This window comes from Syngnathus scovelli, chromosome 10 (genome assembly GCF_024217435.2).
Source record: "Syngnathus scovelli strain Florida chromosome 10, RoL_Ssco_1.2, whole genome shotgun sequence".
Classification (NCBI taxonomy): Eukaryota; Metazoa; Chordata; class Actinopteri; order Syngnathiformes; family Syngnathidae; genus Syngnathus; species Syngnathus scovelli.
Genome location: NC_090856.1, coordinates 15,074,853 through 15,218,342, shown reverse-complemented (window position 1 = coordinate 15,218,342; position 143,490 = coordinate 15,074,853). Strand labels below are relative to the sequence as shown.

Sequence of the window (143,490 nt, the reverse complement as noted above, 5' to 3'; positions counted from 1 at the left end):
TGGATTGATGGGGTTGTCGACCTGTGAGGAGGAAAGATCAGGCGGCAGTGAATTTGTCTTTGACACAGTTTGAGCGTCCTGATCATATAATCTGCCAAGGACTGCTCTTCATCTGTTGTTTGCAACTCTCGTAGTTGTTATCGTTCTTATGTTCCTGTTAGCCTGCAATTGTCCAAATCAAAAATGTTTTCTTTTGACTGTCTTTCTTTTGAACCTCTAAATCTCTCGTGTTACTAACCTATCTACACCAGAATAAAAAAATTACCACTGTATAACACCAAATGTATTCGAAAATTCATTGTCATAAAGTGTTGTATTATTACTATCTTCCACTATCTGTCCTACTCACTCCCTCCTTTTGAGGCTTGGCAACGCCCATACCTCACACCTTGACAATCTTTTTGGGAGAATGCGTTCTTTACTACATACGATTCCATCATCATTTAATTTGACTTTCTGTCCAAAACGCTTCTCAATTTCCCAGTTCACACATCTTCTACATGTGTTACTGGTTCTCCAGTTTTTTTTCTGTAGTTAATTATCAATCCAAAAGCTATGTGTTTCTTTCTAACATTCAACCTGCTCAAAATCACTCTTTCATCAAAGTCGCTCTACTAATTTTCCATAGTAGTCGCCAACGACTTCAACCATTCAACCTGTAATTTCTTTTCATTCAGGCTATCATTCATCAATGTTCATTTGCATCTCACACACAGTCTCCAAAAAGGAGTCTTTCTATCACATTGGTCCCAATTCATCCAAGCTCACCACACAACATTCATATATCATTTTCAACTCAGGTTTCCTGGTAGAACAATCCACCAATTCAAAAAAAAATTAACTAAAACAAACAATTGGCAAATTAATCAGAATTTTTTCTTTGTTTTTAAATTTGAAGAACTCAATCAGATTTAGCTTGCATTTAGAATTTTGTATAATCTTATAACACAACCAATCAATTATTCCTATTAAATGTAGCATTGCAAAATCTTAAATTCACAATTTAGCTTCTTCCAATTCCTGAAAGCATGTTCTGTCATTTTTATTTTCTTCGAATTTCTCATGTGGGCTCGACACTTAACATGCACTAGTGTGGATTAGTTTCTGCTTGCAAACAGATTTCTCTCTTTTTCTTTTTTTTCTCTTATTTTTATCTTTCAAAATAATTTCTGTTCTGCGGTGCAAATTGGATAGACCACAGTCTAGCAAATTTTTTTTTATACTAAAACTTTAGCCAATGTTCATCATTTTAACATATACACACACACATGCAGAGCTCTCGCACGCAAAAGGTAGTTCCCAGCACCAATGATTCGTCACAGGCTGGTCCTGTGGTCGATCATGAGCTGGTCCCTCCCATGCACACGAGGACAGCACATTCTAATTTTATTTATTTATCTTCTAGAAGCAAGTTGCATTTCTTTACCACTTGAACTCTCAACTTCCTTTCTACTCCATACTTTCTCTTCCACTTCGGCATATATTGCATACAATTAAGAAATCTACTCGCCATGTACTTCTCATCTCCGTCAAGAGGTAGAGATTTACCGTTTTTATTTCCCATCTTAATTCTAGTAATTTTAGGTTTTACAATCTCTTTGTCTCAAAAATATTATTATTATTATTATTATTATTATTATTATTACTTATTTATTTCTTTGAGGATCCTCAATGCAGGTTTAAATTGACCTTTCAACAAATTACTAGCCTGTATTATTGCCGTGGATCAATGCTAGAACTGATATTTAGTCAATTTATCCTACCAGTCACACTCTCAATTACACAAACTCCAGCACTTTGTATTTTTCTCATGGCTCGGACAAACCAAAGCCGTATCTCATAGCTCGGACAAACCAAAGCCGAATCTCATAGCTCGGACAAACCAAAGCCGAATCTCATAGCTCGGACAATCCAAAGCCGAATCTCATAGCTCGGACAAACCAAAGCCGAATCTCATAGCTCGGACAAACCAAAGCCGTATCTCATAGCTCGGACAAACCAAAGCCGTATCTCATAGCTCGGACAAACCAAAGCCGAATCTCACGTGCACCTGTGTTTTTTTTTTTTTGTTTTTTTTTATACGCGTTTCACAACAACACAATCACACAACTTCAGGCCTTTAACTTACTTGTCCCCTGGTTCGTTGCACTGCCGGGTCCCGTCAATCCACCTCTGTCAAACGAAGGCAGACCTAAGATGCTGGCCCAGCAAAGAATTTCCTTCCCAGGTCTTTCTTTACCAGGTCCGGCTAATGGACCCTGGCCCGTCGACGGTGTACAGCGCGTCGTCCTCCGTCAGCCAGATGATGGGTATGAGGGATCCCGGGTTTCGGCACCAAAACGTTAGAGATTTGCTCACTCCAACTTATTTTGCAAGAACCACACGGGAGACAAGCAAGTTCTTTTAGACACCTGCAGGTGGAGAGATCACTCGCTACAGGAATGAAATCTAAAAGTCTCCTTCCTGCAAGGGCATATTTATTAGGAGGAACAGAGTGGGGGTGAGAGTGGACAGGTTTGGTGTACCCCCGGCCTCTGATAAGATCAGAGCAGGGGGTGTTTTACACTGTTGTGGGAAACAGAACAACTTTGATTGCTTCCCCTGCAGCTGGTCAATCAAGCAGAGGAAGCAACCACTTCATCTTACTCTGCATTGTGAGGGCAAGACAAGATTGATTTAATCATTATAGTTTACATTCCAACATAATCCTACGATAAAGATAACCTGGAAAACCCTAACAGTTGACGCTGTGCCTTTGGGCTCTTGCAGAATCTCACCAACGAGGAGCAGGTGGTCATGATTCACGCCAGGACCCTTCTCACCCTAGCCGAGAAGGTAACGCGCACGTCCACGCACGCTCTCGCATTCTGCTTATGTGACAGCAGCCTTTCCTCAGTGGTTAGAATACATCAAAGTGACCAAGTCAGCACTTCAACAGTAGATGTTGGACATCGAAAGTGAGAAGGTAGACAGACACGCGACATCAGCCAAGGGGAACTCCGGCAATGTGCCCCAACAATTCTGACCTTGAGCTGTGCTAGGATATGTTCTGTAAGCAGAAGGGCTACCTGGATGAAGAGTTGGACTTCAGGAAGCGTTCCATGGACCAGGCTCATAAGGTAAGTCGCCCTCAAATCTCCCGCCGGACCACTGATGGACGAGGATTGCGGCCCAGAGGATCCTGGAGCTGGAGGCCATGTTGTACGAGGCGCTACCGCAGCGGGACTGCCCTGCCACGGACGGCGAAAAAGCCAGCCACGCTGCCGTGAATGACGTGCTGACGGCGGATCAGAGAGAAGAGCTTAGGAGCGCCGTGGACCAATGGAAGCGAGCCCTGATGTGCGAGTTGAGGGAGCGCGACGCTTGCATCCTCCAAGAGAGAATGGATCTGCTGCACAGCGCGCAACAGGTAAGGGCCCAAAGCCAGCCCGGCACTTACTTGCACGCTTACTGGCTTTTGAAGGCCACTTTCCATTTGTCCGTCCTAGAGGAACAAAGAGCTGAAAGAATTCATCGAAGCTCGGAAGAGACAAATCAAACAATTGGAGAAGTTTCTGTTTCTCTTTCTATTCTTCTCCTTGGCCTTCATTCTGTGGCCCTAACACCAGCTGGTGAGTGGGCTCCAGCGGCACCGCACTCGACACCTCCGATAAACTGCCAGCCGGTCTCAGACGTTGGCAGACGCTCCGATGCCGACGTATACCCCCCGCCACGGTGACAGAGGCACCGCGTCACACCGGCGCTCATCCAATCAGAAGGCAGGAAAGGCAAATTCACATGCAGGGCACTCTTGAACCAGAAGAGAGCGCCACAAAAAACGGTTGTTGCCCCAAATGCGCACTAAAAAGGGTCAGAATAACAAGAGTCCCACCGGCCAGCCGGGGCCACCCGTCCATCCATTTCTTCAGGGGGGAAAAAAATTGGAGTCACCGGTGAGTACATTTTGCATTTAGCTCTGCTTTTCTGCTTCTGTCTTCAAGTGTGTGGCATCCTGCGACCAAAGATTCAAGCAACCCCAAAGCGGTTGACCTCAACGTCCCACCACCATGCCGACCAGAGCAGGTGACATGATGCTTTGGACATCCTTCCGTCTCAGATGCCCAAAAGTACTCTTTGCCACATCTGTGGCAATACGGTGTCTTTTCAAAGGTGCAAATAAATCCAGCGTGGGCGGAACACGCACGTTTTTGTTTTTTCCCGCTTTGTTTGTGTGACAGCTGTTGTGAAAATGTTATACAAATAAAGTTGTATAGTACAGGTTTGGCCAAGCCGCAATTCCTGAACCGCATGCGGCTCTTTGCTTGGATTCATGCGGCCCTTTTATGTTCATATCAACATTTGTGTGTGTGTGTGTGTGTGGGGGGGGGGGTGTGGTTGTGCGTGTTGGCTTCACTTGAGTTCAATTTGGTATTTTGGTCAAAAGCGCATGTGGTGAAATTCCACAAAGTAGGATGGGCAAACACATTCCAGTAAACTATTAGTGTCAATTGGGCTCTCGAAATGGCAGAGAAAAGATGCACAGCAAAACGGAAATATGTAGATGAACACAGGACGTTTTTATCAGAGTGGGAAAGTTTATATTTTTTGTTGAACTTGATGGCAAACCATTCTGCCTGTTATGTCAGACCTCAGCGCATTTCAAAGATTCAAATCTTCAGCGCCATGCACTTCAGCTCACTCCATGGCTAACATTGATCAGGCGTCGAACCCGCAACATCATGCTTAAGAGGTGGACATGCTAACCAGTGCGCCATTATGTCAACGCATAATAACTAAGTCTACTGATCAAAACAGCGGTTACTATATGACGTCGCTACGTCGTGGTCAAGTGACGCAGACAAGACGTCAATGGACGGACCTTCCTCCGAAATTAGAATCCGTGGGCAGAGTTAACTTGTTTAAAAGGGAGTGGGCAGAAGAAATATTTAATTTATTTAAATCTATTTTGAGTGCACACCATTATGCCAATGCATAACAACTGTAAATCTACTAAACAAAACAGCGGTTGCTATATGACATCTGCCACGTTGTGGTCACGTGACAGACGTGACGTCGATGGGCGAAACTTCCACCGGAATTCAAATCCGCGGGGAGAGTTAACTTGTTTAAAAGGGAGTGGGCAGAAGAATTATTTAATTTATTCAAATCCATTTGGAGTGTGCGCCATTATGTCAATGCATAACAACTGTAAGTCTACTAAACAAAACAGCGGTTGCTATATGACGTCTGCCACGTCGTGGTCACGTGACGCGGACGTGACGTCGACGCCTACTTTACATCCCACCGATCACAGGACCCCTCGGCTGCATAACCGCGCCCCCTTCCCAACCAATCGGATTTGCTATACGCGAAAACGACGCCAATGGGCGGGCTCTTCCGCCAGAATTTAAATCCGTGGGCGTGGCTTGCAACAGGAAGTAGGAAAATGGCGATGTTGACAAAGACACAGCGGATGGTAACTTACGACTAACGAGAGAAATATTTTTATTTTCTGCTTGCAACTGGACCGTCCAGAGCGTACACGGTAAGTACAACTCATCGTTTTTAAAAAGAAGTACTTTTGTTGCCCTGAAAAGCGAGTGAGTGTGGCGTTTGGGGGGAACGTCGAATTTCGACGATTATTTCGACTGGTCAACGGTTGTAAATGATTGCGTTGATTAAAAACTTTATTTAACTCTACTCTTAACTTTGCCGTTTCAGATATGCGGGTATTACACCGCGGAAATGACGTCAATAGGCTGAACTGTCGCCAAAATTCAAATCTGTGGGCGCAATGGCCTTGAGCGAGACAACGGATACAAACACGACGACTATCAACAGAAATATCTTTATTTTCTGCTTGCAAGTGGACCGTCTAGAGCGTACACGGTAAGTACAACTCATTGTGTTTAAAAATATTTACGTTTGTGTAGTTTGCGTTGCGTTACATCTGTGAATGTTGGTTGAGGCTAAATGTTAATGTTTAATTTCCTTCCTTTAGGTTCCACGGTGTTTGTTGGCTGTAAGTTTTCCACTGCAAGAAGAGGCTCGTGTTAGGGTTTTCAGGTTAGTTTGATCCTATGATTATGTTGGAATGTAGACTGTAATGATTAAATCAATCTTGTCTTGCCCTCACAAATGTAATGATTAAATCAATCACGTCTGGCCCTCACAATGCAGAGTAAGATGAAGTGGTTGCTTCCTCTGCTTGATTGACCAGCTGCAGGGGAAGCAATCAAAGTTGTTCTGTTTCCCACAATAGTGTAAAACACCCCCTGCTCTGATCTTATCAGAGGCCGGGGGTTCACCAAACCTGTCCACTCCCACCCCCACTCTGTTCCTCCTAATAAATATGCCCTTGCAGGGAGGAGACTTTTAGACTTCATTCGATAATCGCTGTTCAGACAGCGACGAATGGACTCTCCACCTGCAGGTGTCTAAAAGAACTTGCTTGTCTCCTGTTTGGTTCTTGCAAAATAAGTTGGAGTGAGCAAATCTCTAACATTTTGGTGCCGAAACCCGGGATCCTCATACCCACCATCTGACCGGCGAAGGAGGACGTGCTGCATTGTCGACAAGCCAGCGTCCATTAGGAGGACCTGGAAAAGAAAGTCCTGGGAAGAGAATTCTTCGCTGGGCCAGCATCTTAGGTCTGCCTTCGTCTGACAGAGGTGGATTGACGGGATCCGACGGTGCAACGAACCAGGGGACAAGTAAGTTAAAGCGCTAAAGATACGGCTTTGGTTTGTCCGAGCTATGAGATTCGGCTTTGGTTTGTCCGAGCTATGAGATTCGGCTTTGGTTTGTCCGAGCTATGAGATTCGGCTTTGGTTTGTCCGAGCTATGAGATTCGGCTTTGGTTTGTCCGAGCTATGAGATACGGCTTTGGTTTGTCCGAGCTATGAGATACGGCTTTGGTTTGTCCGAGCCATGAGGCCTAAAAAAGCGCTGGAGTTAGTGTGATTGAGTGTGTGACTGGTAGGATAAATTGACTAAAAAAGCAGTTCTGGCATTGATCCACGGCAATAATACAGGCTAGTAATTTGTTGAAAGGTCAATTTAAACCTGCATTGAGGATCCTCAAAGCAATAGTTAAATAAATAAATAAGTAATAATAATAATAATATTTTTGAGAAAATAAATTGTATAACCTAGAACTACTAGAATTAATATGGGAAATAAAAACGGTAAATCTCTTGCTCTACTCTTCTTTAAAACGAGAAGTTCATGGCAAGTAGATTTCTTAATTGTATGCAATATATGCCGAAGTGGAAGAAAAAGTATGGAGTAGAAAGGAAGTTGAGAGTTCAAGTGGTAAAGAAATGCAACTTGCTTCTAGAAGATAAATAAATAAAATTAGAATGTGCTGTCCTCGTGTGCATGGGAGGGACCAGCTCATGATCGACCACAGGAAATGGCCAGCCTGTGACGAATCATTGGTGCTGGGAACTACCTTTTGCGTGCGAGAGCTGTGCATGTGTGTGCGTATATGTTAAAATGATGAACATTGGCTAAAGTTTTAGTATAAAAAAAATTGCTAGACTGTGGTCTATCCAATTTGCACCGCAGAACAGAAATGATTTTGAAAGATAAAAATGAGAGGAAAAAGAGAGAAATCTGTTTGCAAGCAGAAACTAATCCACACTAGTGCATGTTAAGTGTCGAGCCCACATGAGAAATTCGAAAAAAAAAAAAAAAAGACAGAACATGCTTTCAGGAATTGGAAGAAGCTAAATTGTGAATTTAAGATTTTGCAATGCTACATTTAATAGGAATAATTGATTGGTTGTGTTATAAGATTATGCAAAATTCTAATTGCAAGCTAAATCTGAGAGATTGAGTTCTTCAAATTTAAAAACAAAGAAAAAATTCAGATTAATTTGCCAATTTTTTGTTTTAGTTAAGTTTTTTTTTGAATTGGTGGATTGTTCTACCAGGAAACCTGAGTTGAAAATGATATATGAATGTTGTGTGGTGAGCTTGGATGAATTGGGACCAATGTGATAGGAAGACTCCTTTTTGGAGATTGTGTGAGATACATATGATGAGCATTGATGAATGATTGCCTGAATGAAAGGTTGAATGGTTGAAGTCGTTGGCGACTACTATGGAAAATTAGTAGAGCGACTTTGATGAAAGAGTGATTTTGAGCAGGTTGAATGTTAGAAAGAAACACATAGCTTTTGGATTGATAATTAACTAGAAAAAAAATGGAGAACCAGTAACACATGTAGAAGATGTGTGAACTGAGAAATTAAGAAGCGTTTTGGAAAGAAAGTCAAACTAAATGATGATGAAATCATATGTAGTACTACAAAACTTTACTACATATGGATTCTCTAAATCATACAATTGAGTAAAATAAAACATACGTTTTGATTTGTATTCAAATTTCTAAGATTCTTGTGATAAACAATGAGAAAACGATTGAAAAGTAACTAAAGAAACTACAACAAAGTGAAAATGTCTAATCATTTGCTAGCTGAGTCGCTCCCCATTCGGGGAGGCCATCCATTTACTTGCTAAGCTAGTTGTCAAAACAGGGGCATGATTAGAGAATGGCATCTATAAATGACCTACCCTACCAAAGAACCTATGCAAATGGGCTGCAATATTGAGCCATGGTGCGCGTCACATGGCTCAAGAGGAGGGATAGTGGGGCAGGTCAGTCAGCTTTATACAACATATGGATTTGATTCATATTCAAAACATTTTCAAAACAAAACAAACATTTTTTTTTTTTTTGTAGAGCTTGTTTCAAAAAAAAAAAAAAAAAAAATCCTATTTGCCAGTTAAATGGGCACTACAATTGACTACGAGAGTTGCAAGCAACAGATGAAGAGCAGTCCTGGGCAGATTATCTAATCAGGACGCTCAAACTGAAAGATGTGTCCAATGCAAATTTACTGCCGCCTGATCTCTCCCCCTCACAGGTGGACAACCCTCAGGTTCACTGTGAGAGCTCACACACAGGAGGCGTGCTATGCGTGTTCGAAACTCCCCCCTTCCTCCACGCAAGTTCGCTTGGAGGCCAGAGCAATGAATGTCACTGAAGCGAAACACGGTGCCTATTATGAACACTTCTGGGCAAATCTCAATGTGACTGTTAAAGGACGAACAATACCACAAGTGGCCTACACAGAGAGACCAGCTGGAGTGAATTACACATGTTACATCCAAGGTGGTTTATCCGATGCTGCCCGCCAACTGGACAGGAGTGTGTGCACCAGTGTGGGTGACAGACCACACCTACAGGATATGACATCATCAGCTGACAGGAGCACACAACTCTTCTGGACTCGACGCAGAGCAGTTGCAACCTTTGACCCTCATGACCCTGTCTGGGGTGCGAACGTTCCAGATGACCATAAAGTATGGTCCGTCGGAGACAAAGTTGTCCTTGCGCTCTTCCCTCAGATATACTGTTTCTGTGTTTTTCTTTTTGTTTTTATTGATAGCATTCTGGTCGCCTGTGGCACAGGGGCCGTGTAAGAATTTTCCTGCTAATAACATCTGGCCAGCAGGTTTTTCGCTTACACAATAAGTTTGATCTGGGGTGTTGAGGTAATGCCTCATCTTCACTGGAAAGTGTTGCTATCATTGTTTGTTGTTTTTATTTTTACCATTCTACTTTCTTCATTATACGTATATATGTTTTTTTCTTGCTTATCGTTGTTGTTTGGGGTGGCATAATCATATGATAAATCAGGAGGGAGATGTTAGGGTTTTCAGGTTAGTTTGATCCTATGATTATGTTGGAATGTAGACTGTAATGATTAAATCAATCTTGTCTTGCCCTCACAAATGTAATGATTAAATCAATCACGTCTGGCCCTCACAATGCAGAGTAAGATGAAGTGGTTGCTTCCTCTGCTTGATTGACCAGCTGCAGGGGAAGCAATCAAAGTTGTTCTGTTTCCCACAATAGTGTAAAACACCCCCTGCTCTGATCTTATCAGAGGCCGGGGGTTCACCAAACCTGTCCACTCCCACCCCCACTCTGTTCCTCCTAATAAATATGCCCTTGCAGGGAGGAGACTTTTAGACTTCATTCGATAATCGCTGTTCAGACAGCGACGAGTGGACTCTCCACCTGCAGGTGTCTAAAAGAACTTGCTTGTCTCCTGTTTGGTTCTTGCAAAATAAGTTGGAGTGAGCAAATCTCTAACAGCTCGTATCATTGACCAGGAGCGAGCTACAAGTATCATTGACCAGGAGCGAGCTACAATGGTGAGTAGCCATAACATTTATGTTAAACACTTCCTATTTCATGTCTAACAGTACTTGATTTAACAAATAACCATAAATAAATACAGTGTGGGCACTGAAGTTAACATATGTGATTATACTGCCTAATCCGTCACCGAGTATATTGTTGCAAAGTAATATAAGATCCAAAGTTGTAATTCAGAATAGTTTTCAAAAGAAGGCCATTAGAATTATATACAAGTCTGATTACCCTGAATATAATAACAAGCTATTAATTAAATCACAAATTCTTCAATTCAAAGATTTGGTAGATTATCAGACAAATAATGTCTAACAGTAATTGATTTAACACATCACGATAAGTAGATTGAGTGTGGGCACTCTCAAGTTAACATATGTGATTATACTGCCTAATCTGTTACAGAGTATGTTGTTGCCAAGTAATGTAGAATAGATCCAAAGTAGTAATCCAGAATAGTTTTGAAAAGGCCATTAGAATAATAAACAAATCTGATTACCTTGAACATAGTAACAAGCTAAGTGTTTAATATGTCCTATGAAGTCAAAATTGGGCACCATCATGTGGTGAAATTTGGAATTGCATCACATCCAATTTTGCCTGGGAACAAACAGATTAAATAAATCTTAGTTTTGAATAAGCCACTCCTTCTCAAACAAGTAAACTCTGCCCATTTTGCGCAGTAGATGTTCTGTTAATATCTAGTATTTATACAAAGTCATAATTTAAATTGCTTTCAACCTTCATTCATCGGTTCAACCAACATTACTCGCTCTTATTACCAATGTGTATTGATTTAACTAAGCGTTTAATACTTCCTATCAGGTCTCAAGTCAAGATTTGGCAAAATACAATTTCAGCAAATCCAATTTTGCCAGGGAACAAAAATAGATTAAATAAACTAAATAAGTCTTCTTCCCATTAAATACATCAGAAAAGTTTGTCTTGTAACCAGTCCTCTTCAAACAAGTAAAGTCTGCCCATTTTGTGCCGTAGATTTTGTGTCTATGCCTAGTATTTATACAAAATCATAATTTAAACGACTTCTTTCCTTCATTCACTTTGGAAATTTGGAATTGCAGCAAATCGAATTTTGCCAGGGAACAAAAATAGATCAATTAAACTAAATAAGTCTTCTTCCCATTAAATAAATTATAAAAGTATGTCTTGTAACCAGTCCTTTTCAAACAAGTAAAGTCTGCCCATTTTGTGCCGTAGATTTTGTGTTTATGCCTAGTATTTATACAAAATCATAATTTAAAGGACTTCATTCCTTCATTCACTTTGGAAATTTGGAATTGCAGCACATCAAATTTTGCCTGGGAAGAAAAGTAGATTAAATAAATTTAATAAGTCTTACTACTTCCCATTAAATAAATTAAATACGTCTTACTTGTTCCCACTCCTTTTCAAAAAAGTAGTTTAAAACGAGGGCCCTTCACTCAACCTTTAACCTCAACCCCGCACGTCACATTGTGTTGTATCTGTGAATGTTGGTTGTGGCCAAATGATAGTTTTCTTTCATTCGTTTAGGTTCCAAGAAAACTTGATGTAACTCTACTTTTAACTGCCGTTTCAGATAAGCGGGTATTACGTCGCAGTCATGTGCCGCGGATATGACGTAATTGGCGGAACTTCCGCCAAAATTCAAATCTGTTGGCGCGATGGCCGTGAGCCACTGAGCAACGGCGATTATCAACAGAAATATCTTTATTTTCTGCTTGCAACTGGACCGTCTAGAGCGTACACGGTAAGTAACACTCATTGTGTTTAAGGAGATTTACGTTTGTGTAGTTTGACTAAAGTTGTCGATGTAGCTAGCGTTCACGGTAATAGCAACGTGTAGCTGAGGCGCTAACCCTAGCAGAAGTGTAGCCGCGTTGCGTTGTACGTGTGAATATTGGTCGAGGCGAAGTGTTAATGTTTAATTTCATTCCTTTAGGTTCCACGGTGTTTGTTGGCTGCAAGTTTTCCACTGCAAGAAGAGGCTCGTATCATTGACCAGGAGCGATCTACAATTGTGAGTAACCATAACATTTATCTTAAACACTTTCTATTTCATGTCTAACAGTACTTGATTTAACAAATAACCATAAATAAATACAGTGTGGGCACTGAAGTTAACATATGTGATTATACTGCCTAATCTGTCACCGAGTATATTGTTGCAAAGTAATATAAGATCCAAAGTTGTAATTCAGAATAGTTTTCAAAAGAAGGCCATTAGAATTATATACAAGTCTGATTACCCTGAACATAATAGCAAGCTATTAATTAAATCACAAATTCTTCAATTCAAAGATTTGGTAGATTATCAGACAAATAATGTCTAACAGTAATTGATTTAACACATCACGATAAGTAGATTGAGTGTGGGCACTCTCAAGTTAACATATGTGATTATACTGCCTAATCTGTTACAGAGTATGTTGTTGCCGAGTAATGTAGAATAGATCCAAAGTAGTAATCCAGAATAGTTTTGAAAAGGCCATTAGAATAATAAACAAATGTGATTACCTTGAACATAATGACAAGCTAAGTGTTTAATATGTCCTATGAAGTCAAAATTGGGCACCATCATGTGGTGAAATTTGGAATTGCATCACATCCAATTTTGCCTGGGAACACACAGATTAAATAAATCTTAGTTTTGAATAAGCCACTCCTTCTCAAACAAGTAAACTCTGCCACTGGAGGCAGGCAGTGTCTGTCTGTTGAGGTTTTCACCTTGTTCTTCTCCTGCTGAAGTTCTAACTGGACGTCCATAAGTTTGGCTCTCAGCTCGTCATTGGCGGCCTGAAGGGCGCCCGTTCACTCCGCCTCGGCCCGCCCTGCCGGAGCTCGTTTGGACATCTCTTACTCGAGTCTCGCCCGGTCGTCAGTCAGAGATCACAACATTTGTACCTGGAGAGCACAAACGCAGTGCTGTTTTCCACTGGCTTCGGACTCAACTTCAATCGGTACCGTAACTTACAACATCATAAACATAGATCTAGCTTGACTTATTCATTGAATAAATGCATTTAGTTCTTCAAAACTGCATCACGCAACATAGCGTGACTGAGACGGCCGTTATCCACCTGCGTGAAGTTATTTGGTGAAATGAATGAGATGTTTATGACACCATCGTTCTGTCTCTATGTAGATGAAGGGAAATAATCGATTGCTGAAGGTCCAAAGGTGTTGTGATAAACAAACATTTTAGTGATTAGTGACATATTTGTGATAAACATATTAGGCAGGATAATCACATATGTTAACTTGACTGCCCACACTGTATTTATTTATGGTTATTTGTTAAATCGAGTACTGTTAGACGTGAAATAGGAAGTGTTTCACATAAATGGACGACGAAAGGGGTACTCACCATTGTAGCTCCTGCTGGTCAATGATACGAGCCTCTTCTTGCAGTGGAAAACATACAGCCAACAAACACCATGGAACCTAAAGGAATGAAATTAAACATTAACATTTAGCCTCAACCAACATTCACAAACGTAAATATTTTTAAACACAATGAGTTGTACTTACCGTGTACGCTCTAGACGGTCCACTTGCAAGCAGAAAATAAAAATATTTCTGTTGATAATCGTCGTGTTTGTATCTGTTGTCACGCTCAAGGCCATTGCGCCCACAGATTTGAATTTTGGCGAGAGTTCAGCCTATTGACGTCATTCCCGCGGTGTAATACCCGCATATCTGAAACGGCAAAGTTAAGAGTAGAGTTAAAGTTTTTAATCAACGCAATCATTTACAACCGTTGACCAGTCGAAATAATCGTCGAAATTTGGCGTCTGTGGCTGGAAGCAGACGCCGAGTTCGACGTTCCTCCCAAACGCCACACTCCCTCGCTTTTCAGGGCTACACAAAAAAAACATATTTTTTCAAAACAATGAGTTGTAATTACCTGTACGCTCTAGACGGTCAAGTTGCAGGCTGAAAACAAAAATATTTGTCTTGTTAGGCGTCGTGTTACTAACCGCTGTGTCTTGTTTGCCAGCATTGCCGCTTTCCTACTTCCTGTTGCAAGTCACGCCCACGGATTAAATTTTTGCCGTGAGTTCCGCCTATTGACGTCATGTCCGCGTCACATGACTGCGACATAATATTATCTAAAACTGTTTGTGCGGCGTCGTGTTGTTCAGTGCGGCGTCGTGTTGTTCAGTACGGCATGGTGTAGTTCAGTGTGGCATGGTGTTGTTCAGTGCGGCATGGTGTTGTTCAGTGCGGCATGGTGTTGTTAAGTGCAGCATGGTGTTGTTCAGTGCGGCATGGTGTTGTTCAGTGCGGCATGGTGTTGTTAAGTGCAGCATGGTGTTGTTCAGTGCGGCATGGTGTAGTTCAGTGCGGCATGGTGTTGTTCAGTGCGGCATGGTGTTGTTCAGTGCGGCATGGTGCTGTTCAGTGCGGCATGGTGTTGTTCAGTGCAGCATGGTGTTGTTAAGTGTGGCATGGTGTTGTTAAGTGCGGCATGGTGTAGTTCAGTGCGGCATGGTGTAATTCAGTGCGGCATGGTGTTGTTCAGTGTGGCATGGTGTTGTTCAGTGCGGGATGGTGTTGTTCAGTGCGGTATCATGTTGTTCAGTGCGGTATCGTGTTGTTCAGTGCAGTATCGTTGTGTTGTCCGTATTGTGTTGTGTTGTTAGTAATGTGTTGTGTTGTTCGTATTGTGTTGTGTTGTTCGTATTGTGTTGTGTTGTTCGTATTGTGTTGTGTTGTTCGTATTGTGTTGTGTTGTTCATATTGTGTTGTTCGTATTGTGTTGAGTTGTTCGTATTGTGTTGTGTTGTTCGGATTGTGTTGCCTTTAACACTTAGCCTCTAACACTTAGCCTCTAACACTTAGCCTCTAGCACCTAGAAGGTAAATAAATAGGAAGGAAGTGTCACGTGCTGGTGCCACCTGCGACGGGACCACGCCCCCCCCCCTGTCAGTGGAATCACCGTCACCTGCCACGGGTTCATGGACAGCGCTATATCAGCGCCGCAAGCGCAGAACCGAGTGCCAGTCTGTCCCTTGATGCTGCTTCGCTCATCAGTCCCGGAGAAACTTGACTCGCTTGACTATTCGAAACCCCCGCAGAACCGTTTGTCCTCTCCAGCCCGATCGCCGCTCCAGCGCCGGCTGTTCCCATCATCCCCTTCCAATAAAGTCCGTCGTCACGCACTTGGCTGTACTGTCCGATCCTTAACAGTACAGACTGGCCAACGCTATGCAGTCAGCGAACGACGAGAAGGCATTGAGCCGACTGGAGCGAGCCGAGACCGCCATCAGCAGCCTGTCCGCCGACATCCGGAACCTGATCGAGGTTGGTCAGCAACAACAGCTGCAGCAGCAGGAGATGGCCCAAGCCCTCCAGAGACTGTCGGTGGCTGCGTCCCCGGCTGTCACAGCACCGCCCGTCTGCCGAGGCCAGGAGGCTCGTGGACGTCCCGGAGCCCCGCCTCGGCAACATCGAGAAGTTCAACGGCGATCCCAAGCACGTGAGGGCGTTTGTGACCAACTGTCGCATAATGTTCAGCCTCCAGCCCGTCACATTTGCGTCAGAATCAGCCAAGGTCGGGTTCGTTCTAACCCACCTCACGGGCGAGGCGCGCCTATGGGGTTTGGCAGAGTATGAAAGGATGGCCCCGGCATGCGATTCCTTCGACGCCTTCGCAGAGGAATTGCTCTGCCTGTTCGACCTGGGATCCGCCGCCGAAGACGCCGCCGAGGAACTGGCGACGCTGCGTCAAGGTAGCCGATCGGTCGCGGAGTACGCCCTTAAGTTCCAGACGTTGGCCGGCAGCAGCGGATGGAACGCGCCAGCGCTCGTTAGCACATTCCTAAACGGCCTCGCCGAGTATATGAAAGACGAACTGGTGTCTTACGATCGCCTGCGAACCCTGAAGGGCGCGATGGACTTGGCGGCCCGAGTAGACCTGCGGATCCGGACGCGGCGGCGCGATCGGGAGAGGAGGTTCCCGCGGAATCCGCGTGGCCACATTCCTCCGTCTGCTGGGGACCCGTCAACCACACCACCCGCCGAGCCCATGGATCTGGGAGGGGCTCGGGTTCCCTCGGAGGAGCACCGTCGACGCCTCTCGCTGGGCTTGTGTTTTTACTGTGGGGAGGGGGGCCATCGGGTGGCGGGGTGCCCGTTAAAAGGCCGGAGCTCACGCGGCGTCGGGGGATCCGCGTGAGCTCGACCAGCACCGGCTCTCCCAGTCCCAGCACACTCATGCTACAGGCACGTGTCCAGCTTGCGGCGGGCGACCAGAACGTGGCGGCCTTGGTGGATTCCGGCGCGGAGGGGAACATCATGGACATTAGCCTGGCGCGTCAGTGGGGTGTCGGCTTCCTCCCGCTGAGCCCGTCCATTCCCGCGTGTGCCATTGATGGCCGTCTGATTGGCGAGGTGGCTTTCGTGACGGAACCGGTTAAGGTAATGCTCTCCGGCAATCACCACGAGACCATCCAGTTTTTTCTTCTTTCCCTCCTAGGACAGCAGCTCATCCTGGGGCACCCTTGGTTGCGGCAGCACAACCCGGTGCTGGACTGGGAGGTGGGGGTGGTACGGCAGTGGAGCGAATGCTGCCATCGAGTGTGCCTGAAGGCGGCCACCAGCCCACTCGGCAGAGCCCTGCCCAGGTACAGTCCCGACATCTCCAATGTCCCAGCAGTTTATCACGAACTCAAGGAGGTTTTTAGTAAAGCCAGGGCCGCTTCTCTTCCTCCACACCGGTCCTACGATTGCGCCATCGACCTGTTGCCCGGCACCTTCCCTCCCAAGGGACGCGTCTACTCCCTGTCCGCTCCTGAGCGCCGGGCTATGGAGGAATACATCCAGGAGTCCCTGGCAGCCGGTATCATACGGCCGTCCTCTTCACCTGCGGGAGCGGGGTTTTTCTTCGTGAAGAAGAAGGAGGGCACGCTCCGCCCGTGTATCGACTACCGGGGAATAAACGAGATCACCGTAAAGAACCGATACCCTCTGCCTCTTCTTTCTTCCGCCTTTGAGAGCCTTCAGGGTGCCACCATCTTCACAAAGCTGGATCTTCGCAACGCCTACCACCTGATCCGCATCCGGGAGGGAGACGAGTGGAAGACGGCTTTCAACACCCCGAGCGGACACTACGAGTACTTGGTGGTTCCGTTTGGGCTCACCAACGCCCCAGCAGTTTTCCAGTCCCTGATAAATGACGTGTTACGAGACATGCTGGACAAATTTGTGTTCGTTTATTTGGACGACATCCTCATCTTCTCCCGCTCGCTTCCTGAGCACATCAAGCATGTTTGGGCGGTGCTGCGACGCCTCCTAGAGAATTCGCTCTACGTGAAGGCAGAGAAGTGCGAGTTCCACGCCTCCTCTGTCAAATTCCTCGGCTACGTGGTGCGTGAGGGATCCATCAAAATGGACCCTGGGAAGGTGGAGGCGGTCACGTCATGGCCTGTTCCCGAGACACGCAAGCGGCTGCAAGAATTCTTAGGTTTCGCGAACTTTTAGCGACGTTTTATCCGTGGATACAGCACGGTGGCCGCGCCACTCACCGCCCTTACCAGCCCCGCCTCCCCATACAAATGGACAGAACGGGCGGAACAGGCATTTCAGGAGCTTAAGAGGAGGTTCACATCCGCTCCCATCCTCAGAGTTCCCGATCCCGACAGACAGTTCGTGGTCGAAGTGGACGCCTCGGACGTGGGTGTCGGGGCGGTGTTGTCTCAACGTAGCCGCCAAGACGATCGTCTCCATCCGTGTGCCTTCTTTTCTCGCCGTTTGTCAGCCTCAGAAAGGAAGTATGACATCGGTAATCGTGAGCTCCTCGCCGTCAAGTTGGCTTTGGAGGAGTGGCGACATTGGCTGGAGGGCGCCACCACTCCGTTCATTGTCTGGACCGACCACCGCAACTTGGAGTATCTGAGATCGGCCAAGAGACTGAACGCGAGACAAGCACGGTGGGCTCTGTTCTTTGACCGGTTTGAGTTCTCTCTTTCCTACAGACCGGGTTCCCGTAACGCGAAGGCGGACGCCCTGTCGCGTTTGTTTCCTGGTGGGGAGGAGGGACAGGGTCCGCCTCCCACTATCCTCCCGAGCTCGGTTCGGGTGGCGGCTCTCACATGGGAGATCGAACGCCAAGTGGAAACCGCATCACGCGATCAACCCGGCCCCAGCAACTGCCCGGAGGGTCGCCTGTTCGTCCCTGAAGGCCTGCGATCGGCCGTGCTGCAATGGGCGCACGACTCACGCCTGGCCTGTCATCCCGGCGCTGCACGCACGAGGTACGTGGTGGCTCAGCGTTTCTGGTGGCCCACCTGGCAAGTGGACACCAGCGATTACGTCAGAGCCTGCTCAATCTGTAACCGCTACAAGACGTCTACTCATCCTCCGGCCGGGCTGCTTCAACCCTTGCCGGTTCGCCAGCGTCCCTGGTCTCACCTGTCAATTGACTTTGTCACAGGCCTCCCCCCCTCAGAGGGAAACACGGTGGTCCTCACGGTGGTAGACCGTTTTAGCAAGATGACACATTTCATCCCTCTGCCTAAGCTCCCATCTGCGAAGCAGACGGCGTCCATCATGGTGCGGGAGGTGTTTCGTCACCACGGTCTTCCACAAGACATCGTGTCAGACCGAGGACCTCAATTCGCGTCCACCTTCTGGATGGAGTTCTGCCGACTCCTCGGCGCCACGGCCAGCCTCTCCTCGGGGTTTCACCCTCAGTCCAACGGTCAAGCGGAGCGCCTGAACCAGGAACTGGGCAGGGCTCTCCGATGCATGGCCGCCGGGGACCAGCGCGGGTGGGTTCAACAGCTTTCCTGGGTAGAGTATGCTCACAATTCCCTTCCCACCTCGGCCACGGGACTTTCGCCTTTCCACTGCGTCTTCGGGTACCAGCCACCCTTGTTCGCCCACCAGGAGCGTGGTGCGGCGTGCCCGTCGGCCCAGGCTTGTGTCCGCCGTTGTCATCGTGCCTGGGCGAGGGGCCGGGTCACTCTTCTCCGCTCTGTTTCAGGCTACGCCCGCCAGGCGAACAAGCACCGGACGCCGGCTCCGGAGTACAGAGTGGGGCAGCGTGTGTGGCTCTCGACGCGGGATTTGCCGCTGCGAGCGGGATCCCGCAAACTGGCGCCCCGCTTTGTTGGACCGTTCCCTATCCAGAAGGTGATTGGCCCGGCCACAGTCCGTCTGCTCCTTCCAGACTCCATGCGGCGTGGTCGGGGCCTACAATATCTCGTGGACTGGGAGGGTTATGACGACGCGCACCGCTCCTGGGTTCCGAGCCGCTGGATACTCGACCGTTCGCTCATCACGGAGTTCCATCGCTGTCATCCGGACCAACCGGGTCCTCGGCGCGGGCGCCCGAGGAGGGACGAGGGGACCAGGGGTGAGGGTCCGGGGAGGTCTTGCCCACCGGTACCGGGTTCTTCTGCCCCCGCGCCCGTCGAGCCTGCGTCTGGCGAGGTGTCGGACGTTTCAGCGGTGTGCTGACCCCTCCACCTGGCCGCCCGGGGTATTGCCTTCCTTTTTTTTGTTGTTGTTGTTGTTTTGTTGTTTTCGGTTCCTGGGGACGTCGGGAGCCGTCCCTTGTGGGGGGCGTTCTGTCACGTGTTGGTGCCACCTGCGACGGGACCACGCCCCCCCTGTCAGTGGAATCACCGTCACCTGCCACGGATTCATGGACAGCGCTATATCAGCGCCGCAAGCGCAGAACCGAGTGCCAGTCTGTCCCTTGATGCTGCTTCGCTCATCAGTCCCGGAGAAACTTGACTCGCTTGACTATTCGAAACCCCCGCAGAACCGTTTGTCCTCTCCAGCCCGATCGCCGCTCCAGCGCCGGCTGTTCCCCTCATCCCCTTCCAATAAAGTCCGTCGTCCCGCACTTGGCTGTACTGTCCGATCCTTAACAGGAAGGACTCACCGGTGACGTCTTTGCCCACGTCCAAGCGTTGTACTTTGTATTTTCATCCTTCTGACAGTGGAAAACATATAGCCAACAAACACCGTGGAACCTAAACGAATGAAACAAAACTATCATTAGGCCACAACCAACATTCACAGATACAACACAATGTGACGTGCGGGGTTGAGGTTAAAGGTTGAGTGAAGGGCCCTTGTTTTAAACAACTTTTTTGAAAAGGATTGGGAACAAGTAAGACGTATTTAATTTATTTAATGGGAAGTAGTAAGAGCTATTGAATTTAATCTATGTATTATATTGTATTGTATTGTATTCTGTTGTATTCTTTTGGATTGTATTCACACTAACCCTACTAAAACTTCAGCCCACAAAAACTCGCCTCTGGCGCCTAGCCTCTGGCACTTAGCCTCTAACACTTAGCCTTTAACATTTAGCCTTTAACACTTAGCCTAGAAGGTGAATAAATAGGGTTAAAGGTTGAGTGAAGGGCCCTCGTTTTAAACTACTTTTTTGAAAAGGAGTGGGAACAAGTAAGACATATTTAATTTATTTAATGGGAAGTAGTAAGACTTATTAAATTTATTTAATCTACTTTTCTTCCCAGGCAAAATTTGATGCGCTGCAATTCCAAATTTCCAAAGTGAATGAAGGAATGAAATCCTTTAAATTATGATTTTGTATAAATACTAGGCATAAACACAAAATCTACGGCACAAAATGGGCAGACTTTACTTGTTTGAAAATGACTGGTTACAAGACAGACTTCTTTAATTTATTCAATGGGAAGAAGACTTATTTAGTTTAATTGATCTATTTTTGTTCCCTGGCAAAATTCGATTTGCTGCAATTCCAAATTTCCAAAGTGAATGAAGGAAAGAAGTCGTTTAAATTATGATTTTGTATAAATACTAGGCATAGACACAAAATCTACGGCACAAAATGGGCAGACTTTACTTGTTTGAAGAGGACTGGTTACAAGACAAACTTTTCTGATGTATTTAATGGGAAGAAGACTTATTTAGTTTATTTAATCTATTTTTGTTCCCTGGCAAAATTGGATTTGCTGAAATTGTATTTTGCCAAATCTTGACTTGAGACCTGATAGGAAGTATTAAACGCTTAGTTAAATCGATACAAATTGGTAATAAGAGCGAGTAATGTTGGTTGAACCGATGAATGAAGGTTGAAAGCAATTTAAATTATGACTTTGTATAAATACTAGATATTAACAGAACATCTACTGCGCAAAATGGGCAGAGTTTACTTGTTTGAGAAGGAGTGGCTTATTCAAAACTAAGATTTATTTAATCTGTTTGTTCCCAGGCAAAATTGGATGTGATGCAATTCCAAATTTCACCACATGATGGTGCCCAATTTTGACTTCATAGGACATATTAAACACTTAGCTTGTTACTATGTTCAAGGTAATCAGATTTGTTTATTATTCTAATGGCCTTTTCAAAACTATTCTGGATTACTACTTTGGATCTATTCTACATTACTTGGCAACAACATACTCTGTAACAGATTAGGCAGTATAATCACATATGTTAACTTGAGAGTGCCCACACTCAATCTACTTATCGTGATGTGTTAAATCAATTACTGTTAGACATTATTTGTCTGATAATCTACCAAATCTTTGAGTTGAAGAATTTGTGATTTAATTAATAGCTTGTTATTATGTTCAGGGTAATCAGACTTGTATATAATTCTAATGGCCTTCTTTTGAAAACTATTCTGAATTACAACTTTGGATCTTATATTACTTTGCAACAATATACTCGGTGACGGATTAGGCAGTATAATCACATATGTTAACTTCAGTGCCCACACTGTATTTATTTATGGTTATTTGTTAAATCAAGTACTGTTAGACATGAAATAGGAAGTGTTTAACATGAATGTTATGGCTACTCACCATTGTAGCTCGCTCCTGGTCAATGATACTTGTAGCTCGCTCCTGGTCAATGATACGAGCCTCTTCTTGCAGTGGAAAACTTACAGCCAACAAACACCGTGGCCTCAACCAACATTCACAGATGTAACGCAACGCAAACTACACAAACGTAAATATTTTTAAACACAATGAGTTGTACTTACCGTGTACGCTCTAGACCAGGGGTGTCAAAGTCAAATGGACGGAGGGCCCAATAAAAAATTTAGCTACAAGCCGAGGGCCGGACTGATCGAATGTTCATTGATTTTTTTTTTAAATGACGCATGTAGTCTAGTGAACCTAATTGAACCTACTGAAAACCTAACAAATATATTCCAATATGATCAGATAAATAAAGCAATATTTTCTTATGGCTTTGTCAATAATCTTTAATTTTCAACAGACAGAAAAGACAAATTTCCTTTATATAAAAATCCCCATAACATGAACATTAAATGAAAGAAACCTGCATTATTCAAGGCACCACCAGTAACCTATATTTTCTATTTTAGCAAAAGTGAGGTAATTTACTTCAAAGAAAAAAACAATAGCAATGTTCTATTATCCACTCAACTGAAATATTTTAAAAATATAATTGGATTGAAATACAATAAAATAAAGTGCAGAAATCTGTTAATCAAAAACAACACTTTCCTCAAGGATAAGTAACATGCAGTGAAAAAAATATTAAACTTTAACTTTTAAACTTGAACTGAGTAAAAACACAAACTTTAATCAGACAGTTTTTGATGAAATCCCCCTCCTTAAATGGCCGGGCTAATTTAGCGATCTCTTCTGCCAAAATAAAACTGGCCTTGACAGCAGCCTAGCCTTGTGTTTTGGCTTTTTAGAACAGAGCCTGTCGAGATTTGAGGCCTCGTTTTAATTCCTCGGCCTTCTGTAGCCTTTGTTCCATGTCTATATTCTTGTTTTTGTCCGCGTGTTTCGTTTCATAATGTCTCAGATAATACTCTTTCAGTACCGCCACACTTTCTCCACACAGAAGACACACAGATTTTCCAGCTACCTCCGCGAACATATACTCCGACTCCCACCTTGTTTGAAACCCCCGGTTCTCAGTGTCCACCTTCCTTTTTGCCATTTATGATGGGTATCTGAGGGTTAATTTTACAGTTATGCTGACGACTGCTTTGCTAATAAACACTGAAATCAAGCAGCCTACTGCTCGGTGCTTCACCGTTGCATTGTGGGAAATGTAGTATTGGTGCGTGTGAAAGATCTGCGGGCTGCCGGCTTGCTGCGGTCTGCGGGCCGGTTCTAATAATAAATCAAGATCATCCCAGGGGCCGTACAAAACCTTCTCGCGGGCCGGATGTGGCCCGCGGGCCTTGACTCTGACATATGTGCTCTAGACGGTCCACTTGCAAGCAGAAAATAAAGATATTTCTGTTGATAGTCGTCGTGTTTGTATCCGTTGTCTCGCTCAAGGCCATTGCGCCCACAGATTTGAATTTTGGTGACAGTTCAGCCTATTGACGTCATTTCCGCGGTGTAATACCCGCATATCTGAAACGACAAAGTTAAGAGTAGAGTTAAATAAAGTTTTGAATCAACGCAATCATTTACAACCGTTGACCAGTCGAAATAATCGTCGAAATTCGACGTTCCCCCCAAACGCCACACTCACTCGCTTTTCAGGGCAACAAAAGTACTTCTTTTTAAAAACGATGAGTTGTACTTACCGTGTACACTCTGGACAGTCCAGTTGCAAGCAGAAAATAAAAATATTTCTCTCGTTAGTCGTATGTTACCATCCGCTGTGTCTTTGTCAACATTTTCCTACTTCCTGTTGCGAGCCACGCCCACGGATTTAAATTCTGGCGGAAGAGCCCGCCCATTGGCGTCGTTTTCGCGTATAGCAAATCCGATTGGTTGGGAAGGGGGCGCGGTTATGCAGCCGAGGGGTCCTGTGATCGGTGGGATGTAAAGTAGGCGTCGACGTCACGTCCGCGTCACGTGACCACGACGTGGCAGACGTCATATAACAACCGCTGTTTTGTTTAGTAGACTTACAGTTGTTATGCATTGACATAATGGCGCACACTCCAAATGGATTTGAATAAATTAAATAATTCTTCTGCCCACTCCCTTTTAAACAAGTTAACTCTCCCCGCGGATTTGAATTCCGGCGGAAGTTTCGCCCATCGACGTCACGTCTGTCACGTGACCGCAACGTGGCAGATGTCATATAGCAACCGCTGTTTTGTTTTCAAAGTCAAAGTCAAAGTCAGCTTTATTGTCAATTTCTCCACATGCCAAAGACACATAAAGAAACCGAAATTTCGTTCCCCCCTATCCCACGGTGACAAGACATGGCTCACAACAGACAAACAAGTAAACAAGTATAACAAAAGCGTGCTGAATAAATAATGAATAAATAACACAACAATAAATAAATAAGTAAGAGGAGCAGAAAAAAAAGGAGCAAGTGCGCGTACAGCAGACATTCCATTTAGTAGATTTACAGTTGTTATGCATTGGCATAATGGTGTGCACTCAAAATAGATTTAAATAAATTAAATATTTCTTCTGCCCACTCCCTTTTAAACAAGTTAACTCTGCCCACGGATTCTAATTTCGGAGGAAGGTCCGTCCATTGACGTCTTGTCTGCGTCACTTGACCACGACGTAGCGACGTCATATAGTAACCGCTGTTTTGATCAGTAGACTTAGTTATTATGCGTTGACATAATGGCGCACTGGTTAGCATGTCCACCTCTTAAGCATGATGTTGCGGGTTCGACGCCTGATCAATGTTAGCCATGGAGTGAGCTGAAGTGCATGGCGCTGAAGATTTGAATCTTTGAAATGCGCTGAGGTCTGACATAACAGGCAGAATGGTTTGCCATCAAGTTCAACAAAAAATATAAACTTTCCCACTCTGATAAAAACGTCCTGTGTTCATCTACATATTTCCGTTTTGCTGTGCATCTTTTCTCTGCCATTTCGAGAGCCCAATTGACACTAATAGTTTACTGGAATGTGTTTGCCCATCCTACTTTGTGGAATTTCACCACATGCGCTTTTGACCAAAATACCAAATTGAACTCAAGTGAAGCCAACACGCACAACCCCCCCCCCCCCCCCCCCCAAACAAAGCGGGAAAAAACGAAGACGTGCGTGTTCCGCCCACGCTGGATTTATTTGCACCTTTGAAAAGACACCGTATTGCCGCAGATGTGGCAAAGAGTACTTTTGGGCATCTGAGACGGAAGGATGTCCAAAGCATCACGTCACCTGCTCTGGTCGGCATGGTGGTGGGACGTTGAGGTCAACCGCTTTGGGGTTGGCTGAATCTTTGGTCGCAGGATGCCACACACTTGAAGACAGAAGCAGAAAAGCAGAGCTAAATGCAAAATGTACTCACCGGTGACTCCAATTTTTTTCCCCCCTGAAGAAATGGATGGACGGGTGGCCCCGGCTGGCCGGTGGGACTCTTGTTATTCTGACCCTTTTTAGTGCGCGTTTGGGGCAACAACCGTTTTTTGTGGCGCTCTCTTCTGGTTCAAGAGTGCCCTGCATGTGAATTTGCCTTTCCTGCCTTCTGATTGGATGAGCGCCGGTGTGACGCGGTGCCTCTGTCACTGTGGCGGGGGGTATACGTCGGCATCGGAGCGTCTGCCAACGTCTGAGACCGGCTGGCGGTGTATCGGAAGTGTCGAGTGCGGTGCCGCTGGAGCTCACTCACCAGCTGGTGTTAGGGCCACAGAATGAAGGCCAAGGAGAAGAATAGAAAGAGAAACAGAAACTTCTCCTCCAATTGTTTGATTTGTCTCTTCTGAGCTGATGAATTCTTTCAGCTCTTTGTTCCTCTAGGACGGAGAAATGGAAAGCGGCCTTCAAAAGCCAGTAAGCGTGCAAGTAAGTGCCGGGCTGGCTTTGGGCCCTTACCTGTTGCGCGCTGTGCAGCAGATCCATTCTCTCTTGGAGGATGCAAGCGTCGCGCTCCCTCAACTCGCACATCAGGGCTCGCTTCCATTGGTCCACGGCGCTCCTAAGCTCTTCTCTCTGATCCGCCGTCAGCACGTCATTCACGCCAGCGTGGCTGGCTTTTTCGCCGTCCGTGGCGGGCCAGTCCCGCTGCGGTAGCGCCTCGTACAATATGGCCTCTAGCTCCAGGATCCTCTGGGCCGCAATCCTCGTCCATCAGTGGTCCAGCGGGAGATTTGAGGGCGGCTTACCTTATGAGCCTGGTCCATGGAACGCTTCCTGAAGTCCAACTCTTCATACAGGTAGCCCTTCTGCTTACAGAACATATCCTAGCACAGCTCAAGGTCAGAATTGTTGGGGCACATTGCCGGAGTTCCCCTTGGCTGATGTCGCGTGTCTGTCTACCTTCTCACTTTCAATGTCCAACATCTACTGTTGAAGTGCTGACTTGGTCACTTTGATGTATTCTAACCACTGAGGAAAGGCTGCTGTCACATAAGCAGAATGCGAGAGCGTGCGTGGACGTGCCCGTTACCTTCTCGGCTAGGGTGAGAAGGGTCCTGGCGTGAATCACGACCACCTGCTCCTCGTTGGTGAGATTCTGCAAGAGCCCAAAGGCACAGCGTCAACAAGCTTCTTTCAGCGCAAAGCCTTCCAAAAGTCACATTTGAGCCGCCGAGTCTCGTGGAGTGCGAACATAAGGAGTTCGACATACACTTACGGCGTTATCGCCCAGGATGTCCAGCTTCTTCATCAGATCACTGATGACGATGTCCGGGGGAAAGGCGCAAGGAGCAATGTAAGGTGTTCTGGGACCTCGGGTTAAGGTTAGGGTTGCGAGGGATGCCTTACGTACGCTCACGCCCTCGGCCTCGCAGTAGATCTGCAAAGGGCTGAGGCTGTCTGGGAAACGGACTTGCAGAAACTTCAAGACGGGGGAGCGCCATTCCCTCTCCTGAAAGGCAGAGGCATGCATCCGTCCGTCCGTCCGTCTGTCACATCTCTGGCCTCAACACGCTTGTGCGAGTCTTCCCACCTCCAGCTCCAGGATGCGGAACTCAAGCAGTTCGTTTTGGTCTCGGATATCCTGGATGTGCTCTTTCAGACGCGCTTCTTCCACCTCCATCCGCCTGACCTGAAAAGACAGTCAGACCTCATCTGCGGGGCTTCCCGACGGGTGTGACGCCAAGCGACTCCGCCCAGCGCCTTTCTTTCAGTCACCTTTTCGGCCAACTGCTGATTGCTCTGACGCAGCAGCTGCTTCTCCTCCACCCACTTGACATTCTAGAAGAGACAAACGCGTGGACAGCTTTGGAATGTTGTGTCATTTTCATCCACAAATTCTTTGGTTGACTGGAAAATGACATTTGCTTTTCTCCGCATTTTCCCAGCCACGTTCAGGGGGGGGGGGGGGTTGGTCCAGTAATGCCAGACGAATGAGTGACTGAAGAATGTAGCTATTTTGTCTGAGAAAAAGGTGTGCTCATTGATGAGCTTACCTGTCCTTGTTGCGTCAGCGCTGACTCCAGATCTGCTACTCTGCTTTGATAGTGACCCATTTCTACCATCAGCTTTTCTCTGGTCTGAAAGGAGGAGGAGGGAGGCTCCTCCTCCTCCTTTCAGACCAGAGAACACCCGAGGCTGGGTGAGAACGGGGAGGCTGCGACCCGGCCGGGGGTTGCGGGAAGGGGCGCCACCTTGATTTCCTTCTCGGCGTCGTAGTCCCCTCCGCTGGTCTGGGCGAGAAGCGCGTAGGCTCGTTGCAGCGCTTGATATTCTTGCGTCAGCTGGCGGTAGCGAAGCTCCGCCTCCTCATGCACACACCAATGCAACACAGCACTAGTGTTAGGGTTTTCCAGGTTATCTTTATCGTAGGATTATGTTGGAATGCAACAGGTAATAAATACCTTACCTTGTCCTCCTTATCTCAAGGTCGTAAAACATCCCCTGACATGTTTAGACTAGAGGACAAGGGCTTTAGCCAGCCTACCCATACCCCCACTCTGTTTCTCTTAATAAATATCCACGTGCAGGAAGGAGGGCAGATTTCATTCCTGAAGCGAGTGATCTCTCCACCTGCAGGTGTCTAAAAGAACTTGCCTTGTCTCCTGTGTGGTTCTTGCAAAATAAGTTGGAGTGAGCAAATCTCTAACATTTTGGTGCCGAAACCCGGGATCCTCATACCCACCATCTGACCGGCGAAGGAGGACGTGCTGCATTGTCGACAAGCCAGCGTCCATTAGGAGGACCTGGAAGAGAAAGTCCTGGGAAGAGAATTCTTCGCTGGGCCAGCATCTTAGGTCTGCCTTCGTCTGACAGAGGTGGATTGACGGGACCCGGCAGTGCAACGAACCAGGGGACAAGTAAGTTAAAGGCCTGAAGTTGTGTGATTGTGTTGTTGCTTGTGAAACGCGTAAAAAGGAAGAAGTGCACAGGAATAAGTTTTGTGGAAGGAGGGGGTGTTGTAGAGTCCCCCTCTGGATGAGGTGTCTCTTTTGGAGCAGTTGTTCTCAAACTGTTTTAAAATCTCAGTACCTCCGTGAATCATTATTTGACGACCACTGTTCTAGGGAGTACAACCTCGCGTTGGCAGGGCTGGGGACAAGGACTTTTGTCTTTAGTTCCCAGGGAAGGTGGGGGGTGTTGTAGAGTCCCCTCACTGGATGAAGCAGCTCCTTTTTTTAAAAAAAAGGAGGACTTCGCGTTGGCAGGGCTGGGGACAAGGACTTTTGTCTTTAGTTCCCAGGGAAGGTGGGGGGTGTTGTAGAGTCCCCTCACTGGATGAAGCAGCTCTTTTTTTTTTTTAAAGGAGGACTTCGCGTAGGCAGGGATAACTTGTGTGATTGAGTGTGTGACTGGTAGGATAAATTGACTAAGAAGCAGTTCTAGCGTTGATCCACGGCAATAAAACAGGCTAGTAATCTGTCGAAAGGTCAATTTAAACCTGCATTGAGGATCCTCAAAGAAAAAAAATTGAAAAAAAAATGTAAAACCTTAAACTACTGAAATTAAGATGGGAAAAAAGAACGGTAAATCTCTTGCTCTGCTCTTCTTTAAAACGAGAAGTTCATAGCAAGTAGATTTCTTAATTGTATGGAATACATGCTGAAGTGGTAGAAGTGCTAGAGTGTGGTTGAAATCTTCACAAAGAGATGAGAACGAATTCAAGAGACAAAAGCTAGAAAGATGAAAACTGATGCGGTCACAAGTGTTTGTCAGACCAGGAGACAATAAGGCCCCTGTGAGCAGGTGCAAGGCCGCAGCTCAAGCCGCGGCTCAAGCAAGGGGCAAGAGGAGTTTCCGGTCCTATGCAAATCATGTATCGAAATTTAAAAGATCTGAAACCTCTCCCATATGACAGCAAAACATGTCATTGTCAGGTTATCAAAAATCGTTTTAGATTGTTAGAGCCCCTGTCCACACAAGAAGTATGACAATGCTGTTTGTAGGCCCAATTACAAATGAATAGGGATCAAATTGTGTTACACTGAAGTTAAAATATGCAAATCAAGTGGTAAAGAAATGCAACTTGCTTCTAGAAGATAAATAAATAAAAGTAGAATGTGCTGTCCTCGTGTGCATGGGAGGGACCAGCTCATGATCGACCACAGGAAATGGCCAGCCTGTGACGAATCATTGGTGCTGGGAACTACCTTTTGCATGCGAGAGCTGTGCATGTGTGTGCGTATATGTTAAAATGATGAACATTGGCTAAAGTTTTAGTATAAAAAAATTTGCTAGACTGTGGTCTATTCAATTTACACCGCAGAACAGAAACAATTTTGACAGATAAAAATGAAAGAAAAAGAGAGAAATCTGTTTGCGAACAGAAACTAATCCACACTAGTGCATGTTAGTGTCAAGCCCTCATGAGAAATTCGGAGTTAACAAAACAACAGAACATGCTTTCAGGAATTGGGAGAAGCTAAATTGTGAATTTAAGATTTTGCAATGCTACATTTAATAGGAATAATTGATTGGTTGTGTTATAAGATTATGCAAACTTTTAAATGCAAGCTAAATCTGAGAGATTGAGTTCTTCAAATTTAAAAACAAAGAAAAGAAATTCAGATTAATTTGCCAATTGTTTGTTTTAGTTAAGTTTTTTTGAATTGGTGGATTGTTCTACCAGGAAACCTGAGTTGAAAATGATATATGAATGTTGTGTGGTGAGCTTGGATGAATTGGGACCAATGTGATAGAAAGACTCCTTTTTGGAGACTGCGTGTGAGATGCAAATGAACATTGATGAATGATAGCCTGAATGAAAAGAAATTACAGGTTGAATGGTTGAAGTCGTTGGCGACTACTATAGAAAATTAGTAGAGCGACTTCGATGAAAGAGTGATTTTGAGCAGGTTGAATGTTAGAAAGAAACACATAGCTTTTGGATTGATAATTAACTAGAAGAAAAAAAACTGGAGAACCAGTAACACATGCAGAAGATGTGTGAACTGAGAAATTGAGAAGCGTTTTGGAAAGAAAGTCAACTTAAATGATGATGGAATCGTATGTAGTAAAGAACGCATTCTCCCAAAAAGTTTGTCAAGGTGTGAGGCATGGGCGTTGCCAAGCCTCAAAAAGGGGGGAGTGAGTAGGACAGATAGTGGAAGATAGTAATAATACAACACGTTATGACAATGAATTTTCGAATACATTTGGTGTTATATTGTGGTAATTTTTTTGTTCTGGTGTAGATAGGTTAGCAACACGAGAGATTTAGAGGTTCAAAAGAAAGACAGTTAAAAGAAAACATTTTTGATTTGGACAATTGCAGGCTAACAGGAACATGAGAACGATAAGAACTACGAGGTGGGATCCAATTTCATTGGGGAGATTGAGAATTCACAGCACCATACTCTAAGTCACATTTTTGAGCAAGCATGACAATAACATGTGAGAGGTCAAGACATACAGATCAGGGCTTGATGTGGAAAGCAGACCTCGATGAGTTGATTTTCAATAATGATACTGAAGACAACATACTGTCCGATTAAATTGGAACTATAGATAAAATGTAGCTCAAAAATAGGATGAGTTGCAGGATTTACGATATAAAACCGAGACCGCTGTTATTAGGAGAATTTGAAGTTTGGTAAATAAACGTTACCAGCAAATTGATGGAAGCAGCTACATTTGGAAATAGTCTTACAAGTTTGATGTCCCAGCCTGTCATTCTCAGTGTCAGAGTCCCTGAAACCCAATCCGAGACTTCGCCTGCAGCCGTGAACAACTACAAAGTGGTGCCTGGCTCTGAAGCACCTTTGACCTTTGGCGAAGGACAAGAAAAGACTGCTGTTGTGCTTGGAGGAGGACAAGTACACTCCGGAGGACAGACAACATCCTCGGGGACGAGAAAAGACAGTGAAAAGCGGAGGAACTCACAATGATGAAAATTGACTCATTTGAACAATGGACTCATTCAAGAGTGATGGATGGGGTCGCTCTGAAGCAACAACAAAAGAACACCAACTTGAGAGGGTGAAGTGCGGCAAAAAGATATGGACTTGGAGTGTCCGACAACCAAATCGCACTCCTTGCTACGGCGTTCCCAAATTTGGTGAAGCTTGGTTCAAAGTGGAAGGGAGGTTCATTGTGCACTGAGTTTGACAGAACTGAGGAGATTTGATAAATAAATAAATAAAAATTTGAAAAATACGTAGGGCTACAGATTATAATCAGAGATTGAACAGATTTGCATAAAACAAATAGGCTAAAACGGTAGGAAACAAGAGCAAGATCTGATATTTTGGCTCATCAAGCTTAAAACGTAGAGGTCGAGTTATATAAATTCAATGACCCCCGCCTCCCCCGGGACGTGGGAAAAGCTCTGCCGGAGGTGGGAGTTGAAGCTCTTCCTGACAGGAGATTCTGCCAGACGTTCCCAGCAGACCCTCACAGAGTGTTTGGGTCTGCCAGGTCGGACCAGCATCTTCCCCCACCATCGGAGCCAACCCACCACCAGGTGGTGATCAGTTGACAGCTCCGCCCCTCTTTTCTCCCGAGTGTCCAAAACATGCGGCCGCAAATCTGATGACACAACTACAAAGTCCTGGTGCCATTGCCCACGTGAGCATTGAAGTCACCCAGTAGAACGATGGAGTCCCCAGAAGGAGCGTCTCCAGCACTTCCTCCAGGGACTCCAAGAAGGGTGGGCATAGACACAAACAACAGTCAGGACCCGTCCCCCCCACCTGAAGGCGGAGGGAAGCTACCCTCTCGTTCACCGGGGTGAACCCCAATGTGCAGACGCCCAGCCGGGGGGGCAATAAGTATACCCACCACATCTGCTCGACACATCTCACCGTGGGCAACTCCAGAGTGGAAGAGAGTCTAGCCCCTCTCGAGAGGGCTTCTACCGGAACCCAAACTGTGCGTGGAGGCTAGTCCGACTATATCTAGTCAGAATTTTTCTGCCTCGCACACCAGCTCGGGCTCCTTTCCAGCCAGAGAGGTGATATTCAAAGATGAGGTTGATCAAAGATGGCGGCGCCCTGTGAGGCTGCGGCCAAGCCGGCTCCCGATAAAAATGTGTGTTTTGTGTTAAATGTACCGTCCAAATCGTCTCCGAGAATCGCATACGACAGAAGTACACTATTGGGACTTAGAAGCAACAACTGCACAAAGGATATATCCGGAGTTAACTTTGCCATGGATCGTGAAACTCTTCGCGGTCTTGGAATAATGTCCCGAGACAAAGGAACCTCCGAGGCAGCGGGCTCCCCCTCCCCCACCAGCCGACACTGGAAGCAGCTAAAGCGGGGGTGGAGTCTGAGCACACGCCGGAGGAGAAGGCGAGGTTCCCGAGCCGGCATCACACACCGACTAAAGAGAAACCCTCACAAAACAGCACTTCCATCTATTCTCCTTTCAAACGTGCGGTCGTTGGAAAATAAAATGGACTATCTCAAGCTGGACTTAACTACAGAACGAAAGGTGAGAGAATGCAACGCGGTCATCCTCACAGAGACGTGGCTTCACAACAACGTTCCGGACAGCGCCATTAAACTGGATGGGTTTACAACTTTCCGCGCGGACAGAAACCACGCCAGCACGGGTAAATCTCGAGGAGGTGGTGTGTGCATTTACATTAACAACAACTGGTGTACAAATGCTGTCGTTACTACAAGTCACTGCTCAGAGAACATTGAGTTTTTAACCCTCAACTGCGGTCCATTCTACCTACCACGTGAATTCAATACCGTCAACATCACAGCTGTTTACGTCCCCCCCAGCGCTAACACAAAGGACGCACTCTCCATACTGTACAAGTCTGTGAGTACACTACAGAACACACACCCGGACTTGGTCTGCATAATCGCTGGCGATTTCAACCAGGCCAAATTGAAAACAGTAATGCCACACTTCCACAAGTGTGTGAACTTTGCAACAAGGGGAGAAAACACACTTGACCAGGTCTACACAAACATCAGACAGGCCTTCAGGGCGGTTCCCCACCCCCACCTGGGTTCATCAGACCATCTCTCTGTTATGCTAATTCCAGCCTACAGACCTCTCTTGACGAGAAGCAAACCAACTGTGAAGCAGATCAGGGCCTGGCCAGAGGGCTCCACAGCAGCTCTACAGGACTGTTTTGAACGCACAGACTGGTCTGTCTTCAGGGAGGCGGCCACCACCAACCAGGACGTCAACCTCACCAGGGAGGTACGTGAGCTCCTGAGGGCACGCAACACTGCTTTCAAGTCTGGGGACAAGGAGGCCCTCAAGACTGCTAGGGCCAACTTGCACCGGGGCGTGAGAGTAGCCAAGCGTGCATATGGTCAAAAAATCAACTCACACTTCACTGACACAAAAGACCCAAGACGCCTGTGGCAAGGCATCCAGTCAGTCACAGACTACAAACCATCCCCCCCACCGTGTGAGGACAACATAGACTTCCTCAACTCTCTCAACACCTTCTTCAGCCGGTTTGAAGAAAACAACACCACAACACCCACAAAAACCCCAGTACACCCAGACAGCACAACACTTCAACTGGACCCAGCGGACGTGAAGAGGACCCTACTCAAGGTGAACCCCAGGAAAGCTGCAGGTCCAGACAACATACCCGGGCGCGTGCTCAGAGACTGTGCAGACTCACTCACTGACGTCCTCACAGACATCTACAACACCTCTCTGAACCAAGCCATCATACCAGCAATTTTCAAAGCTACCACCATCGTACCACTACCCAAGAAGTCACCGGCATCATCACTGAATGACTACAGACCCATAGCACTCACTTCCATCATGATGAAGTGCTTTGAGAGACTGGTGAAGACCCACTTAACATCCACCCTCCCCACTACTCTGGACCCATACCAATTTGCCTACCGCCCCAAGCGCTCCACTGATGACGCCATAGCAACAGCACTCCACCTCTGCCTGGCTCATCTGGAGAACAAAAACAGTCACGCGTGGATGCTGTTCATTGACTTCAGCTCTGCGTTCAACACAGTCATCCCCCAACATCTGGTGAACAAGCTGAGTACAATAGGCGTCAGCACTCCACTGTGCAACTGGCTGCTGGACTTTCTAACGAACAGACCGCAGACAGTCAGAGTCGGAAGCAACTCCTCAGCGACCACCGTCATAAACACCGGGGTGCCGCAAGGATGTGTGCTATCCCCCCTGCTGTTCACGCTGATGACCCACGACTGCTCTGCCAGATTTGAAACGAATCACATCATCAAATTTGCAGATGACACAACAGTGGTGGGCCTCATCAAAGACAACGATGACTCAGCATACAGAGAGGAGGTACAGCAACTCATCACCTGGTGTGATAGGAACAATCTGCTTCTCAACGTAAACAAAACAAAAGAAATCACTGTGGACTTCAGAAAGAAACAACCAACACACATCCCACTCATCATCAACGGCAGTGCAGTAGAGTCTGTGAAAAGCACAAAGTTCCTGGGAGTGCACATCACTGATGACCTCTCATGGACTACCAACACCACTGCACTGGTCAAGAAGGCGCAGACACGACTCCACTTCCTGAGACGGATGAGAAGAGCCGACCTCCCCACCTCTGCTCTCACCACCTTCTACAGAGGTGCTATTGAGAGCATCCTGACCAGCAGCGTCTCTGTTTGGCATGGCAGCTGCCTAGCTGCAGACAAAAAGGCGCTGCAGAGGGTGGTGAGGACAGCAGAAAAGATCATCAGGTCACCCCTTCCAGCCATTCAGGAACTGTACACTTCACACTGTACCAAGAGGGCAATGGACATCATCAAAGACACTACTCATCCTGCACACAGACTGTTCTCCTTTCTACCATCAGGGAAGCGGTACCGCAACCTGCGGTCCCGCACAAGCAGACTGAGTAACAGCTTCTTTCCTCAAGCCATCAGACTCATGAACACACTGAGGAAAACCACTTGAAGATTCCAAAGTCACCATGCCACTTGGCACTTTACTCTTGCACCTTATATACAGTTATACACTTTTTCACTTTACTTCTATGACCACTGATTGTACTTCTGCTGCTGTGTATGTATGTGTGTGTGTGTGGGTCTGTATTGTCAATACTCTTATTACACACCGTGTGTGTGTGTGTGCGTGCGTGTGAATGTGAGAGAGAGTATTTTATTGTATAGTACTGCACATGTTTATCAGCATGTTTTTAGTTAATCTGCACATTGGAGACTGGTAAAATGCAATTTCAAACTTCTGTGGTAACCCTGTTACAGAGATCTTTGACAATAAAGTAAACTTGAACTTGAACTTGAACTTGATATTCCATGTCCCAAGAGCTAGCTTCTGCAGCCGGGGATCAGACCGCCAAGGTCCCTGCCTTTGGCCACCGCCCAGCTCACACTGCACTCGACCCCTTTGGCCCCTCGCACAGGTGGTGAGCCCATGGGAAGGGGGACCAACGTTTCCTTTTCGGGTTGTGCCCGGCCGGGCCCCATGGGCGAAGGCCCGGCCACCAGACGCTCGCCTTCGAGCCCCGCCTCCAGGTGCAGCACAACCAACGTGTGGAAAAGATAATGCGCACGACATTTTTTCTCAAAAGCATGACTTGAAAGAAGGTCCAAACCAGACAAACAGCAGAGGATGGTTTTGATCTATCCACCTCTGGGTTATGGGCCCAGCACGCTCCCGCTGCGCCACTCTGCTGCTCAGTGCTAGCAATTCATCAAGTCCTCTAATCGGCTAACAAGCATTCGGTTCCAACTCGTAACTGGATTCTGACTGTCACTCATTACATTATGAACAAAGCTCAGTCGGGCAGCACTAACCTGGATGCTGGTGGAGAAACCAACTTTTTATCCACTTTCACATTTTATTAGAAATGTCAACAAAATTCAATGTTGAAATTGCAGTTGGTAGGTAGTGTCGCTGAAGCGCTGGATTTAGGCTCTCAGTCTCTACTAAGGCGTGCGTTCAAATCTTGTGTTAGTTCCGCTCTATTCTTCTGGCCTGACTCCTTTTGGCGCAGCCGTTGTACATATGATGACCCTGGAAAGTTCTTGGCAAATTCTCAATCTTTGCCTTTCATGTTCATCGGGTCTACCATTTTAATAGGTATCTACACTGTGTATTTGGATAGAGACTGGTCAAAGGGGACACATACATGCCTCGTGAACTACTACATGCATTACTGTGGATGAAGAAGAGTGAACAAATAAGTCATCAGACAAGTTTGCCGATTTTTTAGTGCCCATTAGAGCAGCACTCTGTTCCGTACTGTAACCTGTTAGGTTTGTTCCCAGTTCTTTATCTTTAATGCTCGATATGCTAACAGTAATTACCAAGAGAAAGCCTTCACAGTTTAACTATTTAATGTATGCCAAAATGATTGATGCACAGCTGTGGAGCCCTTTCTGCGAGATGCAGAAGAAGGTTCCTCTCCCAGCGCCAAGGTTCCTGCTCTTATACTACTCTGGCCGCCTTCCTGCAAGGAGGCGACTGCCTAGCCTGTGTGATAATGTGTGACCTTGTCATCTTAACCGAGAGCGACTTCTACATATGTGCAAAGGGTTTCATAGAGTAGAGAAAGCTAATAAAGCAAGAAAAGTGTTACAGCGATATAATGGCATAGCTCAAGCTCCCTAGCTAATCACATGTGCCAAAGAGGCCTATTCTAACAAACCGTTGGTGAGAATGGGTAGACGGGGAAGCCTGTAAGCGAGTCCCTCACTCGCATACTCCATCGCTTCTCTGCCTTTTGGCTAAGATAAAGTGTAGTATCTGTTCTTGGGTTTGGGGGATTAAGAGAGCTGACCGTAGAAGAGAGAATTTTAACCATAAAAGTGGTGATTTTACCCTTGCTTTTACTAATCAGTTCTGTTTTCATCCCAGCAAGTAAGTTGCTTTTAGAATTGGACCGAGCCATTTTTTACTTCACCTGGAAATCCAAGTCAGAGGGACTGAAGAGGGACACCATGAAGAAAAAGAAAAAAAAACAGAGGAGAAGGAGTCCCGAACTTAAAACTCTTCCTCGGAAGCAGATATGTTGCCCTGCACCTGCGAAGCGCGCTCGTTACACCAAATGCATCGAAAAGCCAAGCAATGACACGATTCTGGATGGGCTCATACTGTCACGGTCGGGTGGTGGAGCATGGAGCAGGACGACCAAGTGCAGCTTGGACCAGGGTTTATTGAAGCAACTCAAAATACAGACTCGGTAAACTGACATGACTTAAACAATAACTTGACTGACTGACCGGGACGTGGAACAAGAAGACAGCAGGACATGACGGCACCAAGACAGGACGACACACCGAACGACAGGAACCAAAACAAATGACCAAAACCAATGACCAAAACCAATGATCCGACAGGGAGAGAGGGGCAGACAGGACTTTTATACACGACAGGTAACGAGAGGCAGGTGGGAACAATCACACTGATCATGGGCACACAGGAGGGGAGGGGCGAGCACACAGACAGAAACCAAGACAGACACATAGTGGAGCAGGGCGAGACGTGACACATACCTCCGGAAACTAAAGCTAATACCCATCGACCAATGAATTCCTGTGTCTTTTAACGCGCCACCTTCTTATTTCTTCACCAAAATGTTTTTGAGGAACTTTAAATTAGAGCAAGAAAATAGTGACATTTTAACAAGTCACAGATCTATGATCTCTGTCGTACAGCGGGAAGTGGTTTGTCCAGTGCTCGGACCCGCATTCGGCGAGCCCACAACAGTTTGGCACAACGTCAACCACCCCGCCCTCTCGAAACAAACTTGTTGGGACCTGTCGTGGATGGTGGCCCATGATGGCCTCCCAGTCAGGTCCGTTATGCACTCCCGGGGCATATCAGCGCTCTCAACGTGCCCCCGACCTGGCTGTGGCGCCCAGGAGTCAGTGTGGCACCTGCTCAGGTAGTTCATGGCTGCCGTATACCTGTGGGCGACCTGCAGTTCCCGGCAAGGGAAGTGTTGAATGCAGACATCAACATCTCAACAGACCCTTCGCACCCAGGTTGCAGCCTGTTTGAACTACTCCCCTCCGGACGCCGTTATAGAGCTCTGTACACTAAAACCAGCAGACACAGAGACAGCTTCTTCCCCCAGGCTGTCGCTCTGATGAACTCACACCACTCTTAGAGTCTCAGAGTCATTACTGTGCAATAACATCCCACTTTCCACACCTTTTTTGTTTACACTGTTTGTACTATGTGTCCTCTCTGCATCCATTGCAGCCTGGTCATCCTAGAAGAGGGACCCTCCCATCTGTGGTCTCTTCTCAAGGTTTCTCATTTCCCCTAGCTGGAGTTATGAGTTTTTCCTTGCCCTCTTGGGAGTTTAAGATCAGTTTAAGATCAGGGGATGTTTGAGAATATCTTTCATTTTTCACATGTTGTTGTTAGTCACCTAAATGTTGAACAGAGGCTGTGATTTACCGAAGTCAAATTCCTTGTTTGGCACGCTCAAACATGGCGAATAAAAAACTCTTGAATCTTGAATCTTGAACCTTGTACTCTATGGGGTGAGCCCGTTGAAAATCAAGTAAGAAGACTTTACAAAGCAGTGGCTCACTTTTGCTGCCATCAAAGACGCCATGTGGACTTCCAGAAATTTGCTGGTAAGGAGGCACAGACAGACAAGGAAATGTTGGAATTGGGCTAAAATGGTGCACGAAAACAGTGTGTATTCACCTTTATATTTTGCTTCATGTAGCCTTATCAAAATGAATAAAACTTCTCTCTGTATGTGCATTCACGTGTAACATTGAAGGAGGTAGATATTTTGTTTCAATATTTAAATAAATACCATCATTGTCTATTAAGACACTAAAAGTTGATGGAACATTTTTTTTGTAGGGCTGCTGTGTTTTAACAAGGAAAGACTCATGTGCTTATGGATGAAGACGACTTGTACTTGTGATTGTGCTTGTGAACAGTAAAGAGGAGTGCTTGTGCAATTGACAGGGTTGGTTATTGGTTTTTATTTAAAAACAATATTATTTGCCAAATTACAATAGACTGGCATGTGCCAATTCAAATGGGTCCCACCAGAAGTTAAACTGCATTGATAAACGAAGCCCCTTCGTTAGTCATCACTTTACCGTGGAGGAGGGGTTTGCACGCCCCAATGATCCTTGCAGCCATCTTGTCTGGGGCTTCATGCCCCTGGTAGGGTCATCCATGGCAAACGGATCCTAGGTGAAGGGCCAGACAAAGCACGGCTCTCACAAGCCCCTTATGAAGAAAAACATAAATGGATTTTGTTTTCCCTCGCCCGGACGCGGGTCACCGGGCCCCACATCTGGAGCCAGGCGTGGAGGTGGGGCTCGAAGGCGAGCGTCTGGTGGCCAGGCCTTCGCCCACGGGGCCCGGCTGGGCACAGCCCGAAAAGGAAACATGGGTCCCCCTTCCCATGGGCTCACCACCTGCCGGAGGGGCCAAAGGGGTCGGGTGCAGTGCAAAATTGGCGGCGGAAAAAGGCAGGGACCTTGGCGGACCGATCCCTGGCTGCAGAAGCTGACTCTTGGGACATGGAATATCGCCTCTCTGACTGAAAAGGAGCCCGAGTTGGGCGTGGGAGGAGTTTGGCGAGGCCATGGAGAATGACTTCCGGATGGCTTCGAGGAAATTCTGGTCCACCATCCGGCGTCTCAGGAGGGGGAACCAGTGCACCGTCAACACTGTTTACACTGGAGATGACGTGCTGCTGACCTCGACACGGGACGTCGTGAGTCGGTGGGGAGAGTACTTTGAAGACCTCCTCAATTCCACCGACACGCCTTCCATTGTGGAAACAGGGCCTGGAGACTCTGAGGTGGACTCTCCAATCTCTGGGGTCGAACTCACTGAGGTAATCAAAAAAGTCCTCTGGGGCATGGCCCCGGGGGTGGATGAGATCCGCCCAGAGTTTTTAAAGGCTCTGGATGTTGTGGGACTATCATGGCTGACACGCCTCTACAGCATTGCGTGGACATCGGGGACGGTGCCTCTGGATTGGCAGACTGGGGTGGTGGTTCCCCTCTTTAAGACGGGAGACCGGAGGTTGTGTTCCAACTATGGGGGAACCACACTCCTCAGCCTCCCTGGTAAGGTCTATTCAGGGGTGCTGGAGATGATGGTCTGTCGGGAGGTCGAACCTCGGATTAAGGAGGAGCAGTGTGGCTTTTGTCCTGGCCATGGAACAGTGGACCAGCTCTACACCCTGGGCAGGATCCTCGAGGGGGCATGGGAGTTCGCCCAACCTGTCCACATGTGTTTTGTGGACTTGGAGAAGGGGTTCAATCGTGTCCTTCGGGAAGTTTTGTGGAGGGTGCTTCGGGAGTACGGGGTGCTGAGCCAACTGATAAGGGCGGTTTGGTCCCTGTATCACCAATACTAGAGTTTGGTCCGCATTTCTGGCAGTAAGTCAGATTCTTTCCCAGTGAGGGCTGGACTCTGCCAAGGCTGCCCTTTGTCACCGATTCTGTTCATAATGGTTATGGAGAGAATTTCTAGACGCAGCCAAGGCGTTGAGGGGGTCCAGTTCTGGGACCTCAGCATTGCGTCTCTGCTTTTTGCAGATGACGTGGTGCTGTTGGCTTCTTCAAGCCGTGATCTCCAGCTCTCACTGGGGTGGTTCGCAGCCGAGTGTGAAGTGGTCGGGATGAGGGTCAGCACCTCCAAATCCGAGGCCATGGTCCTCGGTCGGAAAAGGGTGGGATGCCCTCTCCGGATCGGGGATGAGATCCTGCCCCAAGTGGAGGAGTTCAAGTATCTTTGGGTCTTGTTCACGAGTGAGAGCAGGATGGAGCGCGAGATCGAGAGGCGGTTTGGTGCAGCGTCGGCAGTAATGCGAACTCTGTACTAATCCGTCGTGGTGAAGAGAGAGCTGAGACAAAAGGCAAAGCTCTCAATTTACCGGTCGATCTACGCTCCTACCCTCAACTATGGTCACGAGCTTTGGGTCGTGACCGAAAGAACGAGATCCAGAATACAAGCGGCCGAAATGAGTTTCCTCTGCAGGGTGTCCGGGCTCTCCCTTGAGAAGCTTGGTCATCCGGGAGGGACTCGGAGTAGAGCCGCTGCTCTTCTACGGTGAGAGGAGCCAGATGAGGTGGCTCAGGCATCTCATCAGGATGCCTCCTGGACGCCTCCCTTTGGAAGTGTTCCGGACATGTCCCACCGGTAGGAGACCTCGCGGGCGATCCAGGACGTGCTGGAAAGACTATGTCTCTCGGCTGGCCTGGGAACGCCTTGGGATTCCCCGGGTTGAGTTGGATGAAGTGGCTGGGGAGAGGGAAGCCTGGGAGTCCCTCCTAAAGCTGTCTCCCCCTCGACCCAACCCGGATAAGCGGAATAGGATGGATAAATGGATGGATGATAAACGAGGTTTTAAACGTGATTGTCTGTCTGCACTCGGCATAATTTCTCTGTTTATGTGAACATGTTCACACGTGCCGGTATGAATTATGTGAACGTATGATTGTTGCACGGAGTATGATATAGGCGGCTATCCGTTGCAATATTGATATTCTTTCGCAGAGCATCAACAAATTGAGATATACTCTTATTGTTCCTCTCCACGGAAATGGTATACTCTTTATTGTTCCTCTCCACAGAAATCTTTAGTAAAAGGCGAAAGATTTATTCGATCTGAAGAGAAACGAGTGATCTGAAAATCTGAGTCAAAACGGGCCACCCCACTGCTGGTCTCACTAAATTCACAGGCGGTCTCACACTCAAATTGCAGCAACCATTCCTTCTAATACAAACAATAGAAGTTGATGGATTTACTATACTTACAAGGACTCAAGCAAAATAGAATGTTTAAACGAGTATTTTGTGTTCATTAATGTCTCACTTACTTTAAACATTGTTGGCGCACAGGATTGTAGGTATCTGATCGAACACTGATGGCGCTCGTTCTTTCAATTATATTGGGCGTCTATTTTGATTATTGATGGTAAAAACAGTTGTATGTCTTGGTACGTGTACTTTTGGTCTGAGAGAACGGGAAATGATCCCATCCCTGTGTTTTATTTGAAAATTTGTAATTTCATAACTTTATTCAACACAAATCGGGAAACAAAATACGATCGTAATTTCTCAAATGATTTTTCAAACTTCGGAAATGCTCTATGTCTCCCTTGTGTCGCAAATAATTGAGGCTTTTGACGTTGCTGGCATGGTTTGGAGTGTAATTCACCTCCACTGCGTTGGTGGCGTTTGATATTTGACATTAGAAAATATTTCTGTCATTTTACTTTAGAAAGTAAAAGTTGTTTTCTAGAAATCCATACTTGTGATGTATGAGGAACAACAATCGGGCGCATTCTTAAAAAGACAGACCTACAGCCGACAAAAAGGTTTTGATACGTTCATATCATATGACGAGTCAGGAACGTGGTAATTACATATTATTTTGCATTTGCTAATTTGGTGAATACAGTTTAGCGAGCAAATGCACAGTGTTAGAGATTCGCTCAGTCCAACTTATTTTGCAAGAACCACACGGGAGACGATAAGTCCCTTTAGACACCTGCAGGTGGAGAGTCCATTCATCGCTGTGCGTACAGCGATGTTCGAATGGAGGTCTGACTCTCGCCTCCTGCAAGAGCATTTTTATTAAGAGAAACAGGGTGGGGGTAAGAGTGGACTGAATAGAGAAAGCCCTTGACCTCTAGTCAAAACATAGCAAGGGGTGTTTTACGACTTTGTGTAGGATGGGACACGCTAGGTGATTTATCACAGGTTGCATTCCAACATAAGCATAAAACTAATCTAGCTAGGTTATTTATTACAGGCTGCATTCCAACATAATCATACGATAAGGATAATCTGGAGAACCCTGACACACAGTTCCAGAGTACAGTTAATTACATAGTCAAAAGCGTTCAGTGTGTCACAGCATCGCAGACTTAAACTCCATGTGCATACTACTGCGCTTAATTTTTGTTTTCATCAGAAAGACCAGAGGAGAGCGCGAACACAGTCCCCCACTACCAGAAATAATGCAGTCAAGATTCACACAGTAGGGGAATTTGCAGAGGTCAGCACAACCGTAGTGCAATGGCTGAGCCTCACATGGGGTGAACCACCTTCTTGATCATGGGCCGACGTCTTTACCGCACACGCCATCTTCAGTCACGGGCTTAATTGCTAAAAACGTGTGGCACACATACACACTCAGTGGATGAAACAGGATTCGTAGAACTGTTTAAGTCAAAGTCAAAGTCAGCTTTATTGTCAATTTGTCCACATGCCGAAGACATACAAAGAAACCGAAATTTCGTTCCCCCCTATCCCATGGTGACAAGACATGGCCCACAACAGACAAACAAGTAAACAAGTATAACAAAAGCGTGCTGAATAAATAATGAATAAATAACACAACAAATAAATAAATAAATAAGAGGAGCAAAAAAAGGAGCAAGTGTGCGTACAGCAGACATTCCAGAAAATAGCGCAACAGTGCCGCACGCTACGCAGAAGGGGGTAGCGAGTTCAGGGCCCTAACAGCCTGGAGAAAGAAGCTGTTGGCGAGTCTGGTGGTGCGGGAGCGCAGGCTCCTATACCTCTTCCCAGAGGGCAGACGGTCAAACAAAGAGTGAGCCGGGTGACTCACATCTCTGGCAATCGAGGTTGCCTTGCGGGCGAGATGGGAGGTGTAAATGTCCTTCAGGGAGGGGAGCGAAGCACCAATAATCTTACCAGCCGTATTCACTATGCGCTGCAGGGCCTTCAAGTTCTGTTCAGTGCAGTTACCACCCCAGACAGCGATGCAACTGGTGAGGACGCTCTCAGTGGTGCCACGGTAGAATGTAGACAGGACTGCCTGAGGAGCACATGCACGCCTGAGCTTCCGCAGGAAGTACAGGCGGCGCTGAGCTTTCTTTGCCAGTGACGAGGTGTTTGCGGACCAGGAGAGGTCCTCACTGATGTGCACCCCCAGGAACTTGGTGCAGCTCACCCACTCCACCACAGCACCGTCGATGATCAGCGGCAGGTGTGTTGTGTGACCCTTCCGGAAGTCAACAACGATTTCCTTGGTCTTATTGACGTTCAGCAGGAGGTTGTTGTCCCTGCACCACATGGTCAGAAGGTCAACTTCCGACCTGTACCGAGTCTCGTCGCCCTTCGTGATGAGACCCACCAGAGTCGTGTCGTCAGCAAACTTCACTATGCGGTTGTCGCTGTAGGTCGCAGTGCAGTCATGCGTCAGCAGGGTGAAGAGCAATGGACTGAGCACGCAGCCCTGGGGGCCCCCGTGCATGCATTGCCTTTTTTAACCTGAGAACCCTAAAACTGTATGAATTTGTATTTATTGAAAACGTCCAACATTACCACTGAATAATATTTTTTTTCCTGAACAAGTTTTGAAAATGACAAATATATCAAATAACAATAACATAAACAGTTCACCGCCACACAGCCCCAAGCACCGGCATCGACTTCCAGGCGTGTGGCAGCGTGGACTTCCATCCCTGGAGGTGGCACTTCCAGCCACAGAGGTGGAAGAGAGCTCCATAGAATAGGACCGGGTGTGCGTGAAACATATAATAGTTTTTCAAACCTTCTGTGTCACTCCAAATCATTAAATCCTTCAAACTAGTGGTAGAGTGTCCGCCCTGAGACTGGAAGGTTGTGGGTTCAAACCCCGGCCGGGTCATACCTATAAAAATGGGACCCATTGCCTCCCTGCTTGGCACTCAACATTAAGGGGTGGAATTGGGTGTTAGATCACCAAATGATTCCCGAGCGCGGCACCGCTGCTGCTCACTGCTCCCCTCTCCCCCAGGGGATGGATCAAAATCACACGGGGATGGGTTGAATGCAGAGGACAAATCTCACCACACCCAGATGTGTGTGTGATGATCATTGGGAAAAAAAAAAAAAAACTCTTCGTCCTCTGTGTCACTTACAAGCAAAGCCACTAAAGATGCCGGTAGTACATGGGGCCCTTCGTCATCTTCGTCATCCCGTGATCGAATCCTTTGTCCTTTAAGTAAACAACCGCCGCGCCGCTGATGTCACTTGCAGTTCAAACTACAGTAATCCCTTGCTACATCACGGTTCGTTTATCCATTTTTCGTTTTTTTTTTTTATTTTGAAAATTTGTGACAAAAAATCACGTATAAGTTGCTCCTCAGTATAAGTCGCCCCCCCACCCAAACTATGAAAAGAAACGTGACTTATAGTCCAGAAAATACGGTAATGACAACACACAATACAACAAAACACAACACAACAATACTTACCTTTCCTTTAAAATATTTTTCTCTACCTAACACAGACAGATAATGGGAGAATGTGTCACAATGTGAAGGAGATGTATTGGGTAATGCAGAAACAAAATAAAAACTATTATTTAATGTTAGACACATTATCCACTAGGCTACTTTCCTCTTGACATTCATTAAATTGACAACGAAGGGACTTGAACCCCTTAATCTTCTGATCCAGTCAGTTAACTCCACTTGAATCTAGGCTGTAGATTTACTGTATATGCTCAAAAATCATTGCACTGCTATCACTTGTCAGAATTTCCTGTATGGCTATCTGGCCTAATGGATAAGATTTCAAATCTAAACAGGTATTCATGTCTAGTGTATCATCAAATTGAAAGAGGAAAATATGTCACGGTCGGGTGTGGAGCATGGAGCAGGACGACCAAGTGCAGCCCGGACCAGGGTCCACCGAAGCAACTCAAAATACAGACTCGGTAAACTGACATGACCTAAACAATAACTTGACTGACCAGGACGTGAAACAAGAAGACAGCAGGACACGACGGCACCAAGACAGCACGCCAACACCGAACGACAGCAACCAAAACCAAAACCAATGATCCGACAGGGAGAGAGGGGCAGACAGGACTTTTATACACGACAGGTAACGAGAGGCAGGTGGGAACAATCACACTGATCATGGGCACACAGGAGGGGAGGGGCGAGCACACAGACAGAAACCAAGACAGACACATAGTGGAGCAGTTGGGGGCGAGACGTGACAGAACCCCCCCCACAAGGGACGTCTCCCGACGTCCCAAAAAAAAAAAAAACTAGGGGAACCGAACCGCGCCGCACTCGGGCGGCGACTTGGGGAACCGAACCGCGCCGCACTCGGGCGGCGACGTGGGGAACCGAACCGCGCCGCACTCGGGCGGCGACTTGGGGAACCGAACCGCGCCGCATTCGGGCGGCGACTTGGGGAACCGAACCGCGCCGCACTCGGGCGGCGACTTGGGGAACCGAACCGCACCGCACTCGGGCGGCGACTTGGGGAACCGAACCGCACCGCACTCGGGCGGCGACTTGGGGAACCGAACCGCACCGCACTCGGGCGGCGACTGCGGGGAACAGATCCGCACTCTGGCGGCGACTGCGGGGACAGATCCGCACTCTGGCGGCGACTGCGGGGACAGATCCGCACTCTGGCGGCGACTGCGGGGACAGATCCGCACTCTGGCGGCGACTGCGGGGACAGATCCGCACTCTGGCGGCGACTGCGGGGACAGATCCGCACTCTGGCGGCGACTGCGGGGACAGATCCGCACTCTGGCGGCGACTTCGGGGACAGAACCGCACTCGGGCGGTGACTGCGGGGACAGATCCGCACTCGGGCGGTGACTGCGGGGACAGATCCGCACTCTGGCGGTGACCTAGGGGACAGAGCCGCACTCTGGCGGTGACCTAGGGGACAGAGCCGCACTCTGGCGGTGACTTCGGGAACAGAACCGCGCTCGGGCGGCGACTTGGGGAACACAACAGCACACGGGCGGCGACTTGGGGAAACAGAACCGCACTCCGCGGAAACTCGGGGAAACACAACCGCACTGGGGCGGCGCCTTGGGAAGTCTGTACAGCGATCGGCGGCCACTCACAAAGTCCGTACAGTGATCGGCGACATTCGGAAGGCGGGGCTGTGCGCGGCGGCAAGAGCCATCACGCGCCGCAGCAGAGGGAGCGGAGCCAGGGACGATCGCGGATCCGACGCAGCTGGCTTGGATGTCTGGCGACGTTCGCGGGTCCTGCGACGCTGGGGTGGAGCCCGATGGCGGCCGTGAGTCTGATGACGCCGGGGGGGCACTCCGATTGCGGCCGCGGGTCCGGCGTCGCGGCAGCGAAGTCCGACGACGGTCGCAGAGCTGATGGCGCCGGGGGGGAATTCCGATGGCGGCCGTGAGCCCGGCGTCGCTGGAGCAAGATCCGATGGCGGCTGCAAGCCCATGGCGCTGGAACATGCTCGGATGTGGATCGTGCGTCGCAGCGGGAGCTGGTGGTGAAGGGTGGTCCAAGCGCTGGCCGCTGTGATGGTCGGATCATTCTGTCACGGTCGGGTGTGGAGCATGGAGCAGGACGACCAAGTGCAGCCCGGACCAGGGTCCACCGAAGCAACTCAAAATACAGACTCGGTAAACTGACATGACCTAAACAATAACTTGACTGACCAGGACGTGAAACAAGAAGACAGCAGGACACGACGGCACCAAGACAGCACGCCAACACCGAACGACAGCAACCAAAACCAAAACCAATGATCCGACAGGGAGAGAGGGGCAGACAGGACTTTTATACACGACAGGTAACGAGAGGCAGGTGGGAACAATCACATTGATCATGGGCACACAGGAGGGGAGGGGCGAGCACACAGACAGAAACCAAGACAGACACATAGTGGAGCAGTTGGGGGCGAGACGTGACAAAATATAGGTAAACTGTTTTTGTGCTGTTTTGATCTTTGTTGTGGTGACCCCAAATGTCAGTGACAAAAGCCAAAAGAAAGAGGCACATTTTTCATCTGATGTACAATTTTTAATTTGTTTCTCTTGACTCCAGTTGAGCAACCTGTGCTTGCTGATATTCACAATCCCTGCTTACTTTGCTGCCCTACCCCTTAAAAGAAGAAAAAGTTATTTTAGTCTGAGCAACCTGCTCCCTACTGAAAATAGGGTTTTCAACTAAGGTTTCCAACTAGGACTAGGGTTTCCAACTAGGGCTAGAGTTAGGGTTAGGGCTAGTTTGGACTAGGTATATAAAAAGTCTGCCCCACCTGAGGACCGAACTCTTGACCTTTAGATTGTGAGACTGGCATGCTAGCACCTGCATTAATGAGGCTGTGCATTTACAGTTTTACAATTCTTTTTTACTGTAAAATTGATCCAACCACCGGCCATTTCAATCAAACTGAACTTCACAGAAAGATAAAGTGACTTTTAGTCTGAGCATTCTGAAACTAGGGTTTCCAACTCGGGTTAGGGAAGCCAACTAAGGTTTCAAATTGTGGCCAGGGTTTCCAACTGGGGCTTCCAACGAGGATGAGGGTTTCCAATTCGGGCTAGAGTTAGGACTATATAAAAGTGTGCCCTGTGTGAGGGTCGAATTTACGACCTCCAGATTATGAGACTGACACACTACCACTTCCGCGAACGAGGCTATGCATTTGCAATTTGTGCAATTGTTTTTTACTGTAAAATTGATTCAACCACCGCCCATTTTGATCAAACTTAACTAGGCTAGGGCTAGGATTTCCAACTAGGACTAGGGTTTACAGGTAGGGCTAGATTTAGGGTTGGAATATATATAAATCATGCACCGTGTGAGGATCAAACTCTCGACTTTCAGATTACGACACTGACGCGCTACCGCCTGCGCCAACGAGAATTTGTGGCACCTGTCTTAAAATTCTATTTTACTGTAAAATTGATTCAACCACCGGCCATTTCCATGAAACTGAACTTCATCAAAAGAAAAAGGTACTTCTGTCTGACCATTCTCAAAGTTGGGTTTCCAACTGGGGCTAGGGTTTCCAACAAGGGCTCGAGTTAGGGTTAGGACTAAATAAAACATAGCCCCGTGTGAGGGTTGAACTCACGACTTTCAGTTTACTAGACTGACGCGCTACCGCCTGCGCTACCGAGGCAATGAATAGTTGGTTTTACAAAGCTATTTTACTGTAAAATTGATTCAACCACTGGCCATTTCAATTAAACTCAACTTCACAGACAGTAAACCTTATTCTATGTATTATTTATTATTCTTTTCTATACTGTCAGAAAGGTTTTGGTTTCTGATTTCTTTTTTGTTGTGCTGACTCCCCCCCAATCTCCATTTTCAGTGCAACAAAGTGACAAAAACCAAAAGAAAAAATGCTTTCTCTATTGCACACTAGAGCCAGCATTTCCAACTAGGGCTAGGGTTTCCAACTAGGGTTCCAACTCCGGGTAGGGTTTCAAACTAGGAATTCCAACTGGGGCAAGGGTTTCCAATTAGGGTTTCCAACTCGGGCTGGGGTTTCCAATTAGAGACAACATTGGACAGCTGCCACTTGTTGGGAACCTTTAAATGTTTAGTCTTATCAACGAATGTGTTTCAGAGGCCAGATTTAAAACGTGGCTTCTGGTTTTCGTGAACCAAACCCATTAAAAAAAGTGAAAGAATGAAACAGTTCTTAATAGGAGAAGCCTGGTTAGCTCAGGTGGTAGAGCATGCAAGTCTTAATCTCAGGGTTGTGGGTTCTATCCCCATATTGGGCAGCCCACACTTGTCGGGAACCTTTGATTCTTTAGTCTTATCAATAGATGTGTTTCAGAGGCCACACTTAAAACATTTCTCTATTTCCCCTAACCCATTCAAAAAAATGAAAAAATGAAACAATTCCAAGGTCGAAAAGCCTGGTTAGCTCAGTGGGGAGAACATGCGACTCTTAAACTCAGGGCCGTGGGTTCGGTTCCCACATTGGGCATCCTTGCTTGTTGGGAACCGTTAAACAGTCTTATCAAGGCCACACTGAAAACATGGAGTATTTCACATGGCGATGTGGCCTAATGGATAAGGCACCTGACTTCGGATCAGACGATCCCTTTCATAGTCAATTTAACGTGTCATGCTTTGAAATCAAAAACTTGACTTCAGTCTGAACCAACTCTTGACTGATTGATTGAACTTTATTCATCCCACAGCAGGGAAATTCACTTGTTACAGCAGCGCATATCAGTGCAATAATAATACGAGTGCAAGAATAGAACAAGTGCCAGAATTACAAAAAAGGGTAAATAACAGACAAGGATAAACACAAGTGCTGCTAGTAGAGACGAAACACATTCATTTTATCAGGCGGCATGCATGTTGTAAAGTCTGACAGCAGAGGGAATGAAGGACCTGAGGAACCGTTCCTTCCTACACCGAGGGTGCAAAAGTCTGCCGCTAAAGGAGCTGCTCAGGAACCGCACACTCTCATGGAGGTGGTGAGAGGTGTTGTCCATGATGGATTTAAGCTTAATCAACGTCCTCCTCTCACCCACAACCTCAATGGAGTCCAGGGGACAGCCCAGAACAGAGCTCGCTCTTCTGAGCATCTTATTCAGTCCCCCCCTGTCCCGGTCACTACTGCCCCCACCCCAGCAGACCACAGCGTAGATGATGGCCGAGGCCACCATAGAGTCATAGAAGGTCCGGAGGAGAGCCCTGCACACACCGAAGGACCTCAGTCTCCTCAGCAGATGGAGGCGACTCTGGCCCTTTTTGTACAGGATATGGGTGTGATCAGTCCAGTCCAGTCCAGTTTGTTGTTAAGGCGAACACCCAGGAATTTGTAGTTCTCCACTACCTCACTGTCCGATCCCTGGATGTTCATTGGAGTGAAGATGGGTGCTGTCCTCCCGAAGCTCACAATCAACCCCTTCGTCTTGCTGGTGTTGTTCACCTGATGCTGGTTGAGCTCACACCAGCTGACAAAGTCCTTGATGACCAACCTATATTCCAGATTGTTCCCCTCTGCGACATTTCAAACAATGGCCATGTCGTCGGAGAACTTCTGGATTTGGCAGTGTGCGGTGTCGTGGGTAAAGTCTGACGTGAACAGGGTGAAAAGGAAAGGAGCACCCTACCCTGGGGGACACCAGTGCTGCAGTGCACCACGTCGGACTCACTGCGATGTAACCTCACAAACTGCGGCCGGTCGGTGAGGAAGTCCGTTGTCCATGCAGTCAGGCACTGGTCCACACCCGCCTTCTCCATCTTCACCCTAAGCAGTGACGGCTGGATGGTGTTAAAAGCGCTGAAGAAAACAAAGAACATGATCTTCCCAGTGCTCCTGTTGTCCTCCAGGTGAAGCAGTGTTCTGTGCAGTAAATAAATCAATGCATTGTCCACCCCAACACCAGGCAGGTAAGCAAACTGCAGGGGGTCCAGCTGCGCTCCCACTAGTGAACGCAGGTGACCCAGGATGATCCTCTTCATAGTCTTCATCAGGTGGGAAGTCAAGGCAATAGGCCTGAAGTGGTTAGGCTCCTTGGGGCATGGCACCTTTGGTACAGGGACCACGCAGGAGGTCTTCCACAGTACTGGGACCTTGTTCAGGCTCAGGCTTAGGTTGAACAGGTACCTGACCACACCACTCAGCTGGTCCGCACAATCCCTGAGCAGTCTCGGCCAGATGCCGTCTGGGCCCGGGGTCTTCCCTGCTTTGATCTTTCTGAAGTGAACCTGAAGATCTGTAAAGAAGAGGGGGATGTCGGAAGACCAGGGTGATGGAGTGGAGACAGGAGACAGAAGAGTGACTCCGGGGGAGGGGGTTGGTGAGCTGGCGGGTGGGCTGGAGTGTCGAAGGTGGTAGAAAAAGATGCGGAGCGAGGTGAAGGGGTGGGGGGGAGGCGGAATCAAATCTGTTGAAGAACAGATTGAGTTCATGCACCTGTTGGATTTTGTCCACAATTTAGGGAGCGCACTATCTGCGCCTCACGGCAAAAGTCATTGCCAATCACCAGTTATCCAATTTACTCACTGTGTGCTCGTTTGATTTCTTCAGATTTAGGAAAATGCTAAGACACTGAAGCAGAAATTAGACTTACACAGGTTGGTTGAGTTCAATCACAATTCTTGTTCAGAAAGCTCTGTCTTCAGGAAAGTACAATACAGCGCTGGGCCTTTCAAGAGCGCAAAGTCTCCATTCAGAAAAGGCCACGTTCAAGGTTCTTTGGTCAGCTTATATTCAGTCGGCCAGTGTGGGCCGAGTTTGATGGGTGATGAGTCTTTGGGGTGGGGCAAGTTCACAGGAGAGTTTGATTCCATGGGAGTGGGTGCTGGTTCGGTGAGAGCTGGTTCCGTGGGGTTGGGTGCTGATTATGGGAGATTCGATTTGTGGGGGCTGTTGTTGTCCTTTCCGTCTTTCAGCCTTGACGATCGTCTTTGGCTTGGCTGTCTCCCTCTGGCACCTGCTGGTTTTATCTCCAAGTGACCTTCCTGTAAACATTCTTGCACATATACTGTTCCACCTCATCCATTCATCATTCTTTCAATTTTGTCATTTTGTACGGAATTATGTGAGCTTTTGGCTGTGACATCATCTACCTATTTATTAATGTTCCCTGACCATGCAAAGTTTGTACTCACCACTTACCATGTTTTTGTTTGTTTGTTCTTTTGATCTCCATGTACTTGCTTACGTCATCATATTCTTAGTTTAATCATGCTTTCAACCATATCTTTTCTTTGTTAGGCAAAATATTTCCCTCTGTCCAGAACGTTCAGTAGTAATCGAAAACTGGTGTCTAGAATTAGTCAAAACATAAGATACAATCAAGTACTGAACATTTTTAGACGACTTTGGCAGTGTCCGTGATTTAGAAAATCATCAGGCATGCATTGAACAGTTCCTTAAGGGTCATTAAGCTATTCAGGCAATATATCAAAAAACATTTGTTATTTCAAAGTGCTCAGAAATATATATATCAGATCATAAAGTTATAAAAACCTTTCTCATTACCACTTATCAAAAATGTCTAGTTATGTCTTCTTTATTGATTTGGTGTGTAGGTATAATTATATGTTTAAAATGTTTCTTTTATTTATTTAATATGTGAATATACTTGTCTGCTTATGTACTTTATTCAATGAGGTTTGAGCCAGGGCTGTGGACTCGGTCGGATTTTTGCACCGAGTCCGGCCTCTTGACCACCGAGTCCGAGTCCGGGTCCTAGTCCGGCTGTCAATTTTTTCCGTTAATTCATGTGACTGCTTCGTCTTTAGTCAAGGCTAATTTAGATCAAAATCTATCAGAACGAACGCAACTGCTTTCACACTGGCTGGTTCGGCTTATACAGGATCCCTTGCTGAGAGGGCGGACGTAAAAGTGAGGCGACGTTCCAATCGGACGTCGGATCGATAACATTTTCCCTGCCCCACCGGAGTTGTGCTAGTTCATAACGTAGATCACTCGAGGCATAGTCATAAATGTACGGTTGACAATTTAACCGATAGAAGTGGATACATTGGAACATAACCTACACTCTAATATATTATTTGACATGGTATTAAATGCGTGGCTTTACAAAAATGGTCATTGAAGCCCACCCTTAGCCCTGAGTGCCATTGGCATGAGGCAAAACGCTTGAAAACACTCTTGCCCAATTAAATAACCATTCTGAAACACGGGACATGTAAGATAATATTTTTTAATCATTAATTACACCATTATAGCTCAGACATTTATCTAAACACAAATAATTAGTGACGACCCCACAACTATCGAAACACATCAATGATATAAGCTGGGTGACATAATCGTCCTTGACATTGGTACATAATGTAAACATTAGCCTAAGTGCAACTCAACGTGGCCGCATTGATCGTAAGCAGGGCTGTGGACAGTATTCCTACTCGCGTTCTGAGCAGCATGATGAAAATAAAATTGAACGTGATTGTTTTATTGTCGGACTCGGTGGACTCGGTCAAAATCAGCACCGAGTCTGAGTCCGAGTCCGGCAAAAATGACAGAGTCCGACCGAGTCCGAGTCCCCGAGTCAGAGTCCAAGTCCAGGAATATAGGTACGTTTTGTGTGCCAAATCTTCATTACAGCCAATAGCAGATTTCTGATTAAAGGTACAAAAAGAAAAGCAATGACTATGTGTGTCCGCTGGTTCTTCTCTGCAACACAGGAAGTTTGCATTCACTACAGTTGTGCCCATCGGCAAAAGGCAGCCCCCAACTACCACATGAGTAGCCGACAGGCCTGTTCTAAAACAACTCACTGATGAGGACATATTATTTTCAAGGAATGTTCTAGAAGTAATCGTTGTTAAAAAAAAAAAAAAAACACATGATGGTGGTTCTTGGAGATCACTGTTTATATATACACACACAAATATATATATTGAGTCTAGGGAGACAAATACACCGCAAACTGTGGGTAGGTGTCAGGTGATGAGCCACAGAAAAAAATCACAGTTGCCACAGAAAGATGACAAGCCTCATTTTGAAGCAGAGCTAAACATCAGGGATGAGAACGGCAAATGAAAACAAACACTGATATATTGATCAAAACCAGAGCACATTTCTTGGCTTGCTTATCCGAGTCGACAGCATAGACATGGAGACTTTCAAGGCAAGTTACCCCAAGTTGCGCAGCGGTCTGGGTTAGCTACAACAACCATACACCATAAAGGTCAAGCCAGGTGCCGTGCCATATTCAGTAAAAAAACCCAGGAGGATTCCACTACCACTGGTGGGTGAAGTCGAGAGAGAGCTCCAGCGCATGGAAGCTCTGGGCGTCATTAGTCGGGTGAAGGAGCCAACTGATTGGTGTGCCGGCATGGTGGTCGTGCCCCAAAAGGACAAAAGCAGCATTTGAAGACCTAAAGAAAGCTCTGTCCTCTCCTCCGGTGCTGGCTATGTATGACCCGGGCAGAGACACCAAAGTATCTGCTGATGCATCATCGTATGGGTTGGGGGGGCGTAATTCTTCAGAAATGAGGGGAAGGATGGAAGCCTGTGTCTTACGCATCACGGTCACTCACTCCAACTGAGCAACGATACACACAGGTGGAGAAGGAAGCTCTGGGCCTCACATGGGCCTCACATTGGCCTGTGAACGGTTTCGGGATTTCCTCATTGGAAAGGAGTTTTGCCTGGAGACCGACCATAAACCCCTTCTCATCCTGCTTGGAGCCCAAGCACTGGATCTTTTGCCACAGAGAATCCAGGGTTTCAGGATGAGGGTGATGCGCTACTCATACTCCATCGTGCACGTACCAGGAAAGTCGCTTTGGACAGCAGACACACTTTCACGTGCAACCTGTAAAATTACGCATGTCCACTGATGACCAGGAGCTGATGGAGAGCACAAACATATTTGTGGACTGTGTCACTGAGAGTCTACCTGTCAGCTCATCATATACAGAAAACCTGAAAGAGCAGTTGAAAGCCGACAGTGTCTGCTCGCGTGTCATGACCATGTGCATGGAAGGATGGCCAGCACATGCAAAACAGGAACCAGCGCTAAAAAATGACTGGCCGGAGCGAGCCACATTAACAGTGAAAGATGCTAAAGGACACACGACTGGTAATACCTTCCGCAATGAGGAACGACGTGCTGTTCAAATTACACGAAGGACACTTAGGTGTCCTGGAATGTAAATCACGTGCACGTCAATTTGTGTGGTGGCCGGGACTCAGCCAGCAAGTGAACAAAATGGTACTGAACTGCAGGACATGCATACAAGAGCGACACAACCCAAAAGAGGCACTCGTGCCATCAGGGTGCCCTGAAAGACCTTGGCAAAAGTTAGGAACAGACCTTTCTACACAAGAGGCAGAATAATCCTCTAAGGCAGTGGTTCTTAACCTTTTTGGAGGTACCGAACCCCATCAGGTCCATATGTGCATTCAACAAACCCCTCTTTGGGGGGCGGGTTAAACGAACCCCATCAGTTTCATGTGCACATTCACCGAACCCCTCTATATAGGGGGGGATGACATACCAACAAATCAGTGTGACTTCTGCTGTTGCCTTTGCAAGAACAGTTCAGATATGCGTTATCACGAATTTACACGATATTCAGGTGTGTTCAGCCATCCGTGGGCGGGGGGGGGGGGGGGTCGCGGGGCGGGGGCGGGGCAATGACTTCCCAGCTCTGCCGAACCCCTGAAGCCGACTCACCTAACCCCTAGGGTTCGATCGAACCCAGGTTAAGAACCACTGCTCTAAGGTCTGACGAGACAAAGGCAGTCTACCCTATGATCCCTGGAAAAAGGGAGATGTGGTATTATCGTATGTTGAAACTATAATATTATATAGTTTGTTATTGGAGGTCTCAAATAATGTTGACAGTTGGGGGCTCTGTGGTGTGCCAGGGGCATTGTACTGCTATGTAAGACATGAGTGGGGAGAAAATAAAAAGTTGCTGAATAAAGAAGTTGCATTCGCGTTCATCTCTACTCCGTATAAACACAACAGTCGTGGACTGCGTTCGCGCTCTCCCCTGGTCTTTCTGATTAAAACAAAAATCACACGCAGTCGTACGCACATGGAGTTTAGGTCTGCGGTGCTGTGACACACTGAATGCTTTTGAGCATGTTATTAACTGTACTATGGAACTGTGCATTTGCTTGCTAAACTGTATTAACCAAATTAGTCAATGCAAAATAATATGGAATTACCACGTTCCTGACTCGTCATATGATATGAACGTATCAAAACCTTTTTGTCGGCTATAGGTCTGTCTTTTTAAGAATACGCCCGATTGTTGTTCCTCATACATCTCAGTATAGATTTCTAGAAAACAACATTTACTTTCTAAAGTAAATTGACAGATTTATATTCAAATGTCAAATATCGAACGCCGCCATCACAGTGGAGGTAAATTACACTCCAAACCATGCCAGCAACGAGAAAAGCCTCAATTATTTGCGACACGAGAGATATAGAGCACTTCTGAAATTTGAGAAATCATTTGAGAAATTACGATCGTATTTTGTTTCCCGATTTGAATAAAGTTATGAAATCACACGTTTTCAAATAAAACACAGAGATGGGATCATTTCCCATTCTCTCATACCAAAAGTACACGTACCAAGACATACAACTGTTTTTACCTTCAATACTCATAATAGACGCCCAATCGATAGGTGACGCTGTTTGAAAGAAGGTTTGATCAGGTACCTACAATCCTGTGCGCCAAAGATGTTTAAAGTAAAAAAGACATTAATGAAAACAAAATACTTGTTTAAACCTTCTATTTAGGTTGAGTCCTTGTAAGTATAGTAAATCTATCAACGTCTATTGTTTGTATTAGAAGGACTGGTTGCTACAATTTGAGTGTGAGACCGCCTGTGAATTTGGTGAGACCAGCAGTGACGTGGCCCGTTTTGACCCAGATTATCAGATCTCTCTTTCTTTTCAGATGGAATAAATCTTTCGCCTTTTACTAAAGATTTCCGTGGGGAGGAACAATAAGAGTCTATCTCTACCCATTCTCACCAACGGTTTGTTAGAATAGGCCTCTTTGGCACCACTTTTATGGTTAAAATTCTCTCTTCTATGATCAGCTCTCTTAATCCCTCAAACCCAAGAACCGAGACTACACTTGATTTTAGCCAAAAGGCCGAGAAGCGATGGAGTATGCGAGTGACGGACTCACTTACAGGCTTCCCCGTCTACCCATTCTCAGCAACGGTTTGTTAGAATAGGCCTCTTTGGCACATGTGATTAGCTGGGTAGCTTGAGCTATGCCGTTATATCGCTGCAACCCTTTTCTTGCTTTATTAGCTTTCTCTTCTCTATGACACCCTTTGCACATATGTAGAAGTCGCTCTCAGTTAAGACTACAAGGTCACACGTCATCACACAGGCTAGGCAGAGTCGCCTCCTTGCAGAAAGGCGGCCCAGAGTAGTATAAGAGCAGGAACCTTGGCGCTGGGAGAGGGACCTTCTTTCGCATCTCGCAGAAAGGGCTCCACAGCTGTGCATCGATCATTCTGGCATACATCAAATAGTTAAACTGTGAAGGCTGCCTCTTGGTAATTACTGTTAGCATATCGAGCATTAAAGATAAAGAACTGGGATCAAACCTAACAGGTTACAGTACGGAACAGAGTGCTGCTCTTCTGGGCACTAATAAATCGGCAAACTTGTCTGATGACTTATTTGTTCACTCTTCTTCACCCGCAGTAATAAATATAGTTCACGAGGCATATATGCTTCCCCTTTCAGCAGTCTCTATCCAAATACACAGTGTAGATACCTATTAAAATGGTAGACCCGATGAACATGAAAGGCAAAGATGGATAATTCGCCAAGAACTTTCCAGGGTCATCATATGTACAACGGCTGCACCGAAAGAGTTGGGCCAGAATAGAGCGGAACTCATGCAGAAGTGCATGAACACCACCTTGCTGAAAGAATAAAACCAACACAATGCATGAATTCACGACAAATGACATACCAGCAAATCGGTGTGACTTCTGCTATTGCCTTTGCGAGACCAGTTCAGATATGCTTTATCACGAATTTATAAATCTGGTGTGTTCGGACCTCCGCAGTGGAGGCTCTGCTGAACCCCTGAGACCGACTCACCGAACCCCTAGAGTTTGACCAAATCCAGGTTAAGAACCACTGGTTTAGAGGCAGTTATTTCTGCAAAAGGAGGATCTACTAAATATTGCTGTCATTTTTCTGTTGGAGTTTCCAAATGTATGCACCTGCCTCTTTTGTTTAAATAATGATTGCACACTGTCTGCAAATCCTATAAACTTCATTTCACTTCTCAAATATCTGTGTTGATCACTGCCATCATCCGCCATGCATGGATTCGGGCCATCTGATTGGTTCCTTTGCCCCCCCATACACACAGGAATTGGTTAGGACTTGATTAGTAAATGCTAGGAATCGTTTTGCCTGTCTGTTCAGAGCAAGAAACAAGCCACTAGCCCCACGGGAAGTTGTCATTTTCTGTAAGCTTGTGTGTATGTAAATTTGTCATGGTCCAACGTAAGACTGTTTAGGGTGAATAAAAAATAACTGCAACAAGTTTATTCTGCTATTAACCAGATTCAAACTGGGGTTGCAGCCGCCTCATTGCTATATTATGGCCAATATGCAGTTGCATGTTTAGGGTCTTTTCTCTAGGAACTTCAGCCACGACACCCAGGCAGACCATGAAAGAATGTCGATGTTAAAATGTTGGTTGAACTATCCAATAACTACGCAGATCCGATGATTCCTAAGACTTGAGATCAGACAAAATTGGAAAGACTATTTTTTGATGGTGTCTGTGAGTTACTTCAACCCAAAAGTTCACATAAATTACACATAGCTAATGTTGACCACAAAATGGTATGTGAGCTGGCCAGGAGTCCTGGAATCTTTTGATTTGTAGACAGATGCGTTATCCATTGCTCCACGAGCCCCACAGGAATATGTGGCTTATAAACTTGTGTGTAACACTTTTGCAAAAATGAAAAACAAAAAAAAAATGGGTGACATTATTTGAATATGCCATGATGCTTTATCCATTGCGCCATTCGCCCTACAAGTTAAGGCTATCGACCGCAAACGTGAGGAAAATCGTCATTGTCCAAAAGATGGCTGTTCAGCAATAGTGAGCAAGGGACAAATTCCACATAGTTATTTGAGTATGCCATGACCCTGATTCGAACCAGGGTTGCTGCAGCCACAACACCGACTACTAACCACTATATGATCATGGCCAATATGCGCAACTTATTTAACGCTACTGCATACAGGCCATGATCGTGTAGTGGTTAATGGTTGTGTTCCATTCGAATCCGGGTTATGGTATAATCAAATTACTTTGATGAATTTGTCTGCTGGTCACTGTTGCTAAGCAGCCTTCCTTTGGACAATGACAGTTTTCCACACAAGTTTACAGTCGATACAGTCTTGTAGGGTGAGTGGCGCAATGGATGACACATGACGGCAGATTCAAGTGATGAGAATCGAAACAACAGATTCAAGAGACCCAAGGTAAATGAACACAACCCGTTTCGTTTCAATTGACAGCCCATGTGACATGCACCTCAGATGAAATGGGGCTAGTTGATCAACAGCAGTGTTTTAACGAAGGGATCATCTGGGAGTTAAACCCCAGACCTCTCACACCCAAAGCAAAATTCATACCCCTAGACCACTGGTGTCAAACTCGAGGCCCGGGGGCCAGTTATGGCCCACCGTATCATTTTCTGTGGCCCGCAACGACAAATTGTGCATTAAATCTATGTCATACTAACATTGCAAATTGTCGGAACTTTTAAGAATCTTCTTAAAATTATTTTTGAAATATGTGAAAAGTTTCCACGAGTCTGATTTGAAAAAGCAATTATTTGTCAGTTTGTTTTGTAGCTTATACTGTATATAATATGAGGCGTTTATTTATTTGGGTTGACAGTCATAATGGCCCATCGAGGGAAACTTTGACTACAATGTGGCCCGCGACAAAAATGAGTTTGACACCCCTGCCCTAGACCAACGTGCCTCAAAGAAAGCTTGCAGACCATGGTACATTCTGTGTAACATTGGCCTGTCATATGAGAAAGGACTCATATGTGAGGTTGCTGTTTGTGGACTTCAGCTCTGCCTTCAACACCATTGTGCCGCAGCGACTCATCTGCAAACTCGATGAGCTGGGCCTCAGTACCTCCCTCTGCAACTGGATACTGGACTTCCTCTGTCAGAGGCCTCAGGTGGTGCGTGTTGGCGACAAAATCTCCGCCAGCATCACGCTGAGCACGGGGGCCCCCCAGGGCTGCGTGCTCAGTCCATTGCTCTTCACCCTGCTGACGCATGACTGCACTGCGACCTACAGCGACAACCACATAGTGAAGTTTGCTGACGACACGACTCTGGTGGGTCTCATCACGAAAGGCGACGAGACTCGGTACAGGTCGGAAGTTGACCTTCTGACCACGTGGTGCAGGGACAACAACCTCCTGCTGAACGTCAATAAGACCAAGGAAATCATTGTTGACTTCCGGAAGGGTCACACAACACACCTGCCGCTGATCATCGACGGTGCTGTGGTGGAGAGGGTGAGCTGCACCAAGTTCCTGGGGGTGCACATCAGTGAGGACCTCTCCTGGTCCGCAAACACCTCGTCACTGGCAAAGAAAGCTCAGCGCCGCCTGTACTTCCTGCGGAAGCTCAGGCGTGCATGTGCTCCTCAGGCAGTCCTGTCTACATTCTACCATGGCACCATTGAGAGCGTCCTCACCAGTTGCATCGCTGTCTGGGGTGGTAACTGCACTGAACAGAACTTGAAGGCCCTGCAGCGCATAGTGAATACGGCTGGTAAGACTATTGGTGCTTCGCTCCCCTCCCTGAAGGACATTTACACCTCCCATCTCGCCCGCAAGGCAACCTCGATTGCCAGAGATGTGAGTCACCCGGCTCACTCTTTGTTTGACCTTCTGCCCTCTGGGAAGAGGTACAGGAGCCTGCGCTCCCGCACCACCAGACTCGCCAACAGCTTCTTTCTCCAGGCTGTTAGGGCCCTGAACTCGCTACCCCCTTCTGCGTAGCGTGCGGCACTGTTGCGCTATTTTTGGGAATGTCTGCTGTACGCGCACTTGCTCCTTTTTTTTCTGCTCCTCTTATTTATTTATTTATTTATTTATTTATTTATTTATTTATTTATTTATTTATTTATTTATTTATTTATTTATCTATCTATTTATTTATTTATTTATTTATTTATTTATTGTTGTGTTATTTATTCATTATTTATTCAGCACGCTTTTGTTATACTTGTTTACTTGTTTGTCTGTTGTGAGCCATGTCTTGTCATCGTGGGATAGGGGGGAACGAAATTTCGGTTTCTTTGTGTGTCTTTGGCATGTGGAGAAATTGACAATAAAGCTGACTTTGACTTTGACTCCACACAACGATAGACAACAGTGTTTCAAAGAAGAGCTCGTCCGGGAGTTTAACCCGGGCAATCAAAGAATCCTAGGCGAGAATCATTCCCCTGCACCAATGAGCCCCATAGTAGACCAGCTGACCCCATTACATTCCAGCAGAATTTCAAAGATTCTCCCAGAAGGTAAACTTAAAAACACATGGAAGAACACACACAGGTGAAAAAAATGTTTCCTGCTCAGCTTGTGGCCAAAGATTCTCAGAGAAAGGAAGCTTGAAAAGACACACAACAACCCACACTGGTAAGAACCCTTTTTCCTGCTCAGTTTGTGGCCAAAGATTCTCTCAGAAGGTAAATTTAGAAACACATGCAAGAACACACACAGGTGAAAAGCCTTTTTCTTACTCAGTTTGTGGCCAAAGATTCTCAGAGATGGGAAACTTCAAAAGACACACAAGAACCCACACTGGTGAGAAAAACCTTTTGCCTGCTCAGTTTGTGGTCAAAGATTCTCAGAGAAGCGACAGTTCAAAACACATACACAGGTAAGAACCCTCTTTCCTGTTTAGTTTGTGGCAAATATTCTCTCAAAGCAAGCCTTCGACGAGGATGGGATTTGAACCCATGCGTGCAGAGCACAACGGATTAGCAATCCATCGCCTTAACCTCTCGGCCACCTCGTCTTGTGTTGATAAGTCATGTTACGTATGTTGTGCCAAGATACTTTGGATGTGAATGAACCCGACGAGGATGTGATATGAAATGATGAGTGGAGAGCACAATGGAGTAGCAACCCATCGCCTAAATATTTCAGCCATCGCATCTCATGCATGAGTTGAATAGGCGACGTGATATGGTATGTACGGTGTAGTATAAGCCGCAAGGTAAAATGATACGATACTTTAGATGTGTAACGAAGAAAAGGTAAGCCACAAAATAAGTGACACTGTAAACAAAGCAAAACGTTTTTTCAATGTTGTCTCACCCCAAATCTTTGGGATCATCGGATCTGCACAGTTGGATAGTTCCACCGACATTTTAACATCAACATTCTTTCATGGGTGTCTTGGCTGAAGATCCTAAAGAAAAGACCCTAAACTTATTGTATGCGATTGCATATTGGTCATGATCGTATAGTGTTGTGGCCGTAGCATCACCGGAACGAATCTGGGTCATGGCGTCAGTAAATTACCTTGCTGAATTTGTCCGTTGTTCACTGTTGCCAAACAGCCTTCTGTTGAACGCAGGCTTCCAGACATTACGTCCACCTATGTTTTAACATCAACTTTATTTCATAAAGTTCTTCCAAATTCATCTTGGTGAAACTCCCTCCCTCAGGTGTTCCCATCTTTTTTTAGGCCTGGCTGCCACGAGGCAGCGGTAGAAACAAAATATGACCCTGAAAGGGCACGCCCAAACCGGCTATGATATTAATCAAAATTCGTTCATCACTAAAATGCAGTCCTCAGGTCCATGTCATATTCGCTACCAATCGGAATGTAACGGACAGATTTATATTCAAATGTCAAATCTCGAACGCCACCGTCGCAGTGGAGGTGAATTACACTCCAAATTCACCTCCACTGCAACGACAAAAGCCTCAATTATTTGCGACACGAGAGATATAGAGCACTTCTGAAATTTGAGAAATCATTTGAGAAATTACGATCGTATTTTCTTTCCCGATTTGTGTCGTTATGAAATCACATGTTTTCAAATAAAACACAGAGATGGGATCATTTCCCATTCTCTGATATCAAAAGTACACGTACCAAGACATACAACTGTTTTTACCTTCAATACTCAAAATAGACGCCCAATCGCTGTTTGAAAGAATGTGTTCGATCAGGTACCTACAATCCTGTGCGCCAACAATGTTTTAAGTAAAAAAGACATTAATGAACACAAAATACTCGTTCGTTTAAACCTTCTATTTAGGTTGAGGCCTTCTAAGTATAGTAAATCTATGAACGTCTATTGTTTGTATTAGAAGGAATGGTTGCTGCAATTTGAGTGTGAGACCGCCTGTGAATTTGGTGAGACCAGCAGTGGGGTGGCCCGTTTTCACCCAGATTATCATCTCATTCTTTTTTCTCTTCAGATCGAATAAATCGTTCGCCTTTTACTAAAGATTTCCGTGGGGAGGAACAATAAGAGTCTATCTCTAGCCATTCTCACCAACGGTTTGTTAGAATAGGCCTCTTTGGCACATGTGTTTAGCTGGGTAGCTTGAGCTATGCCGTTATATCGCTGCAACCCTTCTCTTGCTTTATTAGCTTTCTCTTCTCTATGACACCCTTTGCACATATGTAGAATTCGCTCTCAGTTAAGACGACAAGGTCACACGTTATCATACAGATTAGGCAGAGTCGCCAGAGTAGTATAAGAGCAGGAACCTTGGCGCTGAGAGAGGGACCTTCTTTCGCATCTGGCAGAAAGGGCTCCACAGCTGTGCATCGATCATTCTGGCATACATTAAAGAGTTAAACTGTGAAGGCTGCCTCTTGGTAATTGCTGTTAGCATATCGAGCATTAAAGATAAAGAACCGAGAACAAACCTAGCAGGTTACAGTACGGAACAGAGTGCTGCTCTTCTGGGCACTAATAAATCGGCAAGCTTGTCTGCTGACTTATTTGTTCACTCTTCTTCACCCGCAGTAATGCATGTAGTTCACGAGGCATATATGTGTCCCCTTTCAGCAGTCTCTATCCAAATACACAGTGTAGGTACCTATTAAAAGGGTAGTCCCGATGAACATGAAAGGCAAAGATTGATCATTCGCAAAGAACTTTCCATGGTCATCATATGTACGAAAGAGTTGGGCCAGAAGACTAGAGCGGAACTTATGCAGAAGTGCATGGACACCACCTTGTTGAAAGAATAAAACCAACACAATGCATGAATTCACGACAAATGATATACCAGCAAATCAGTAGTACTTCTGCTGTTGCCTTTGCGAGACCAGTTCAGATATGCGTTATCACGAATTTATAAATCAGGTGTGTTCGGACCTCCGCAGTGGAGGGAGGCTCTGCTAAACCCCTGAGACCGACTCACCGAACCCCTAGAGTTTGACCGAATCCAGGTTAAGAACCACGGGTTCAGAGGCTGTTATTTCTGCAAAAGGAGGAACTACTAAATATTGATGTCATTTTTCTGTTGGGGTTTCCAAATGTATGCGCCTGCCTACTTTTGTTTAAATAATGATTGTACACTGTCTGCAAATCCTATAAACTTCATTTCAATTCTCAAATATCACTGTGTTGATCACTGCCGTCATCGGCCATGCATGGATTCGGGCCATCTGATTGGTTCCTTTGCCCCCCCCCCCCTCCCCCATACACACACAGGAATTGGTTAGGACTTGATTAGTAAGTGTTAGGAATCGTTTTGGCTGTCCGTTCAGAGCAAGGAACGAGCCACTAGCCCCACGGGAAGTTGTCATTTTCTGTAAGCTTGCGTGTATGTAAATTTGTCATGGTCCAACGTAAGACTGTTGAGGGTGAATAAAAAATAACTGCAACAAGTTCATTCGGCTATTAACCAGATTCAAACTGGGGTTGCAGCCGCCTCAATGCTATATTATGGCCAACATGCAGTTGCATGTTTAGGGTCTTTTCTCTAGGATCTTCAGCCACGACACTCAAGCAGACCATGAAAGATTGTTGATGTTAAAATGTTGGTGGAACTATCCAATAACTACGCAGATCCGATGATCCCTAAGTCTCGAGATGAGACAAAATTGGAAAGACTATTGGTTGACAGTGTCTGTGAGTTACTTCAACCCAATAGTTCACAGAAATTACACATAGCTAATGTTGACCACAAAATGGCATGTGAGCTGGCCAGGAGTCCTGGAATCTTCTGATCTGTAGACAGATGTGTTCGTTATCCATTGCTCCACGAGCCCCACGGGAATATGTGGCTTGTAAGCTTTTGCAAAAATGAAAAAAAAAATAAAAAATGGGTGACATTATTTGAATACGCCATGATGCTTTATCCATTGCGCCACTCGCCCTACAAGTTAAGGCTATCGACCGCAAACGTGTGGAAAATCGTCATTGTTCAAAAGATGGCTGTTTAGCAATAGTAAGAAAGGGACAAATTCCACACAGTAATTGGAGTGTGCCATGACTCGGATTCGAACCGGGGTTGCTGCGGCCACAACGCAGAGTACTAACCACTATACGATCATGGCCAACATGTGCATCTTATTAACGCTACTGCATACAGGCCATGATCGTGTAGTGGTTAATGTTCGATTCGAATCCGGGTTATGGTATAATCAAATGACCTTGTTGAATTTGTCTGCTGGTCACTGTTGCTAAACAGCCTTCCTTTGGACAATGACAGTTTTCCACACAAGTTTACAGTCGATACAGTCTTGTAGGGTGAGTGGCGCAATGGATGACACATGACGGCAGATTCAAGTGATGAGAATCGAAACAACAGATTCAAGAGACCCAAGGTAAATGAACACAACCCGTTTTGTTTCAATTGACAGCCCATGTGACATGCACCTCAGATGAAATGGGGCTAGTTGATCAACAGCAATGTTTTAACGAAGGGATCATCTGGGAGTTAAACCCCAGACCTCTCACACCCAAAGCAAGATTCATACCCCTAGACCACTGGTGTCAAACTCGAGGCCCGGGGGCCAGTTATGGCCCACCGTATCATTTTCTGTGGCCCGCAACGACAAATTGTGCATTAAATCTATGTCATACTAACATTGCAAATTGTCGGAACTTTTAAGAATCTTCTTAAAATTATTTTTGAAATATGTGAAAAGTTTCCACGAGTCTGATTTGAAAAAGCAATTATTTGTCAGTTTGTTTTGTAGCTTATACTGTATATAATATGAGGCGTTTATTTATTTGGGTTGACAGTCATAATGGCCCGTCGAGGGAAACTTTGACTACAATGTGGCCCGCGACAAAAATGAGTTTGACACCCATGCCCTAGACCAACGAGCCTCAAAGAAAGCTTGCAGACCATGTTACATTCTGTGTAACATTGGCCTGTCAAACACTCCACACAACGATAGACAACAGTGTTTCAAAGAAGAGCCCGTCCGGGAGTTTTACCCGGGTAATCAAAGAACCCTAGGCAAGAATCATTCCCCTGCACCAATGAGCCCCATACTAGACCAGCTGACCCTATTATATTCCGATTCGTAGCCCATGTGACATGGACCTGAAGACTGAATGTCAGTGATTTAAGTCAAGTCAACAAGTCCGATGTCAGCGGCGCGTTGCAGTTCAAATTTTGCTACAGGCCCATATAACAATATATAAACTATGTATGAAATAACAAAAATATAAACAACTATTTTATCGAACCATGCATGTCACTCCAAATCAATAAATCCATCAGAATCTTCGTCTTCCGTGTCACTTGAGAAAAAAAAAAAAGAAAAAAAAATTGACGCCGCAAAGAATACGTGTGCCACGGACGTCAGACTAGATATATCAAATAAATGTAATATAAACATCAATTTTAACAAACCATCCGTGTCACTCCAAATCATTAAATCCACCGGAATATTCATCCTATGTGTAAAAAAAACCCCAAAATAAACAGCTGTCGATTCCGGACCTACGTGCGGCGCTGATGTCAGCCTCATTTTCAGTTGGCGGCTCCAATTATTCCACAGATCTACATATATAACTATATCGTAGCGTTACAGAAGTACCAGGCAAGACGTGGGTTTGGTAACAGGCCGGCTCTTTATTTCACAAATCAAGAGCTCAACATGTGAGCCAACACACGCAAGCGCCCAGGATCGCTCTTTCCGCCCCCCCCACGCCCTGCTGCCTTCACGGCCTCCCTAAAAAATCGGAAACTACTGAAGTCTAACAACATACACGTTGCTACTCTAAATAAACTACATATCAAATAACTATAAAATAAATAACAAGTTTATCGAATAATCTGTATAACTCCAAATCCCTAAATCTCCCGACTTCGGAAGTCAGTAAATGGAACTCATTGTCAGTGAGGCTCCAATTATTCCACAGCCATAGTGCCCCCTCATGCGGTTAAAAAGTGAAAATAACATGTGAAGTGATCAACTATACTAGTAAATAAGTAAAGTGTTAATGATAAAGTAAAAATTTGTGAAAAAATTCACATATAAGTCGCTCCTGAGTAAAAGTCGCCCCCCCACCCAAAGTATGAAAAAAAACCTCGACTTATAGTCCGAAACATACGGTGTATAAATGTGTTATTTATTTATATAAAGGCCGGTCCACGAAAATATTTCTGACACGTAACCGGTCCGTGGCACAAAAGAGGTTGGGGACCACTGATTTAGTAGAAGGTGGCTACAGATGAAAGTTTCAGTTCAATTTGAAAAACTTACAGGTCACTCAAGTTCAGACGCACGCACAACCAATGCAGCTATATAATAACTCTGCTGCAAACATAGGTTAACGCACTTGGGTTGAAAAGCGAACCCCGGTCTTTCACGCAACAAGCAGAGATACTATTCACGATACTAACGAGGAACATGCCCTGTGTTGGGGCACGATGCACTGCTTGGCGGAAGAAAGGAAAGGGAGGGGACAGAAAGGAGAACGCTCACGGAACACATGCGCATATACCTATTATGTGGATTTTAACCATCTGTAAAGGTTTCTAAAACAGTACTGAAATGGGACAATCTGCTGGTCTGGTTCATATATACCTGCCTTCAAGTTTAGAGGGCACTACCTTTAGGGGGAGCATTGAAGGTTAGGGTTAAATGTGAGGGGGTTACCGTTAGCGAGTTAGCAGGTTAGGGGTTAATTATTAGGGTTTGGTTATTATTAGGGTTTTAGAGTTAGCGTTAGGGCTTGAAGTTAGGGAATTAGGAGCATTAGGCCAACCAGATTCCATTTATTCCATTAATCACTGACATTCAGTCTTCAGGTCCATGTCACATGGGCTACCAATCGGAATGTAACGGGGTCAGCTGGTCGACTATGGGGCTCATTGGTACAGGGGAATGATTCTTCCATGATTCTTGCTTTGGGTGCATGATTGCCTGGGTTTAGCTCCCGGACAAGCTCCTCTTGCAAACACTGTTGTCTATCATTATGTGGAGCGTTTGACAGGCCAACGTTACACGGAATGTAACATGGTCCGCAAGCCCTCATTCTTGTTCGTTGGTCCAAGGGTATGATTCTCGCTTTGGGTGTGGGAGGTCCTGGGTTCAACTCCCAGACGAACCCTTCTTTAAAACATTGCTGTTGATCAACTAGCCCAATTTAATCTTGGGGGCTAGCCCGAATCCATACACGGTGGATGGCGACAGTGATATTTGAGAAGTGAAAAGAAGTTTATTGGATTTGCAGACAGTGTGCAATCATTATTTCAACAAAGGTAGGCAGGTACATAAATTTAGTAGATCCTCCTTTTGCAGAAATAACAGCCTCTAGACCAGTGGTTCTTAACCTGGGTTCGGTCAAACCCTGGGGGTTCGGTGAGTGGTTTTCAGGGGTTCGACAGAGCCTCCACTGCAGAGGTCCGAACACACTTGATTTATATATCCACATATCTGAACTGGTCTCGCAAAGGCAAAAGCAGAAGTCACACTGATTTGCTGGTATGTCATTTGTTGTGAATTCATGCATTGTGTTTGTTTTATTCTTTGAACAAGGTGATGTTTATGCACGGCTCATTTTGTGCACCAGTAAAAACATCTCTGTCTTGAAAAAAAAAATAAAAAATCACTAAAGAGGGGTTTGGTGAATGCGCATATGAAACTGCTGGGGTTTGGTACCGCCAACAAGGTTAAGAACCACTGCTCTAGATACTTCCTAAAGCTTCTATAGCTGCTTCTAATGTGAGTGTGGATTCTGGTTGAAGGTATATTGGACCATTCTTCTTGACAAATCTGTAACTCCCATGAACTTCATTTCACTTTTCAAATATCTTTGTCTCTGTCCGTTATATGATATATTTAACTGATATTGCTGATCTGAACAGCCAATGATTTATAAAGGAAAATCTTGAAATTGATTTTGCATACTAATGAAACTTTTGCATATGACCGTATATGACCAAAGGGTTGAGGTCCAACCGAGACTTGAGCTGGGATCACTGGTTTCAGAGTTGAGTGTTCAAGGAACCCTCAGGTGTATAGAAGCATAGGCTTTCATGGGGCAGCACACAAGCAACCATTTCACAATTTCTACCCAGCTATATGACAATATATTTGAGGTCCCACCAAGACTTGAACTCAGAATGCTGGATTCAGTGTCCAGAGTACTTACCATTACACTATGGAACCCTGGCAGTGACAGAAGGAGGGGCATCATTTTTCTAAGCACAATGCACTCTCTAAGGCGCTCATTTTACTAAACTGACAAAATTAGTGGAAGCAGTGATTACACACTCATAGTGCTGTACACAATGTACTGGATTGGAATTTCCAAATTTTTGTTCCAGACAAATGACTACAAATTGTAAGTTCCACCAAGACCTGAGCTTGTATTGCTAGATTCAGAGTGCTCACAATCACACCATGCCAACATTATATGGTAATCTAGAAGAGCATTAGCTTTCGAACCATCCAAGATCTAAAGTAAGTTCCACCAGTTGACATTGTAACTCGGAGAACATGTGATTACTTTATCAAATACTATTTGACCAATTATTTGAGGTACCACTGAAACTTAAAACTCGGATCACTGGATTCAGAGTCCAGAGTGCTAACCATTACACCATGGAATAGACACACACACACATACTCACACTTACACACACGCGCGCACGCACGCACGCGCACACACACACACACACACACACACACACACACACACACACACATACACGCAAAGCGGTATCACAGGGGACCCATGGTAGTATCCTGTTGACAGAGGACTTTAGGTTCCAGTCATTTTAACAGTACACAGACACAACAGAAATATTATTTTGAAGATATTGGGTCATAATATTACTGAAAAAAACCCAAAATGTTTTGATTTGAGGAAATTACAAACAGGGGACGTTCCTCGTTGAGTGACGTTTACATCTCAAAGGGAGGACATCCATGTACTGCAGTAGAGCTGCCTGTATTCATTGTTTCACAAATGGATTGCTAATAGCTTGTTAAGCAAAACAGAAAAACATTTTAAAGTCCTTTCTGACTTTAATATTGTCAAAAAATACAGTCAATACAGACAAGCAAAATGTTAAATACTAATAATAAATTGATTTTGATTTTTACGTATTCAAGAGGGCATTTCTCTTTTAAAAAAAGAGAAAAAAAGTTTGCTGTAGAAGCAAACAGGTAGAGTGGATTCGTGTTTATTATTATATTTAATAAATACCAACGTTTTCATGCAGGTCATATCATATTATTTTTGTTGTATTTATCCGCCACACCTCAAAGACCGGTCCTTGAAAATATTGTCTGACATTAAACCGGTCCGTGGTGCAAAAAAGGTTGGGGACCGCTGCCTTAGGCAGCCTTTCAGACTCAGCTTTAGTGAAGTTTCAAGCTTAACATTGTAGGTGATTAATTAAGTTAATTATACCCTTAAAAAGAAATAAACACTAAATTAAATGTGTGTTTTAAAGGAAATACTTCAGAAATACTTCAGGAGATTTATACTTTTAAAAATTAAGAAAAACAGAAGATCATTTTGAACTCTTTCATGAATCTATTATAGTCAAAAAATGCACGGATTGGACATACAAATTGTGTTTACCTGTTGCCTTTATCTGACAAAGCTTTCTGACATTTAATTTTTGCTGGTACAGTGTCTTTCTATCATACAGGGGACTTGCGCGAAGTTTATATAGTAAAGCGGGGACATGCGCATTGTGAAATGTCAGACAAACAAAATATTACACACTCTGCTTACAAGCTGATTTTTTTTCATACTGAATAGGGCACTTTTCTGTCCATACAAATAATGCATATAGCTGACATTTCCGACATCTCATTTTTGCTGGTACATTGTCAAGACAGGTTGACTTGTGCGAAGTTTATATATTAAAGAGGGTACGTGTGCATTGTAAAATGTTCCGACAAACAAAATATTACACACTCTGCTTTCAAGCTGATTTTTGCAGACTGAATAGGGCACTTTTCTGTCCATACAAATAATGTACATACCTGACATTTCTGACATGTTATTTTTGCTGGTACAATGTCATCCTATCATAGAGGTTGACTTGCGCGAAGTTTATATATTAAAGAGGGGACATGTGCATTGTAAAATGTTCAAGACAAACAAAATATTACACACTCTGCTTTGTTGAATTTCAAGCTGATTTATACTTATTGAATAGGGCACTTTTCCGACATTTCATTTTTTGCTGGTGCGATGTCTTCCTATCCTAGAGGGGACTTGTGCGAAGTTTATATATTAAACAGGGTACGTGTGCATTGTGAAATGTTCAGACAAACAAAATATTACACACTCTGCTTTCAAGCTGATTTTTGCAGACTGAATAGGGCACTTTTCTGTCCATACAAATAATGTACATACCTGACATTTCTGACATGTTATTTTTGCTGGTACAATGTCATCCTATCATAGAGGTTGACTTGCGCGAAGTTTATATATTAAAGAGGGGACATGTGCATTGTAAAATGTTCAAGACAAACAAAATATTACACACTCTGCTTTATTGAATTTCAAGCTGATTTATACTTATTGAATAGGGCACTTTTCCGACATTTCATTTTTTGTTGGTGCGATGTTTTCCTATCGTAGAGGGGACTTGCGCAAAGTTTATATATTGAAGAGGGGACATTTGCATCGTAAAATCTTTACATATGTTAGCATGTGTTATGTTAGAAGGGTGCCGGTTCAATTCCCCCGCTGACCCTCCCTGTTTGCATGTTCTCTCCGAGGCTTCAGGGATTTGCTCCGGGTACTCCGGTTTTCTCCCACATCCCTAAAACATGCTTGATAAAGCCGATTGAGCACTCCAAATTTCCCCAAGGTGGGACTGCGAGTGCGGATGGTTGGTTGTTTCTGTGTGCCCTGCGATTGGCTGGAAACCGGTTGAGGGTGTCTCCCGCCTACTGCTGGAAAGGCTCCAGCACGCCCGTGACCGCCATTGCGACAAAATGGTGCAGAAAATGGATGGATGAATTTTTACATATTGAAGAGGGGACTTTTATGTACAACAGTGTTAATTGCAAGTGTGTATTTAGTCGTTAGACTACAATGCTATTTAGTCTTAGTTTTATGTCAGTCATCTGGACTCTTTTAGTCTTAGTCTAGTTTTAGTCGACTAAATATAAATTCTAGTCTTAGTCGACTAAATGGTTCTCCAGAATTCCCAGTCACTGGAAATATCAATCACGCTGGTTGTTGGATTTGGTCCACAATTAGGAAAGCGTGCTATCCGCGCCTCACGGCAAAACCCATAGCCAATCACCTGTTATCCAATGTATTCACTGCATGCTCCTTTTATTTCTTCAGTTTTAGGAAAAGGCCAAGACTTGGGTGAGTGTTTCATTTTTTTTCTTACTGTCAAAAAAAGAAAACAAGTGACTTTCACCCCCCCCCCCCCCCAAAAAAAAATAATGTTACACTAAGTAAAATAAAGCACTGTTTGACATGATAGACCTGGTTAAGACCAAACTATATATTTTTTATACTCAGAGACCCAATAACCCCCCCCCCCCCCCTTTGCACTTTGCAACGGAGGGAAGGTAAAACGGGAAGAACCCTCGGACAAACCCTGACTGCAGGTGGGTGGCCATCTCCCTTGACCGGTTGGGTGGAAAGAGACAGCGAGAGACAAACTTAGCACTCATTTATTACACATTTCTCCTTAAGGATGCAATTTTGTTGTGTACAAAGAATTTTATGGCTTTCCAGTCTCGTCCATGATCTTTGAGTGATGGATTTTCATTTAAACATTTTTCACAGTCTTCCTTTCGAGGAACCCTCATTTCTGTCAGGAACTGCTTCAAATGGCATTGGATAATGTTTTTTTCTGTCTTTGACCAGAGTATTCTGGATTTCACTGTAAATAAACAAAGAAAGTAAGAAAGTGAATAAATAGATGGATGGAAATGATTATCGTTCAATCTTCTTAAACAAGCACATTACACAGGCATTATTAGTCATCCATTTTCCTTGTTAACAAATGTCAAACAAAGTGTTTGATTTCAAGGAGACAATATATTTTAGAGTCACTACACTAACACACCCTTTTGTTTAGATGGCTGTCCCCCAACTGCCTCTCTTGAAGTAGCAACTGTTTCTTTACCTTCCTCTGAGTTTTCTGAAATCACATGATCAACGATAAGACGTTTGCACTTATTGTGATTGAAAGTCACAATGCAGATGTAAATAATGAATGAATATTCAGTGAAAACTTACTTTCTTGACTTTTGAGAGTGGGCCTCTCAGACGGAATGTCCTTCCTCTCAGAGTCATCCGGCTCCTCTTCAGCTGAAACTAAATATTTTAAATCAATACTTGTGCACTAAAAGTCATTTTCCTTTGCTTTGTTTAGTAATAAGTGTAGCAAGTTATTGAAACCCTATACTTACAGTTTATGTTTGGCATTAAGCCCTCCAAGGTCTGTCCTTTGAATTGCCCCACTCCACTTTCCATGGCATAGAGGAGTCTACTGACTTTTGCTGTTTGCAAGGTCTCTTCAGGCAGTCTGTAGTATTCCCTATGGACTTCAATATCATGGCCCATGAAAGTTGCCAGCTGATCAAGCTCATGGCTTTTTAGATTTAGCAGCTGTGAAACAGTAGCCACATGTTTTCGCAATTTTGTGGACGTTATATTTTCTGGCCGTTCTGCTCCACAGGCCTCTGCAAATCTTTTTAGAGTATCGCATCCACGAATATTCCCCTCAGAACCAAAATGGGTGCGGGCAAAGATGTAGGGGTTGTTTGGGGCAATCCCAACCTCTTCCCTTGTTTTGAGGAGAAGATCCACAGATTCCTTGACATCAGGAGGGAACAACACTGGAACTTTGCGGCCTCTTTTCCCCTCTATTTCTACCCTGGTGAGATGATTGCACAGATTCTTCTCCAAAGGGGATAGACTGTTCAGAATGTCATCCTGCATGCTTTTCTTGTTTCTGTCCAGGTATGATTTCAACTCCATCCGCGACACTTCTCCTTCACGACGCCGATTGAATATTATAAGCTGTGTCAGAGTTATTTGAGACAGTTCACTCCATGCCTTTGTCGATGGATGGTCGATGAGTGCTTTTTTGTTAGCTTCTTCAAGGCATTTCAGATGATCACGAAGCTTTTTGATGTCCTCGGATAAGGGCAGTGTTTGGGGGTTGTTCCATTTCTTCCGATAAAGTGTTTTCAGAGCATTGGATGACACAAGCGTTGACCACTCCATTTCGATTAATCGCAGGAATTGATCTGCTCTTTCCTGTAAGCCGTGGTCCTGTTGACGCAGAGCCTCTCCTTGCAAAATCTGTGCCACCGTAACAAGGGAATAGCGCAGTTTCACCGGTGTTGAAGGAACGGCATATCTGTTTGTCAAGTCATTGAACCCATTCATACTTTTCACAGCCTTGAGTACAGTGTTGAACTTCCCTGGGTGGATTAAATCCTTCAGAAAGACAATGTCTTTGTCGATTTCCCTTGCCTCTAGGACAAGTCTGGCAAGTTCCCTCATCTTATTGCGCATGTCTGCCCGATATCGGCTAGACTCGCCATTTTTTAGAAACATCCTCTCTCCCAGTGAGATTATCAGCGTGTCACTTTTCACCACTTGAGTAACATGATCATATGTCATGTCTCCAAGAACCCGTTTCAGTCCGATGGAAATGGAGGTGTCAGTGGGCAACAACATGGAGCAAGCAGCTTGAACTTTTCTCCTCACTGGTCCATCTTCTTTCACTCGCAATTTGCAAATTTTGATATGTCGCCAGATGTCAGATTTGACATACATAGCAAAGCAAAACTTGCATGGCAAATAGTCTGCAGCTGTTGAAGGATTTGTTGCTTGCCTTCTTGGCACGATTTGTCCATTTCCAGATGCTAGTACTTGACAGTTATGTTGGTAGTTTCCTTGATTCCTCACTTTGGTCAATAAACAATTACGCTGGCTTGAGCCTTTCTTATGCATCAGTGCCTTAGCTATGTCAGGTTTATCGCAATGTTTCTGCATCAGATGCCTTGCAATTTTTGCAAAAGGTTTCTCGCAATAAAGGCAGTAATTCCTCTTATCATAGACACGATGATGGGCAGTGTTTGAGGACATTTTAACATGAATACCTCGTTGAATGTCGCTACCATTACCATTTTAATTTACTGCCTTTAGGGGTTTTAACGAAGTGCTTGACACTTCTGCAAGCTGTTCTTTCTTATCTGACATGTCCAGCTCAAGGGAAACCTGTTTCCTTGGGATTTTGGAAGGTGGCTCTTTGTAGATCCCTCCCTTTTCTGCTTCTTCATCGTCATCTTCCTCCTCCTCTTCATCATCATCATCATCATCATCATCATCGTCCTCTTCTTCTTCAACATAGTCCTCATCTTTTTGTTCATCTTTATCCTCATCATCATCATCATCATCAGTAGCATCAGAGATATCCAAGGGAAGGGAAAGCTGTTGCACACTGGTCTGAAATAAAGACACACAACGGATGTACCTTGCAAACAATAAACTGTGTCAATATCCTCAATACTTTTCTCCTAGAAAATAATGTATTAAACCACTTCTTACCATTTCAGACACAGATGGTTCCTTTTCAATGGCAGAAGCTGAATCCACCAGGTCATTGCCAGTAATTTCCAACACATCTGGGGTTATGAAATCACAATTTTCAGTTTGAGTTGTGACCTGTAAAGATATTTAAAGGAAGAGTTAAACATTTTGGTGAATTTACATGTTTTGCACATACGGATACAATCCAGATGTACAGCTTAGCATGAAGATTTTGATAAGCCTCTATCATGACAAACATCATGATTCACCGACAATTACATTTTATAATCCATGTTTTACAGCATGAAATCACTCATTTGAAGTAAGTTTCTATCATTGTGAATATAAAAAACAATTCATGTTCCCTTGACATGTGATATATCATGTAATTTTAACTATAATAAAAATAAATTATTAGTCAATACCAGAATCTGCATGTAAAGGCATGCAGTACTTTTGTTTATTTAATTTACAATTATATATATATATATATATATATATCCATCCATCCATCCATCTTCTTCCGCTTATCCGGGGTCGGGTCGCGGGGGCAGCAGCTTTAGGAGGGACTCCCAGACTTCCCTCTCCCCAGCCACTTCATCCAGCTCATCCCGGGGGATCCCAAGGCGTTCCCAGGCCAGCTGAGAGACGTAGTCTCTCCAGCGCGTCCTGGGTCGTCCCCGGGGTCTCCTACCGGTGGGACATGCCCGGAACACCTCCCCAGGGAGGCGTCCAGGAGGCATCCTGATAAGATGCCCGAGCCACCTCATCTGGCTCCTCTCAACGTGGAGGAGTAGCGACTCTACTCCGAGTCTCTCCCGGATGACCGCGCTTCTCACCCTATCTCTAAGGGAGAGCCCGGACATCCTGCGGAGAAAACTCATTTCGGCCGCTTGTATCCGAGATCTCGTTCTTTCGGTCACGACCCATAGCTCGTGACCATAGGTGAGGGTAGGAGCGTAAATCGACCGGTAAATTGAGAGCTTTGCCTTTTGGCTCAGCTCTCTCTTCACCACAACGGACCGGTACAGGGTCCGCATTACTGCCGACGCTGCACCGATCCGCCTGTCGATCTCACGCTCCATCCTCCCCTCACTCGTGAACAAGACTCCAAGATACTTGAACTCCTCCACTTGGGGCAGGATCTCATCCCCGATCCGGAGAGGGCATTCCACCCTTTTCCGATCGAGGACCATGGACTCGGATTTGGAGGTGCTGACCCTCATCCCGACCGCTTCACACTCGGCTGCGAACCGTTCCAGCGAGAGCTGGAGATCACGGCCTGAAGAAGCCAACAGCACCACGTCATCTGCAAAAAGCAGAGACGCGATGCTGAGGTCCCCAAACCGGACCCCCTCAACGCCTCGGCTGCGCCTAGAAATTCTGTCCATAAAAATTATGAACAGAATCGGTGACAAAGGGCAGCCTTGGCGGAGTCCAACCCTCACTGGGAACGAATCCGACTTACTGCCGGAAATGCGGACCAGACTCTGGCATCGGTGATACAGGGAGCGAACCGCCCTTATCAGTTGGCTCGGCACCCCGTACTCCCGAAGCACCCTCCACAGAACCTCCCGAGGGACACGGTCGAACGCCTTCTCCAAGTCCACAAAACACATGTGGACTGGTTGGGCGAACTCCCATGCACCCTCGAGGATCCTGCCGAGGGTGTAGAGCTGGTCCACTGTTCCACGGCCAGGACGAAAGCCACACTGCTCCTCCTGAATCCGAGGTTCGACCTCCCGACGGACCCTCCTCTCCAGCACCCCTGAATAGACCTTACCAGGGAGGCTGAGGAGTGTGATTCCCCTGTAATTGGAACACACCCTCCGGTCCCCCTTCTTAAAGAGGGGAACCACCACCCCAGTCTGCCAATCCAGAGGCACTGTCCCCGATGCCCACGCAACGTTGTAGAGGCGTGTCAGCCATGACAGCCCCACAACATCCAGAGCCTTTAAGAACTCCGGGCGGATCTCATCCACCCCCGTGGCCTTGCCACCGAGCAGTTTTTTAACTACCTCAGTGACTTCGACCCCAGAGATTGGAGAATCCGCCTCAGAGTCTCCAGGCCCTGCTTCCTCAATGGAAGGCGTGTAGGTGGAATTGAGGAGGTCTTCGAAGTATTCTCCCCACCGACTCACGACGTCCCTAGTCGAGGTCAGCAGCACGCCATCCCCACTGTAAACAGTGTTGACGTTGCACTGCTTCCCCCTCCTGAGACGCCGGATGGTGGACCAGAATTTCCTCGAAGCCGTCCGAAAGTCATTCTCCATGGCCTCACCAAACTCCTCCCACGCCCGGGTTTTTGCCTCAGCAACCGCCGAAGCCGCGTTCCGCTTGGCCATCCGGTACCTGTCAGCTGCCTCCGGAGTCCCGCAGGCCAAAACGGCCCGATAGAACTCCTTCTTCAGCTTGACGGCATCCCTTACCGCCGGTGTCCACCAGCGGGTTCGGGGATTGCCGCCACGACAGGCGCCAACGACCTTACGGCCACAGCTCCGGTCGGCGGCCTCAACAATGGAGGCGCGGAACATGGTCCACTCAGACTCAATGTCCCCCGCCTCCCCCGGGACGTGGGAAAAGCTCTGCCGGAGGTGGGAGTTGAAGCTCTTCCTGACAGGAGATTCTGCCAGGCGTTCCCAGCAGACCCTCACAGAGCGTTTGGGTCTGCCAGGTCGGACCGGCATCTTCCCCCACCATCGGAGCCAACCCACCACCAGGTGGTGATCAGTTGACAGCTCCGCCCCTCTCTTCAACATGCGGCCGCAAATCCGATGACACGACTACAAAGTCGATCATCGAACCGCGGCCTAGGGTGTCCTGGTGCCAAGTGCACACATGGACACCCTTATGTTTGAACATGGTGTTCATTATTGAAAATCCGTGTCGAGCACAGAAGTCCAACAATAGAACACCGCTCGGGTTCAGATCAGGGGGGCCGTTCCTCCCAATCACGCCCTTCCAGGTCTCACTGTCATTGCCCACGTGAGCATTGAAGTCACCCAGTAGAACGATGGAGTCCCCAGAAGGAGCGCTCTTCAGCACTTCTTCCAGGGACCCCAAGAAGGGTGGGTACTCTGAGCTGCCGTTTGGTGCATAGACACAAACAACAGTCAGGACCCGTCCCCCCACCCGAAGGCGGAGGGAGGCTACCCTCTCGTTCACCGGGGTGAACCCCAATGTGCAGGCGCCCAGCCGGGGGGCAATAAGTATACCCACACCTGCTCGACGCCTCTCACCGTGGGCAACTCCAGAGTGGAAGAGAGTCCAGCCCCTCTCGAGAGGGCTTGTACCGGAACCCAAACTGTGCGTGGAGGCTAGTCCGACTATATCTAGTCGGAATCTTTCTGCCTCGCACACCAGCTCGGGCTCCTTTCCAGCCAGAGAGGTGACATTCCATGTCCCAAGAGCCAGCTTCTGCAGCCGGGGATCAGACCGCCAAGGTCCCTGCCTTTGGCTGCCGCCCAGCTCACATTGCACCCGACCCCTTCGGCCCCTCCCACAGGTGGTGAGCCCATGGGAAGATATATGTATATATATATATGTATATAAAACACACACATACATACCTGTCGCCATGGACAGTTGGTGTCCCCATAGTCGTACACAATTTCTTCTCCTTTGTTTATTTTTGTGATTGCAAAAGCATTTTAAGCAATTTAAGGCTCTACTACGGGTCTGCTATGCAAAACTTTTTTTTTTTTTTATCATACTATAATTAAATGTAAATACTCACATTTTTCAGGTTATGGAATAATTGCCACCAAAAACATGGAGGCAGGAGAGTTCTTGCTTGAATACGTTGGAAGGCACGTGACAGGTTCAGAAGGAGAAGCCCTGTTCAAACAATACTCAGATACAGATGCGGCATTTCTGTATTTTTACTCTTTCCGGGGACAGATTTTCTGGTAAGAACAATTAAATGAATCATTTAGTTATAGATGCTTCAGCTATGTTTGATAATATCGCTGAAATGCAACAAAGACTAAATAAGTGCAATAAATCCCCTATACAGCGTGGATGGCAGCAAGCACACAGCAAGACTTGGAAGATTCATAAATGATGATCACATAAAGCCAAACAGCAAAATTAGAATAGTAAGTAACAATATATATGTATACACTGTTGAAACCGTCAGACAGAAAAATTACTGTTAATGACTGTAATTCCTACTATTTATTGTCTGTGCCTATATGACCAACAGATACTGGATAAACAGAAAAAAAACACATCTGTGTGCTTTTGCAATCACAAAAATAAACAAAGGAGAAGAAATTGTGTACGACTATGGGGACACCAACTGTCCATGGCGACAGGTATGTATAACAGTATGTGTGTGTTTTATATACATATATATATATATATACATATATCTTCCCATGGGCTCACCACCTGTGGGAGGGGCCGAAGGGGTCGGGTGCAATGTGAGCTGGGCGGCAGCCAAAGGCAGGGACCTTGGCGGTCTGATCCCCGGCTGCAGAAGCTGGCTCTTGGGACATGGAATGTCACCTCTCTGGCTGGAAAGGAGCCCGAGCTGGTGTGCGAGGCAGAAAGATTCCGACTAGATATAGTCGGACTAGCCTCCACGCACAGTTTGGGTTCCGGTACAAGCCCTCTCGAGAGGGGCTGGACTCTCTTCCACTCTGGAGTTGCCCACGGTGAGAGGCGTCGAGCAGGTGTGGGTATACTTATTGCCCCCCGGCTGGGCGCCTGCACATTGGGGTTCACCCCGGTGAACGAGAGGGTAGCCTCCCTCCGCCTTCGGGTGGGGGGACGGGTCCTGACTGTTGTTTGTGTCTATGCACCAAACGGCAGCTCAGAGTACCCACCCTTCTTGGGGTCCCTGGAAGAAGTGCTGGAGAGCGCTCCTTCTGGGGACTCCATCGTTCTACTGGGTGACTTCAATGCTCACGTGGGCAATGACAGTGAGACCTGGAAGGGCGTGATTGGGAGGAACGGCCCCCCTGATCTGAACCCGAGCGGTGTTCTATTGTTGGACTTCTGTGCTCGACACGGATTTTCAATAATGAACACCATGTTCAAACATAAGGGTGTCCATGTGTGCACTTGGCACCAGGACACCCTAGGCCGCGGTTCGATGATCGACTTTGTAGTCGTGTCATCGGATTTGCGGCCGCATGTTGAAGAGAGGGGCGGAGCTGTCAACTGATCACCACCTGGTGGTGGGTTGGCTCCGATGGTGGGGGAAGATGCCGGTCCGACCTGGCAGACCCAAACGCTCTGTGAGGGTCTGCTGGGAACGCCTGGCAGAATCTCCTGTCAGGAAGAGCTTCAACTCCCACCTCCGGCAGAGCTTTTCCCACGTCCCGGGGGAGGCGGGGGACATTGAGTCTGAGTGGACCATGTTCCGCGCCTCCATTGTTGAGGCCGCCGACCGGAGCTGTGGCCGTAAGGTCGTTGGCGCCTGTCGTGGCGGCAATCCCCGAACCCGCTGGTGGACACCGGCGGTAAGGGATGCCGTCAAGCTGAAGAAGGAGTTCTATCGGGCCGTTTTGGCCTGCGGGACTCCGGAGGCAGCTGACAGGTACCGGATGGCCAAGCGGAACGCGGCTTCGGCGGTTGCTGAGGCAAAAACCCGGGCGTGGGAGGAGTTTGGTGAGGCCATGGAGAATGACTTTCGGACGGCTTCGAGGAAATTCTGGTCCACCATCCGGCGTCTCAGGAGGGGGAAGCAGTGCAACGTCAACACTGTTTACAGTGGGGATGGCGTGCTGCTGACCTCGACTAGGGACGTCGTGAGTCGGTGGGGAGAATACTTCGAAGACCTCCTCAATTCCACCTACACGCCTTCCATTGAGGAAGCAGGGCCTGGAGACTCTGAGGCGGATTCTCCAATCTCTGGGGTCGAAGTCACTGAGGTAGTTAAAAAACTGCTCGGTGGCAAGGCCACGGGGGTGGATGAGATCCGCCCGGAGTTCTTAAAGGCTCTGGATGTTGTGGGGCTGTCATGGCTGACACGCCTCTACAACGTTGCGTGGGCATCGGGGACAGTGCCTCTGGATTGGCAGACTGGGGTGGTGGTTCCCCTCTTTAAGAAGGGGGACCGGAGGGTGTGTTCCAATTACAGGGGAATCACACTCCTCAGCCTCCCTGGTAAGGTCTATTCAGGGGTGCTGGAGAGGAGGGTCCGTCGGGAGGTCGAACCTCGGATTCAGGAGGAGCAGTGTGGCTTTCGTCCTGGCCGTGGAACAGTGGACCAGCTCTACACCCTCGGCAGGATCCTCGAGGGTGCATGGGAGTTCGCCCAACCAGTCCACATGTGTTTTGTGGACTTGGAGAAGGCGTTCGACCGTGTCCCTCGGGAGGTTCTGTGGAGGGTGCTTCGGGAGTACGGGGTGCCGAGCCAACTGATAAGGGCGGTTCGCTCCCTGTATCACCGATGCCAGAGTCTGGTCCGCATTTCCGGCAGTAAGTCGGATTCGTTCCCAGTGAGGGTTGGACTCCGCCAAGGCTGCCCTTTGTCACCGATTCTGTTCATAATTTTTATGGACAGAATTTCTAGGCGCAGCCGAGGCGTTGAGGGGGTCCGGTTTGGGGACCTCAGCATCGCGTCTCTGCTTTTTGCAGATGACGTGGTGCTGTTGGCTTCTTCAGGCCGTGATCTCCAGCTCTCGCTGGAACGGTTCGCAGCCGAGTGTGAAGCGGTCGGGATGAGGGTCAGCACCTCCAAATCCGAGTCCATGGTCCTCGATCGGAAAAGGGTGGAATGCCCTCTCCGGATCGGGGATGAGATCCTGCCCCAAGTGGAGGAGTTCAAGTATCTTGGAGTCTTGTTCACGAGTGAGGGGAGGATGGAGCGTGAGATCGACAGGCGGATCGGTGCAGCGTCGGCAGTAATGCGGACCCTGTACCGGTCCGTTGTGGTGAAGAGAGAGCTGAGCCAAAAGGCAAAGCTCTCAATTTACCGGTCGATTTACGCTCCTACCCTCACCTATGGTCACGAGCTATGGGTCGTGACCGAAAGAACGAGATCTCGGATACAAGCGGCCGAAATGAGTTTTCTCCGCAGGATGTCCGGGCTCTCCCTTAGAGATAGGGTGAGAAGCGCGGTCATCCGGGAGAGACTCGGAGTAGAGTCGCTACTCCTCCACGTTGAGAGGAGCCAGATGAGGTGGCTCGGGCATCTTATCAGGATGCCTCCTGGACGCCTCCCTGGGGAGGTGTTCCGGGCATGTCCCACCGGTAGGAGACCCCGGGGACGACCCAGGACGCGCTGGAGAGACTACGTCTCTCAGCTGGCCTGGGAACGCCTTGGGATCCCCCGGGATGAGCTGGATGAAGTGGCTGGGGAGAGGGAAGTCTGGGAGTCCCTCCTAAAGCTGCTGCCCCCGCGACCCGACCCCGGATAAGCGGAAGAAGATGGATGGATGTATATATATATATATATATATATATATATATATATATATATATATATATATATATATATATATATATATATATATATATATATATATATATATATATTGTCGTGTAACATGGGGGTAGAGATGGTCCAAAGGGTAGAATATGGATTGTTCACAGGGATAAATTGACAGAGCTAAAATTCCAAATTTGTCCAAAAGATGGCGCCAGACCAAAACATGAGACCAAAAGAGGGGCCAGAATAAGCTAGACCAGTTAAAATAGAAAAGAGGAACACGGTGTCAGAGTGTAAGTCACGCATGGAGGCACAAATGAAATTTTTATTATGTGATTTTTAATTTTTGATTTCTTTGCTTGGCTAAAAATGTATTCTGTAACCGCTTTAAGCAATATTATTTGTCAATTTGATCAAGAGACCCGTCACTGAGAATAGTGGCTTCTCAGTGGCGTGACATAAATTGTTTGGAGAAGCACAAATGAAATGTTTATTATGTGATTTTTAATTTTTGATTTCTTTGCTTGGCTAAAAATGTATTCTGTAACCGCTTTAAGCAATATTATTTGTCAATTTGATCAAGAGACCCGTCACTGAGAATAGTGGCTTCTCAGTGGCGTGACATAAATTGTTTGGAGAAGCACAAATGAAATGTTTATTATGTGATTTTTATTTTTTGATTTTTTTGCTTGGCTAAAAATGTATTCTGTAACCGCTTTAAAGCAATATTATTTGTCAATTCGATCAATTCATGTAACAGAAAGTAGGTCAAAGGTGAAAAGGGGAAGTGAAAGGTTTTACCACTAGCTGTGCATTTGGTGGAAAGTACTGCGTGGTCAGGGCGGAAACAGCGGCTGAAGGCCACAGATAACAAAGCGTGGGGAGGCTGGCCAGTTCCCTCTATGGGCGTGGGAAACTGGCCTGTTCCCTGCTATAGGCGTGGGAAAACTGGGCAGTCTTACCCTATAGGGAAAGTACCGGAGAAAAGAAAGGGGAGGGGGGGGACGGAGAGGTCTATAAAAGGTCCTGCTGGAGAAGCTTCAGGGCTTTTCCCCCCAAAAGAGCTCTGATACGTGAAGAGGCCCGGAGGAGTTTCAAGATTTTTTCCAAAGTCCCAAAGATCTTTGTGTGAGACGCAGGATCACTGGACTGAAATTAACTTGGATTTACTCCTAAAAATTGGACTGGACAACTTTAAACGAGAAATTGGTGAGGATGACCGTTTTTATGTATTTTAGCGAGAGGGGGGAATAGTCATCGGGCCGCCGGCTTCCTCGTGGCCAGCCTGTTTCTCTAATTTGGATTTTAGAAGCAAGATCGAACTGATCACTCGACTTTGCTTCCACCAAAAATAGCACGCAACTGGTATTTACCTCTTCCCTTTTTTATGAACTGTGTTTTGCAATCGAATTGTTCTGGGATTGAATGATTTTATTAACACGGGTATCAGTGAGTGAAATTGTTCAGTTTCTGGAGTAATTGAGATTTGTAATTCTATTCCATGTTTCTTCAATAAATGTGTTTTGTATATTACTTACTTCGTTGTGCGCGGATTTGTACTAAATATGCAACCGAAGGCTCAGGCCCGCTTCCCCTTTTAGACGGGCCGCGTAAAAAGGAACTCCGATCAAGTTAGAGACTTAAATAACTTCCGTAGTTATCTGAGCCACGAGTGAATTTCGATTTGTTCGAAAGTTGTTTCGTCTGAATAAAATTAAAGGAAGTGTTTAAATCAGATTATTGGTTTTGTGTAGAACGGAAAGTTATTTAACTATTTGAAAGGCTCAGGCCCGCTTCCCCTTTTTTGACGGGTCGCGGAAAAAGTAACTCTGAGCAAGTTAGAGAATTAAATAACTTTCGCAAATATTTAACGGAAGAGTTGAGTTCGTTGAAAGTGAATTCGGTTGAGAATTTACTTCCTTTAAATAACATAACGACGATGATTAAAATAAATCAGTGAAGTTGGTGGAGGATAAAAGTATTTCGATTGTCCGTCGGGCGCGGCCCAGTTCCCCTTTTTGACGGGCCGCGTAAAAAGTAACTCTGAGCAAGTTAGAGAATTAAATAACTTTCGCAAATATTTAACGGAAGAGTTGAGTTCGTTGAAAGTGAATTCGGTTGAGAATTTACTTCCTTTAAATAACATAACGACGATGATTAAAATAAATCAGTGAAGTTGGTGGAGGATAAAAGTATTTCGATTGTCCGTCGGGCGCGGCCCAGTTCCCCTTTTTGTCGGGCCGCGTCAAAAGTTAAATAGGACACGATCAAAAAATAGACTTGCCTTCCAAATTAATTATTGGGCAAAGCTAAATACAGCACGACATTTTTATTCGGTTTAAGAAAGTCGCTATTTTTTTCGAAGCAATTAAGTGGGGTGAAGAACTCCGACAGTCAAGTGCTAGATCTACGTATACGAAGTTAGAATTAATCATATAGGGTGCATTAATTTTCTTCTTAAATGCTATTATTGTCACGCTTTTATTAATTCGATTCTCCTTCGAATAAAAAAGTTGGTCGGCTCGCTGCATGAGCGACCAAGTGGAACGGACCCATATTAACATTTACTTCGGCGAAACTAGTGCTTGGGTGCGCTATACAAACGAATCCCTGAGGTCTTAACAAAGACATCTAAAAAATATCCGTAACGAATAAGAACTTCAAACATTAGCGGGGAGCCATCAATACGATGCGGTCACTTCGAAGTCCTGCCTCGAATTGAGTTACTCGGCACGCGCTTCGGGTGACTTGAGAGGGATTGGCGTCGTACAGAAATTAGATTGATTCCGGAGGAGTTAATTTAACTCGGGTGGTTAGATTACGGACGAATCTCCGAACCCGGCTAAAATAAACCCGTTACTGGGAAGCCTGGGGCACCTGATTGCAAGAGGTGCGTTTGACAATATATATATATAATTGTTATTAAATTAAATAAACAAAAGTACTGCATGCCTTTACATGCAGATTCTGGTATTGACTAATAATTTATTTTTATTATAGTTAAAATTACATGATATATCACATGTCAAGGGAACATGAATTGTTTTTTATATTCACAATGATAGAAACTTACTTCAAATGAGTGATTTCATGCTGTAAAACATGGATTATAAAATGTAATTGTCGGTGAATCATGATGTTTGTCATGATAGAGGCTTATCAAAATCTTCATGCTAAGCTGTACATCTGGATTGTATCCGTATGTGCAAAACATGTAAATTCACCAAAATGTTTAACTCTTCCTTTAAATATCTTTACAGATCACAACTCAAACTGAAAATTGTGATTTCATAACCCCAGATGTGTCGGAAATTACTGGCAATGACCTGGTGGATTCAGCTTCTCCCATTGAAAAGGAACCATCTGTGTCTGAAATGGTAAGAAGTGGTTTAATACATTATTTTCTAGGAGAAAAGTATTGAGGATATTGACACAGTTTATTGTTTGCAAGGTACATACGTTGTGTGTCTTTATTTCAGACCAGTGTGCAACAGCTTTCCCTTCCCTTGGATATCTCTGATGCTACTGATGATGATGATGATGATGAGGATAAAGATGAACAAAAAGATGAGGACTATGTTGAAGAAGAAGAGGACGATGATGATGATGATGATGATGATGATGATGATGATGATGATGAAGAGGAGGAGGAAGATGACGATGAAGAAGCAGAAAAGGGAGGGATCTACAAAGAGCCACCTTCCAAAATCCCAAGGAAACAGGTTTCCCTTGAGCTGGACATGTCAGATAAGAAAGAACAGCTTGCAGAAGTGTCAAGCACTTCGTTAAAACCCCTAAAGGCAGTAAATTATAATGGTAATGGTAGCGACATTCAACGAGGTATTCATGTTAAAATGTCCTCAAACACTGCCCATCATCGTGTCTATGATAAGAGGAATTACTGCCTTTATTGCGAGAAACCTTTTGCAAAAATTGCAAGGCATCTGATGCAGAAACATTGCGATAAACCTGACATAGCTAAGGCACTGATGCATAAGAAAGGCTCAAGCCAGCGTAATTGTTTATTGACCAAAGTGAGGAATCAAGGAAACTACCAACATAACTGTCAAGTACTAGCATCTGGAAATGGACAAATCGTGCCAAGAAGGCAAGCAACAAATCCCTCAACAGCTGCAGACTATTTGCCATGCAAGTTTTGCTTTGCTATGTATGTCAAATCTGACATCTGGCGACATATCAAAATTTGCAAATTGCGAGTGGAAGAAGATGGACCAGTGAGGAGAAAAGTTCAAGCTGCTTGCTCCATGTTGTTGCCCACTGACACCTCCATTTCCATCGGACTGAAACGGGTTCTTGGAGACATGACATATGATCATGTTACTCAAGTGGTGAAAAGTGACACGCTGATAATCTCACTGGGAGAGAGGATGTTTCTAAAAAATGGCGAGTCTAGCCGATATCGGGCAGACATGCGCAATAAGATGAGGGAACTTGCCAGACTTGTCCTAGAGGCAAGGGAAATCGACAAAGACATTGTCTTTCTGAAGGATTTAATCCACCCAGGGAAGTTCAACACTGTACTCAAGGCTGTGAAAAGTATGAATGGGTTCAATGACTTGACAAACAGATATGCCGTTCCTTCAACACCGGTGAAACTGCGCTATTCCCTTGTTACGGTGGCACAGATTTTGCAAGGAGAGGCTCTGCGTCAACAGGACCACGGCTTACAGGAAAGAGCAGATCAATTCCTGCGATTAATCGAAATGGAGTGGTCAACGCTTGTGTCATCCAATGCTCTGAAAACACTTTATCGGAAGAAATGGAACAACCCCCAAACACTGCCCTTATCCGAGGACATCAAAAAGCTTCGTGATCATCTGAAATGCCTTGAAGAAGCTAACAAAAAAGCACTCATCGACCATCCATCGACAAAGGCATGGAGTGAACTGTCTCAAATAACTCTGACACAGCTTATAATATTCAATCGGCGTCGTGAAGGAGAAGTGTCGCGGATGGAGTTGAAATCATACCTGGACAGAAACAAGAAAAGCATGCAGGATGACATTCTGAACAGTCTATCCCCTTTGGAGAAGAATCTGTGCAATCATCTCACCAGGGTAGAAATAGAGGGGAAAAGAGGCCGCAAAGTTCCAGTGTTGTTCCCTCCTGATGTCAAGGAATCTGTGGATCTTCTCCTCAAAACAAGGGAAGAGGTTGGGATTGCCCCAAACAACCCCTACATCTTTGCCCGCACCCATTTTGGTTCTGAGGGGAATATTCGTGGATGCGATACTCTAAAAAGATTTGCAGAGGCCTGTGGAGCAGAACGGCCAGAAAATATAACGTCCACAAAATTGCGAAAACATGTGGCTACTGTTTCACAGCTGCTAAATCTAAAAAGCCATGAGCTTGATCAGCTGGCAACTTTCATGGGCCATGATATTGAAGTCCATAGGGAATACTACAGACTGCCTGAAGAGACCTTGCAAACAGCAAAAGTCAGTAGACTCCTCTATGCCATGGAAAGTGGAGTGGGGCAATTCAAAGGACAGACCTTGGAGGGCTTAATGCCAAACATAAACTGTAAGTATAGGGTTTCAATAACTTGCTACACTTATTACTAAACAAAGCAAAGGAAAATGACTTTTAGTGCACAAGTATTGATTTAAAATATTTAGTTTCAGCTGAAGAGGAGCCGGATGACTCTGAGAGGAAGGACATTCCGTCTGAGAGGCCCACTCTCAAAAGTCAAGAAAGTAAGTTTTCACTGAATATTCATTCATTATTTACATCTGCATTGTGACTTTCAATCACAATAAGTGCAAACGTCTTATCGTTGATCATGTGATTTCAGAAAACTCAGAGGAAGGTAAAGAAACAGTTGCTACTTCAAGAGAGGCAGTTGGGGGACAGCCATCTAAACAAAAGGGTGTGTTAGTGTAGTGACTCTAAAATATATTGTCTCCTTGAAATCAAACACTTTGTTTGACATTTGTTAACAAGGAAAATGGATGACTAATAATGCCTGTGTAATGTGCTTGTTTAAGAAGATTGAACGATAATCATTTCCATCCATCTATTTATTCACTTTCTTACTTTCTTTGTTTATTTACAGTGAAATCCAGAATACTCTGGTCAAAGACAGAAAAAAACATTATCCAATGTCATTTGAAGCAGTTCCTGACAGAAATGAGGGTTCCTCGAAAGGAAGACTGTGAAAAATGTTTAAATGAAAATCCATCACTCAAAGATCATGGACGAGACTGGAAAGCCATAAAATTCTTTGTACACAACAAAATTGCATCCTTAAGGAGAAATGTGTAATAAATGAGTGCTAAGTTTGTCTCTCGCTGTCTCTTTCCACCCAACCGGTCAAGGCAGATGGCCACCCACCTGCAGTCAGGGTTTGTCCGAGGGTTCTTCTCGTTTTACCTTCCCTCCGTTGCAAAGTGCAAAGGGGGGGGGGGGTTATTGGGTCTCTGAGTATAAAAAATATATAGTTTGGTCTTAACCAGGTCGATCATGTCAAACAGTGCTTTATTTTACTTAGTGTAACATTATTTTTATTTTTTTTTGGGGGGGGGGGGGTGAAAGTCACTTGTTTTCTTTTTTTGACAGTAAGAAAAAAAATGAAACACTCACCCAAGTCTTGGCCTTTTCCTAAAACTGAAGAAATAAAAGGAGCATGCAGTGAATACATTGGATAACAGGTGATTGGCTATGGGTTTTGCCGTGAGGCGCGGATAGCACGCTTTCCTAATTGTGGACCAAATCCAACAACCAGCGTGATTGATATTTCCAGTGACTGGGAATTCTGGAGAACCATTTAGTCGACTAAGACTAGAATTTATATTTAGTCGACTAAAACTAGACTAAGACTAAAAGAGTCCAGATGACTGACATAAAACTAAGACTAAATAGCATTGTAGTCTAACGACTAAATACACACTTGCAATTAACACTGTTGTACATAAAAGTCCCCTCTTCAATATGTAAAAATTCATCCATCCATTTTCTGCACCATTTTGTCGCAATGGCGGTCACGGGCGTGCTGGAGCCTTTCCAGCAGTAGGCGGGAGACACCCTCAACCGGTTTCCAGCCAATCGCAGGGCACACAGAAACAACCAACCATCCGCACTCGCAGTCCCACCTTGGGGAAATTTGGAGTGCTCAATCGGCTTTATCAAGCATGTTTTAGGGATGTGGGAGAAAACCGGAGTACCCGGAGCAAATCCCTGAAGCCTCGGAGAGAACATGCAAACAGGGAGGGTCAGCGGGGGAATTGAACCGGCACCCTTCTAACATAACACATGCTAACATATGTAAAGATTTTACGATGCAAATGTCCCCTCTTCAATATATAAACTTTGCGCAAGTCCCCTCTACAATAGGAAAACATCGCACCAACAAAAAATGAAATGTCGGAAAAGTGCCCTATTCAATAAGTATAAATCAGCTTGAAATTCAATAAAGCAGAGTGTGTAATATTTTGTTTGTCTTGAACATTTTACAATGCACATGTCCCCTCTTTAATATATAAACTTCGCGCAAGTCAACCTCTATGATAGGATGACATTGTACCAGCAAAAATAACATGTCAGAAATGTCAGGTATGTACATTATTTGTATGGACAGAAAAGTGCCCTATTCAGTCTGCAAAAATCAGCTTGAAAGCAGAGTGTGTAATATTTTGTTTGTCTGAACATTTCACAATGCACACGTACCCTGTTTAATATATAAACTTCGCACAAGTCCCCTCTAGGATAGGAAGACATCGCACCAGCAAAAAATGAAATGTCGGAAAAGTGCCCTATTCAATAAGTATAAATCAGCTTGAAATTCAACAAAGCAGAGTGTGTAATATTTTGTTTGTCTTGAACATTTTACAATGCACATGTCCCCTCTTTAATATATAAACTTCGCGCAAGTCAACCTCTATGATAGGATGACATTGTACCAGCAAAAATAACATGTCAGAAATGTCAGGTATGTACATTATTTGTATGGACAGAAAAGTGCCCTATTCAGTCTGCAAAAATCAGCTTGAAAGCAGAGTGTGTAATATTTTGTTTGTCGGAACATTTTACAATGCACACGTACCCTCTTTAATATATAAACTTCGCACAAGTCAACCTGTCTTGACAATGTACCAGCAAAAATGAGATGTCGGAAATGTCAGCTATATGCATTATTTGTATGGACAGAAAAGTGCCCTATTCAGTATGAAAAAAAATCAGCTTGTAAGCAGAGTGTGTAATATTTTGTTTGTCTGACATTTCACAATGCGCATGTCCCCGCTTTACTATATAAACTTCGCGCAAGTCCCCTGTATGATAGAAAGACACTGTACCAGCAAAAATTAAATGTCAGAAAGCTTTGTCAGATAAAGGCAACAGGTAAACACAATTTGTATGTCCAATCCGTGCATTTTTTGACTATAATAGATTCATGAAAGAGCTCAAAATGATCTTCTGTTTTTCTTAATTTTTAAAAGTATAAATCTCCTGAAGTATTTCTGAAGTATTTCCTTTAAAACACACATTTAATTTAGTGTTTATTTCTTTTTAAGGGTATAATTAACTTAATTAATCACCTACAATGTTAAGCTGGAAACTTCACTAAAGCTGAGTCTGAAAGGCTGCCTAAGGCAGCGGTCCCCAACCTTTTTTGCACCACGGACCGGTTTAATGTCAGACAATATTTTCAAGGACCGGTCTTTGAGGTGTGGCGGATAAATACAACAAAAATAATATGATATGACCTGCATGAAAACGTTGGTATTTATTAAATATAATAATAAACACGAATCCACTCTACCTGTTTGCTTCTACAGCAAACTTTTTTTCTCTTTTTTTAAAAGAGAAATGCCCTCTTGAATACGTAAAAATCAAAATCAATTTATTATTAGTATTTAACATTTTGCTTGTCTGTATTGACTGTATTTTTTGACTATATTAAAGTCAGAAAGGACTTTAAAATGTTTTTCTGTTTTGCTTAACAAGCTATTAGCAATCCATTTGTGAAACAATGAATACAGGCAGCTCTACTGCAGTACATGGATGTCCTCCCTTTGAGATGTAAACGTCACTCAAGGAGGAACGTCCCCTGTTTGTAATTTCCTCAAATCAAAACATTTTGGGTTTTTTTCAGTAATATTATGACCAAATATCTTCAAAATAATATTTCTGTTGTGTCTGTGTACTGTTAAAACGACTGGAACCTAAAGTCCCCTGTCAACAGGATACTACCATGGGTCCCCTGTGATACCGCTTTGCGTGTATGTGTGTGTGTGTGTGTCTGTGTGTGTGTGTGTGTGTGTGTGTGTGTGTGTGTGTGTGTGTGTGTGTGTGTGTGTGTGTGTGTGTGTGTGTGTGTGTGTGCGCACCCTGTGTGTGTGCAAGCGTGTGAGGAGAAAGAAGGCATGGGTAAGACAATCTCTTTTAAACCAGGAGGCAATAAATGGGAACGCCCCTGTCATAAATAGTTTTTGGTTAAAGGGAATCATTAGGAGGTGTTCAAATTTTTCCCGCAAACACTCCTATTTGCCAGTTAAATGGGCACGACAATTGACTACGAGAGTTGCAAACAACAGATGAAGAGCAGTCCTTGGCAGATTATATGATCAGGACGCTCAAACTGTGTCAAAGACAAATTTACTGCCGCTTGATCTTTCCTCCTCACAGGTCGACAACCCCATCAATCCAGAAGACGGGGTCTACATCGAGGTCATCAAAAGAAGGAACTGGGCCAGCCACGACGGGAGGGACCATTTCAAGTCCTGCTGACTACAGATGTTGCATCCAAGGTTGCAGAACCCACAAATGCATTAACGACGACTGCTCTCCAAGAGGAAACTGGATGGGAGCTTTGGACATCACCGCTGTGTGCCAGGATGAGAGAGCCGTTTTCAAGGTGTAAGGTGCTCTCCAACCAACATGGCTACACCATCGAACGGAACATACTTCATACAGAATGGCTGGTGGCTTTGTGGTCACAAGGTTTATCCGATGCTGCCCGCCAACTGGACACGAGCGTGTGCGCCGGTGTGTGTGACGGAACACACCTACAGACTAGAACATCATCAGCTGACGAAAACACGAGCACATATACAACTTCTTAGACGTGACAGATGTGATAATGATGATGAGACGTGGATTGCGTAGATGCTGTTCTGTTGGGCATGTATTACGGAAACTTTTTGATTTGACCATCGAAAATGCTTCGCAAGTGATGGATACAATGATGTATTGTTTCTGTGTTTTTCTTTTTATTTTTTATAGATAGCATTCTGGTCGCCTAGGCCAAAGGTGCCGTGTAAGAATTTTCCTGCTAATAACATCTGGCCAGCAGGTTTTTCGCTTACACAATAAGTTTGATCTGGGGTATTAAGGTAATACCTCATCTTCACTGGAAAGTGTTGCTAACATTGTTTGTTGTTTTTTTTTATTTTTACTATTCTACTTTCTTCATTATACGTATATATGTTTTTTTTTCTTACTTGTCTTTGTTGTTTGGGGTGGCATAATCATATGATAAAACAGGAGGGAGATGTTAGGGTTTTACAGAGTATCCTTATCATAGGATTATGTTGGAATGCAACAGGTAATAAATACCTTACCTTGTCCTCCTTATCACAAGATCGTAAAACATCCCCTGAGATGTTTAGACTAGAGGACAAGGGCTTTCTATTCAGCCTACCCATACCCCCACTCTGTTTCTCTTAATAAATATGTCCTTGCAGTTGGGGGAGCTTCAGACTTCACTCCTTCAACGTGTGAACTCTCCACCTGCAGGTGTCTAAAAGAACTTGCTTGTCTCCCGTGTGGTTCTTGCAAAATAAGTTGGAGTGAACAAATCTCTAACAGATACTACACTTGATCTTAGCCAAAAGGCAGAGAAGCGATGGAGTATGCGAGTGAGGGACACGCTTACAGGCTTCCCCGTCTACCCATTCTCACCAACGGTTTGTTAGAATAGGCCTCTTTGGCACATGTGATTAGCGAGGGAGCGTGAGCTATGCCATTATATCGCTGTAACCCTTCTCTTGCTTTATTAGCTTTCTCTACTCTATGACACCCTTTGCACATATGTAGAAGTCGCTCTCGGTTAAGACGACAAGGTCACACATTATCACACAGGCTAGGCAGAGTCGCCTCCTTGCAGGAAGGCGGCCAGAGTAGTATAAGAGCAGGAACCTTGGCGCTGGGAGAGGGACCTTCTTTTGCATCTCGCAGAAAAGGCTCCACAGCTGTGCATCGATCATTTTGGCATACATTAAATAGTTAAACTGTGAAGGCTGCCTCTTGGTAATTACTGTTAGCATATTGAGCATTAAAGATAAAGAACTGGGAACAAACCTAACAGGTTACAGTACGGAACAGAGTGCTGCTCTTCTGGGCACTAATAAATCGGCAAACCTGTCTGCCGACTTATTTGTTCACTCTTCTTCACTCGCAGTAATGCATGAAGTTCTTGAGGCATATATGTGTCCCCTTTGACCAGTCTCTATCCACCTACACAGTGTAGGTACCTATTAAAAGGGTAGTCCCGATGAACATGAAAGGCAAAGATTGATAATTCGCCAAGAACTTTCCAGGGTATCATATGTACAACGGCTGCACCGAAAAGAGTTGGGCCAGAAGAATAGTACGGAACTGACAGAGGATTATAACCCACGCCTTAGGAGATACTGGAGCCTAAATCCAGCAACTTAGACCGCTCAGCCACACTACCTACCAGCTGCAGTTCCAACATTGAATTTTGTTGACAATTCTATTAAAACATGAAAGTGGATAAAAAGTTGGTTTCTCCACCAGCATCCAGGTTAGTGCTGCCCGACTGAGCTTTGTTCATAATGTAATGAACAATATGAGTGACAATCAGAATCCAGTTGCGAGTTGGAACCAAATGCTTGTTTGCCGATTAGAGGACTTGAAGAACTTCTAGCACTGAGCAGCAGAGTGGCACAGCGGGTGCGTGCTGGGCCCATAACCTAGAGGTCGATGGAATCAAGCCATCTTCAGCTGTTTGGAGTTTGTCTGCTTTGGACCTTCTTTCAAGCCATGCTTTCGAGAAGAAATGTCGTGTGCATAATATTTTCCACACGTTGGTTGTGCTGCATGGAAGTCGACCCATCCTCAATGCATACAGTTTATGAGGCATATATGTATTTTTTTTTCACTAACGAGGGGTTCGGTGATTGCGCATATGAAACTGGTGGGATTCGGTACCTCCAACAAGGTTAAGAACCACTGCTCTAAACACTTCCTATAGCTTCCAATGAGAGTGTGGATTCTGGTTGAAGGTATATTGGACCATTCTTCTTGACAAATCTGTAACTCCTATAAACTTCATTTCACTTCTCAAATATCACTGTGTCTGTCTGCTATTGCTGATCCGAACAGCCAAGGATTTATGAAGAAAATCTTGAAATTGATTAGGGGTGCCCAAACTTTTGCATATGACTGTATATGACCAAAGATTTGAGGTCCAACCGAGACTGGAACTGAGATCACTGGATTCAGACTCTAGAGTGCTCATGGAACCCTCAGGTGTAGGGAAGCATACGATTTCATGGGGCAGCCCACAAGCTGCTGCCATCTGTAAATTTTTCCCAGCTAAATGACAAATTATTTGAGGTCCCACCGAGACTTGAACTCGGATCACTGGCTTCAGAGTCCAGAGTGCTCACCATTACACCATAGAACCCTAGCAGTGGCAGAAGGAGGAGCATAATTTTTCTGAGCACAATGCACTAGCGCTCATTTTACGAAAGTGACAAAAGTAGTGGAGGCAGGGCTTACACACTCATAGGGCTGTACACAAAGTACTGAATTGGAATTTTCAATTTTTTTTTCCATGTAAATGACTACATTCTACCGTGGCACCATTGAGAGCGTCCTTACCAGTTGCATCGCTGTCTGGGGTGGTAACTGCACTGAACAGAACTTGAAGGCCCTGCAGCGCATAGTGAATACGGCTGGTAAGATTATTGGTGCTTCGCTCCCCTCCCTGAAGGACATTTACACCTCCCATCTCACCCGCAAGGCAACCTCGATTGCGAGAGATGTGAGTCACCCGGCTCACTCTTTGTTTGACCTTCTGCCCTCTGGGAAGAGGTACAGGAGCCTGCGCTCCCGCACCACCAGACTCGCCAACAGCTTCTTTCTCCAGGCTGTTAGGGCCCTGAACTCGCTACCCCCTTCTGCGTAGCGTGCGGCACTGTTGCGCTATTTTCTGGAATGTCTGCTGTACGCGCACTTGCTCCTTTTTTTTTTTGCTCCTCTTATTTATTTATTTATTTGTTGTTATTTATATATTATTTATTCGGGACGCTTTTGTTATACTTGTTTACTTGTTTGTCTGTTGTGGGCCATGTCTTGTCACCGTGGGATAGGGGGGAACGAAATTTCGGTTTCTTTGTGTGTCTTTGGCATGTGAAGAAATTGACAATAAAGCTGACTTTGACTTTGACTTTGACAAATTGGTAGTTTCACCACGACTTGAACTTGTATTGCTAGATTCAGAGTGCTCACAATCACAGCATGCAAACATTGATTGATTGATTGATTGATTGATTGATTGATTGATTGATTGATTGATTGATTGAACATTTATTGATCCGGGGGTGGGGAAATTCAGGCCCCAGCAGAACCCATAACACAGAGCGGGTACACAAAAGACACACAGATGGCATGAGCGCAACTCAATAGGCTCTCATAAGGCACCGTACAACGGCGCCACAAAGACATCACAGCAAACCAAAGCAAAAAGACAAAGGAAAAAATGTAACAGTTGCCAACTAGCACCCCTCAATATCAGAGAACACCCCAAAACACACAAAATACACTCCACGGGGTCCATAAACAGGTGAAAGGGCAGTCCAGTTCAACGGCGCTCAAAGGACCGTGGTCGTGAATCGGTGAAAACATCACAAAACAGGCACCCTGGGCACCCAGTCGTTGGTTCCGACGAGCACAAGGCTGCGAGGCCAAGGCGAGGGACCCGTCAGCACCAGCCGGATAAGCAGGAAGCCGGTTTCGACCGATTACACGGTAATCTAGAAGAGCATTAGCTTTAAAACCATCCAAGATCTAAAGTAAGTTCCACCAGTTGACATTGTAACTTGGAGAACATGTGACTACTTTATCAAATACTATATGACCAAATATTTGAGGTCCCACTGAAACTTAAAACTCGGATCACTGGATTCAGAGTCCAGAGTGCTAACCATTACACCATGGAATAGACACACACACGCACACACACGCATGAACACACAGGCACACACGCACGCACACGCACTCACACACACACACACACACACACACACACACACACACACACACACGCACACACACACACACACACACACACACACGCACACACACACACACACACGCACACACAAACAATACTCAATGCAGCTGTATAATGTGGACATTATTTACCAAATCTACATTGAAATTATAATGAATACATAAAAAATAAACTAACTATGGCGAAAGGATAGCCAAGAATGAGAATATCATCGAATGACAAGATGAACAATAAAAGCAACTCGAAATAAGCGATATGGGCATGAAAAGGTTTTAACGTTCATAAGGGGTGACCATGAACCAACAGATTAGGCTCCACTAGGTTGTACCCTGATAAGTTGCACTCACTGAATGTCTTCTGGATGGATGAACTGGAGGCAGTTCTGGAGTGGGTCTGCAGTCAGCTGGCCAAGCCAAGAAGGAAAGAGTTGGCTTGACAGTTAAAGGTAAAAAAAAAAAAAATGGAAACACAGATTAGAGGCTGGTTTCACCCTACACGTGGTCAGGGGAGCATTTTAGCGGAGTGTCGCACACCTGGCTGTTGCTGACTCAGAGAGCTTCTGGCTCACATTTGCAGAGGTGTCCCTGGCACACTTTGCAAAGCAGACAACACTGACAAATAAATTTAGAAAACGTTGTTTCCACCCAGTCTCAAACAGGGGTTGTTTCGCATCTTCGAAGAACATGATGACCACTACGCTATGGAAACTGCTGTGACGTCCAAAGCATTTTGAGAAGCCCGGCAAAAGTTCAGCAAAAGTGAGTGAGGAAGAAAGCAGGCACTTATGAACTTTTTGATTTGCTTTTCAAAACTGTGCCAGCAAAAGCAATGTTTTCATTCAAAGAAATGAACTCCGCGCCGGGGAATTGAAGCCCTATTTGCCGAGCCCAGGCTAAGTCGTTTCGCTAAAGGGTACCTGATTTGAGACTGGGTGAAAACTAGGTTTCGCACTTTTGTATAACTTTTGCCAGGCTCTTCAAAAGGCTATGTGTGTCAGCGCAGTTTCCACGGTATAGTGGTTATCACATTTGCCTCACACGCTGAAGGTCCCTGGTTGGAAACAAGTCTTAAGATCCTTTTGATTTTAAACTTTGTGTCAGGGAATTGAAGCTCAGTTTGTCAAGCCGAGGCTGTGAATAGCATAGCTAAAACGGGCTGTTGCGTTTTGTTCAAGATGTCCATCGTTAAGCAAGGAAAACAAAAATGTGGAGTAACAGTTTTTGTAACAGATATTAGGTTGTTTAATGGCGGTCAGTGCACAAGGCACTTCAGCAGAAGAAACAACAAGGTCACACTCCAGATCAGAAGGCTTTATACTGACCAAAAGCAGGAACAAGGAAGGGAATGGGAGGGAAGGATAAGGTATGTTCTGTTATCACCTGAATATCCTGTTATTTACTGAATGTTTTGTGACTATGCGCCATGGAACTTTACTGAGCTCTGTGTGCCGTGTCTGTGCTCACTGCCTATGTGTAAGTGAAAGTCACAAAGCTCTGTGTGCTGTGTCTGTGCTCTGATTGAGCAACTATGTTTGGGTAAATTATTTACACATTGATTGATATGATGAAGTATATATGTTTGTATAAACTAATAAGAGTATCTGCACATTGCTGTGGCTCCCTCTTCAGGCCCTAATTGGATCCCCATTCACTTCCATCCTTTCCGTTCATTATCTGTACCGCGGGGGGGTCGCAGGCGAGCTGGAGCCTATCCCAGCAGCCAATGGTGCAGTAGGCGGGGGACATATTGTAACTGGTTGCCAGCCAATCGAAGGGCACACAGAGACAAACAATCATTCGCACTTGCACCACACCTATGGGCAATTTGGATTACTAAATCGGCTGACCAAGCATGTTTTTGTGATGTGGGAGGAAAACCCAAGGAAAACCTACGCAGGCACAGGGAGAACCTACAAACTCCACAGAGGTAGCACCAGATCACAAGTCAAAAGTCCTTATATGATACAAATGGATTTGCTTTCATGTCGAATAGTATGCTTTGCATGTTTGAATGGGGATTTGGGGAGGTTTCACTGAAGATGTGAATGAATGAGGGACACTTTGGGCCAGTAAGTAAGGTGCACCACCGTAGCAGATGTTTCCATAGTGTGATTATCACGTTTGCCTAACACGCGAAAAGTCCCCAGTTCGTGACTGGGTAGAAACAGCTTCGTTACGTTCCGATTGATAGCGAATATGACATGGACCTGAGGACTGGATTTCAGTGATTAATGAATTCTGATTAATATCATAGTCGGTTTGGGCGTGCACTTCCAGGGTCATAATTGTGTGTCTACCGCTACCTCGTGGCAGTCAGGCCTAAAAAAAAGATGGGAACGCCTGAGGGAGTTTCGCCAAGATGAATTAGGAAGAACTTTATAAAATAAAGTTGATGTTAAAACGTAGGTGGACGTAATGTCTGGAAGCTTGTGTTCAACAGAAGTCTGTTTGGCAACAGTGAACAACGGACAAATTCAGCAAAGTAATTTAATTACGCCATGACCCAGATTCGTTCCGAGGATGCTACGGCCACCATGCTATACGATCATGACCGATATGATATCACAATAAGTTTAGGGTCTTTTATTTAGGATCTTCAGCCAGGACACGCAGGCAAATCATGAAGGAATGTTGATCTTAAAATGTTGGTGGAACTATCCAACTGTGCAGATCCGATGATCCCAAAGATTTGGGGTAAGACAACATTGAAAAAACCTTTTTCTTTGTTGACAGTGTCACTTCTATTGTGGCTTAGCTCTTGTTCGTTTCACATCTAAAGTATCGTATCATTTTACCTTGCGGCTTATACTAAACCGTACATACCATATCATGTCACCCATACAACTCATGCATGAGATGCGATGGCTGAGATATTTAGGCGATGGGTTGCCACTCATCATTTCAAATCACATCCTAGTCGGATTTTCATTATCTTCACATCCAAAGTGTCTTGGCACAACATACATACCGTGACTTGTCAACACAAGACTTTCAAGACGAGGTGGCTGAGAGGTTATGGCGATGAAATGCTAGTCCGTTGTGGTCTGCACACCTGGGTTCACAGCTTCATCCCCGTCGAAGGTTGGTTTTAAATTTTTGTACAGTGGAGCCTCGGTTTTTGAATGTCCCCGTTCTCGAACAAATCAGTATTTGAACAAAAAATTCGAGATTTTTTTTTTGTTTCGGATGTCGGACGAAATTCGGTTGTCGAACCTCGCGAGATGAGCCGAGAGAACCCGCATGCCAACTGACTCCGTTCGTTATTAGATTCTCGTTACTCTGAGGATTGCATCAACTCTAATCGTGCCTCCAAAGGAAGCAAGTGGGAGCAGTAAAGCAATCCTAAAACACAAAGACGCTCCCAAAGCAATGCGACAGTGAGCGCCCGGTGCGTTGCGGTTGCGCGATCGGACCAAATTAAGCTCCCTGCGCACTGAGGTCCACTTAAATTCTGGAAAGTACATCAGCGACCGCTCTGTCACAATAATGCGAGCAGCAGTTGTGCGGTCGGCGACGCGCTGCAGTTGCGCGATCGGACAAAAATCATCTCCAGATGATTGATTGATTGATTGATTGATTGATTGATTGATTGATTGATTGATTGATTGATTGATTGATTGATTGATTGATTATAGATCCCTGGGGGTGGGGAAATTCAGGCCCCAGCAGTATTCATACCACAGAGCGGGTATATAAAAGACTCAGATGACATGAGCGCAACTCAATAGGCTCCTATAAGGCTGCCACACAACGGTGCCACAAAGAAAGCCAGTAAGCACGAAAGTTAAAAGCCATCAAAGCAAAGCAACAAGACAAAGGAGAAAAGTAACAGCGGCTAACCAGACTCCCTCAATTCCAAAGAACACCTCAAAACACACAAAATAGCCTAATAGGGTCCATAAACAGGTGTAAGGGCAGTCAAGTTCAACGGCGCCCAATGGACCGTGGTCGTAAATCCGTAAAACATCACGAAACAAGAAAACGTGTGAGCAGCGTCCCGGGCACCCAGTCGGGACACGTGCAGATGGTCACCATGGGGCTGGTACGGCAAGGTTCCTACGAGCACGAGGGAGCGGACCTGCCAAACGGGTCGCGGCTGCGAGGCCAAGGCGAGAGACCCGGTCAGCATGAGCCGGATGAGCAGGATGGCCATCGTAGAGTCACGACCGATGTGTACAGCCATCCCAGCTCCCAGGGAAAAAAAATATCTGATCCGAAACAATCTGCACACGCCGAGGTGCAGTCGAAGGCACCAGCATTGCCGAATGGACAAATAGAAAGAAAGAAAAAGGAGATAAGAACAAAATAAAGTACAAAAGAGAGAACACTGCTGGTAGGCTTCCACTCACAGTGGCGCCAAACCAAAAAAAAAACAAAAAGGCCTTGCATATAAGGTCACCGCTCGTGGGGTCCGACAAATAGTGGATTTTGAAGTTTCTCTTCAGAGAGAATCTTTGGCCACAAAATGAGTAGGAGACAGGTTTTTCACCTGTGTGTGTTCTTGCATGTGATTTTAAGTTTACTTTCTGAGAGAATATTTGGCCACAAACTAAACAGGAAAAAGGTTTCTCACCTGTGTGTGTTCTTGTATGTGTTTTAAACTCTCCCTTCTCTGAGAATCTTTGACTACAAATTGAGCAGGAAAAAGGCTTTTCTCACCAGTGTGGGTTCTTGTGTGTCTTTTTAAGTTTCACTTCTCTGAGAATCTTTGGCCACAAACTGAGTAAGAAAAAGGGTTTTCACCTGTTTGTGTTCTTGCATGTGTTTTTAAATTTACCTTCTGAGAGAATCTTTGGCCACAAACTGAGCAGGTCAAGTCAAGTCAAGTTTATTTGTATAGCCCTAAATCACAAGCAGTCTCAAAGGGCTTCACATAGACAAACAATTGACACTTATTCTCAAAGCATCCCCTGATCTTTAGCTCCCAAAAGGGCAAGGAGAACCTCAAAAAAACCCTACCAGGAGAAAAATGAGAAACCTTGAGAAGGGACCACAGATGGAAGGATCCCCCTTTCAGGATCACCAGGCTGCAATGGATGCAGAGAGGGCACCTAAAATACTTAATATGAAAATCAATGAAAAAGTGGATGTCCAAGTCAAAGCGAAGAGCTGCCAGAGGTGCCCTCGATTGTCCTGGCAGTGTGTTCGAGGAAGGTAAGCTGCAGTTCCCTCATCCTGAAGTGGTCCACGAGAATCCAGATAGCCGCTCTCAGCTTGAGTGCCACCGAACCACCTCCCAGCCGGGGAGGGGTGGGGGGACGGGGGATGGGGAGAGGGAGCAAAAACAAACTCCTGCCGAATCGGCCACTACAGGTTAATTAAAGGCCATATCATAGAAATGTGTCTTTAAACGTGTCTTAAATGTTTCTAGAGAGGTAGTAGTTCTAATATCCATTTGTAGGGCATTCCAAAGCTCTGGAGCTCAAATAGAAAATGCCCTAGACCCTGCAAACATTTTCTTGGCCCTCTGTGTCACTAAAAGACTAGCGTTTTGTGAACGAAGGTTACGAGACGGAACATAAGGAACAACTAGGTTGGCGAGATATGAAGGCGCTAAGCCATGCAATGATTTATAGGTTAATAGGAGAACCTTGAAGTCACATCTTAAATGGACCGGGAGCCAATGTAAATTGGCTAATATTGGGGTAATGTGATCAAATTTTCTTGTCCGTGAGAGCAGCCTTGCAACAGTATTTTGTACTAACTGTAGACTTTTGATGCTGGACTTAGGAAGACCAGAGAATAATGCATTACAGTAGTCCAGGCGCGACGTGATGAACGCATGTATAATAGTTTCCGCATCACCGGTCGAGAGGATCGGACGAATCTTAGCAATATTACAAAGGTGAAAAAACGCAATTCTGGTTATATTCTTAATGTGCTTTTGAAAGGAGAGCGTTTGGTGAAATATTACCCCGAGATTAGTTACAGTATCACTCTGAATGATAGTACGGTTATCTATAGTTATAGTGGTTTCCTTAAATAAGTGTTATTAACGAGTTGGACCAATTATCAACATCTCAGTTTTATCTGGGTTAAGACGAAGGAAGATGAGAGACATCCATTGCTTGATCTCCGCAAGGCACGCCTCAAGATTACAACAGTCCCGCAGATCTGTCATCGATAACGGCATATATAATTGGGTGTCATCCGCTTAACATTGACATTATAGAACTCAGAGGACGTATTGCCATGGACCACTCGGTGCGTCCGGTCTGATAGATGTGAATAGAATCAGCCTCGTGCTGACCCTGACATACCAACACAACTTTTAAGACGCTCTAATAAAATATCGAAGTCTACAGTGTCGAAGGCTGCACTAAGATCAAGTAGTAACAATACCGATGAAGTGTTCGAATCCATAGCTATGAGGAGATCATTAGTCACTTTAGCAAGTGCTGTCTCAGTGGAATGATTAGTTCTAAAACCAGACTGAAAAGATTCACATTGATTATTGGCGACCATGTACTCAATAAGCTGCTGCGCTACTACTTTTTCAAGAAGTTTTGCTATGATTGGGAGGTTTGAAACTGGCCTATAATTACTGAGACAGTCGGGGTCAAGATTTGGTCGCTTAAGTAACGGTTTAATGATAGCAGTTTTAAAGGCTGTAGGCACTATCCCAGAGGAGACAGACAGATTAATTATATTTAAGACAGACGGACCTAAAATTTGAACTAATAATAATTTAGGATTGTTTTTATTGGGATTAATGACTTGCGAAAAATAACGAGTTTTTGCTAAGATAAGTGCATCTTTATATTTCAGGAAAAGGGTTCTCACCAGTGTGGGTTCTTGTGTGTCTCTTTAAGCTTCCTTTCTCTGAGAATCTTTGGCCACAAGCTGAGCAGGAACATTTTCTTTCACCTGTGTGTGTTCTTCCATGTGTTTTTAAGTTTACCTTCTGAGAGAATCTTTGGCCACAAACTGAGCTGGCTGTTGTCACATTCAAACATAAAGACCAGCGCTTCAACCACCAGCTTCAACCAGAGGTTCGAGCACGCTAACTGGTTCTCAAACTTGGCCAAGCTATTTTGCCTTGCTTGCTCGCAGAATAGTAGCATGGGAGGTCGATGCGGTGACATCCTGATTTCCACGTTGCAATATTGTAGTTGAATAGTTTATAGTTTATTATTAACCACAGTAGAACAGGCCTTGTAGCTCAGTGGTTAGAGCACTGCTCTTGTAAACCAAGGGTTGTGAGTTCAAATCTCACTGAGGCCTGATTTTATACTAAGCATTTGCTGCGCAAGCTGGATTTATAAGAGTTGAGGGTGTAATTGCACATACTTTGTCCATGGTACTGGTGACCAGCAGTTGTGTGAAGAGTTATTGTCTTTGAGGATCTTAAGGGAAATTTTATAATTTCCCACGACACACAAATGTGTCCACACTGAATGAGAATCACTGGCTTAGAGTCCTCTTTAGACTACATTTTCAAGCATTTCTTTTGGTCAATATTCTAAATGGTTGACACAGTTTTGCCAAGCAAGGCTGTGTAGCTCAGTAATAAGAGCACTAGAATTGTAACTCAGAGGGTGTGAGCCCTGCTTGATAGTAGTGTGTTTGAATTTATGATTAGCGGTAGGTGCTAAAGCCTCATTGCGAGCAAGAGAACTGGTCTTGCCAAAAAATGATTCACTTGCTGTGTCCAAATTAACATGCTACATCCTCAGAAAGTCGAGGTTTTTTTTGCCAATTATCAGGCTGCATGACGTGACTACCGGTGCGACGCGAAGGCACGTCACGTGACACACGAATTCAGCCTTGAAACTGGCATTCGTTAAATGGCGACGGATGCTGAGCGGAGACTACATATATTTTAAAGTCATTTGCCATATTACTCTTTCAAATATCTATTCAGAAACTCTGAACATATATGGACATATTTATTGAGAGAAAACAGGGGGGGGGGGGTGGGATTGAGAGTGGACAGGTTTGGTGAACCCCCAACATCTGGTCAAATCAGAGCAGGGGGTGTTTTATGATGTTGAGGGAAACAGGGGGAAACTTGATTGCTTCCTCTGCAGCTGGTCAACCAGTGCAGAAGTCTTAGCACTTTGTTTACGATGTTGTGAGAACAAACAGAAGAAGTTTGTTCCCCTCAGCAACTGGTTAATCAATATAGTCTACATTCCAACATAATCATACGATCAAGATACAGTGGAGCCTCGGTTTTCGACCACAATCCGTTCCAGAAGGCTGTTCGAGAAGTGAATCATTCGAATTCCGAATCATGTTTTCCCTTTACAAATAATGGAAAAAAATTAATCCGGTTCAATCCCAAAAAACGCCTTTTTTAACCATTTTATTCATTCGCGCAACTGTAGTGCACCGCCGAACGCGCAACCGCAGCGCGTCGCCGACTGCGCAACTGCACCGCGCTGGTCGCATTATTGTGACAGAGCCGTCGCTGAAATTTAGAAAATATTTTTAAAGTCCTGATGTACTTTCCAAAACTTAAGTGGACCTCAGTGCGTAGGGAGCTTAATTTTGTCCGATCGCGCAACTGCAGCGCACCGCCAAACGCGCAACCTTAGTGCGCCGCCGACCGCGCAACTGCACCACGCTGGTCGCATTATTGTGACAGTGCGGTCGCTAAAATTTAGAAAATATTTTTTAAAGTCCTAATGGACTTTCCAAAATTTAAGTGGACCTCAGTGCGCAGGGAGCTTAATTTGGTCCAGTCGCGCAACCGCAGCGCGCCGGGCGCTCACTGTCGCATTGCTTTAGGAGCGTCTTTGTGTTTTAGGATGGCTTTATTGCTCCCACTTGCTTCCTTTGGAGGCATGATTAGAGTTGATGCAATCTTCAGCGTAACAATAATGTAATAACGAACGGAGTCAGTTGACATGCGGGTCCTCTCGGCTCATCTCGCGAGGTTCGACAACCGAATTTCGTCCGACATCCGAAGCAAAAAAAATCTCAAAGTTTTTGTTTGAATACCGATTTGTTCGAGAACCTGGACGTTCGAAAACCGAGGCTCCACTGTAATTTGTCAACCCTAACAATCTTGGGCCAAGAACTGAGAAGGAAAAAGGTTTCTCACCTGTGTGTGTTCTTGTGTTTATTTTTAAGTGACTGTTCTGAGAGAATCTTTGGCCACAAACTGAGCAGGAAAAAGGTTTCTCACCTGTGTGTGTTCTTGCATGTGTTTTTATAAATGTCCCTTCTGAGAGAATCTTTGGCTACAGCTTTTTTGATGAAAGGACACACCTTGTCCTTTAGCTCGTTAGGCATGGCTGTTGCCGGCTGTTGTCACATTCAAACTTGTACATATAGAAGAATCAAAATCAGGACTCAATCCTGCTTTCCAAGACCAGTGCTTCAACCAGCTATGAGGTTCGAGCACACTAACTGGTTCTCAAACTTGGCCCAGCTATCTAGCTTTGCTTGCTCGCAGAATAGTAGCAATAGAGTTAAACATACCTGTTGATTTGTGACACATCCTGATTACATTTCGCAATATTGTACATGAATAGTTTATAGTTTATTAGTAACAGCCATAGAACAGGCCTTGTAGTTCAGTAGTTAGGGTACTGGTCTAGTAAACAAGGGGTTCTGAGTTCAGTTCTCACTGAACTCTGATAATATACTTAACATTTGCTGTGCAAGTTGAATTTATAATAGTTGAGGGTGTATTTCCACATCTCTTGTCCATGGTACTGGTTTCCAGCAGTTGTGTGATGAGTTGTTGTTGTCTTTGGGGACGTGAAGGGAAATTTTATAGTTTCTCATGGCACACAAATGTGTGCACACTGGTTGAAAATCACTGGCCTAGAGTCCTGGTTAGACTACATTTTTAAGAGTTTCTTTTGGTTCATCTTCTAAAAGGTTGACACAGTTTTGCCAAGCAAGGCGGCATCGCTAAGTGATAAGAGCACTAGAATTGTAAATCAGAGGGTGTGAGTTAAATTCCCACTAGGGTCTGACAGACAGCTACATCTGCTAACCTTGCTGTATAGTAGTGTGTTTGAAATTTTGATTAGCGGTAAGTGTTGAAGCCTCGTTGCTAGCAAGAGAACTGATCCTGCAAAAAAGGGGTCACGAGCTGTGACCAAATTCACAGGCTGAATCCTCAGAAGGTTGGTTTTTGGGCCAGTTATCAGGATGCACGACGTCACTTCCGGTGCGACGCGAACGCACGTGACACAGAGGATGAAGATTTCAATGAATTTAATAATTTGGAGTGACACGGATGGTGCGATAAACTTGGTATTTATGTTAGTTATTTGTTATATAGTTTATTGATTGATTGATTGAAACTTTATTGATCCCGAGGGCTGGGAAATTCAGGCCCCAGCAGTATTCACACAACGGCGCCACAAAAAAAAGCCTTTAAGTGTGAAAGTTAAAAGACATCAAAGCAAAGCAACAAGAAAAAGGAAAAAAGGAAAAGCGGCCAACCAGCCCCACTCAATACCAAAGAACACTCCAAAACACACAAAATAGCCTCCACGGCTGGGGTCACCAACACGGTGCCCGCGGGCACGAGGACGCCCATGAGGACCGCATGAGTCGCCCGCAGGACTGTTCTAAAATTAGCTTAAATAGCGGCACTTGTCAGTGAGCTGCATCTATTTCTTTTACAGTCAAACCTCGGTTTTCGAACGTCCTGGTTCTCGAGCAAATAAGAATTCGAACAAAAAATTCGAGATTGTTTTGCTTCGATTGTCGAACAAAATTCGGAGGTCGAACCTCGCGAGATGAGCCAGGAGGACCCAAGACATCCCGACTGCGCAGCCCGGATGCCGGCTGACTCCGTTGTTATTGTATTTTCGTTACTTTGGTAACGCTGCAGTTGCGCAATCGGACCAAATTAAGCTCCCTGCGCACTAAGGTCCACTTAAATAATGCGACCAGCGCGGTGCGGTTGCGCGGTCGGCGGCGCGCAATGGTTGCGCGTTCAGCGGTGCGCTGCGGTTGCGCGATTGGACAAAACTAAGCTCCCTGCGCACTGATGTCCACTTACATTTTGGAAAGTACATCAGAACTTTAAAATATTTTCTAAATTTCAGCGACGGTCTGTCACAAAAATGCGACCAGCGCGGTGTAGTTGCGCGGTCGGCGACGCGCTACGGTTGCATGTTCGGCGGTGCGCTGCAGTTGCGCGATTGGACAAAAATGCGCAAATGAAAAAACTGCTTAAAAAAGGCGGTTTTTTTTTTTTGGCTTGGAACGGAATATTTTTTTTCCCCCATTATTTGTAATGGAAAAATGTGATTCGGAATTCGAATGATTCACTTCTTGAACAGCCTTCTGGAATGGATTGTGTTTGAAAACCGAGGCGCCACTGTATAGAGGTGAATGTAATTCTCATTAATGGAATAAATTACTCCTTTTGACCAGCAGGGGGGTTTGTGAACCTATTCGCAAACCGTTTGGTGGGAAAGCTTCAAATCCCAAGTGTTCCAGTTTCTTCACTAAAGAGACGTGAGTTCTTTGTTACAGATGTTTACTGTGATCTTAATTCGTTGACATCACAGCCACACCATAGGACTAGCGACAACACATAGATATACTTAGATTTACAAAACATACATATCAAATACAAAAGTAAAAGTAAAACATACATACCACTTTGGCCTGCCAGTGAACAACTGGGTACTTTACTGTTTTTAACTTAGTAGCTTCGCGATGACGCATCCTAGGTCGGTCGTTAACTATTGCGCTGTTGCATCACGTCACCTTTCCGCTTCTTTCCAGGAAACAGGAAGTGCCCTCGAAGTCTAACTTACCCCCGGTTTCTATCGCAACTTAATATCAACAAGACAGTGCTACAAACTATATACAAATAACAAGGAACTACAATTAATTCACACAAAAATTAATTTGCACACCATGCAAACCTTGAAGCTTCGCCAGAGCCGCAACAGCTCCGCCCAGCGGCGAAAGACACATCTGCTTCGGGTTCGGCAGTTACACCAAGGAAGCCTCATGTGTCCATCACTACTCAAAAGCGTTCAGTGTGTCACAGCACTGTAGACCTAAACTCCGTGTACGTACTACTGCGCAAATGTTTAGTTCTAAACAGAAAGAACGCAATCCCCCACAAGCAGAAATTATGCAGTAGAGATCCCCACATTTGGGGAATTCACAGGGGTCAGTATGTGGCATTAGCATTAGTCGATATATGTAACCATAACTGGAATTGGTCTCTATTTAAGTCGTTGCCTCAGACCCATTTCCAGTTATTGCTTCTCGGCCTTTTGGCTAAGATCAAGGGTAGTATCTGTTCTTATCAGTTTAATATCTGATACGTCCCCTATCCGCGGACCACATATTAATTATATTTTTGGGTTAGGGAGATGGGGAAAGGGCTTGCCCCGTCCACTCCACGCATTGACCTGGTATTGCAGTGCCTCCAGGACCGGTGCACCTCCTCTCCTGGTCAAATCGGTAGTTCATATGCTAGAGAACCATTTCAATCCGTTCGCTTAATTCTTACACGGTTAAGCAGTCAATTATGACTTGATGGGGTCTGATCTAAATGTAAGACATTTCGATTTGAGAGGCAGCAAGAATTTATGTAACCGTTCTAAATATAATTAAAATGTGTTTCATTGCTTGAGATTTTCCTATCATTGTTCCAAGAATTTTTATTACAATTCTTATCCTCAATTTTTTAAGAAAATGTCATTTTCAAAACTTGTTCAGAAAAAAAACATAATATTCAGTGGTTTTCAATAAACACAAATTCATACAGTTTTAGGGTTCTCAGTGTTAGAGATTTGCTCACTCCAACTTATTTTGCAAGAACCACACGGAAGACAAGGCAAGTTCTTTTAGACACCTGCAGGTGGAGAGTTCACTCGTTGAAGGAATGAAGTCTAAAAGTCTCCTCCCTGCAAGGGCATATTTATTAGGAGGAACAGAGTGGGGGTGGGAGTGGACAGGTTTGGTGAACCCCCGGCCTCTGATAAGATCAGAGCAGGGGGTGTTTTACACTATTGTGGGAAACAGACTCTGCATTGTGAGGGCCAGACGTGATTGATTTAATTATTACATTGTGAGGGCCAGACGTGATTGATTTAATCATTACAGTCTACATTCCAACATAATCATAGGATCAAACTAACCTGAAAACCCTAACATCTCCCTCCTGATTTATCATATGATTATGCCACCCCAAACAACAACGATAAGCAAGAAAAAAACATATATACGTATAATGAAGAAAGTAGAATGGTAAAAATAAAAACAACAAACAATGATAGCAACACTTTCCAGTGAAGATGAGGCATTACCTCAACACCCCAGATCAAACTTATTGTGTAAGCGAAAAACCTGCTGGCCAGATGTTATTAGCAGGAAAATTCTTACACGGCCCCGTTGCCACAGGCGGCCAGAATGCTATGAATAACAAAAAATAAAAAGAAAAACACAGAAACAGTACATCATTGTATCCATCACTTGCGAAGCATTTTCGATGGTCAAATCATCAAGTTTCTGTAAAACATGCTCAACAGAACAGCATCTACGCAATCCACGTCTCATTATCATTATCACAACTGTCACGTCTAAGAAGTTGTATATGTGCCCGTGTTTTCGTCAGCTGATGATGTTCTAGTCTGTAGGTGAGGTCAGTCACACACACCGGCGCACACACTCTTGTCCAGTTGGCAGGCAGCATCGGACAACTCCTTGAAAACGGCTCTCTCATCCTGGCACACAGCGGTGATGTCCAAAGCTCCCATCCAGTTTCCTCCTGGAGAGCAGTCGTCGTTAATGCATTTGTGGGTCCTGCAACCTTGGATGCAACATGTGTAGTCAGCAAGACTTGGAATGGTCCCTCCCGTCGTGGCTGGCCCAGTTCTTTCCTTTGATGACCTCGATGTAGACCCAGTCTACTGGATTTATGGGGTTGTCGACCTGTGAGGAGGAAAGATCAAGCGGCAGTAAATTTGTCTTTGACACAGTTTGAGCGTCCTGATCATATAATCTGCCAAGGACTGCTCTTCATCTGTTGTTTGCAACTCTCGTAGTCAATTGTAGTGCCCATTTAACTGGCAAATAGGAATGTTTGCGGGAAGAGTTTGAACACTTCCTAATGATTCCCTTTAACCAAAAACTATTTATGAACTGTATAGCAGACGTTTTAGCATATAATCCCATACTCTGCTCTCTCACTTCTACTTTTCCATGTCAGTGCAGTCGTAGGTGGCCCCTATTGCAGTCATTGTCTTGTTAACTGTCGCCTTGTGACTCCTATGCATGACTGTGTGAATGTCAAAAATTGAACGTACCTAACTTTCTGACCATCCAACCTCCACTGTGGTATAAAAAACCTTACTATTGTATTGAGTAGGTACATTGAGCAACCTAGCTTCCTCCTGACTGCCAAATGTCCTGTTCTAAAATTTATATAACTCGACCTCTACGTCTTAAGCTTGATGAGCCAAAATATAAGATCTTGCTCTTGTTTCCTACCGTTTTAGTCTATTTGTTTTATCCAAATCCGTTCAATCTCTGATTATAATCTGTAGCCCTACGTATTTTTCAAATTTTTATTTATTTATTTATCAAATCTCCTCAGTTCTGTCAAACTCAGTGCACAATGAACCTCCCTTCCACTTTGAACCAAGCTTCACCAAATTTGGGAACGTCGTAGCAAGGAGTGCGATTTGGTTGTCAGACACTCCAAGTCCATATCTTTTTGCCGCACTTCACCCTATCAAGTTGGTGTTCTTTTGTTGTTGCTTCGGAGTGACCCCATCCATCACTCTTGAATGAGTCCATTGTTCAAATGAGTCAATTTTCATCATTGTGAGTTCCTCCGCTTTCCACTGTCTTTTCTCGTCCCCGAGGATGTTGTATTTCCTCTGGAGTGTACTTGTCCTCCTCCAAGCACAACAGCAGTCTTTTCTTGTCCTTCGCCAAAGGTCAAAGGTGCTTCAGAGCCAGGCACCATTTTGTGGTTGTTCACGGCTGCAGGCGAAGACTCGGATTGGGTTTCAGGGGCCCTGACACTGAGAATGACAGGCTGGTTTGAACACTTGTAAGACTATCTCCAAATGTAGCTGCTTCCATCAATTTGCTGGTAATGTTTGTTTACCAAACTTCAAATTCTTCTAATAACAGAGGTCTCGTTTTTATATCGTAAATCCTGCAACTCATCCTATTTTTTGAGCTACATTTTATCTATCTATAGTTCCAATTTAATCGGACAGTATGTTGTCTTCAGTATCATTATTGAAAATCAACTCATCGAGGTCTGCTTTCCACATCAAGCCCTGATCTGTATGTCTTGACCTATCACATGTTATTGTCATGCTTGCTCAAAAATGTGACTTAGAGTATGGTGCTGTGAATTCTCAATCTCCCCAATGAAATTGGATCCCACCTCGTAGTTCTTATCGTTCTCATGTTCCTGTTAGCCTGCAATTGTCCAAATCAAAAATGTTTTCTTTTAACTGTCTTTCTTTTGAACCTCTAAATCTCTCGTGTTGCTAACCTATCTACACCAGAACAAAAAAATTACCACAATATAACACCAAATGTATTCGAAAATTCATTGTCATAAAGTGTTGTATTATTACTATCTTCCACTATCTGTCCTACTCACTCCCCCCCTTTTTGAGGCCTGGCAACGCCCATGCCTCACACCTTGACAAACGTTTTGGGAGAATGTGTTCTTTACTACATACGATTCCATCATTATTTAATTTGACTTACTTTCCAAAACGCTTCTCAATTTCTCAGTTCACACATCTTCTACATGTGTTACTGGTTCTCCATTTTTTTTCTAGTTAATTATCAATCCAAAAGCTACGCGTTTCTTCCTAACATTCAACCTGCTCAAAATCGTTCTTTCATCAAAGTCGCTCTACTAATTTTCTATAGTAGTCACCAACAACTTCAACCATTCAACCTGTAATTTCTTTTCATTCAGGCTATCATTCATCAATGTTCATTTGCATCTCACACGCAGTCTCCAAAAAGGAGTCTTTCTATCACATTGGTCCCAATTCATCCAAGCTCACCACACAACATTCATATATCATTTTCAACTTAGCTTTCCTGGTAGAACAATCCACCAATTCAAAAAAAACTTGGTTTAAATTCACAATTTAGCTTCTTCCAATTCTTGAAAGCATGTTCTGTCGTTTTTTTTTTTTTTTTCCTTCGAATTTCTCATGTGGGCTCGACACTTTACATGCACTAGTGTGGATTAGTTTCTGCTTGCAAACAGATTTCTCTCTTTTTCCTCTTATTTTTATCTTTCAAAATCATTTCTGTTCTGTGGTGCTAATTGGATAGACCACAGTCTAGCAAATTTTTTTTTATACTAAAACTTTAGCCAATGTTCATCATTTTAACATATACGCACACACATGCACAGCTCTCGCATGCAAAAGGTAGTTCCCAGCAACAATGATTCGTCACAGGCTGGCCATTTCCTGTGGTCGATCATGAGCTGGTCCCTCCCATGCACACGAGGACAGCACATTCTAATTTTATTTATTTATCTTCTAGAAGCAAGTTGCATTTCTTTACCACTTGATTTGCATATTTTAACTTCAGTGTAACACAATTTGAGCTCTAGTCATTTGTAATTTGGGCATACAAACAGCATTGTCATACTTCTTGGATGGACAGGACTTCTAATAATCTAAAAAAAAATTCTAATAATCTGACAATGACATGTTTTGCTGCCATATGGGCATCTATTCTTTCTTTCTCTGTATGAGCATAAGCGGTCAAAGAGGAGGAAGCTTGTCATGCTAAACATTTGGCTTCTCCTCTGCTCTTTCCTCCACCCTTTGATTGATATTGTTTTGCAAAACGACACTCTCGTGTGAAGTGTCCTCGTCTCCCACAGTTCCAACAGTTGTCAGAATCTCGTGGGGGTTTTGAATTATATGGCGGCCTGCGACCTTGTTGGCCTCTACCTCTCCCTCTGCCTAGCTGGGACCCTTGGAAGAAGACTGTTGTATCTTCATCTAGTTCATCATCATCATTATCTAGATGAAATACATCAGAACTTTTTTGATCACCTTTTCAGCATGTCTGGCCCATTGCATAGTTGTTGTCACACTTGCAACATCCACTTCCACCAAATGTTTCCTCACCCAGTTGCCTATTTCAGGGCGGAAATTAGTGAGGAGCGCATTTTTAAGCTGTTGTTGATAAGCACTCTCAGCTGTATCATTGAATGGGATGCCACTATGCACCCTGAATTCTTTTTCAAATCTCAATTGAATGGCGGCCTCATCACTTTTCAACTTTCTATCTTTTGTCTTTTGGATTTGTTCTCTTCTTTCTTGTGAAGCTTTCAACCACATTTTAGCACAATCCAATTCACTCTCTTTTCTTTTCTTTTTCAGTCCTATCTTCCTAGCCACACTGTCCCCCAAAACTGCAACCACTATATTCCACACTTCAACTTTCAACTTCCCTTCTACACCATACTTTTTCTTCCACTTTGGCATGTATTGCATACAATTAAGAAATCTACTCGCCATGTACTTCTCATCTCCGTCAAGAGGTAGAGATTTACCGTTTTTATTTCCCATCTTAATTTTAGTAGCTTAAGGTTTTACAATTTTTTTTTTTTTTTTTTTTTCAATTTTTTTTCTTTGAGGATCCTCAATGCAGGTTTAAATTGACCTTTCAACAAATCACTAGCCTGTATCAATGCTAGAACTGCTTCTTAGTCAACTTATCCTACCAGTCACACACTCAATCACACAAACTCCAGCGCTTTTTTAGGCCTATCCAGGGATGGGTGTAAAACCCTCCCAAACAGCTTTGGAAAAACGGACAAAAGAAAAAATCTACGCCCTTCTTCAATTAAGAAAAAGAAGCTCTGTTTTTCTTAGCCCGTTTCTTCCACTGGGACTTGAACCCAAGCTATTCTTTGGCTTGGAAAAACATACAAAGAAAAATCTACGCCCTTCTTTGATTAACAAAAAAGAAGCTCCGTGTTTCTTAGCACGTTCCTTCCACTGGGACTTTAACCCAAGCCAGATCCCTCAGCTCGGAAAAACAGACAAAGAAGAGTCTACACACTTCTTCGATGAACGAAAAAGACGCTCTGCCTTTCTTAGCCTGTTTCTTCCACTGGGACTTGAACCCAAGCTATCTCCCGTGCACCTCTATGTGTTACGCGTTTAACAACACAACACAATTTCAAGAACTTACTTGTCCCCTGGTTCGTTGCACTGCCGGGTCCCGTCAATCCACCTCTGTCAGACGAAGGCAGACCTAAGATGCTGGCCCAGCGAAGAATTTCCTTCCCAGGTCTTTCTTTACCAGGTCCGGCTAGTGGACGCTGGCCCGTCGACGGTGTACAGCGCGTCGTCCTCCGTCAGCCAGATGATGGGTATGAGGGTCCCGGGTTTCGGCACCAAAATGTTAGAGATTTGCTCACTCCAACTTATTTTGCAAGAACCACACGGAAGACAAGGCAAGTTCTTTTAGACACCTGCAGGTGGAGAGTTCACTCGTTGAAGGAATGAAGTCTAAAAGTCTCCTCCCTGCAAGGGCATATTTATTAGGAGGAACAGAGTGGGGGTGGGAGTGGACAGGTTTGGTGAACCCCCGGCCTCTGATAAGATCAGAGCAGGGGGTGTTTTACACTATTGTGGGAAACAGACTCTGCATTGTGAGGGCCAGACGTGATTGATTTAATTATTACATTGTGAGGGCCAGACGTGATTGATTTAATCATTACAGTCTACATTCCAACATAATCATAGGATCAAACTAACCTGAAAACCCTAACACTCAGGTTAAAAGAGGCAATGCTAAGGGGCATGTTTTTGCACATATATTATTTTACTACGATTTTTTATGGTTTGTTATGGTTGCTGCCATCACCGTTAGATGGCGACTCTAAGAAAAAGGAGGTGAACAAAGGCGTGGGGGTAGGGGCAATGAAGGGTAGAAAAAGAAGCAAAGCATGATGGTAGTGTTTCTTAATCTATTTCTTACTTAATTTATAATACTTTGGTTTTGTAATGACAAATGGTACTATTTAAACAGTTCTACAAATCCTGTTTCATCCGCTGAGTGTGTATGTGTGCCACACCTTTTTAGCAATTAAGCCCGTGACTGAAGATGGCGTGTGCGATAAAGACGTCAGCCCGGTAACTTCTATTATTCATACTTGCCTGGCACGGGAGACAACCTGAACAAGAAGGCAAATCACACAGGGTGAGAATCATCCATTGCACTCCGGAAGTGTCGACTCCTGCGACTTAAGAATCGTGGGAAATCTTGACTGCATATCTTCTGTGGGTGAGGACAGCGTTCGCGCTCTCCCCCCGGACTTACTGATTAAAGCAAAAGTTACACGCAATTGTACGCACATAGATTAAGTCTGAACGCCATTGAGCATGTTAACTGTACTCTAGAACTGTGCATTTGCTTGCTAAACTGTTTCAAACAAATTAGTAAAATGCGAAATATGTAATTACCACGTTCCCGACTCGTTACATGATATGAACGTATCAAAACCTTTTTGTCAGCTGTAGGTATGTCTTTTTGAAGAATTCGCCCGATTGTTGTTCCTCATACATTACAAGTATGGATTTCTAGAAAGCAACTTTTACTTCCTAAAGTAAACTGACAGATTTCTATTCAAATGTAAAATATCGAACGCCACTGTTGGGTTATCTATTAATTTATAATTAATCGTAATACGTTGAAGAAGCAGACGTGAGACGGTCGTAGGATTGAACGGTCAAAAGGGTCCCCCCTCGTTTATTCACCCCTCAGGAATACCGCGCTATTCAAAGGTTCCTACTACCGTAGTTCACCTAATACTACATCCTCCTTTCTGAGTAGGAATCCTATTATTTTCAACGTCACTATAATAACCAAACTTTTCATGAAAGTGTTGAGAATATAACTGTTACTATATCTTCCGTAATACACACTCCTTTCAACTACTGAACCATTATCAGTTTCAACTGTGAAATATATGACTAACTACTGAGTAATGTAGTCCTTCAATCCGCTTGGAGGTTGTCTTTCCCTGGTAGGGTAGCGTCTCTCGTTTCCTTGTCTTCGCTGACTCCCATCAACCAGCGTGCTGTGTGTGCTCGTCGGTTCATCAACAACACTGTTGTGCCCGCCCTCAGTCTCTGATTGGACGATTTCAGTCGATGGAGCAATAGGAGTAGTAGAAAGATGTACTCTGTTTCTCCGCAGGATACCTCCTTGCATCTCGACATGGTATGATCTGGGTGTGTCTGCCGTGGAAACTATTGTCCCTCTTTCGTTCATGTCCTTCACCCAGACATGGTCACCTGGATGCAGACGCGGCAGATCACGTGCTCTGTGTCGAGTGTTCAAATGTCTCTGCTGTTTCTGTCGAGAACTTTGCTCGGTGTTTCTCAATGTCTCCATGTCTGCCCATCTTGGGTCCAGTTGTGAAGGGATAGTTGGAAGTTGCGTTCTTATTCTTCTCCCCATCAGCAACTCAGCTGGACTGTATCCATTTGCCAATGGAGTCGCTCTGTATGCCATTAGAGCTAAATATGGGTCACTGGATTTGCTTAGCAGACTCTTCACAGTTCTGACAGCTCTTTCTGCTTCCCCGTTGCTCTGTGGAAACTTTGGACTAGACGTCGCATGTTCGAAACACCAGTCCCGTGAAAACTTTTTGAAACTGTCTGATGCAAATTGTGGCCCATTATCCGTGCGCATTTCCTGTGGTATTCCATGTCGCGCGAATATGGACTTACAATGCTCCACTACTGCTTCAGATGTTGTAGATTTCAGTGGAGCAACTTCAAAAAAATCGGGAGAAGTAGTCGACAATGAGTAAATATACTTTACTCCCTTTTTGGAATAGATCTGCTCCCACCTTCGACCAAGGCCTCTCTGGGAATTCGGTTGGAATCAATGTCTCTTTATTGACCACTCTTTCTCGAGCACAAACATCACACTTCTCTATGTCATGTTGTATTTGTTTGCTCAATCCTGGCCACCACACTGACTGTTTCGCCCTCTCCCTGCATTTTTGTATTCCCAGATGTCCGTCGTGCAACCTACTCATGATGTCGCAGCGTAGAGCTTCTGGAATCACAATCCGAGTGCCTTTCAACAACAATCCGTCTTGCACACTGAACTCTCCTGAGAATGGCAAGTATGGCTGAACGATAGATGGCGCCGTGAACCTTTCTGGCCACCCTTCAGAACAATATTTTTTTACTTGACTAATCACGACATCGTTGTCTTGATGTTTCTTGATGTCTGCAATTCGGCTGTCAGTTGCTGGCAAACTAGCCATGACAGCGTGCACATACAAGTCAATTTCCTCCTCCTTTAGCTGATCTTCTGAGCTGTTCATCGGTGATCTTGACAACACATCCGCGGTTGCAATACTTTTGCCTGGTACGTGCGAAATGTCATATGAAAACCCCATGAGCCGCATCCTCAGCCGCTGTATGCGTGGTGGAAGATCGTCTAGGTGTCGTGAACCCAGGAGTGGGACCAATGGTTTATGATCCGTTTCCACGTGGAAAGTAGAGCCAATGAGAAACTCTGCAAAGCGTTCACATGCCCATGTTGTGGCCAAAGCCTCTTTTTCAATTTGCGCATAGCGCTGCTCTGTAGTAGTAAGGGCGCGTGACGCGTACGCAACTGGTCTTACTTTTCCATCCTGTTTCTGCAGAAGCACTGCTCCTAACCCATATGAGGAGGCATCAACCGATGCCACTGTCTCAGCGTTCGGGTTGTACAATGCAAGTATTGGTGGTGTCGTAAGTTCTTTTTTGATTTCTTCAAAAGCTTTTTGTTGCTGCAATCCCCATGTCCACATGTTAGTCTTCTTGAGTAGATCTCTCAATGGCTTTGTTTTGTCTGCTAAATGTGATAGGAATTTCCCCAGGTGATTAACCATGCCGATTAAGCTTCTGGTTTCAGTGATGTTTCTCGGCTCCCGCATGGTGGACACCGCTTTCACCTTGTCTGGATCAGCACTCACTCCTGAGGCTCCCACAATCTGCCCCAGAAATGTTATTGTTGACTTGAAAAACTCACATTTGTCACTGAGTGTGACGCCTGCATCCTGGAGCCGTGTTAGTGCTGCATGAAGTCGCCTGTCATGCTCCTCCTGCGTAGCTCCTAGGATAAGCACGTCATCCATCTGGCACAAAACACCATCCAATCCATCTAGAATTTGTGACATTCTCTTCTGGAAGTGCTCAGGTGCGGACGATATTCCAAAGCACAATCTCTTATAACAGAATCTCCCGAAAGGTGTAATGAATGTCGTCAAAAGAGACGAGCCTTTCGACAGCGCTACTTGCCAAAATCCAGAATTTGCATCCAATTTGGAAAATACTTTGGCTCCGGCAAGTTGTCCTAGTGTCTGTTCCACTGCTGGAAGTGGATGTCGCTCCCTCTGCACAGATTTATTTAGTTCTGTGAGGTCAGAGCATATCCGTACTTTTCCGTTGGGCTTGGGCGCCACTACCATTCCGGCACACCATTCGGTTGGTTCCTCCACCTTACTGATGACGCCTTGTGACTCCATTCTCGCCAACTCCTCCTTCACCTTTGGAAGTAGTGGCAGCGCAACACGTCTTGCCGTAGAGATTGAGAATGGCACTGCATCGGGTTTCAACACAATGTCGTATTCTCCTTCCAATTTCCCTAATCCATTGAACAGGTTGGGAAACTGTTGTTTTACTCTAGCTTTTGAGTCGAGAGTCACTGTATCAAGCCTAGCTACTAACTTCAGTGCATTTAGTGCTGGCCGTCCCAATAGTGGGAATCCTAGTTCTTTCACGACATAAATGTCTTGCATTGTTTCCTTGCCATTTTTGTGGAGTTTAGTGTTGAATTTTCCTTCCACCGTTAAAGGTACATTTCCTGGCCCACGCACAACTCTGCTGACGTGCTCCAGCTTTGCCAACTGTCCATTGTAGAGTTTTGCTGGTATCGCCGTGACATCGGCGCCAGTGTCCATTTTGAATTTTGTGTCTGTGCCACCCATTGATATTGTTACAATCCATGGGTCATCATTTTGGCCATTGCTAAGTGCCCCTAAAAATAAATCATCACTCTCTTCTGTGACATTCATTTCATGCACCATTTTTGTGTGGCACACCTTGGCATAATGTCCTCTTTTCTTGCACAAATTGCATGCTGCTTCTCTTGCTGGACATTGTTGTGGATTGTGTCCTTTCAAATCGCCACATTTCCCACATTTTGTCTGTTTTGGGGTCTCTGAGAACGTCTTTTTAACCATTGTCCTCTTTTGTTGCCCTCCCGTACTTTTCCAGCAGGTGGCAGTGTCGGCTCGCTGACGCTGTTTCAGGCTGACGCTGTTGAGTTCCGCGCTTGCTGCTTCCATGTTAAAATTACTTTTCAACATTTCTTGTTGTTTCTTTACTTGTTCACTCTGACGGCACTTTGTCAAGTCCGGGTCTAGCTGCAATTGTTCTGAGAGTTTTTTGTCTTTTAATCCGACCACCAATCTGTCTCGGATCATTTCTTCATGCAACGCACCGTAGCCACAATGCTCCGATAGACAGTGAAGTGCAGTAATAAAGCTGTCCACAATTTCTCCCGCCTCTTGCTGTCACATATTGTATTTGGCTCGTTCAAAAATTACATTTCTTCTTGAAATAAAGTGTGCATTTAGCCTTTCCCTCACCGTTCCATAGGCGGTCATCTCTCTGTCAGTCAATCTTAATGACGTGAGGATATCCTTGGCCGCTTCTCCCATTGTGTAGATTAAGGCATTTACCTGGTTTCCCTCAGGTTGTGTTTCCAGTCCGGATGCTACTCTGAACCTTTCAAAGCGCTTTATCCACTTCGGCCATTCCTCTGGCTTGAACGTGAATTTCTCCGGTGGCGGCACATGGAACCTCTCATGCTTGCGTCTCCACACCGTCACGCACACGGACTGCACCTGCTCCCCCTTTTGTGAGGCTTTCAATGTCCGGGACCTCCAACTCCGTGGTATCTTCCTTTTAGCACCACTTCTGACACCATGTTGGGTTATCTATTAATTTATAATTAATAGTAATACGTTGAAGAACCAGACGTGAGACGGTAGTAGGATTGAACAGTCAAAAGGGTCCCCCCTCGTTTATTCACCCCTCAGGAATACCGCGCTATTCAAAGGTTCCTACTACCGTAGTTCACCTAATATTACAGCCACCATCGCAGTGGAGGTGAATTACACTCCAAACCATGCCAGCAACGTCAAAAGCCTCAATTATTTGCGACACAAGAGAGATATAGAGCATTTCTGAAATTTGAGAAACCATTTGAGAAATTACGATCATATTTTGTTTCCCGATTTGTGTTGAATAAAGTTATGAAATTACAAATTTTCAAATAAAACACAGAGATGGGATCATTTCCCATTCTCTCATACCAAAAGTACTGTCACGTGCTGGTGCCACCTGCGACAGGACCACGCCCACCTGTCAGTGGAATCGCCGTCACCTGCCACGGGCTCATGGACAGCGAGATATCAGCGCCGCCAGCGCACACCTAAGTGTCAGTCTGTCCCTTGATGCTGCTTCGCTCATCAGTCCCTGAGATACTGACTCGCTTGACTATTGGAAATCCCGCAGAATCGTTTGTCCTCTCCAGCCCGGTCGTCGCTCTAGCGCCAGCTGTTCCCATCATCCCCTTCCACAATAAAGTCTGTCGCTACGCACTTGGCTGTACTGTCCGATCCCTTACAAGTACACGTACCAAGACATACAACTGTTGCAAAATAGTCGCCCAATCGATAGGTGATACCGTTTGAAAGAACGAGCGCCGTCAGTGTTCGATCAGGTACCTACAATCCTGTGCGCCAACAATGTTTAAAGTAAAAAATACATTAATTAACACAAAATACTCGTTTAAACCTTCTATTTAAGTTGAGTCCTTGTAAGTATAGTAAATCTATGAACGTCTATTGTTTGTATTAGAAGGAATGGTTGCTGCAATTTGAGTGTGAGAATGCCTGTGAATTTGGTTGACCAGCAGTGGGGTGGCCCGGTTTGACCCAGATTATCAGCTCTCTCTTTCTTCTCTTCAGATGGAATAAATATTTCGCCTTTTACTAAAGATTTCCGTGGGGAGGAAATATAAGAGGCTATTTCAATATTTTTGATGCTCTGCGAAAGCGTAGCATTCTTTCTCTGTTAAAATATCAATATCGCAACGGATAGCCACCTATATCATTCTCCGCGCGACAGTCATACGTTCACATAATTCATACTGACACATATGTGAACATGTTCACATAAACAGAGAAATTATGCCGAGTGCAGACAGACAATCACGTTTAAGCCCTCGTTTATCAATGCAGTTTAATGTCTGGTGGTACCCATTTGAATGGGCACATGTCAGTCTATTGCAATTTGGCAAAAAATATTGTTATTGAATAAAAACCAATAACCCCCCCCCCCCCCCCCCCCCCCCAATAAGCACTCCTGCTCCTCACATCAAAGAACACGGACTTGAGAAGATCCGTCGCGCTGTGCTTCGTTGAAACGTGGCTTGACGGACGCACCCAGCACCACGCCGTGGAGTTAGCTGGGTTTCGGCTATTGCGTGCAGATCGCAGCGCGGAGTTCACTGGAAAATCAATGGGAGGTGGTCTCTGTTTCTATATTAATGAACGTTGGTGTACTGATGTCACGGTGTTGAAAGAGTCTTGCAGCCCTCTCCTAGAAACACTTTTCATGAACTGCCGGCCGTTCTATTCACCACGGGAGTTCTCCTCGATCGTCATGGCGGCTGTTTACATTCCACCGCACGCACGTGCGAGTGAAGCCACGCAGATGCTGGCTGACCAGGTGTCAGACATGGAGAAACTTCTACCAAATTCACTAATCATTGTTCTGGATGATTTTAACAGGGCGAACCTCGCACATGAACTCCCCAAATACAGACAGCACATAACGTGTCCCACCAGAGGGGCACAGACACTGGACCACTGCTACACCGTCATTAAAGATGCATACCACTCTGTGGCTCGTGCGGCTTTAGGACTCTCGGACCACTGTGTAGTTCGTTCATCTGATCCCGGCCTACAGGCAGAAATTAAAGACTTCTAAGCCTATGGTGAGGACTGTGAGGAAGTCGACAGTGGAGACAAGGCAGGACATCCAAGCTCGCTTTGACTGCACCGATTGGGGAGTTTCTGAAGCTGCACCTTCAGACCTGCATGAACTCACTGACACTGTCACATCATACATCAGTTTTTGTGAGAATCCGTGTGTGCAGACTAAGACCTTCTGCACGTATGTTGTAAATTTTAGCCTGCATGTGTCTCTGCATGTTGCCTTAGAACACCGGGCCGGCAGCAGTGGGATTACGCATAGGTTATTTGTGCTGGACAGGGAGGTTTAGTTTCAGTAATGTATAGGTACCTAGAATGTAGAAGGGCCAGTTGTCCGTGACCACAAAAGAACCGAGTAGATGGCCTTTTAGGGACAACGAAAACAACAAGTATACTGAGAGTCGAACCGCAGCTGTTATTCAAAGCGATATAAGAGTATAAGAGATACGATGCCTGGGAGACGAGAGGGAGCAGCTAACATCTTTGCTTTTGGGTCACTCGAATATTTGGAGAAACTTCACTCTGACATCGGTTGAATAAAATATTTTCCCAATCAGCCGTGTGTCACTGAAGTGTTCCTTCTCTCAGCCAGCCATCTTCCACCAAGTGTTTTTTTGGAGACCAGCGGAGCAACAAAGACAATTCACCACACGTACAACAACGACAAACCTTGTTTTACACCGAACCTCAGGAGGCTGCGCAAAGTCAAGGAGGAGACCTACAGGAGCAGCGACCGGGACCTGTTCAAGCAGACCAGAAACACACTGAACCGAGAGGTCAGGAAAGCCAGCAAGTATTACGGGGAGAGCCTGGAGAGACACCTCTCTGCCAATCCTGATCCCTCAACAGTGTGGAAAGGTCTGCAGAGCATCACGGGCTTCAAAAAACGAACCCCCTGTCCTGTGGAGAGCCCAAGGCTTGCAAACCAGCTAAACAGGTTCTACTGCAGGTTTGATCGGTCCTCCCACACAACAGGACCTCCTGCAGCACAATCCACATACTCACCTCCCCCCACAACCGCTCTGTCCACTCCTCCACCACCGTTGTCACCTACTCTCTTGCAGAGGCCGCGCCCGCACTCCAGATCCGCGAGAAAGAAGTGTGCCACATGTTCCGGAGACAAAACATCAGGAAGGCACCGGGCCCAGACGGCGTGTCACATTCCTGCTTGAAAGTCTGTGCTGAACAACTAGCACCCACCTTTGCACGGATCTTCAACCGTTGCCTCGGATCTATTGACAACAATGGACTTTGTTCGCACTTGGTAAGTTCTCCTTTAATATAAATTCATATTGAAAATGGCTAAGGATAGCCCCGAGGCTAAGAACGTGCAGTGTGAAAAGCCCTAAAATGTGATAGCATGTTAGGAGTCATCAGCAGTAAATATGCAGTCAATTTTGGCTTTAGAGATTACACATGACTAATTTACGTTACAGAGAGTAGCTACAGTAACTCCTGGTTTTGTCTTACCGTTGTCAGGGTCCGGGGTGGTGTACCTCCTTTTTCCACAGGGAGCAACCGTGAGCAGAGTGGCAGAGGACCCAGTTGGAGCTCATCAGGCCCGTTAAAGGAGGGCTCTTAAGGAGCATGCTGTCAATTGCTCGTCGTGTCCTACCTGTTGTGATCACCTCCACGGTTGTGCCTTTGGCTCCTCGATACCCTCTTGCTCATCGACGCCACGTTCTCCTGATCCTCAGGTCTGCTGTAAGATCTCCGCCATAGCCACGTCGTATCCTCTGACCAAGCCTTGTGTATTTTGTTGGCAGATTCCCTCCACGGCTCACCGCCAAGATCCACCCCGTCTGGCTGAACTCCACACGCTCCGCCGTTGCTGCTCCTTGCTCCTAGCGCAGATCCTCCCGCTCTGCCTCCACCGCATCTCCTCCAATAAACACTCATCACTCATTCTGAACTTCTGAGTTGGTTTCCTGCATGTGGGTCAAATCATTCGCCAAAACGATGACAACCGCCTTTCTCAGATATGTAGTAATCTAACATAAACGTTAGTCAAACAACCCTAACCCAATGCTAATAATAGTAGTTTCACATTCTTGTTGGGTGTTTCACTAGCATGTTGTGGGTAGTGGAATACCATTAAACAAGACCAAAGAGAGGATCATAGTGGTAGAGAACATTTATATTTGAAACACAATGACAACGTTACTGTTAGGGTTTTTCAGATTATCCTTATCGTATGATTATGTTGGAATGCAACCGGTAATAAATAAGATAGCTGTCCCATCCTACACAAGGTCGTAAAACACCCCCTGATATGTTTTGACTAGAGCACAAGGGCTTCCTATTCAGCCTACTCTTATCCCCACTCTGTTTCTCAATAAATATGCCCTTGCAGGAGGGAGAGTTTTAGACTTCACTTCTTCAACGTGTGAGCTCTCCACCTGCAGGTGTCTAAAAGGACTTGCTTGTCTCTCGTGTGGTTCTTGCAAAATAAGTTGGAGTGAGCAAATCTCTAACATTTTGGTGCCGAAACCCGGGATCCCTCATACCCGCTATCTGTCTGACGAAGAAGGACGTGCTGCATTGTCGACAAGACAGCGTCCATTAGGAGGACCTGGAGGAGAAAGTCCTGGGAAGAGAATTGTTAGAGATTCGCTCACTCCAACTTAATTTGCAGGAACCACACGGGAGACAAGTAAGTCCTTTTAGACACCTGCAGGTGGAGAGTCCATTTGTCGCTGTGCGTGCAGCGATGTTCGAATGGAGGTCTGAACTCTCCACCCTGCAAGGGCATATTTATTAAGAGAAACAGAGTGGGGGGATGAGTATGCTGAGTAGAAAGCCCTTGTCCTCTAGTCCAAACATGTCAGGGGATGTTTTACGACCTTGTGATAAAGAGGACAAGGTAGGGTATTTATTACCTGTTGCATTCCAACATAATCCTACGATAAAGATAACGTGGAAAACCCTGACAAGAATTCTTCGCTGGGCCAGCATCTTAGGTCTGCCTTCGCCTGACAGAGGTGGATTGACGGGACCCGGCAGTGCAACGAACCAGGGGACAAGTAAATTAAAGGCCCGAAGTTGTGTGATTGTGTTGTTGTTTGTGAAACGCGTAAAAAACCACAGGTGCACAAAAGATACGGCTTCGGTTTATCCGAGCTATGAGGTACGGCTTTGGTTTATCCGAGCTATGAGATACGGCTTTGGTTTGTCCGAGCTATGAGATACGGCTTTGGTTTGTCCGAGCTATGAGATACGGCTTTGGTTTGTCCGAGCTATGAGATACGGCTTTGGTTTGTCCGAGCTATGAGGCCTAAAAAAGTGCTAGAGTTTTTGTGATTGAGTGTGTGACTGGTAGGATAAATTGACTAAATAGCTGTTCTAGCATTGATCCACGGCATTAATACAGGCTAGTAATTTGTTGAAAGGTCAATTTAAACCTGCATTGAGGATCCTCAAAGAAAAAAAATGTGAAAAAAAATTGTAAAACCTTAAACTACTAAAATTAAGATGGGAAATAAGAACGGTAAATCTCTTGCTCTGCTCTTCTTTGAGATGAGAAGTTCATGGCGAGTAGATTTCTTAATTGTATGCAATACATGCTGAAGTGAAAGAATATGTAAGGAATACAAGGAAATTTGAAATGTGGAAGAATTGGTAGAAGTGCTAGAGTGTGGTTGAAATCTTCACAAAGAGATAAGAACGAATTCAAGAGACAAAAGCTAGAAAAATGAAAACGGATGAGGTCACAAGTGTTTGTCAGACCAGGACACAATAAGGCCTCTGTGAGCAGGTGCAAGGCCGCAGCTCAAGCCGCGGCTCAAGCGAGGGGCAAGAGGAGTTTGATAATAATAATAATAATAATATTTTTGAGGTGGCAAATTACAAATGACTAGAGATCAAATTGTGTTACACTAAAGTTAAAATATGCAAATCAAGTTGTAAAGAAATACAACTTGCTTCTAGAAGATAAATAAATAAAATTAGAATGGGCTGTCCTCGTGTGCATGGGAGGGACCAGCTCATGATCGACCACAGGAAATGGCCAGCCTGTGACGAATCATTGGTGCTGGGACCTACCTTCCGCACGCGAGAGCTGTGCATCTGTGTGCGTATGTGTTAAATTGATGAAGATAGGCTAAACTTTCCATTTGAAGAAATTTGCTAGACTGTTGAATTTACACCGCAGAACAGAAACAATTTTGACAGATAAAAATGAAAGAAAAAGAGAGAAATCTGTTTGCGAGCAGAAACTAATCCACACTAGTGCATGTTAGTGTCAAGCCCTCATGAGAAATTCGGAGTAAACAAAACAACAGAACATGCTTTCAGGAATTGGGAGAAGCTAAATTGTGAATTTAAGATTTTGCAATGCTACATTTAATAGGAATAATTGATTGGTTGTGTTACAAGATTATACAAAATTCTAAAGTCAAGCTAAATCTGAGAGATTGAGTTCTTTAAATTTAAAAACAAAGAAACAATTCCGATTAATTTGCCAATTGTTTGTTTTTGTTAAGTTATTTTTTGAATTAGTGGATTGTTCTACCAAGAAACTTGAGTTGAAAATGATATATGAATGTTGTGTGGTGAGCTTGGATGAAATGGGACCAATGTGATAGGAAGACTCCTTTTTGGAGACTGTGTGAGATGCATATGATGAGCATTGATGAATGATTGCCTGAATGAAAGGTTGAATGGTTGAAGTTGTTGGCGACTACTATAGAAAATTAATAGAGCGACTTTGATGAAAGAGTGATTTTGAGCAGGTTGAATGCTAAAAAAATCGATTGATAATTAACTAGAAAAAAAAAAACTGGAGAACCAGTGTTAGAGATTTGCTCACTCCAACTTATTTTGCAAGAACCACACAGAGACAAGGCAAGTTCTTTTAGACACCTGCAGGTGGAGAGATCACTCGCTACAGGAATGAAATCTGAAAAGTCTCCTTCCTGCAAGGGCATATTTATTAGGAGGAACAGAGTGGGGGTGAGAGTGGGGGTCAGAGTAGACAAATGGCCGAAGCCCTTGGCTGATCAAAGCACAGCAGGGGGTCCTTCACGATGTTGTGTGAAATAAACAACTTTGATTGCTTCCTCTGCAGCTAGTCACTTTGTTCTACTACTTTTGTTAAGACAACACAGGCGAGGGTAATTATTACAGGTTACATTCCAACATAATCATAGGATCAAACTAACCTGAAAACCCTAACATCTCCCTCCTGATTTATCATATGATTATGCCACCCCAAACAACAAAGACAAGCAAGAAAAAAACATATATACGTATAATGAAGAAAGTAGAATGGTAAAAATAAAAACAACAAACAATGATAGCAACACATTCCAGTGAAGATGAGGTATTACCTCAAACTTATTGTGTAAGCGAAAAACCTGCTGGCCAGATGTTATTAGCAGGAAAATTCTTACACGGCCCCGTTGCCACAGGCGACCAGAATGCTATGAATAATAAAAAATAAAAAGAAAAACACAGAAACAGTACATCATTGTATCCATCACTTGCGAAGCATTTTCGATGGTCAAATCATCAAGTTTCTGTAAAACATGCTCAACAGAACAGCACCTACGCAATCCATGTTTCATCATCGTCATCACATCCGTCATCTCTAAGGAGTTGTATATGAACCTGGGCTACAGTAGAGGACACAAACTTCGACACAGCAGACTTCAAACATGGCATAACGCAGGTCGTAAACAAGCACAACACCATCAGCACAACAAGCACAGGAGACAGCAATTTCAACAGCAGTTGCCACCAGTTGCCAGAGAATAGCCATGAAAAGAAATCAAACTGAAGTGGGACCTTGTCTTTAGACATGGCCTGCTGTAAGTTCTTCAGCGAATTCATGGCGTCGTTTATGTGGGTGTCATTTTCTCCTGGTATGTATGTGCAACAGGAAGTCCCAATGATGTGGCACACACCACCTTGTGCTGCCGTCAACAAGTCCAGAACCATCCTGTTTTGCAAGACCATCAGTCTAATAGCCTGAATCTCTCTATTTTGTCCATCGTTGACTTGCAGTGAGAGATTCACAAAGGATTGAAAACGATAGTTCAGTGTCTCGATGAAGAGCGATAGTTTCCCAACCCCAATCTGAGGGAAGAGCGCAAGGACAACTTTGTCTCCGGCAGACCATACTTTATGGTCCTCTGGAACGTTCGCACCCCAGACAGGGTCATGAGGGTCAAAGGTTGCAACTGCTCTGCGTCGACGTCCAGTAGAGTTACGTGCTCCTGTCAACAAATGGTGTCGTATCCTGTAGGTGTGGTCTGTCACCCACACTGGTGCACACACTCCTGTCCAGTTGGCGGGCAGCATCGGATAAACCTTGTGACCACAAAGCCACCAGCCATTCTGTATGAAGTATGTTCCGTTCGATGGTGTAGCCATGTTGGTTGGAGAGCCCTCCCCACCTGAAATGGCTCTCTTATCTTGACACTCATCGGTGATGTCCAGAGCTCCCATCCAGTTTCCTCCTGGAGAGCAGCCGTCGTTAATGCAGACGTGGGTCTTGTTACCTTGGATGTAACATGTGTAATTCACTCCAGCTGGTCTTTCTGTGTAGGCCACTTGTGGTATAGTTCGTCCTTTAACAGTCAGATTGAGATTTGTCCAGAATAGCTGATCACAGGCACCGTCAGCAAGTCCAGGGCGGTAAGGGTCGGCATCTTTGACTGCGACGGCACCGTGCTGATATCCAACTCCTCCCATGGATGCCATACATTTTGCTTCAGTGACATTCATTGCTCTGGCCTCCAAGCGAACTTGCGTGGAGGAAGGGGGGAGTTTGGAACACACATAGCATCCCTCCTGTGTGTGAGCTCTCACAGTGAACCTGACATACCGGTACCAAGTGTTGGTTTCGTATGGGTTTCTGGGGTCCCATGACCAGTCTTCATAGTTCTCATCATGTGACCATCGTTTACCACGGGCAACATTGTCATTTGGTCTCTTCAGATGAGTCAATAGACCATAGCACGCTCCAACCACAACGCAGCAGAGGATCCATCTGGCATATGGAGCCCCGTTGCTACTAGGACGGCAGAGACACTGGGACATCCCCTCGCCTAGCGGAGTGGGGATCGATGAATTCTTCACCAACATTGAGACGCCTCGCCCTAAACGACGGGGCCCCTTTGTAGTCAGCCTTCCCCACCACTCCGAATTAGGGGTCCAGCACTCTCTGCAACTTGCAGTGGCTGAGGTGAATCCACCTGGGCCGTTGAGAGATTTTTACCGCCGTGGGAGTAGCAAGCAAAACTTGGAACGGTCCCTCCCACCGCGGGCTGGCCCAGTTCTTTCTTTTGATGACCTTGATGTAGACCCAGTCTCCTGGATTGATGGTGTTGTCCACCTGTGAGGGAGAGAGATCAGGCGGCAGTAAATTTGCATTTGACACATCTTTCAGTTTGAGCGTCCTGATTAGATAATCTGCCAAGGTCTGTTCTTCATCTGCTTTTTGCAAATCTGCAGGGAACACTGGTAGTCTATATGGTCTCCCATGTATGATTTCAAAAGGTGTTAGTCCTTCTGAAGTGGGAGTAATTCTCATATAGAGCTTCACTAAGTCGAGGCACTCTGGCCAAGGTCTGCCTGTTGTTTCCATGCATTTTTTCAACCTGCTTTTGATGGTAAAGTTTGCCCGTTCAACCAGGCCTGCGCTCGAAGGATGCCAAGCACAGTGGTTTTTTAACGTTATTCCAAGGTGTACAGCCATGTTCTGCACAACTTGGTTCACAAAGTGTGGACCATTGTCACTGTAAATGGTTTGGGGGATGCCATGAGTTGGTATGATGGTTTTGCAGATAGCTTTTGCCACTGTTAAGGCATCTGCGCGTTTAGATGGAACTACTTCCACCCATTTTGAAAATGCATCAATCATCACTAGGCAGTATTTGTAAGGTCCACTTTGTGTGAGTTCAATAAAATCCATATGCATGATTTGAAATGGATAAGAGGGTTTTGGAAATGAGCCTCTCTTAGGTCTCATGTTTCCTTGTGGATTATGTTTCACACAAACAGGACATGCTTTACAAAAAGTTTTTAAGTAAGCATCTAAACCAAAGGTAGTGAATTGTTGATCTATGATGGACTTCAACCCTCCTGTCGACACATGGCAAGGCCCATGTGTCGCAAGCGCTGCTGCCTTAAAAAGTGATTTTGGTAAAACAGGTTTGTCATTGATGCGGTGGATATTATCTGTATCCACTATTGCACCTTTTGTCGTCCACATTCGTTTTTCCACCATTGGAGCATTGCCCTGCATATCTGTCAGTACAGTCTTATCTATGAGTTGTGTGTCCTCTGAACCCACTAAAAAAATTTCATGGCCATGTCTCCCTGCAGCTGCTTCTTTTGCAATCTTGTCTGCTAATCTGTTTCCATTTGAGACTTCATCTCTGCCAGTGGTGTGAGCAGCACATTTACACACAGCTAGTTTAGCAGGTAAAAGAATGGCCTGCAACAAGTCTTTTAACAAGGAGGCATGGGTAACCGGCTTACCGGTTGATGTTGTCATCCCTCTGCGCTCCCATTGTTTCGCAAAATAGAACAGAGTAGAAAACGCATACTGACTGTCTGTGTATACAGTGACTTCCTTATCTTCCGCTAATTGACAAGCTCTTGTTAGAGCAATCAGCTCAGCAGCCTGTGCTGACCTGGTGTATGGAAGCTTCTCTGCTTCAACAATCTGGTTTGGCAATTTCACAATTGCATAACCACTTTGATTGTTTCCTTTAGGATCCTTTGAACATGATCCATCCACAATCCACTTTTCCCCCTTGTCAAGTGGCGTGTCACTTAAATCTCCTCTGGGCAGCTGTAGATGTTCTGTAGCATCCAAACAGTTATGTGGTGTTCCATCCCCTGGCAACGGGATCAACGTTGCTGGGTTAAGGATTGTGCACCTCTTTATCACAATGTGTGGTTGTGACAGAAGTATAGCAGTGTAGGACAGATGTCTGGCTGGTGACAAAAAGTTCATTTTGCTTTGCAGCAGCAACACATCTACAGCATGTGGAACCAGCAGCTCCATTTTGTGAAAGAGCACCACATCTGCAGATTGTCTCACTGCAAGCGCCGCCGCGCATACTGCTTGGACACAGTCTGGCAAAGACAGAGCCACTGGATCCAGTTTTTTTGAATAAAATGCAATTGGTCTTAGTTTGCTGCCATGACTCTGCAGTAACACTGAGGTCATAAAACCATTCCTGCAGTCTGCTGTTTGCACAAAGGTTTTATTGTAGTCTGGCAAGATAAGAGTTGTGGTTTCTATCAGAGCCTGTTTCAGCACTACAAAAGCATCATCCGCTGCTGGTGTCCACATGATTTTTTCTGTCATTGTCATGGGAACTCCATGCACAATATCCACCAGCGGTTGTGTTTTTTCCGCATAATATGAGATCCATGCTCTGCAGTAATTGCAGAGCCCCAAAAATGACATCATTTGTTTTTTTGTTTCAGGTTTCGGTGTATCTGAAATAATCTGCTTTCTGGTTCTTTGTATCTGTCTTCCAGAAGCCGACAAAGTGTGACCTAAATAGTTCACTTCCTGTCTGACCCATTGTAACTTATTTTTGTTCACTTTATTCCCTGTTTTGCAGAGATAGTGTAACAATGCTAAGGAGTCTGCCTTGCAAGCAGCTTCAGTTTCAGAGGCTACCAGGAGATCATCTACATAAACTAGAAGTTGGCTTTTGTTTGACATCTGAAAATCAGCCAAACAGGACATGATAGCTTGAACGAAAATTGTTGGACTATCAGCAAATCCTTGCGGCAATCTGGTGTATGTATAGCTTTGTCCTTTAAAGGTAAAAGCGAACCAAAACTGTGAGTCTGGGTGAATTGGCACTGAGAAAAATGCATTGCTGAGATCAATTACTGTGAAATACTTCTGATTAGGTTTCAAAGTGTTCAGAAGTGTGTGTGGGTCAGGCACATTGGGTGCTCTTGTTTGCACTGCATCATTCACTGCTCGTAAATCTTGTATCATTCGCCAATTAATTTTGTCGGCCTTTTGGACTGGAAAAATGGGAGTGTTGCAAGGAGAATCCGGGCATTCCCTAATGATTCCTCCTGCCAAAAGATCATTTATAACAGGGGCAATCCCATTTATTGCCTCCTGTTTTAAAGGATATTGCTTAACTCTCGGACGCCACTCTGATCTTGGTTTGATCTGTACTGGGGAAATGGATCGTAAAAGACCTACATCAGATGGGCCCTTGGTCCACAGTTTTTCAGGAAGCCCAGCCAATTCCCCCTCCTCCTTTTCACTCAAACAAATGTCAACTAGTCAGGGAAGCGAACAAGCGCCTGCTCTGCCTACAGCCACTTCACACACTGTTTGCTTCCACACGTCACAACTGGTACTGTAGCTCCACCCATCACCTTTGTCCTCATAATCAGTCACAGATCCAGCAAGTTTAATTCGGGAACCCATATCTGCCCACGTTATACTGTGAGGTTTAAACAATGAGATGTGGGGTACAGCCGACAATTTGTATCTATCTTTCTGAGGAGCGGGCAGGAGTACAGCGGCAGCCGCAAATGACCTGTGATCAGTGTACAGAGCAGTGATTGTTAAAGTTACTTCTGTGTCGCTGAGAAAACTTCCAATATAGTCATCTTGTGGATCAGTGAGAATATTCATGGTGACATGTAATTCAGTACAAGTCATTTCTGATTCAGGTTGGGACAATTGTTTTCGAGCTTCACCCAGCAATCTGCTTGGGAGTTTAGGATTTCGTTCAGGAGGGATGGCATAGGAGCAGCAAATCTGTTCACCTGCCTGTGCAGCATATGAGTCCACATCTCTCACTCTACATGCTCGCATGCCATCCTTTACTGGAATTATTGCAATTCCCAACCGAGTCATCAGATCTCCTCCCAGCAGGTTTATGGGACATTTTGGAGATAGGACAATCGAAACTGAAGCCATGCTTCCAGTTTCCTTATCTCTCACTTCAACTGGATTGGAGATACTCTCCTTGTGTACCTGCCCATCAGCAGATTTCACCCAAATAGTATTTTGGGAGGCCTTTAGATTTGGGACTTTAGTTTTTATCACGGTTTTACAAGCCCCAGTATCACACAAAAACTCGACATCACTGCCTCCAATGTTTAGAGTAACATATGGTTTTTCTTTTAATGCACTCAGAATGTCCCATGCTGTATGGACATCTACTATTTCTTCCTCTATAGGAGCACCAGGGGTCAAAGGGGGGGGTCTAGTCATGCTGAGAATTTGGCCTTTCCTCTGGCCCTCCCTGCACCCTTTGATTGATATTGTTTTGCAGAACGACACTCCCTTGCAAAGTGTCCTCGTTTCCCACAGTTCCAACAGTTTGTATCTGATGGGGGTTTTGATTTATATGGCGGCCTGTGACCTTGTTGGCCTCTACCTCCTCCTCTGCCTTGCTGGGACCCTTGGAAGAAGACTGTTGTATCTTCATCTAGTTCATCATCATCATTATCTAGATGAAATACATCAGAACTTTTGCCTTTTTTGATCACTTTTTCAGCATGTCTGGCCCATTGCATAGTTGTTGTCACACTTGCAACATCCACTTCCACCAAATGTTTCCTCACCCAGTTGCCTATTTCAGGGCGGAAATTAGTGAGGAGCACATTTTTAAGCTGTTGTTGATAAGCACTCTCAGCTGTATCATTGAATGGGATGCCACTATGCACCCTGAATTCTTTTTCAAATCTCAAACGAAAATCATCAGTATCTTCGCCAGGCTTCTGTTTTATTCCTGCCAAATGACCATAATTCGCTCGTCTTTGAAATATAGTTCGCACTCTTTGCACAAGACCATTCCATTGTGCTGCATACTCCCCTCCCAATTGATTTCCCTCAACGGGATAGGGAAAAGGCCCTTGATTATTTCTACCTGTATAATTTCCCCTAACCTTTGCCCAGTCTTTTCCCAAGGAGGACATTGCAGCTTCTCCTGCCTCATGTCCATTCAGTCTATAGGAATGTATAATTCCAGCCATGTCCTCTGCCCATATAGCTGGGTCTTCAGCAACAGGGGTAACCCCTTCAACAGCTTTTCTTGCCTCTTCCAATGTCCATGGCCGGAAAACATATGTATGTGGGAGTTGGCCTTCCCCTACATTAGGGTTTGGCACCTGTATCATTGGGCACACACATTTTGAGAAAATCTAGCAGCAGTGGTCAAACCTCTTGTTTGTACAGGACTTCTAGTAATGTGACCCTGACTTCTTTTGCTGTTATATGGGGGGGGCTGCAGGTTTGTTAAGCTTGGATACAAGTTTTGTGTACGAGCGGAAGGCCCCTCTTGCTCCTCTGCTCGAGCTGCGCCTTCAGCGTCGGCGGGAGCCGTGGCCGCGGCAGTGCGCCTGCGCACTCCGGCCTCATTGTCTTCCGGCCTGACAAACATAGTCTCAGCCTCATCACCTTTCATCTTTCTATCTTTTGTCTTTTGGATTTGTTCTTTTCTCTCTTGTGAAGCTTTCAACCACATTTTAGCACAATCCAATTCTCTCTCTTTTCTTTTCTTTTTCAGTCCATTTTTCTTTTTATCCACACTCTCTTCCAAAACATCAACTACTATCTTCCACACTTCAACTCTCAACTTCCCTTCTACTCCATACTTTTTCTTCCACTTCGGCATATATTGCATACAATTAAGAAATCTACTCGCCATGTACTTCTCATCTCCGTCAAGAGGTAGAGATTTACCGTTTTTATTTCCCATCTTAATTCTAGTAATTTTAGGTTTTACAATCTCTTTGTCTCAAAAATATTGTTATTATTATTATTACTATTACTTATTTATTTAATTATGTCTTTGAGGATCCTCAATGCAGGTTTAAATTGACCTTTCAACAAATTACTAGCCTGTATTATTGCTGTGGATCAATGCTAGAACTGCTTCTTAGTCAATTTATCCTACCAGTCACACACTCAATCACACAAACTCCAGCGCTTTTTTAGGCCTATCCAGGGATGGGTGTAAAACCCTCCCAAACAGCTTTGGAAAAACGAACAAAAGAAAAAATCTACGCCCTTCTTCAATTAAGAAAAAGAAGCTCTGTTTTTCTTAGCCCGTTTCTTCCACTGGGACTTGAACCCAAGCTATTCTTTGGCTTGGAAAAACATACAAAGAAAAATCTACGCCCTTCTTTGATTAACAAAAAAGAAGCTCCGTGTTTCTTAGCACGTTCCTTCCACTGGGACTTTAACCCAAGCCAGATCCCTCAGCTCGGAAAAACAGACAAAGAAGAGTCTACACACTTCTTCGATGAACGAAAAAGAAGCTCTGCCTTTCTTAGCCTGTTTCTTCCACTGGGACTTGAACCCAAGCTGGCTCCCGTGCACCTCTATGTGTTACGCGTTTAACAACACAACACAATTTCAGGCCTTTAACTTACTTGTCCCCTGGTTCGTTGCACTGCCGGGTCCCGTCAATCCACCTCTGTCAGACGAAGGCAGACCTAAGATGCTGGCCCAGCGAAGAATTTCCTTCCCAGGTCTTTCTTTACCAGGTCCGGCTAATGGACGCTGGCCCGTCGACGGTGTACAGCGCGTCGTCCTCCGTCAGCCAGATGATGGGTATGAGGGTCCCGGGTTTCGGCACCAAAATGTTAGAGATTTGCTCACTCCAACTTATTTTGCAAGAACCACACAGAGACAAGGCAAGTTCTTTTAGACACCTGCAGGTGGAGAGATCACTCGCTACAGGAATGAAATCTGAAAAGTCTCCTTCCTGCAAGGGCATATTTATTAGGAGGAACAGAGTGGGGGTGAGAGTGGGGGTCAGAGTAGACAAATGGCCGAAGCCCCTGGCTGATCAAAGCACAGCAGGGGGTCCTTCACGATGTTGTGTGAACTAAACAACTTTGATTGCTTCCTCTGCAGCTAGTCACTTTGTTCTACTACTTTTGTTAAGACAACACAGGCGAGGGTAATTATTACAGGTTACATTCCAACATAATCATAGGATCAAACTAACCTGAAAACCCTAACAACCAGTAACACATGTAGAAGATGTGTGAACTGAAAAATTAAGAAGCATTTTGGAACGAAAGTCAAATTAAATAATGATGAAATCATATGTAGTAATACAACACTTTACTATATATGGATTCTCTAAATCATACAGTCGAGTAAAATAAAACATACATTTTGATTTGTATTCAAATTTCCAAGATTCTTATGATAAACAATGAGAAAACGATTGAAAAGTAACTAAAGAAACTACAAGAAAGTGAAAATGTCTAATCATTTGCTAGCTGAGTTGCTCCCCATTCGTGGAGGCCATCCATTTACTTGCTAAGCTAGTTGTCAAAACAGTCCAATTGCCACGAAAAGTAGCTATGTGCACGTGTGCAGTACACACACACACAAGACTGATAAGGTGTCAAGAGGTAACAAGCTTGCAGACAGAACCACAAAGCTGCAGCACAAAAGACACTTCAAATTTTATACACACAAGAAGCAGATTAAATCACTGAAACATTTTTAAAGATATGCAGCGACAAAGTCCATAGAGTGAAGTTCCATTATGGACGAAAAAAGGGGCAAGATTAGTGATTTGGCACTATAAATGACCTACCCTACCGAAGAACCTATGCAAATGGGCAGCAATATTGAGCCATGGTGCGTGTCACATGGCTCAAGAGGAGGGATAGTGGGGCAGGTCAGTCAGCTTTATACAACATATGGATTTGATTCATATTCAAAACATTTTCAAAACAAAACAATTTTTTATTTTTTTGTAGAGCTTGTTTCAACAAAAACAAAAACACTGAATGCCTTCAATTTAAAAGATCAATTTGACCTTTGCAGGACGATCTGCTGTGTCGGATCTGGACTGCCATGAATGTATGATGTTTATATGTGTACTTTGTCAACAACCGCTGTAGATGTTAAAGAATGGGATGAATATCTAGAATGAATGTGGATAATTTTTTTTTCAGGTAACTAACTATAAGAGTAACTGAAAAAAGAAACAATTGATTGCTTATGGCAAAACAAGCTGCAAAGACAGAAAAAATTGAATATGTCATATGTATGGATTTGCGACCGATTATTTATGTTGTACCGTTGCCATTGACCAAAGATTGTGTGAAATCTGTCACGACTACTGGATTGTGAAATGTGTGACAGAGCATTCTATATAATATCCATTGAGAGAAAAAAGGAAAAAAAAAAAAAAAGCCATTGCTTTCAGAGAATGTAGTCAAGCAAAATTGTATATACATCAACATGCCAAGATCTGGGAAAAAAAGCTGGTAAAAACCAAAATATCTTTAAATTTGAGAGGCGACAATGATTTGACCGAAATTGATGCAATTGGAGTCCCTAGAGGAGTTCCTGATTAATAAGAATTAAATGACCAAATTGCAGCAGGATGGGAGTCCTCCATTTGCTGCTGGTGAACGATGAACAAGAACGTAGACAGGATAAATTACATCCATTACAACATGCAGAAATTGGGCAAACAGACACAAGCAGGGCTCGAGGCAGTGCATGAACAGCTAGCCACGCCTTCCCTAATGTCGATCCAGAACCACAATGCTCATGATAAGTTGTTGTCTGAGAAAGGAGGCGTCTGCGCAATGTTTGGAGAACAATGCTGCACCTTCATCCCCAACAACACCGCCCCTGATGGGAGCCTGACGGAGGCGATTGCAGACCTGCGATCCCTCAAAACGAGGAGGAAAGAGCACTACAAGTGGATGACTGCTTTTGGGAAGTATAACGCCCTTGTGTCCTCAATTTTACCATCAGTTTCAGTGTTGCTGCTATGCTCACCTTGTATGGATGTTCCATGCCATGTCTCCATGCTTGGTTTAATCGTCTCGTCACTACAGTAATATCGCCCATGGAGGACGAGATTGCTCAGATATACCTAATGTCTGAGCGGCAACATGATGATGTTGATGGCAAAATTCCTGCATCTGTGTTACCAGACTTTTCCCAGATCCGTGGGATTCTAAATGATGACATCGCAACGTTTATCCTTTGGTGTAAACATATTTGTCCTCATGAATGTGATCCGACGACTGAGAGTCGAGAAAAGGGGTTGTTTACGGTGATGTGTGAATTTGAGCAAATATGTGATAAACAGTGGGGAAATGTCAGGATAATTAGTTTTGTAGAAGCGCTGGCCGGCCTGAACCGGAGGTCTCATACCTTCGCTCAAGGCCAACACATCTGCCAGGTTTTAGGGAGTTCTTATACTCCCTTCCTTGTCTTATCTGTGAGAGGCTCTCACTAGTTATGAACAGGACACCTTTGTTCCTTGTTTAGCTAAAGAGAAGTTCTTTATTATACCTTGTAGTTTCTATTTATGACCGGGACAGTTTTTACGTTATCCCATATTTACTCAATGTTTGGTTAAGTAGACTTCATGCAAGTTGTTGGGAGAAATATACTCTTTATCATTGGATTCTATGTAACTACTTTTGTGTGCAAGATTCTTCGCAGTATGTGACAGTCTGGCCTCGTGATAATGACTTGGGGGCATATGGCCGGCTAATGACTGGAAAGTGTTGCTATAATTGTTTGTTGTTTTTTATTTTTACTATTCTTCTTTCTTCATTATACATATATATGTGTTTTTTTTTACTTGTCTTTGTTGTTTGGGGTGGCATAATCATATGATAAAACAGGAGGGAGATGTTAGGGTTTTTCAGATTATCCTTATCGTATGATTATGTTGGAATGCAACCGGTAATAAATAAGATAGCCGTCCCATCCTACACAAGGTGGTAAAACACCCCCTGATATGTTTTGACTAGAGCACAAGGGGTTCTTATTCAGCCTACTCTTATTCCCACTCTGTTTCTCTTAATAAATATGCCCTTGCAGGGGGGAGAGTTTTAGACTTCACTCCTTCAACGTGTGAGCTCTCCACCTGCAGGTGTCTAAAAGGACTTGCTTGTCTCTCGTGTGGTTCTTGCAAAATAAGTTGGAGTGAGCAAATCTCTAACGGTTACCATTTATTATTAACAGTGTTCAGACAGTCCAAACACACAAACACGTCTGTACAAGGTAGGTGTTTCACAGAAGCGCTTGTATCCTCTTTGATACTGTATGTTCCCTGTGCTCTTGTCTTTACCATTTTTCTCAGTTACGTGTGCCTCTGCATCTTCTACATTTGAAAGGGAAACAAAGTGGGATGGGGGTGTTAGATAGAGAGATAATGTGATGACTAATTATGTATTGTAGTAGCATTGCTCCAAAATGTATTGGTTGTTTTTCTTTTTCCCCAGATGCTCAACCTTGGACGACACTAGATATCTTCCAGGCCTAATTGTCACGTCTCGTCCCCAGCCGTGTTACTATGTGTCTCTGTCTTGGTTTATGTCTGTGTGCTCGCCCCTCGCCTCCTGTGTGACCATGATTAGTTTGATTATTCTCACCTGCCTCTTGTTACCTGTCGTGTATATAATTCCTGTCTGCCCCTCACACCCTGTCGGATCATTGTACGTGTGTGTGTTGTTGTCTTGATGTCTTTTGGTTCTTGTTGTCGTTTAATGTCTTCACGTCCTTTGTTTCACGTCCCTGTCAGTTAGTCCTCTAGTTATTTTGTTAAGTCATGTCAGTTTGCCGAGTCTGTTTTTGTTTTCTCCAATAAACCCTGGTCCAAGCTGCATTTGGTCGCCCTGCTCCATCCGATCCATGACACTAATCTAATCTAACCTAGCCTGAGGGGTCTATCATAATCTTGCAAGATCAAAGATTGAGCTGGACACCCCTGCACTGTAGTTACACATCACAAAATCAACATTCTGTTGATTCCTGTCTATTCCAGACTAGATTTGACCTTGACTCATACATGCTGTGCCCAAGTTACAGGATTAAGATGATGTGTCCATGTTACAGGATTAATACACATCTCTCACACCCATATTCATAGCTTTCTCCTTAAGAGAAAAACCAGAGCAAATTTCACGGCCAGTCCAGTAAAACAAAATACAGTAATCATGTGCCATATCTTTAAAGTAAAGTGCATCATCAAAGACTCCTATCATCCCAACCACAGTTTACTCTTCTTCCTTCTGGGCAGCGATACCGGACTCTTTGGGTCAAGACGAGTAGACTGAGTGTCAGGTTTATTTTATTGACACGTGAACTATAAAGTAAAGAGAAAAGACTCAGCAAACAGAAATCACAATGAGAATATTAATTCAAATGTTCGCGCGGAGTGCAGTACAGATAGCTTACAACAATCTTACTACACTAAATATCTTGTTGCACTCCTCCTCTTTTTATTTGGATTTGTCCTACCCACAATGTGAGACAAAAGCCCCTAAGGGAGGGGGGAAAAAGCATGTGGGCTTTGTCTCGAAAGCAAAAACAAACACAAGGTGTTGCATACTTATATAGCAATGTCTGCAAAACAATTTAAGCAATCAGCATCTCTCTTTGTCTCTATGACAGAAACAGGAAACTTGACGTTTTCTTGCCGCTCCATCTGAGAGTGTAAAACTGTGGTCAGGCATGTTGTTTCTACGAATTGTCTTGGTAGACGTTCTCTTATTGGAGAGTTGCAAGCTGGTAGCTGCGTCCTGCCTGACCCAGCCGTCACCTCTCTCGTGACCCAGCTGTAACCTTTCTTTTCTGTAGCACAACATAAAAAATCAGCAAAGCCAAACAGCAAGCATATATTGCAGTCATATTGCAGTAAGCATTGATTAGAGAACGCATGATAACATATATATTTTTTTTTCTAACACTGAGGAAAAGCTTTTTCCCCTCTGCCGTCATCGCCCTGAACTCCACAGCACAACACCCCTGTCATCCCCCTGAACTCTTATCATTCTGAACCCTGCAGCACAACCCCACCACAACAACACCTGTATTACCTGCATATACTGTCCAAATCTGCATATAATTGCTGCATTCCTATCCTATACATTTATTCATCACTCTCACTCCGCTTGTACATATCTGTTCATATCTGGTTATACTGACACTATGTTGCATATTTATAACCCAATATTTACAATTAGTATTCTAGTACCGCCCGCAAATATTTGTTCTCCTGCTCCTTATTGTAAATACTTAGCTAGTCATATCTGTACTCGTCCCTCATGTATTGCATATCTCACCTCATATTTACCTGATTGCACTGTACCTACTGATCAGT

General features: G+C 44.9%; 2 protein-coding genes, 6 long non-coding RNA genes, 10 other non-coding genes and 3 pseudogenes across 20 annotated transcripts; 11 read left to right on the top strand and 10 right to left on the bottom strand.

Annotated features, from left to right (window-relative positions):
* Positions 1-26,141: 26,141 nt before the first annotated feature.
* Positions 26,142-26,983, bottom strand: LOC137840665 (janus kinase and microtubule-interacting protein 3-like). Its single transcript, XM_068652096.1, has 3 exons — positions 26,714-26,983; positions 26,528-26,593; positions 26,142-26,466 (listed from the first exon to the last, which is right to left on the bottom strand). The coding sequence occupies exons 1-3, from the start codon at positions 26,966-26,968 to the stop codon at positions 26,422-26,424; spliced, it is 366 nt and encodes a 121-aa protein (XP_068508197.1). The 5' UTR covers positions 26,969-26,983; the 3' UTR covers positions 26,142-26,421.
* On the bottom strand, positions 26,984-27,555 carry LOC125973665 (janus kinase and microtubule-interacting protein 3-like). Its single transcript, XM_049728107.2, has 3 exons — positions 27,492-27,555; positions 27,214-27,276; positions 26,984-27,127 (listed from the first exon to the last, which is right to left on the bottom strand). Exons 1-3 carry the CDS (start codon positions 27,549-27,551, stop codon positions 27,002-27,004), a joined length of 249 nt encoding a protein of 82 aa, XP_049584064.1. The 5' UTR covers positions 27,552-27,555; the 3' UTR covers positions 26,984-27,001.
* A 9,597-nt stretch (positions 27,556-37,152) lies between these two features.
* Positions 37,153-37,360, top strand: LOC125976476 (U2 spliceosomal RNA; annotated as a pseudogene).
* A 4,621-nt stretch (positions 37,361-41,981) lies between these two features.
* On the bottom strand, positions 41,982-42,066 carry LOC125976509 (U5 spliceosomal RNA; annotated as a pseudogene).
* Positions 42,067-43,366: 1,300 nt separating this feature from the next.
* LOC125976430 (U1 spliceosomal RNA) lies at positions 43,367-43,532 on the bottom strand. The gene has a single exon (XR_007484317.1). It is a non-coding gene; the product is annotated as a U1 spliceosomal RNA (small nuclear RNA).
* A 5,712-nt stretch (positions 43,533-49,244) lies between these two features.
* trnat-agu (transfer RNA threonine (anticodon AGU)) lies at positions 49,245-49,317 on the bottom strand. The gene has a single exon. It is a non-coding gene; the product is annotated as a tRNA-Thr (tRNA).
* Positions 49,318-57,557: 8,240 nt separating this feature from the next.
* LOC125976514 (U5 spliceosomal RNA) lies at positions 57,558-57,667 on the top strand. The gene has a single exon (XR_007484389.1). It is a non-coding gene; the product is annotated as a U5 spliceosomal RNA (small nuclear RNA).
* A 4,979-nt stretch (positions 57,668-62,646) lies between these two features.
* On the bottom strand, positions 62,647-62,728 carry trnas-gcu (transfer RNA serine (anticodon GCU)). The gene has a single exon. It is a non-coding gene; the product is annotated as a tRNA-Ser (tRNA).
* A 1,398-nt stretch (positions 62,729-64,126) lies between these two features.
* Positions 64,127-64,238, top strand: LOC125976518 (U5 spliceosomal RNA). Its single transcript, XR_007484392.1, has one exon. It is a non-coding gene; the product is annotated as a U5 spliceosomal RNA (small nuclear RNA).
* A 9,557-nt stretch (positions 64,239-73,795) lies between these two features.
* On the bottom strand, positions 73,796-75,966 carry LOC125973465 (uncharacterized). Its single transcript, XR_011087648.1, has 4 exons — positions 74,558-75,966; positions 74,385-74,462; positions 74,212-74,286; positions 73,796-74,025 (listed from the first exon to the last, which is right to left on the bottom strand). It is a non-coding gene; the product is annotated as an uncharacterized lncRNA (long non-coding RNA).
* A 4,448-nt stretch (positions 75,967-80,414) lies between these two features.
* On the top strand, positions 80,415-81,009 carry LOC137840664 (uncharacterized). The gene is made up of 3 exons (XR_011087509.1): positions 80,415-80,599; positions 80,707-80,788; positions 80,896-81,009. It is a non-coding gene; the product is annotated as an uncharacterized lncRNA (long non-coding RNA).
* A 7,291-nt stretch (positions 81,010-88,300) lies between these two features.
* LOC125973473 (uncharacterized) lies at positions 88,301-90,376 on the top strand. The gene is made up of 4 exons (XR_011087645.1): positions 88,301-89,616; positions 89,712-89,789; positions 89,888-89,962; positions 90,149-90,376. It is a non-coding gene; the product is annotated as an uncharacterized lncRNA (long non-coding RNA).
* A 4,479-nt stretch (positions 90,377-94,855) lies between these two features.
* LOC125976475 (U2 spliceosomal RNA) lies at positions 94,856-94,938 on the bottom strand (annotated as a pseudogene).
* A 1,732-nt stretch (positions 94,939-96,670) lies between these two features.
* Positions 96,671-96,742, bottom strand: trnaq-cug (transfer RNA glutamine (anticodon CUG)). The gene has a single exon. It is a non-coding gene; the product is annotated as a tRNA-Gln (tRNA).
* An 8,761-nt stretch (positions 96,743-105,503) lies between these two features.
* Positions 105,504-105,576, top strand: trnat-ugu (transfer RNA threonine (anticodon UGU)). Its single transcript has one exon. It is a non-coding gene; the product is annotated as a tRNA-Thr (tRNA).
* A 2,606-nt stretch (positions 105,577-108,182) lies between these two features.
* LOC137840692 (uncharacterized) lies at positions 108,183-120,111 on the top strand. 2 transcript variants are annotated; one of them, XR_011087597.1, is made up of 4 exons: positions 108,183-108,914; positions 109,705-109,785; positions 119,336-119,445; positions 119,978-120,111. It is a non-coding gene; the product is annotated as an uncharacterized lncRNA (long non-coding RNA). The 2 variants fall into 2 exon arrangements; XR_011087598.1 differs by lacking the exons at positions 108,183-108,914; positions 109,705-109,785 and adding an exon at positions 117,406-117,510.
* LOC125976473 (U2 spliceosomal RNA) lies at positions 110,546-110,736 on the top strand. Its single transcript, XR_007484358.1, has one exon. It is a non-coding gene; the product is annotated as a U2 spliceosomal RNA (small nuclear RNA).
* On the bottom strand, positions 111,133-119,340 carry LOC125973460 (uncharacterized). 2 transcript variants are annotated; one of them, XR_011087599.1, is made up of 2 exons: positions 117,774-119,340; positions 111,133-117,629 (listed from the first exon to the last, which is right to left on the bottom strand). It is a non-coding gene; the product is annotated as an uncharacterized lncRNA (long non-coding RNA). The 2 variants fall into 2 exon arrangements; XR_011087600.1 differs by having other exon boundaries at positions 111,133-117,484.
* On the top strand, positions 117,460-117,621 carry LOC125976431 (U1 spliceosomal RNA). Its single transcript, XR_007484318.1, has one exon. It is a non-coding gene; the product is annotated as a U1 spliceosomal RNA (small nuclear RNA).
* Positions 120,112-123,332: 3,221 nt separating the features above from the next.
* Positions 123,333-123,447, top strand: LOC125976512 (U5 spliceosomal RNA). Its single transcript, XR_007484387.1, has one exon. It is a non-coding gene; the product is annotated as a U5 spliceosomal RNA (small nuclear RNA).
* A 281-nt stretch (positions 123,448-123,728) lies between these two features.
* Positions 123,729-126,799, top strand: LOC137840691 (uncharacterized). Its single transcript, XR_011087596.1, has 3 exons — positions 123,729-125,645; positions 125,861-126,078; positions 126,148-126,799. It is a non-coding gene; the product is annotated as an uncharacterized lncRNA (long non-coding RNA).
* Positions 126,800-143,490: the final 16,691 nt, after the last annotated feature.

Bases quoted from the DNA above. Each gene is read 5' to 3' on its own strand.
- LOC137840665 (XM_068652096.1), bottom strand. From the start codon at position 26,968: ATGCATGCCTCTGCCTTTCAGGAGAGGGAATGGCGCTCCCCCGTCTTG. The intron at 26,594-26,713 runs GTAAGTGTATGT...GGGCTCTTGCAG, and splicing joins ACATCCTGGGCGATAACGCC to AATCTCACCAACGAGGAGCA. The intron at 26,467-26,527 runs GTAACGGGCACG...GCCTTTCCTCAG, and splicing joins TTCTCACCCTAGCCGAGAAG to TGGTTAGAATACATCAAAGT.
- LOC125973665 (XM_049728107.2), bottom strand. From the start codon at position 27,551: ATGGGTCACTATCAAAGCAGAGTAGCAGATCTGGAGTCAGCGCTGACG. The intron at 27,277-27,491 runs GTAAGCTCATCA...TGTCTCTTCTAG, and splicing joins CGCTGACGCAACAAGGACAG to AATGTCAAGTGGGTGGAGGA. The intron at 27,128-27,213 runs GTGACTGAAAGA...CTGTCTTTTCAG, and splicing joins ATCAGCAGTTGGCCGAAAAG to GTCAGGCGGATGGAGGTGGA.